General features: G+C 34.6%; 1 protein-coding gene across 1 annotated transcript; it reads left to right on the forward strand.

Moving 5' to 3' along the window:
• The first annotated feature begins 907 nt into the window (after positions 1-907).
• LOC139843369 (2-alkenal reductase (NADP(+)-dependent)-like) lies at positions 908-56745 on the forward strand. Its single transcript, XM_071833448.1, has 5 exons — positions 908-1298; positions 54973-55150; positions 55334-55500; positions 55714-55796; positions 56161-56745. The coding sequence occupies exons 1-5, from the start codon at positions 1065-1067 to the stop codon at positions 56537-56539; spliced, it is 1041 nt and encodes a 346-aa protein (XP_071689549.1). The 5' UTR covers positions 908-1064; the 3' UTR covers positions 56540-56745.
• The last annotated feature ends 87434 nt before the right edge of the window (positions 56746-144179 follow it).

A 144179-nucleotide genomic window follows, 5' to 3' on the forward strand; every position in this document is an offset into this window, starting at 1 on the left:
ATATATATATATATATATAATTAATATTTATATTATTAATTATTAATATTAATTATTAATAATTATTAATATTAATATTAATTAATTAATTAATAATTAATCCCTCCGTCTCAATTAGATAGTCCTGTTTTTCCATTTTGAGATGTCCCAAATTAATAGTCTACTTCAATAAATAGAAAGGAAATGAGATATTTGATTGGTGGATCTGGAGAGAAGATATTTTATTGGTGGAGAAATGAAGTTAGTGAAATTTTCTAAAACTGTGTGCCCTTTTGTCTGGGGACTATTAAATTGGGACGGAGGGAGTAGGATGTAATGTAACGTAATGTAATGTAATAATAGAATATTGTTTTAATCACACAATCAAACATATTTATTTATTATTTATCATTGTTAAATAACAAATCCGTCTTAATATATACTCCCTCCGTCCCGGATTAATTGTCCAGTATTCCTTTTTGAGACGTTCCAAATTAATTGTCCACTTTCAAATATAGAAAGTAAATTTGATGATGTTTACAATATTGTTCCTAATGAATTAATTAAATTAGAAAGGTGAGAGAGATTTCTAATTAATTAGTTGAGGGTAAAACAGTAAAATATGATAAAAGTACAGAAAAAGTATAGTGTGATAATGATATTTTTTAAACTGTGTGTTTTTTGTCTGAGGACAATTAATCTGGGACGGAGGGAGTGCTATTATTATATTATATATAAAATATAAATATATAAATTCCTTTATAAGAATATGAAAAATAAAAATACTTGAAATATTCAACTAATTAAATAGTAGGAGTAATCTATGGACTAACTTTTATGAAAAATATGATATGATGAACTTCGTATGTAAAGAGGAAACATGATATCCTAATTACAGTATTTTGTCATCGTTTCCAATTTCGTTTGTCACGTGTCAAATATCACCTACACTTTGATTCAGACTTGCACGTACACGTTTAATCCAACCCACATATTCCTTTTTTTACATATTCCTATCCACTTTCGTTCACACAATTGCATTTTCAGAAATAATCCACTCAAATTCATCCTTCAATTCAAACTCAATGGAACAACAAGAAGTGATCACCAACAAACAAATAATATTCAGAGATTATATTAATGGCTTCCCTAAAGAATCCGATATGATCTTCAACACTTCTGCCACCATCAATTTAAAGCTTCCAGAAGGTTCTAATGGTGTTCTTGTTAAGAACCTTTATCTGTCATGCGATCCTTACATGCGTAGTCGAATGAGCAAATTACAAGGCAGCTATGTTGAATCTTTCACTCCTGGATCGGTCAGTATTATAGTTAATATGTTGTTTTTCTATTATTCTTATTCTTATTCTTATTCTTATTACTTATTTAATTCTAAAAAAAATCAATAAACAAAAGTTTCACTCAAAGATTTCCATGTATAAAATAAAATGGATAGCGCAATGGTTTGATTGATTTCATTATTTTTAACAATTTAAAGTTTTAAAGTATGAATAAGTTGACATCTGACATTTATAAGATCATTTTCAACATGCTGACTGAACTCCACACATTAGAGTCACGTCAATATATTCTTAAAAAGATTGAAAAAAACTAAACGTTAACCATAAAATAAAAGGTAATAATATAAAATTGATTGAAGGGCCAAGCTTGTTAATGTACTCCGTATATTACTCTTGAAGTGATGCGTGGTCTCCATTCTAATGCGTCATCAAACTTCATAAAATAGACGATATCCAATATTTTCTTTTCGGGGACGTAAATGACGGAGCCCATCCTATAGTGTCTTTCTTAACTAAATATTGACGGGGAAAAGACGTAAGGGTTGGTACTAGTCTAAATGTGACACATAAAATCGTCAAAAAAAGAAAATCCAATGACACTTAAAAATGTCAAAATGTTAATAACACTAAATCTTTTTTACGCCTCATTTTTCACGCATCAACATTTTTGACACAATATTTTTTCACGGTTCTAACATATATTCACACTTTAAAGCGTGAAAAACTACGGGATCGCACGCATTCATCTCCCTGTAGTTGCATAACCCGCCCCCAGCGGAACATGAAGCACACAGACGTGGCCAATAGCTTCACGTTCTTAACGAGATGCAAATAAATCACTACATATTTCGTACAAAGATGTTGTACCGGGTTAGTAGACAGATAAACAACACTCACGTTATCAAAAAAAAAACAATTGTAGAACGTGATCACATAGAGTGAAATTCAAGAAGAATATTGCGAAGTAGGCAGTATCAGAAACTGCATTAGCAACACCCTTATACTCAGCCTTGGCGATAGAGCATGACACCACATGTTGGCATTAGAGGACCAAGAGACTAAATTGTCCCCAAGCAATAAACAATACCCAGAGTTTGAACGCAGAGTTTCTGGACAACCCACCTAGTCCGTATCCGCATCTGTATATGCAATGAGGCGATATGTAGTGGATGGCCGAAACAGTAGTCAATGAGTCAGAGTACCCTACCCTGAAAATAATGTAGAATACCTTTCAAAGTAAGGAAGGGTGGCTCACGAGGTTCTTGTATATAGAGACAAACTTGCTGAACTGCGTAGGTAATATCATGTCTAATGAAAGTATGAATGTAAGATATTGTAATGCACCAGCAAGAAGCATAGAGTGAGAAACGTGCATTCCAATTGATCAAAGTTTAGACTAAATGTCATTAGGAGTGTTGCACGAGTTACAAGTACTCATGAGCCCGTGTATGGATATCCCTAGCAAATGAAGCTTGCGTAGGGATGACACCCGCGGGTAACGGGCACGGACACTTAAAATCCGCGACCCGCCCGTCACGATTTTTCTTTACCCGCGGGTACCCATTTACCCTCCAACGGGTAAAATTTTGTGCCCGTACCCGCAACCTGCGGGTTTACAAAATGTGCAGTTTAACTAATATTTAATCACGGAACCCGCTACCCGCGGGTAAACTCGTGCATAATTATGAAAATACATAGAACAAATTAAATTATATAATATATAATTAAGTATATGCATGCTGGTAAACGGGTATACCCGTGGGTAGCTCAAACGGGGATCACGGATTGACGGGTCGGGTTTCACTAGCGACGGGTATGAGATACCCGCGACCCGCCAACAGGTACAAAAATTTACCCGACTCGTGCCCGCGGGTACACTTTTTTATAAAAACATGTCCGTCTCGAGCATGGGTACCCGCAGGTGACGGGTTTTTTTCCGCCCATTGCCATCCCTAAACTTGTGATAAAAAGAATGCAATAGAATGGCTAGCCATAATGCCAAGTTAAAATGAAAATAGACCAAACTCGCGACAATGAATGATGACATGATGAAAAAGTGTAGTGATGAAGCGGTAAAGATGATGTCATCGTAATACAATAGTAGATAAATTGTATCCATACCGCGACGGTAGATAAACAAAGAGGTGTCTGGCTTAATAATAGTGAACTCGAGAGTTGTAACATAAACAACAAAACTTTTATGAGAGGTTGTCCAACCGAAGGTAACGCGGAGAGTGGTGGCTGTAAGACCCTAATCAGTTTGTACAGCAGTGTAAATATGTTACATAGAGTGTGGGTGATGTTGTGCTGTTAAACAGAAGTCACTGAGTGAGCTGAGCCTAGTGCGCGCCGCGCACACTAAAGGGAGCGCGCCGCGCACCCCTTACTGTAGCCGGGTTCCAGCTTTTTAAATCAGATATTTTGATGGGCATTTTGGTAAATTCACTTATGGATGAATTAAAGGCCCTAGATCAGTTTGGTTGAGCCTCATTACTCCATTTCTAACCACCAAACTTCATCCACTTAAATCCTAGTGAGAGAGTGTGATTCAAGTGTGAGAAAGCTTAAATCCAAGAGGAAGGAGCTTGTTTTGGGTTAAAGTTCAAGCATTAAAGTCGTTCATCTTATCTCTAGCTTCGTTGTGGTAGTTGTGGTATGTTCTAATTTTATTTTCCTTACTTTGATTTAGTGTAAGGGTTAGGGTTTGAGTAAATGATGAACACAAAACCCATTATTGGTGATTTTGGGTGTTCTTGGGTAAAATTGAGTCTTGAATACTAATTGGTGACTAGTCTAGGGTTTCAAAATATTAAATGATGTTTATGAACCCTAATTGGTGAGTTAATTGCTAACACACCTAGTTATTTAGTAAATGGGTGTTGGTTAGTTAGTGGATGACCCGAAATGGGTGTGTCGTCTTAAAATAGTTATTTGGGTAATAAATTGACCTAGTTTGGAAAGATGGGTATGAATTACCCTAATTATGTATTAGTTGGTGTTGTTGGACCTTAATCACTAGCTTTAAAGTGATTAGTGGTGGTCTTGACTTTAATTGGGCGGTTTTGGTATAAATGAGCGATTTAATACATTAAGTCATTAAATGCTCATGTGTAAGTGTTAGTATTGAGTCCACTTAGCTTGTGTGTTGATCAAGTACTTATTATATTAGGTACTTTGCTTTGAAGCTTGTGGAGGTTGAAATCGTCATCTAATTGTTAAGGTGAGTGGAATAATTATATGCATAGGTATATAATGTATCTATTTGTTGTAGCGTGAAATGTGTAGTGTCGAGGTGTTAAGACACCACGTTTCACGTGAAGGGTGTAGCATCGAGGTGTTAAGATGCCACTCGGGTGTAGCATCGAGGTGTTAAGATGCCACCTAGGAGTGTAGTGTCGAGGTGTTAAGACACCACTCCGTAAAATAATGAGTGTTGCATCGAGGTGTTAAGATGCCACTCGGGGTGATGTGCCGAGGTGTTAAGGTGCCACCCTAGGGGTTAGTGGTGCGAGGTGTTAAGTGCCCTAATGGATGTTATGAACACCGATGGCGTTTTCGCGAGCGCCGTTCCCTTGTACTATTGGTCGACCATGGTTACTTGTGTTGTAAGCATATTATATCATTTCGAGTTATATTATTATGCGGTTGTTGCTAGCTTGTGGTATTGGAGATTATAGCTTGTTAATGTGACGATAAGCTAATTGTGTTGCTAGCATGTTTGCGGTTAGTGTAAGTGTATGCAAGTAGGTATAATTATATATGTATTCGTATAATTATTTCATTCACTAAGCTTTGCTTACCCTCTCGTTGTTTACCATTTTATAGGTTCGGTTTTGGACAAGGGTAAGGGCATCGTATTGGACTAGAGATCCCGCTTGATACTAGGGGACGCTTTTGGCTTTAGTAGCTCTTGGAGTTTGACCGGTAGTTGGGTAGTTTAATCCCAAACGCCATGCTCATTGTGTAGTTTGGAACTTAAACTTTTTGGTGGTCGAAACTCTAAACTTGTATTAAACTTGTATTTTGGGTCGTGTGGGCCCCGCTTGTAAAACGTCATTTTTATGTTTGATTCGTGTTAGTTTTACATATATAAGTTTGTTGTGAAAAGCGTATGGTCCAAAAGTGTCGGGAAGTCGAAGATCTTTTCGCGAAAAATGGACATTTTGATCAGAACTGTCTCAGGCCTTGTGCGCGCCGCGCATAGGCAGTTGTCATAACCCGTCCTTAACCATAAGAACGCGTTAGATAACGTATGATTTCATTGCGAGGTATTGACCTCTATATGAGACATTTTTGAAAGAAAACTGCATATATTATACATTACAAACCATAACCATTATTTTTGTTACAAACTTAAGACAATAAAAAGAAGATTAACGTTTAGCGATAATCTTCGACTTACAAACTTTACAAATGATGACAACAACACGGTTTCTAGCATATTTTACAGTACAACATCTTGGATATGCAGTTTTATTTTTGACACAAACATGCGTACGCAAGATCCTGGTTAGATCCAACATGATGCAGCGGAAGCTTTAGAAATCACCTGAGAATAGACATGTTTAAAAAGGTCAACATAAAGTTGGTGAGATATAGGTTTAATGCCGGCTGCAATATATATATAGACCACAAGATTTCGTATATAATCAGTTTAATAAAAGTATTCTAAGTGGTTGAGCACTCGGTAACCATACTTAACATTTTCACGTCGCATATTCCCTTTAATATGAAATCTTACTACACCGTACCAAGTGTAGTCACAAAACGAAGTACTGTGCAACCGTTGAATACTGGTCGTCCAGTCCGGTTGGGGTTGTCAGGCCCGATAGATCTATCAACAGGATTCGCGTTTACAATACCGCTGTAAATATTAGTTACCAAGCTACAGGGAAGTATGCCAGTGGTACAACTCAACGTAGAATATATTTTTCAGTTACTTGTGTCCATATCGTAAAACATAAAATACATGTATTCTCATCCCGAAATATTTAGAGTTTAAAAGTGGGACTATATACTCACTTTTGTCTTGATGATATAAATAATTTGACTCGGTCTTCCGGTTGATATCACAAACCTATCCATATATAATATATCAATATGTTTTCATTTTAAACAAACGTTATATATATATACTTGTTATACTTTTAATACTTTGAATATTTCCTTAGTCCGAAGTTAGCAGTCCGAGGTTAGCAATTCAATTTTTAATGGTTCATTTTTAGATGTTTAATATACCCGCAATGAATAAATACAACCCCCAACGAAATAAATAAAACTCCCGTAAAACCCCATCATAAATGTATTGGTCGAGATTAATCTTGACCCATGGTACCGGTGTTGTCAAATGACGTGTTGCGTACAATCATGGGATCTTATGATTAATCTTCTCGTGTTGCTTACGGGTGATCCTGAACCATATGAAATTGAATTATGAGTACATATATATAAAATATCATGTTATCTTAGAAGTATGTGATTTTATGTAAATTTTTCCAATGAATCCCGAAGTCATTTAAGCCTTGGATAACCAATTTTGTTTCGGTCATAGTTTCTTCGTTACAAGTCCGTTTTCGTTGATTCAACTTGCCATCTCCTTGGATCGAGTCCCTCTTTAAGACTATGAACTGTAAATACCTTAGTTTGTATTCAAAATCACACGGCATAGGTCAAACTTTAGTGAAACTTATGAAGTTAATCATTTTTGTTACAACAAAATCATTTAATGACCATTTTTCTAAAAATACTTATACTTTGAAAAACCAAGTTTTACCTTGTTAAATTAGCATATACATAAGTTATATTACAGGTCTTGAAGTATTTTAAAAGTTAAGTTAGAAGGATCTATTTAGTTTGCAAACAAGTTTGAAAACATTCAAACTATGTTCTTGTTGTTAAACTTGTATACCACAAAATATGATAGCTATATATATATGAATCGAATAAGGTTATGAACATATATTCTACCTCAAGTTCCTTGGATGAAGTTGCTGTAAAAGAGAAGTAAGAAGCTAGAATCAAAAGGGTGATAGAAGTGGATGAAAGATTGGAAGTAAGTTGGTGTTCTTGGAGGGTTTTCTTGAAGTGTTTTTGTATGGTTTTCTTATGGTGTTTAACTAAGGTTTTTATGGCTAGATCTTTAAGGTTTCTTGCTGGATTGTTATGGAGTTTAAAGAGTAAGAACAAGTGTGTGTTTTTGTTAAGAAAATGGAAGTAAAAATGAATCAAATGATGGATCCCTTGATGCTCTTAAAAACGTGATACAAGGGGGGTATGGACAAAGTTTCAAGTTATAATTTCATGTATCTAGCCTTATTTGTATCCAAGTTCAATTACCTAGCTCTAAGGGCAGTAACAAGAGTAGGTTTGGTGGTGATTTGATGTGTATTTACTATTAGTAAATACGTATAGGAGCTTGGTATGATACGAGTACAAATACTCTAGGTATACGTATAGAAATTTTGTGAAAAATGGAATGAGGATTCAAATATAACTATCTTTTGTGAATACACTTATATGGTTTTATGTATTTAAGTCTTTAAAAGTGATTAAATACATTTCTTATACAATATATGTATAAACATTATATGTCTTAAGTATTTATGTCAAATAACGTTACGTATAGTTATCGTTTTGAAAACTTAAGTTAGTAGTTTCAAAATACACATATAACTTGTTGTTATTAATATAAAATGAGGTATTAAAACATTCATTAATCATGTTAAATATGTATATATACATATATATACACAAACGTATAATTATTATATATTGTATAGTTCGTGATATCATCGGTTAAACTAGACGGTCGAACGTTGTGTAAAACTCTTTTTTCGGAAATATAAATCTCGACAATTTGGATTGCTTATCATGTTGGCAAGGTTTAATTTATGTAAACATTAATCTTATAAGTATATAATGATCGAAAAAGTGCGGGTCGTTACATTACCTCCCCGTTAAATAAATTTCGTCCCGAAATTTTAAAATTGTACCTATTTTGCGTCATCGAGAAACAAGTGTGGATACTTTTGCTTCATCTGATCCTCTCGTTCCCAAGTAAACTCGGGACCTCTTCTAGCATTCCAACGAACCTTAACAATCGGTATATTGCTCTGTTTGAGCTGTTTAACTTCACGGTCCATGATTTCGATTGGTTCTTCGACGAATTGTAGTTTCTCGTCGACATGGATTTCTTCAAGAGGAATGGTGAGGTCTTCCTTTGCAAGACACTTCTTAAGGTTTGAGACGTGAAAGGTATTATGTACTCCGGCGAGTTGTTGTGGTAACTCGAGTCGATAAGCTACCGGTCCAATGCGTTCGATGATCTTAAACGGGCCTACGTATCTTGGGTTCAGTTTACCCCTTTTGCCGAAACGTATTACACCTTTCCAAGGTGACACCTTTAGCATAACCATGTCCCCGACCTGAAACTCTAATGGTTTCCTTCGGACATCGGCGTAGCTCTTTTGGCGACTACGGGCTGTTTTCAATCTCTCCTTGATTTGTACTATCTTCTCGGTCGTTTCGTGTATGATCTCGGGACCAGTTAAATGTCGATCTCCTACTTCATTCCAACAGATAGGAGATCTACACTTCCTTCCGTACAATGCTTCAAATGGCGCAGCTCCAATGCTCGCATGATAACTATTATTATACGAGAATTCTGCTAACGGTAGATATTTATCCCATCCGTTTCCAAAATCGATCACACATGCCCTGAGCATGTCTTCAAGAGTCTGAATTGTTCTCTCACTTTGCCCGTCGGTCTGCGGATGATATGCGGTACTCATATCCAAACGAGTTCCTAATGCCTCCTGTAGTGATTGCCAAAACTTTGAGGTAAATCTACTATCACGATCGGATATAATGGAAATAGGTATCCCATGCCTTGAAACAACTTCCTTTATATACAATCGTAATAGTTTCTCCATTCTATCCGTTTCCTTTATAGGCAAGAAATGTGCAGACTTGGTGAGACGATCAACAATCACCCAAATGGTGTCGTATCCCCAGGCAGTCTTTGGTAACTTCGTGATGAAATCCATGGTAATACCATCCCATTTCCATTCTGGGATTTCTGGTTGTTGAAGTAACCCTGACGGCTTCTGGTGTTCTGCTTTGACCTTAGAACAAGTTAAACACTCCCCAACATATGTTGCAACGTCTATCTTCAAATTAGGCCACCAATAATGCGTCTTAAGATCTTGGTACATCTTTCCAACTCCAGGATGTATCGAATATCTTGTCTTATGTGCCTCGTTCAATATCAACTTCCTTAATCCACCCAACTTCGGTACCCAAATACGATTTGCAAAATATCGAATTCCATCTTCCCGCATAACGAGTTGCTTCTCATACTTCTTCATTATTTCATTTCCTATATTTTCTTTAGTAAGTGCTTCTCGTTGAACTTCTTTGATTTGTGAGTTGAGATTCATGCGAATTTTTATGTTCATCGCTCGTACTCGAATTGGTTCTCGTTCCTTTCTACTTAGAGCATCGGCCACCACGTTCGCCTTCCCGGGATGATAACGAATTTCACAATCATAGTCGTTTATCAGCTCGACCCACCTACGTTGCCTCATGTTCAGCTGTTTCTGATCAAAAATATGTTGAAGGCTTTTATGATCAGTAAACACAGTGAATTTAACCCCATACAAGTAGTGTCTCCACATCTTCAATGCAAACACGACTGCTCCCAATTCTAGATCATGCGTCGTATAATTCCGCTCGTGAATCTTCAATTGTCGAGATGCAAATGCAATTACTTTCTTTCGTTGCATAAGAACACAACCAAAACCTTGTCGCGAAGCGTCACAATATATTTCAAAATCATCGTTCCCTTCAGGTAACGATAAAATAGGCGCCGTAGTTAACTTCTTCTTCAGTAATTGAAATGCGTTCTCCTGCTCCGAGGTCCATTCGTATTTCTTCCCTTTTTGCGTTAATGTTGTCAGCGGCTTAGCTATTCGGGAAAAATCTTGAATAAACCTTCTATAATAACCGGCTAAACCCAAAAATTGACGTATCTGCGTTGGTGTCTTAGGAGTCTCCCATTTTTCAATAGCTTCAGTTTTTGCTGGATCAACCTGAATTCCTTCGCTATTAACAACGTGACCAAGAAATTGCACTTCTTTCAACCAGAAAGCACACTTAGAAAATTTAGCATAAAGTTGTTCTTTTCTCAACAACTCCAGTATCAACCTTAAATGCTCTTCATGCTCTTGCTCACTCTTGGAATAGATAAGAATATCATCAATGAAAACGATAACAAACTTATCTAAATACGGACTACAAACTCGATTCATGAGGTCCATGAATACAGCTGGCGCATTTGTCAACCCAAACGGCATGACCAAAAATTCGTAATGACCATAACGTGTTCGAAAAGCAGTTTTCGGAATGTCCTCTTCTTTGACACGTAGTTGATGATAGCCCGATCTTAGGTCGATTTTCGAATAAACACATGATCCCTGGAGTTGATCAAATAAGTCGTCAATTCTCGGTAGTGGATACCGATTTTTGATAGTTAACTTATTTAATTCACGATAATCTATGCACATCCTAAAAGATCCATCTTTCTTCTTAACAAACAAAATTGGAGCTCCCCACGGTGAAGTACTCGGTCGTATGAATCCACGGTCCAGTAATTCTTTTAACTGACTTTGAAGTTCTTTTAACTCGGACGGTGCAAGTCTATATGGAGCACGAGCCACTGGTGCAGCTCCTGGTACTAAATCTATTTGAAATTCTACCGATCTAAATGGAGGTAATCCCGGCAACTCTTCCGGAAAAACTTCAGGAAAATCTCTTGCCACAGGCACGTCGTTGATGCCCTTTTCTTTCTTTTCGACTTTATTAACATGTGCTAAAATAGCGTAACATCCCTTTTCTAAACACTTCTTGGCTTTCAAACAACTAATGAGTTTTAGCTTTGAATTACCCTTCTCTCCATAAATCATCACTGGCATTTTATCCTTACCAGGAATACGAATTGCCTTCTTAGCACAAACAACTTCCGCTCCTATTTTGGACATCCAGTCCATGCCGACTATTACATCAAAACCTCCTAATTCTACGGGTATTAAGTCGATTTTAAACGTTTCTCCGGCTAGATTTATTTCACAATCACGACAAATTTTATCGGCTTTAATTAGCTTACCATTAGCTAACTCAATCAAGTACTTAGCATCTAGAGGTAATGATGAACAATTCAATTTAGTGTAAAAATTTATACACACGTAACTTCTATCGGCGCCAGTATCAAATAAAATAGATGCTGATAAGTTATTAATGGTAAACGTACCCGTAACAAGTTCCGGGTCTTCTCGTGCCTCTCTAGCATTAATAACAAACGCTCTTCCACGTGCAGGTCCGCCATTCTGATTCGGGCACTGGCTCTTATAATGACCTTGTTTTCCACACCCAAAACAAGTAATGTTAGCCAAAGCAGTTCTATTTGCGTTGGTGGCAGGAGTCTTGTTACCATTTGCATTTGTAACGAGAGCCTTACAATCTTCAGCAAGATGTCCCTGTCTATTGCATTTGGTGCACAACACACTGCAGTAACCAAAATGATGTTTGTGACAACGGTTGCATAAAGGACTTTGTCCTTTGTAACCAAAGCCTGAACCGCTACCCGCACCTTTCGTGGTTTCTTGTTTCTTATAAGGTTGTTGTTGGTTACCTCGATCATAACCTCCATTCCACTTTTTCTTGTTCCCCAATACCTTCACCTCAGTATTGAATGCTTTCTTGTCCAAAATGACCTGATCCATTAGCTCGTTCGCCATGGTTATAGCTTCATGAATTGTCTTAGGTTTCGACGCCGTAACGTTTGCCTTGACCTTTTTGGGCAAACCACCTTTGTACATTTCAATCTTCCGTGCTTCGGTTGGAACCAATTCAGGACATAGTAAAACTAATTCCATGAATCGCTGGTTGTAGTTGGTAATTTCAGTACCAACCACCTTCAAACTTCGTAACTCATCTTCTAACTTAATAACCTCATTCCTTGGACAATACTCGGTGATTATCATTGCTTTGAATTCTTCCCATGGAGTATCATAAGCTACATCTCCTCCTACCGCCTTCACATAATTCTTCCACCATGTGAGTGCACTATCTTGTAAAGTGCACGATGCATACTTGGTCATGTCTTTTTCATCACAACCGCTGATTTTGAACACCGTCTCCATCTTTTCTATCCATCGGGTTAAACCGATAGGTCCTTCCGTTCCACTGAATGATGAAGGTTTGCAAGCTTGAAACGTCTTGTAGGAGCATCCTACACGAGGATTTGGATTAACTGCAGTAGCTCTTGCAGCTTCGACCCATAGCATTCTATCGTTGACTCGCTGGTTGATGAAGTTCTCGACTTCTTGTTCCGTCATTCGGTTCAATCGCGCCATTTCCTAATGAAAGAAAATAATTATTCACATGGATTATTATAGATGTAGTATGTATTTATAGTACATTTATAGCTTGTTAATAATATGAACCAGGTATTATTATAAAAGCCTTTTCTTCTTATTAGCGTTTTATAATTATATCTTGGGTAGTACCTACCCGTTAATGTTCATACTTAATAGCTTAGTACAGAATCAATTACTACAATCTAAATAATACTTAACCATGGAAAATTATTGCATTTCATACTTCGCTATTTTACATATGCTTATCTTACATCAAACTTTAAGCAAACCACACTAATAATATTATACAAAACATTATATGATTCCATGGCTTAATACGGCAGTGCATCGTTTGGTCTATTTTCTAGGGCGTTTAGTTCCAATGAATGGCCTAACGCTTATCCTAGCTGTCTGCCTACGTTTTGGCTGAGGAGCCGAAGAACTAGATGCGGGGATAGCACTAATAGGAATAGCGGGAATAGGGGTGGTAGTGTTGAGTGGAATTGGTGCTACGTCATTCTCACTAAGTTCGGGATTTGAATTTTCTAATTCATTCGCTTTTCGTTTCTTTCCTTGATCGAATTTTTCTTTCGTAATTTCTAGTATTTCTTCCTCGGGTTCACTTTCTTCTTCGGGTTCACTTTCCTCTTCGGGTTCACTTTCCTCCTCGGGTTCACTTTCCGATATTTCTATAGTTGGTTCATCTGGAAATTGTGAGTCTTCCCCAAAAATACCATTTTCGTCATCGGATATGTTAATGACTGAAACACAATCTGAAGATTCTGATTCGGAGTCGCTGAATGTGATAATAAGTTTCGAGCCCGACATCTATCACACAACAACTAACCCATTAGTACTTACATAATATTTACATATGAATTTTTAACCAACAGTGATAAGCAATGGTTTTTTTTTTTTTTAAAATCAAACCCGGTCAAAGTCCAGACTTACTAATGTATCCTAACGACTTATCGGTTTAGACACACTAATGCAAACCTGGTTCGCTAAGACCACCGCTCTGATACCACATGTCATAACCCGTCCTTAACCATAAGAACGCGTTAGATAACGTATGATTTCATTGCGAGGTATTGACCTCTATATGAGACATTTTTGAAAGAAAACTGCATATATTATACATTACAAACCATAACCATTATTTTTGTTACAAACTTAAGACAATAAAAAGAAGATTAACGTTTAGCGATAATCTTCGACTTACAAACTTTACAAATGATGACAACAACACGGTTTCTAGCATATTTTACAGTACAACATCTTGGATATGCAGTTTTATTTTTGACACAAACATGCGTACGCAAGATCCTGGTTAGATCCAACATGATGCAGCGGAAGCTTTAGAAATCACCTGAGAATAGACATGTTTAAAAAGGTCAACATAAAGTTGGTGAGATATAGGTTTAATGCCGGCTGCAATATATATATAGACCACAAGATTTCGTATATAATCAGTTTAATAAAAGTATTCTAAGTGGTTGAGCACTCGGTAACCATACTTAACATTTTCACGTCGCATATTCCCTTTAATATGAAATCTTACTACACCGTACCAAGTGTAGTCACAAAACGAAGTACTGTGCAACCGTTGAATACTGGTCGTCCAGTCCGGTTGGGGTTGTCAGGCCCGATAGATCTATCAACAGGATTCGCGTTTACAATACCGCTGTAAATATTAGTTACCAAGCTACAGGGAAGTATGCCAGTGGTACAACTCAACGTAGAATATATTTTTCAGTTACTTGTGTCCATATCGTAAAACATAAAATACATGTATTCTCATCCCGAAATATTTAGAGTTTAAAAGTGGGACTATATACTCACTTTTGTCTTGATGATATAAATAATTTGACTCGGTCTTCCGGTTGATATCACAAACCTATCCATATATAATATATCAATATGTTTTCATTTTAAACAAACGTTATATATATATACTTGTTATACTTTTAATACTTTGAATATTTCCTTAGTCCGAAGTTAGCAGTCCGAGGTTAGCAATTCAATTTTTAATGGTTCATTTTTAGATGTTTAATATACCCGCAATGAATAAATACAACCCCCAACGAAATAAATAAAACTCCCGTAAAACCCCATCATAAATGTATTGGTCGAGATTAATCTTGACCCATGGTACCGGTGTTGTCAAATGACGTGTTGCGTACAATCATGGGATCTTATGATTAATCTTCTCGTGTTGCTTACGGGTGATCCTGAACCATATGAAATTGAATTATGAGTACATATATATAAAATATCATGTTATCTTAGAAGTATGTGATTTTATGTAAATTTTTCCAATGAATCCCGAAGTCATTTAAGCCTTGGATAACCAATTTTGTTTCGGTCATAGTTTCTTCGTTACAAGTCCGTTTTCGTTGATTCAACTTGCCATCTCCTTGGATCGAGTCCCTCTTTAAGACTATGAACTGTAAATACCTTAGTTTGTATTCAAAATCACACGGCATAGGTCAAACTTTAGTGAAACTTATGAAGTTAATCATTTTTGTTACAACAAAATCATTTAATGACCATTTTTCTAAAAATACTTATACTTTGAAAAACCAAGTTTTACCTTGTTAAATTAGCATATACATAAGTTATATTACAGGTCTTGAAGTATTTTAAAAGTTAAGTTAGAAGGATCTATTTAGTTTGCAAACAAGTTTGAAAACATTCAAACTATGTTCTTGTTGTTAAACTTGTATACCACAAAATATGATAGCTATATATATATGAATCGAATAAGGTTATGAACATATATTCTACCTCAAGTTCCTTGGATGAAGTTGCTGTAAAAGAGAAGTAAGAAGCTAGAATCAAAAGGGTGATAGAAGTGGATGAAAGATTGGAAGTAAGTTGGTGTTCTTGGAGGGTTTTCTTGAAGTGTTTTTGTATGGTTTTCTTATGGTGTTTAACTAAGGTTTTTATGGCTAGATCTTTAAGGTTTCTTGCTGGATTGTTATGGAGTTTAAAGAGTAAGAACAAGTGTGTGTTTTTGTTAAGAAAATGGAAGTAAAAATGAATCAAATGATGGATCCCTTGATGCTCTTAAAAACGTGATACAAGGGGGGTATGGACAAAGTTTCAAGTTATAATTTCATGTATCTAGCCTTATTTGTATCCAAGTTCAATTACCTAGCTCTAAGGGCAGTAACAAGAGTAGGTTTGGTGGTGATTTGATGTGTATTTACTATTAGTAAATACGTATAGGAGCTTGGTATGATACGAGTACAAATACTCTAGGTATACGTATAGAAATTTTGTGAAAAATGGAATGAGGATTCAAATATAACTATCTTTTGTGAATACACTTATATGGTTTTATGTATTTAAGTCTTTAAAAGTGATTAAATACATTTCTTATACAATATATGTATAAACATTATATGTCTTAAGTATTTATGTCAAATAACGTTACGTATAGTTATCGTTTTGAAAACTTAAGTTAGTAGTTTCAAAATACACATATAACTTGTTGTTATTAATATAAAATGAGGTATTAAAACATTCATTAATCATGTTAAATATGTATATATACATATATATACACAAACGTATAATTATTATATATTGTATAGTTCGTGATATCATCGGTTAAACTAGACGGTCGAACGTTGTGTAAAACTCTTTTTTCGGAAATATAAATCTCGACAATTTGGATTGCTTATCATGTTGGCAAGGTTTAATTTATGTAAACATTAATCTTATAAGTATATAATGATCGAAAAAGTGCGGGTCGTTACAGCAGTGGTGCTCGCCGCGCACCCTCCAGATCAGTTTTAAATTTTTTTTCCGCGTTTTTGGTTGGTTAACGGGTTGGGTCGTTACAAGTGGTATCAGAGCATGGTCTAAGGGATTTAGGTGACTTGAGATAGGCGCCTAGACTTAGACTTTTTGTGTGTGCGTTATGCGGGACTTGTAGGACTTTGGGTCGGATCGGGATTGGTTTGTGCATAGGTTTATGTAAACTAATAATGCGCTATTTGTTATGTATGTTTAGCGGGCATCGAGCGAGATGGACGTTGTACTAGCAAGTTAATGCGACGTGCTCGCGTAACAATGATTAGCTACCATTGTTAAGGGCGCAAATCGTGTTAAACAAGCAATGTACGACGATTGTTGAGCGAGATGGAGTAGTGTGGCATATATGTATATACACATGTAATTGTCCTTTCGTTTTTGTGGTTTAACCTATTTCGTTTTATAGAATGAAGACGAGAAACGGTCCCGATCATGATAACGGAAGTACAAGCGAGGACGCCGAGTTTTCGGCCAAGGTTGAGGCCATCTTTAAAAAGTTAAAAGCGAATTTTCTTACGGACGTCCGAAAGGTCTTTCAAGATTCGGTCGATGGGCAGGTGACCGATTTGATAAATGAACGAATGAAGGCCACTATCGAAGAGGCCCTTGACGCTAGGAATATCTATCCTCGCGGTGAAGGAGGCGAAGGAAGGCGGGACTTCCACTACAAGAACTTCAAGGATGCTCAACCCCCGATGTTTAATGGGGTGCGAGATCCCTTGAAAAGTACATGTTGGATCTCCGATATTGAGGGAGCTTTCCGTACCGCGGAATGTCCTCCCGAAAAGAAGACGAGGTATGGTTCTAGCATGTTACGCGAAGAAGCTAAGTTGTGGTGGGACGATAAAATCAACTTGTATGGTGAAGAACAATGTATGGGTTTGACTTGGGAAGACTTCAAGAAAGAGTTTTTCAAAGAATACCGAACTTCTTCCGACCTCGATAGAATCCGGGACGAGTTGCACCATTTGCAACAAGGTTCCATGGATTTGGTTACCCTCAAGTCTACATTCTTGGCAAAGACTCGTTTTTGCCCGGAATATGTTGGTGATGATCATAAGCTCATGAAGGATTTCTACCGTACTTTGAATGATGAGTACAAGGGGAAGATTAGTCGGGGTATGGCTAAGACTTTTGATGAATTGTTTGAGTTGGCTCGGGGTTTTGAGTCGAAGGTTCCAAGAAAGAGTGATTTCATGTTTTCCAAAAGAAAGTTTGAAGGTTTTAGTTACTCTAACGCCTCAAGCAAGAAGAGCAAGAGCAAGAGGGGGGCCGAAAGTGTCAATAGTGCAAAGAAAGGCACTACCGGTGGGTTTTCTTATACGTGCTATAATTGTGGGCAACCGGGTCATATGGCTCGTGAGTGTCCGAAACCATCTTCCGGAAACAAAGTCACTTGTTTTAATTGCGGCAAAGAAGGGCATAAGAAGCCGGAGTGTCCCGACTTGCGAAACGACAATGTGAAGCGGTTAGAGAAGGCGGCGGGTACGGCTAGGGGTCACAACTATTTGATGACCAATGATGAAGCCAAACAATCGCACGAAGTTGTCTCAGGTACTTACATGGTTAATTCTAATCCGGCAAGGATTCTTTTCGATAGCGGTGCAAATTTGTCGTTTGTGTCTCCTAAATTTGTGCCTAAACTTAATAGACCGTTAGCTAAGTTAAGTCGTCCGATAGAAGTCGAAATAGCGGACGGCAAGACGGTGCTAGTGGTTGATGTGTGTGAAAATTGTGATGTTGTTTTTGGTGCCGAAACCTTTAAAATTGATCTTATTCCAATGACCTTGGGCGACTTTGATATTGTCGTTGGTATGGATTGGCTCGATCGTTATAGAGCCGATATTGCATGCCATGATAAGTTTATTCGTGTGAAGACCCTAAGTGGGAGAGAGTTAATTATTCATGGTGATAAGCGAAGGAGACCGGTGCCGATATGCACTTTTGCACGGGCACGTCGTTTTGTTGTTACCGGTGGCATGGCTTTCCTTGCTCATGTTGTTGATACTCTGTGACGACTCCGTCAAAACACTTAACGGCTCCGTCACTTGGTCCCACAGCTTGATCGAAACTCTATATGAATTTTATAAAACAACCTTGCATTCTTTATTTAAAAATGATTTCCCATAAAGAAAATCTACTAAATTGTATAAGTTTAGAAAAACTATACATAAATACTTTAACCAAATGTTGACCAAACAAAGTCAACAACATCCACTTTTTAATGTAACAAAATAGAATGCAAGTTAATGTTTAACAAAGGCTGCCATCATAAATATGCAGACCCTCTAAGCACAGCGGAAGCAGTCAATCATAAACCTGAGAATAAAACATGCGAGTAACTGTCAACAAAAATGTTGAGTGAATTATAGGTTTAATATTGCAAACAATATTTAATTTAAACAATAAAAATTTATGTTTGAAAACATAAAACTCCTTTTAAACCACCAAATTATATGCTAGAAAACATATAATAAAACATTATTCCATTTTCCGTGAGCCACCTGGTAACCACTTAACCCTTTATTTACCCTTGCCAAACACAATAAATAATATACACCGAACAAGTGTATCTTCAACTAAATACGAAGTACTAAACATTCCGATTATAAATTGCTAGCGCGACTAGCTCGAAATGGGGTTGTCAAACCCGATAGATCTATCCGTAGGATTCGCGTTCACCAGTAGAAACCAGTGATTACAGTTACCAGACTAGGGAATATTTTTGTTCAACTCACAATGAATAATTTAAACCAACTTCCACTTGTCCAAAATATAAAATAAATTGCATGTATTCTCATCCCAAAAGATTTAAATAGAAAAATGGGACTATAACTCACCTTAAATAGCAACTGAAGAAATCTCACAAACAAGCGAACAGCAAGTAAAGTAAAGTGATCAAGAAAGATCACAACGCCGACCTATAAATAAAGCAGGTCGAAATAAATAACTAACTTAGGTCAAGTCTTAGTATGATAGCTATTGTACATGTTGCAAGTAGACATAGAACATTACTCAGCAAGCATCGGTTTGATTGGAACAGCATAAGGACACACACTTTCTATTTTTAGAAAGTTTCTATTTTTAGCAGGTTTCCATTTTTGGAAAGTTTTCTATTTTAGGAAAGTTTCTATTTTTGGAAAGTTTCTATTTTTGGAAAGTTTCTATTTTTAGAAAGTTTTGAAGTTCGGAAAGTTTCCTTATTTAGAAAGTCAACAGAAGTCAACTGAAAGCCAAAGTCAACCGAAAGTCAACTCAAAAGTCAACCTTAGTCAAACATAGTCAACATTAATTTTAAAAGTGTAAGTTATAATAATAACATAGGTTATAATGTTTATTAAAGTCAAAAGTGTAAAGTTATGTCATAACATAAGTTTAATTAAATAAAATGAATTATTAAAGTTAATATAAGTTGAAATGTTATAATTAGTATAACATAAGTATTTAATTAATTAATTAAATATTAATCATTATATAAGTTTTATTAATTAATAATGAATTTTAATTCATATCATAAGTATTATAAATTAATAATGAATTATTAATTATATCATAAGTTTCTAATTAAAATTATTAAATCATAAGTATTTAATAATTAAATCATAATTAAATAATAATTAAGTCTTACAATAATTAAATAATTATTTAATCTTTATTATAAGTCTTATAATAATTTCTCAAAAATAAATTTAATACTTATCATAAGTATTTTTCTTTAATAATAAAAGTATTATTAATCATAAGTTTAATTAAAATGTTAATTAAATCATAATTAATAATTAAATGATATAATAAATATTTATATCATAAGTCTTAAATAATAATAATTACTTCTTTTATCATAAGTAATTTATTAATAATGAAAGCCATTCATTTTAACATAAGTTTAATCATTAACCATAAGTTTTAAGTTTAAAAGTTCATCGGGTCGTATCTTGAGCCCCGGGTGTCGGTTTCGGGCGAGCCACATATGCATCTCCGCCTACTCAAACCACCCGACACAATTATGTACTCAAGAACACTCCAAGAACAGTCCCTAGGTCGTGGATATCAGCCATGACAACACTTGGGAATTCAATTTACTCAAAAAAAGTGATTTAGGCACAACGGGTGAACCGTGGCTCGGATTTAGGTGACCCGAACATGAAAATTCGTCCCACCATCAGTCCTAACCAAATGACACACCCTAAAGACACCAAGTATGATCACAAAGTCGGACCATACCTTGTTCTTGCCCATAACACCTTTCAATCTTTACCAAATATCAAATTAAGCATATCTAGGGCTCCGGGAATCGAAACGACATGAATCCGGAGTCTAAAATTAATGTCTTGATGAGAGGAACTCATTTATATACTTTATTTTATGATCAACATCAGTTACAATATCAGAAACACACGAAAAAGCTGCTGTTCCAATTTTATCAAACCGAAAAATATGCAATCGAGTAATTCTACGAATACAATCAACATTACAACAACTAATAATCATCATACTAATAAAATATAATCAAAATACAGAAAAATAAAGAAAAAATTAAAAATCTAGGGTTAGGGTTTATACCCTAATCAATAATCAAGTGATATAGACGCGTAGAGAACGATGAGAGGAATCCGTTTATGTTGAAAGCCCTAATTCTTAACCTTGATTTGATGATGAAATGGTGATGATGATGATGAAAGGGGACGTTCATGGGAGGAGAGGGAGGAAGGAGGTGAAAAAAAAATAAGATGATTAGGTTAGAAATGAGAGTAAGTAGTGAAGTTTAGAGTAATGGTCACTAGTTTGCAAGTTTGACAAAATACTCCCCTCCTTAAGGGATTTTCGGCCAAAAACTGAATGGGGTGGGCCCCATAGTGGCCCAATTTGATAAATGACAAAATCCTAGTGGCCCGAACGCCCGAACGAAACCCGAAACGCGAAAACGCCGCTACGCGATTGATTTTTCGGAGAGATAATAAGTACGCGACGAATAAAATATATAAACACTATATATAATCATATGACATCAAAATATCATATTTAAAATAATTAGGACTTAAAAATTCCAAAAGTTCGACCGTTGGTTTGAAAACCGAAAAGATTCGCCGGATAGAAATCCGCGACTCGTAGGAACGTATAATTTAAAATATGAATACAAATATTCATATAACACATAATAATTAATATATTATTACAAAAATAATAATATAGGTCATAGAAATGACGTGGCACGAATAACAATTAACGGTCGTTAAATAGTTAACGGTAAAAGATAACGGAAAAAGTAGGGTCGTTACAGTACCTTCCCGTTACGGAAATTTCGTCCCGAAATTTAAGCAGGTGCAGGGGTTTCCTCGGCATCTGGGAACAAATGCGGTTACTTCTGCTTCATCTGACCTTCACGCTCCCAAGTGAACTCGGGACCGCGTCCGGTGTTCCATCTAACTCGAACAATAGGAATTTTACTCTGCTTAAGAGTCTTTACCTCTCGGTCCATAATTTCAACAGGTTCTTCAATAAAATAAAGTTGCTTATCAACATGAAGTTCATCAAAAAGAATAGTTTCATTGGCCTCGGCCAAACACTTCTTTAAATTCGATACATGAAAAACGTCACGAATAGCACTGAGTTCTTGTGGCAATTTCAAACGATAAGCCACTGGTCCAACTCTCTCAATAATCCCAAAAGGTCCAAAAAATCGAGGATTCAACTTTCCCCTTTTTCCAAAACGTACCACCCCCTTCCAAGGTGAAACTTTCAACATAACACGATCACCGACCTGAAAGTCGATATCGTTCCTTCTCTTATCAGCATAACTCTTTTGCCTACTCCTGGCAGTTCTCAATCTTTCCTTAATCTGTGCAATCTTCTCGGTAGTCTCGTGAATGATCTCTGGTCATGTGAGTTGAGCATCCCCAACCTCATTCCAACAGACAGGAGACCTACACTTTCTACCATACAGAGCTTCAAATGGTGCGGCTTTAATACTTGCATGATAACTGCTGTTATAAGAAAACTCATCCAGCGGCAAATATTTATCCCACCCATTTCCAAAATCAATAACACACGCTCTTAACATGTTTTCTACGTTTGAATGGTCCTTTCACTCTGACCATCCGTTTGTGGATGATAAGCGGTGCTCATATCCAATTTAGTTCCTAGAGCACCTTGTTAGGACTGCCTCAGTCCAACATAATCGATACGGGAACACCATGTCTCGAAATAATCTCCTTCAAATACAAACGAGTAAACTTCTTCATTGAATATGTTTCCTTAATTGGCAAGAAAAGAGTTGACTTAGCGAGTCGGTAACAATCACCCAAATAGTATCATAACCACCCACAACTCCTGGTAACTTCGTAATAAATTCCATCTTAATACCTTCCCACTTCCACTCGGGAATTTCAGGTTGCACCAAAAGTCCAGACGGTTTCTGATGTTCAGCTTTAACCTTAGCGCAGGTCAAACACTTAGCCACATACGTAGCCACATCAGCTTTCAAATTAGGCCACCAATACAGCTCCTTAAGATCATGATACATCTTTCCTGAACCAGGATGAATAGAGTACCTAGACTTATGAGCCTCATCTAAAACAAGTTTTCGTAGATCACCAAACTTCGGAACCCAAAGGCATCCTGCAAAATACCGAGTACCATCGGTTTGTACCTCTAAGTGTTTACTCAAGCCTCGGACCTTCCCGTTACAAAATTTTCCTCCTTCAAGGCTTCTTATTGTGCCTCAAGGATCTGCCTAGCGAGGTTTGTTTGAATTGTCATATTCAAGGCCCTAAACCTGCGAGGTTCAGCCCTTTCTTTACGACTTAATGCATCAGCCACATCATTGGCCTTTCCCGGATGATATAAAAGTTCGCAATCATAATCATTTAACGTCTCAACCCATCTTCGTTGCCTCATATTTAACTGTTTCTGATCAAGAATATGTTGAAGACTTTTGTGATCAGTGTACAATGTACCTTTGACCCCATATAGATAATGTCTGCAAATCTTAAGCGCAAACACAATAGCTCTCAACTCTAAATCATGGGTTACATAATTCTGCTCGTGAATCTTCAACTGACGTGACGCGTACGCAATATCTTTCTTTCGTTGCATCAAAACACAACCAAAGTCTTGACACGAAGCATCACAATAGATAACAAAATCATCATTACCCTCAGGTAGTGATAATATCGGTGCAAAAGTTAACTTCTTCTTCAGAGTTTGGAAAGCAGACTCTTGTTCACTCTTCCACTCGTACTTCTTCCCCTTATGCGTTAAAGCAGTCAGAGGTTTAGCTACTCGTGAAAAATCTTGAATGAACCTTCTATAATAGCCTGCTAATCCTAGAAACTGGTGAATCTGAGTAGGAGTTTTCGGAATTTCCCACTTTTCAATTGCCTCAATCTTGGCGGGATCAACTAGTATTCCTTGTTTACTAACAATATATCCAAGGAATTGAACTTCTCTTAATCAGAAATTACACTTAGAGAACTTAGCGTACAACTCTTCTTTTCTCAATAAATCAAGCACCAACTTCAAATATTCTTCGTGTTCTTCATCACTCTTAGAATAAATAAGGATGTCGTCGATAAAAACAATAACGAATATGTCCAGATAGGGTCTACACACACGGTTCATGAGGTCTATGAACACAGCAGGTGCATTTGTCAATCTGAATGGCATAACAAAGAATTCGAAGTGACCATAACAGGTACGAAAAACGGTTTTCGAAATATCAGTTTCTTTAACGCGCAATTGGTGATAACCGGAACGAAGATCAATCTTAGAGTAAACGGACGAACCTTGAAGTTGATCGAACAGATCATCAATTCTCGGAAGAGGGTAACGGTTTTTAACAGTAAGCTCGTTCAATTCACGATAATCAATACACAAACGAAACGAACCATCTTTCTTCTCAACAAACAAAATGGGAGCTCCCCAAGGGGACGAACTGGGACGGATGAAATAAAGTTGCAATAATGAAGGAAGAAATAAATATGGAGTAGTCACATCGGTAGCATAGATATTTAAGGCAATTCTCTCAAAGGAGTTAACCGAGGATCATGGACTCCAAAGTAAATTTTCATTATATTTCCGAAAGGAAGAGGTACGTTAGGTGTGATATTTCAACGAGAGTGAGCTTCCTGTTACAATGAGCGAGAAAATCTAGGATTCCTCCTTCTTCTTCAATTTATGTATAGATGAAAAGAACGCGAATCATGGGTTATAAAGAATGGTCGACTCCAAGTGAGATGAATCTCCAAAAATAATTTCGTGTACCTCAAAGTATTGAATCCTAGGATTGATGTTTATGAGGGTGTTGCGGTTGACAGCGAAAATTGAGAGTAGAAACTACTCAAACGGTCTAGAGTAATATATATCCATGATACCCATTATAACAACAGTTGGGGTAGAAACCCACCTAACGCCTTTTCTACAATAGGGTGACCATCGAGTGCACCCCAGAAACTTGATTTATCGGTCTGCGCTTCGGCCATGTCTAACCATAAGAGGGAAAATTTTATGGATGCAAAGACTTTCCAACAAATTCTATAAAACCGGCATCCAAACTGGTGTAAGAATTCCTATCAACGAACTTAATGGTAAATTTCATCCTTAACGGAGGATGAGAAGAACTGTGATCCAAACACTCTGTAGAGTAATGCGAAAATTCTAATGTAGTCAATCAAAGAAGTTTTGAAAAAAAAACTTTAAACGTCTGATGTAACCCCATAAATGGAACGAAGCTCTTAGTAAATTTAGAAGTATGTACAACGTGTACCATTTTACGTAAATCAATTTGAGTTAACTAGACAACTCAATAAGAGTGGTTTTAAAATAATTTTGAAGGTATAAATTAGTGTATACTAGCCAAAATATGTAAGGGTAAATTTGTCCATTTGAATTCATACGTACATATATGATTTTATAAATTGTATACATGACAAAATATTTCATTACTTCTATTCGCCCATAAACTCGTGAGAACCGCCTAATTACACAAATGTGTAAAAAAATTTTTATGAAAAGCAGGGTATCCGCATTACAGAGGTTACGAGTTGAAGTAAGATCGTTGTAGCTCGGGTGAAGGACTTGAATCGTCTTGCGACATCTAATCAATAAATGCTACGAGGTCATGAAAACAACGAGTTAAATATTGTTTTGACTTTTATCAGAACACAAGTCCTTGGGTCAAAACTATTCACGTGCGAAGCTGTCACTAACAAGCGAGTTATAAATGATAAAACATGGGGTAAGTAGTTCGGTAAAGACGAGTCTCTCGTATATCAATAAATAAGATAATGAGTATCTTCCTTACTCATGTAACAACGTTAGAATTTCTGAATGAGTGGTGTATAAATTTTCTTTGACTCGCTTTCTATTCCTCATGTCACAATATTGGGACTTTTTATGAATTAACGTAATATAATCACGTTGGCCTGACGCCATTATATTTCACTAACTCATAGTTCCATTCCAATATCACTACATAAGGTCAGGACACGTGGTCAACCTCGAATTTCAACACAATTTCCCTAAAACAATTTCTTAACAATGTGCTAAGGATAGCACAAGAGACAAAGACATCGAAAGTAATGAATAGGAGTAACGATGACATAAAAATGTCTTCGAAGTACCAAGAATCTCTAAAAGTAAGAATGACGTTTTCCGTTTCAACAACCAAAGCACATAGGCACAACGGCACAAATGCACGTAATATAACAAAAATGTTATATACCTAAACATAATAGCTGACATTGAAATGCCGAGCGTTTAGAAGTCAAGAATGACATCTCGCGTAATATAACTCAAACGTTATATACATAACCATAATAGATGACATAGAAATGCCGAGAATTCTAGAACACGTAATGTAACTTAAACGTTATATCAATAAACACTAATTATGACATAGAAATGTCGAGAATTCCAGAAGTCAAGAATGACACCCCCTCGGTTTCACTAACCGAGGTGTTCCTTTAAAAGATGAACTCGCATGAGTCGGAGAATACGTTTAAATCGGAATGGGAGTTCCTCCCGGATTCAGAACATAATAGAAATGTATGTATGATAACAATATACATACCAACACGACACAAATAATCACATATAATAATATATAATAGGCCGGGCTGTAGACTAGACTCACTAATGCACCCTATTGACCCGGGTAACGACATCAATGCAGCCTAATTCCCTACAACCAGAGCTCTGATACCAACTGTGACGACTCCGTCAAAACACTTAACGGCTCCGTCACTTGGTCCCACAGCTTGATCGAAACTCTATATGAATTTTATAAAACAACCTTGCATTCTTTATTTAAAAATGATTTCCCATAAAGAAAATCTACTAAATTGTATAAGTTTAGAAAAACTATACATAAATACTTTAACCAAATGTTGACCAAACAAAGTCAACAACATCCACTTTTTAATGTAACAAAATAGAATGCAAGTTAATGTTTAACAAAGGCTGCCATCATAAATATGCAGACCCTCTAAGCACAGCGGAAGCAGTCAATCATAAACCTGAGAATAAAACATGCGAGTAACTGTCAACAAAAATGTTGAGTGAATTATAGGTTTAATATTGCAAACAATATTTAATTTAAACAATAAAAATTTATGTTTGAAAACATAAAACTCCTTTTAAACCACCAAATTATATGCTAGAAAACATATAATAAAACATTATTCCATTTTCCGTGAGCCACCTGGTAACCACTTAACCCTTTATTTACCCTTGCCAAACACAATAAATAATATACACCGAACAAGTGTATCTTCAACTAAATACGAAGTACTAAACATTCCGATTATAAATTGCTAGCGCGACTAGCTCGAAATGGGGTTGTCAAACCCGATAGATCTATCCGTAGGATTCGCGTTCACCAGTAGAAACCAGTGATTACAGTTACCAGACTAGGGAATATTTTTGTTCAACTCACAATGAATAATTTAAACCAACTTCCACTTGTCCAAAATATAAAATAAATTGCATGTATTCTCATCCCAAAAGATTTAAATAGAAAAATGGGACTATAACTCACCTTAAATAGCAACTGAAGAAATCTCACAAACAAGCGAACAGCAAGTAAAGTAAAGTGATCAAGAAAGATCACAACGCCGACCTATAAATAAAGCAGGTCGAAATAAATAACTAACTTAGGTCAAGTCTTAGTATGATAGCTATTGTACATGTTGCAAGTAGACATAGAACATTACTCAGCAAGCATCGGTTTGATTGGAACAGCATAAGGACACACACTTTATATTTTTAGAAAGTTTCTATTTTTAGCAGGTTTCCATTTTTGGAAAGTTTTCTATTTTAGGAAAGTTTCTATTTTTGGAAAGTTTCTATTTTTGGAAAGTTTCTATTTTTAGAAAGTTTTGAAGTTCGGAAAGTTTCCTTATTTAGAAAGTCAACAGAAGTCAACTGAAAGCCAAAGTCAACCGAAAGTCAACTCAAAAGTCAACCTTAGTCAAACATAGTCAACATTAATTTTAAAAGTGTAAGTTATAATAATAACATAGGTTATAATGTTTATTAAAGTCAAAAGTGTAAAGTTATGTCATAACATAAGTTTAATTAAATAAAATGAATTATTAAAGTTAATATAAGTTGAAATGTTATAATTAGTATAACATAAGTATTTAATTAATTAATTAAATATTAATCATTATATAAGTTTTATTAATTAATAATGAATTTTAATTCATATCATAAGTATTATAAATTAATAATGAATTATTAATTATATCATAAGTTTCTAATTAAAATTATTAAATCATAAGTATTTAATAATTAAATCATAATTAAATAATAATTAAGTCTTACAATAATTAAATAATTATTTAATCTTTATTATAAGTCTTATAATAATTTCTCAAAAATAAATTTAATACTTATCATAAGTATTTTTCTTTAATAATAAAAGTATTATTAATCATAAGTTTAATTAAAATGTTAATTAAATCATAATTAATAATTAAATGATATAATAAATATTTATATCATAAGTCTTAAATAATAATAATTACTTCTTTTATCATAAGTAATTTATTAATAATGAAAGCCATTCATTTTAACATAAGTTTAATCATTAACCATAAGTTTTAAGTTTAAAAGTTCATCGGGTCGTATCTTGAGCCCCGGGTGTCGGTTTCGGGCGAGCCACATATGCATCTCCGCCTACTCAAACCACCCGACACAATTATGTACTCAAGAACACTCCAAGAACAGTCCCTAGGTCGTGGATATCAGCCATGACAACACTTGGGAATTCAATTTACTCAAAAAAAGTGATTTAGGCACAACGGGTGAACCGTGGCTCGGATTTAGGTGACCCGAACATGAAAATTCGTCCCACCATCAGTCCTAACCAAATGACACACCCTAAAGACACCAAGTATGATCACAAAGTCGGACCATACCTTGTTCTTGCCCATAACACCTTTCAATCTTTACCAAATATCAAATTAAGCATATCTAGGGCTCCGGGAATCGAAACGACATGAATCCGGAGTCTAAAATTAATGTCTTGATGAGAGGAACTCATTTATATACTTTATTTTATGATCAACATCAGTTACAATATCAGAAACACACGAAAAAGCTGCTGTTCCAATTTTATCAAACCGAAAAATATGCAATCGAGTAATTCTACGAATACAATCAACATTACAACAACTAATAATCATCATACTAATAAAATATAATCAAAATACAGAAAAATAAAGAAAAAATTAAAAATCTAGGGTTAGGGTTTATACCCTAATCAATAATCAAGTGATATAGACGCGTAGAGAACGATGAGAGGAATCCGTTTATGTTGAAAGCCCTAATTCTTAACCTTGATTTGATGATGAAATGGTGATGATGATGATGAAAGGGGACGTTCATGGGAGGAGAGGGAGGAAGGAGGTGAAAAAAAAATAAGATGATTAGGTTAGAAATGAGAGTAAGTAGTGAAGTTTAGAGTAATGGTCACTAGTTTGCAAGTTTGACAAAATACTCCCCTCCTTAAGGGATTTTCGGCCAAAAACTGAATGGGGTGGGCCCCATAGTGGCCCAATTTGATAAATGACAAAATCCTAGTGGCCCGAACGCCCGAACGAAACCCGAAACGCGAAAACGCCGCTACGCGATTGATTTTTCGGAGAGATAATAAGTACGCGACGAATAAAATATATAAACACTATATATAATCATATGACATCAAAATATCATATTTAAAATAATTAGGACTTAAAAATTCCAAAAGTTCGACCGTTGGTTTGAAAACCGAAAAGATTCGCCGGATAGAAATCCGCGACTCGTAGGAACGTATAATTTAAAATATGAATACAAATATTCATATAACACATAATAATTAATATATTATTACAAAAATAATAATATAGGTCATAGAAATGACGTGGCACGAATAACAATTAACGGTCGTTAAATAGTTAACGGTAAAAGATAACGGAAAAAGTAGGGTCGTTACATACTCGCAATGAGCCACCACCTATTCGTGAAATTCCGGTTGTTAGTGAATTCGAAGACGTTTTTCCGGACGAATTACCGGGTGTTCCGGCGGAAAGACAAGTTGAGTTTCGTATTGAGTTGGTTCCGGGAGCTACTCCCATTGCTAAAACTCCTTATCGTTTAGCACCAACGGAAATGCAAGAGTTGTTAAATCAAACCCAAGAGTTGCTCGAGAAGGGTTTTATTCGACCGAGTGCTTCGCCATGGGGCGCTCTGGTGTTATTTGTGAAGAAGAAAGATGGTAGTATGCGTATGTGCATTGATTACCGTGATTTGAATAAAGTGACGATCAAGAATCGTTATCCATTACCTAGGATTGACGATTTATTTGATCAACTTCAAGGTGCAACGTATTTCTCTAAGATCGACCTATGGTCCGGCTATCACCAAATGCGGGTCCGTGAGGAAGACATAGAGAAAACGGCTTTTCGAACGCGTTACGGGCATTATGAGTTTGTAGTTATGCCCTTTGGTCTTACGAATGCACCGGCGGCATTCATGGATCTTATGAACCGAGTGTGCCAACCTATGTTGGACAAGTCGGTAATAGTGTTCATTGACGACATACTAGTCTACTCGAAAAGTATGAACGAACATGAACATCATTTGCGTGAAGTATTGAAGACGCTACGAAAGGAGAAGTTGTATGCAAAGTTCTCCAAATGTGAATTTTGGCTAAGGGAAGTTCAATTCCTTGGTCATATTGTGAACGAAAACGGTATTCAAGTAGATCCGGGGAAGATCGAAACGGTGAAGAGTTGGGGACGACCGACTACGCCTACGGAAATCCGAAGTTTTCTCAGATTGGCCGGTTAGTATCGTCGGTTTATCCAAGATTTTTCTAAGATCGCTTCTTCGTTGACGAAATTGACAAGGAAGAATGCGAGGTTTGTTTGGGAGAACGAGCAAGAAATTGCTTTTCAATTGTTAAAAGAGAAGTTGTGTCAAGCTCCGGTGTTAGTGTTACCGGAAGGTGTTGAAGACATGGTGGTGTATTGTGATGCTTCCTTAAATGGTCTCGGGTGTGTTCTAATGCAAAGAGGTAAAGTCATCGTTTATGCCTCTCGACAATTAAAGGAACATGAAACGAGGTATCCAACTCATGATCTTGAGTTGGCGGCGGTTGTGCATGCGCTGAAAATTTGGCGCCATTACTTGTATGGTGTCAAGTGTACGATTTATTCGGATCATAAGAGTTTGAAACATCTCTTTAATCAACGAGATTTGAATTATCGCCAACGTAGGTGGATGGATGTGGTGAAAGACTACGATTGTGAAATACTTTATCATCCGGGTAAGGTGAATGTGGTCGCGGATGCGTTGAGTCGAAAGAGTCAACATCCGGCGATACGAGTTGGATCGTTACATTTGATTATTACCAACGATTTTCTTGAAAAGCTTGGTGAGATTCAAATAGAGGCTTATGTTCACAACAAGCATACGGAGCGAATCGTGGGCCAATCAGAGTTTATTACTGATAGTGCTCTAAATGAACATATATTTAGTATCAATATCCTTCCGAAATGACAAGATTTTAGTTGTAATTGTTCCATATTCAAGTAATATTCGTTTATATTAAATAAGTGCGAAGACAAAAGGCGAAAACGAGATTTGAAGACGGAAAGGTCCAAAATGCTCAAATGTACAAGATACAATTAAAATGGTTCAAATTATTGATGAGGAACGTCTAAAAATAACAAGAGTACAAGTTACGAAACGCAAAGTACACGATATAAAATAGTACGCAAGGACGTCCGAAAATCCGGAACCGGGACCCGAGCCAAGAAGAAACGCCCGACGCAATGGACCAAAAATATCTAGTCTACTATGCACATAAATATAATATAATATATAAATAATTATTAAAATTATTTATATTTTATATATATTTAATAAATATGTCGACGAACAAGAAGACAAAAGATATGTGAGCTGTCCAGCGTGGCCATGCGAGTCGCATGGCAAATAGGCATAAACCCATGCGAGTCGCATGAGGATCAGAATCAGCTCACATTCTATAAATTGCCAGTTTTTCGTTCATTTTTAACAAGACACACACAAATAAATAATAATACTCTGTAATAAATAATAATAAATATATATATTATATATATAGTATAGGGTAGTTTTATATTAGATTAGTTCGGGTTATGTAAAGGTTATTTTACGGGTTTTTGAAGTCGAAATTCTGTCCGTGTAACACTACGCGATAAATAATCAATGTAAGCTATGTTCTCCTTTTTAAATTAATGTCTCGTAGCTAAGTTATTATTATGCTTATTTAAAACGAAGTAATCATGATGTTGGGCTAATTACTAAAATTGGGTAATTGGGCTTTGTACCATAATTGGGGTTTGGACAAAAGAACGACACTTGTGGAAATTAGACTATGGGCTATTAATGGGCTTTATATTTGTTTAACTAAATGATAGTTTGTTAATGTTAATATAAAGATTTACAATTGGGCGTCCCTATAAATTACCATATACACTCGATCGGACACGATGGGCGGGGTATTTATATGTACGAATAATCGTTCATTTAACCAGACACGGGAATGGATTAATAGCCACTAGAATAATTAAAACAGGGGTGAAATTACATTCAAGGGTAATTGGTGTAATTGTTAACAAAGTAGTAAAACCTTGGTTTACACACAGTCGATAACCTGGTGTATTCATTAAACAAAGTATTAAAACCTTGTTACAATTCGAATCCCCAATTAGTTGGAATATTTAACTTCGGGTATAATAATAATTTGACGAGGACACTCGCACTTTATATTTATGACTGATGGACTGTTATGGACAAAAACCAGACGGACATATTAAATAATCCAGGACAAAGGACAATTAACCCATGGGCATAAAACTAAAATCAACACGTCAAACATCATGATTACGGAAGTTTAAATAAGCATAATTCTTTTATTTCATATTTAATTTCCTTTATTTTATATTTAATTGCACTTCTAATTATCGCACTTTTATTTATTGTTATTTAATCGCACTTTTAATTATCGTACTTTTTAATTATCGCAAGTTTATTTTATCGCATTTTTATTATTCGCAATTTCATTATCGTTATTTACTTTAAGTTTTAAATTAAGTCTTTTATTTATTTAATATTTTACATTAGGTTTTAACTGCGACTAAAGTTTTAAAATCGACAAACCGGTCATTAAACGGTAAAACCCCACTTTTATATATTATTATATATATATTTTTATATTGTTGTACAAAAATATTTATATAAAAATAAGTGTTTCATAAGCCCGTCTCCCTGTGGAACGAACCAGACTTACTAAAAACTATACTACTCCGCGACTAGGTACACTGCCTATAGTGTTGTAGCAAGGTTTTGGTATATCCCACTCGATAAATAAATAATTAAAACTTGTCATAATTTGTAGCATTCCGCATTAAAAATATATAACTATTTCGTACACCACGCTACACACATCAAGTTTTTGGCGCCGCTGCCGGGGAGTCGGCGAAATTTTTATATTTTGTTTTTAGAAAAACAATATAAAATCTTTAAAAAAAAAAAATTAAAAATTTTTAAAACCGAAAAAAAAAATTATATATATATATATATAAATCTATTTTTATGTTTTTATTATAAAGTATTTTTATTTTATTTTAGTTTGTAAAATTAAGTTTTTATTTAAATTATATATATATTTTATATTTTATATATTAAAACAGAAAAATTAAAAATTAGAAAAACAGAAAATAAAAATAAATATAAATTAAATACAAATTGAACCTTGGTTTGAACCCCCATTTGAACCGGCTCTGCAGGTCATGCGACTCGCATGACCGTAGCCTGAACCCCATGCGAGTCGCATGATGGGTGCTGACAGGCCAGGTTTTACCCTAGTTACGCATTAATTACGGTGTAATATTATATTATTATTATTAAAACCCTATTTAGGTTATTTGTTTAATATTATTTAGTTTTATTAATTTATAATATTTACTTATAATTAGTTTATTAAATATATAAAATTAATACTTTTATAATTTAAAATATAAAAATAATATTTTTATAAAAATATATAATTTTATAACTTTTTATTTCTTTTTCTATTTTGTATCTTTTTAATCGTTTAGCGTAATATTTGTATTTTTATCGTTCGTAGTTAGTTTTTAGTCTAGTTTTTTTTTGCCATAATTATTTTATATTTCTAGATTCTTAGGCTTTGCCGTAAAATCTCTTAAGTGCTTTTTCTTTAGATTAAGACTTAGGCGCTTTAGAATTTTGCGACGCCGTTTATAGATTTTAGTGCCTAATAAATTGCCGTTTTTCCTTTAGAATTGCATTTACCTTTAGACTTTTAGGCGCAACTTTTTAGATTTAGTTTTTAGACTTTTAAGTTTCGACGTTTTTCTTTCTTATTTTTATTTTTCGACGTTTTTCGACGCGCAATCTATTTCTTTCTTATTTCTTGACGCTCTAGTTTTTAGGACCTAGAATTTTCTCTATTTCTTATCTAATTCTCAAAACGAAAAGAAAAATTATTTAAGCGGTTAAGTTAATGGACGTTGACATTTTTCTGGTTCGTAGTAATAGTTGGATTTGTTAGTGGCTAGTTGTGGGCTTCCGATTTAAAGGGTCCTGGCTACCTGCTGCATCTTTTGGCTATTCGAAACGTGGGCAAAAATCAGAAAAGTCTATTAATTGGACAACTTATATAAGTTTTTCTATTTTTATAACTAATAGGATCATTTGTGAATGTAGCTAAAATTTGGCCGTCGCAATAAAATGGAAAATTTTGAAAACAAGGCCTTGGAAACTCTTTTTGAACTCCAAAATCAATTAAATCAATACTCTCAACCGAGTGTTGATGACAATTCGTTCAGTCAATCTTGGATCACAAATGACGAAACAATAACTGGTTGTGAAATCTGTGGAGATTATCACTCAACATGGGAATGTTATTATTACGTTCCTATGGAAAATTACGTACCCACAGAACCTGAATGGAACGATTATGAAGAACGCAATTCAAACTGGGATTATTCCCAAGAATATATCCAAACTCAACAACCAGAAGACGAGGAAAATTACGTGTCCGAAAATTCTTTAGACAATATGAAAATCAAACTCGAAGAACTTGATGCTCAAAAGGAACAAATGAGAGAGTTTGTAAACCGGCAAGCTGAAACTCTGTCAGATTACACACCTGTTGATCTGAGGAGTCGTGTGCAAGAAAATCTCAAATCATCGAATTTTGATGAATTCGGGAGCTCCGAAATCACCAACTATCCCGATGATACTTTTTATTCAGTCTTACCAAATTCACAACATATCGACACATTAGCCTCTACCGACGAAATAATCAATCCATCAATGGAGGATGAAGAAGAAGAAAGGGTGACAAATTGGTACTCTTGGGAAAACGATAACGTTGAAAATTTTACCCCCGAGGCCAAACCGAACTTTACCATCCCACAACTTTCCAACCCAATATTCTCAATAGACGAGTCATCTACTGAAGATGAACTACGAGCTGTAATAGATAATGACACCTCGGATTTCACCCAATTGGGTAATAGAGGTGAAAACTTTAATCCCGAGAATAAACGGAAGGACACTTTTGGAATTGACCACCCTATAGATATAAGTATGTCGGTGTATATCGATCCATTTGACCAAGAACCAGAAAAGAGACATATCCATTTACTAAAAGCTACACTTAAAAAAGAATTAAGTAGTGACGATCGGGTGAGTCTAAACTTTAAACCCATTGATATATTATACACCACCCGAGATGCAAATAACTGGCTCACTATTTTAATTCGTGGAACTTATTCCACCGATTTCACATGTCGTCAGCTAAGTGTGGGGAAGTCTAACCCCACTTAACGTTAAATTAGGGGTTCGGGTTAGTGCATAACTCGTTAATAAACATGCATAATAAATTAGGGTAAAAGATGCATTTTCAAAGATTAGCAAACAGTTCAGAAAAGCAACCATTTTTGAAGAAAAACATGTGTGATAATACAAGAAGGAATGAACGATGAGGCGCGCCATCTATCATTCGTCGAGCTTTGTAAGTACAAACTAGGTATTCTTAATCACTTTTCTACACTAATCACCCTCATGAATTTATAATTAGAGTCTGATTTCATGCAAATGAGGGCATTGCATGATCTCAAGTGTGGGGAAGGGTTATAAATTCTCTCGGGTTTACACTTGGTTTATTTGCCAAATTTTGTGAAAATTTGAAAAAAATTTCAACTAAATGAATTTAAAATCATGTTTATACATATTTATGAACGATGAAAACTAGGTGTTAATACCGAAATTATCGTTACCTTAAAAAGGACATAAATTGAGAAACAACCCAAAACGCTTGAATTCATTTAAGAATGGAATAGAAGAGAATAAAAAGGCAAAGAAATAAACTAAGTGTGGGGAGAATGTACCAAGTTATTCAATTAAAAATTATCTATCACATGTTTCTGTAAAGTTATTGCAGGTGCTTTTGTTTTGAACTAAATTAATAGTTTTACCCGGTTTATTGTGATACTTTTGAAAGAAAGATGGATCTACACGATGAATCAATTCCATCATTAGAAGGAAGTAAAATCTTCCGAAAAAGACACGCGCTTCTTGATTTAGGTCATGAAGTTGTCGTCCAGACCAGCTGTAGGTTGACGAAAAATCTAGAAAAGTCATCACTAAAATCGGCTGGAAATCCACGGACCTCAGCATCAAACAGGGTCGCCAAGTGGTCAGATTTATCCTAACCATGAGAAGGATTTATCTCGTACAATGGGGGGGCACCGTGCAAATTAGCTTGATAAGACTAAAGAATCAGATCCCCAGAAAGGATAATCTCCTTAAAGATTAAAAATCAGCTTTTAAGACTGATATTACTCAATCCTTGAGATTGACCTTAAAGATTGAGAATTCAAACTCATGGAATTCAATGATATCTAAACTCGAGCTTGAACGAGAAAATATTTTGATCAAAAATACAAACCGATTTGTTTTCTGAAAATCCATTTTCAATGCGTTCATTACCATTGAACGTTAAATCCTAGGAATTCACCTGGAATTCATTAGGTCACCTGAACCAAATCGGGTGTCAACCGTAAGAACGGTGGTTGCATAGCATGGTCGGAGACAGGACCTTGTGCCAGACCGAAAAATCATAGGATGATCTTTACTATTGCTCCTACCAAGGATAGTACTAGCATCCGACACGTAATTAGACCATGAACAAATGCATGTCACGGGACATTGCCTTAACAGTTTCTTGTTCATCGCTTTCCTTTACAACCGGACGGTAGTTTACCGAAAGGTAATATACGGAACAAGTAAACTGGATGTGTGCTTTCCGATACCGGGATAGCAGTGGATTACACGAACCTAAAAGTTTTTAGCCAAAATATTGATCCACAAATATATTTTGCAACACCGATGGTGGGTCAAATCAGAAAACTTGTCTAGGGTAAAAGCTAGAATGAATTTTCAAAAGATCAAATGTTTTCATAAAGATCCAATTTCCTTAAGGATCTAAATTTTTATAGTCATGTGGGACTGTAAACCGCCTTTCAAATGTGCACTTTGCTTTGGAAACCGAAAGTAAATCGGCTATTTGATTGCCAGTGTCGTTGACCTAAACCCGAGGCAACTATAAAAGACACACCCACCTTTAACCACATCGTTACTATCATTGTTTATACCGCTCTATCAAAATCACTGATGTACAAAGTGTGAAGAATAAAGAAGTGATTCGTATGTTTTTATTTCAAGACTGTATTGCTTGAGGACAAGCAACGTTCAAGTGTGGGGATATTTGATAGTGCTCTAAATGAACATATATTTAGTATCAATATCCTTCCGAAATGACAAGATTTTAGTTGTAATTGTTCCATATTCAAGTAATATTCGTTTATATTAAATAAGTGCGAAGACAAAAGGCGAAAACGAGATTTGAAGACGGAAAGGTCCAAAATGCTCAAATGTACAAGATACAATTAAAATGGTTCAAATTATTGATGAGGAACGTCTAAAAATAACAAGAGTACAAGTTACGAAACGCAAAGTACACGATATAAAATAGTACGCAAGGACGTCCGAAAATCCGGAACCGGGACCCGAGCCAAGAAGAAACGCCCGACGCAATGGACCAAAAATATCTAGTCTACTATGCACATAAATATAATATAATATATAAATAATTATTAAAATTATTTATATTTTATATATATTTAATAAATATGTCGACGAACAAGAAGACAAAAGATATGTGAGCTGTCCAGCGTGGCCATGCGAGTCGCATGGCAAATAGGCATAAACCCATGCGAGTCGCATGAGGATCAGAATCAGCTCACATTCTATAAATTGCCAGTTTTTCGTTCGTTTTTAACAAGACACACACAAATAAATAATAATACTCTGTAATAAATAATAATAAATATATATATTATATATATAGTATAGGGTAGTTTTATATTAGATTAGTTCGGGTTATGTAAAGGTTATTTTACGGGTTTTTGAAGTCGAAATTCTGTCCGTGTAACACTACGCGATAAATAATCAATGTAAGCTATGTTCTCCTTTTTAAATTAATGTCTCGTAGCTAAGTTATTATTATGCTTATTTAAAACGAAGTAATCATGATGTTGGGCTAATTACTAAAATTGGGTAATTGGGCTTTGTACCATAATTGGGGTTTGGACAAAAGAACGACACTTGTGGAAATTAGACTATGGGCTATTAATGGGCTTTATATTTGTTTAACTAAATGATAGTTTGTTAATGTTAATATAAAGATTTACAATTGGGCGTCCCTATAAATTACCATATACACTCGATCGGACACGATGGGCGGGGTATTTATATGTACGAATAATCGTTCATTTAACCGGACACGGGAATGGATTAATAGCCACTAGAATAATTAAAACAGGGGTGAAATTACATTCAAGAGTAATTGGTGTAATTGTTAACAAAGTAGTAAAACCTTGGTTTACACACAGTCGATAACCTGGTGTATTCATTAAACAAAGTATTAAAACCTTGTTACAATTCGAATCCCCAATTAGTTGGAATATTTAACTTCGGGTATAATAATAATTTGACGAGGACACTCGCACTTTATATTTATGACTGATGGACTGTTATGGACAAAAACCAGACGGACATATTAAATAATCCAGGACAAAGGACAATTAACCCATGGGCATAAAACTAAAATCAACACGTCAAACATCATGATTACGGAAGTTTAAATAAGCATAATTCTTTTATTTCATATTTAATTTCCTTTATTTTATATTTAATTGCACTTCTAATTATCGCACTTTTATTTATTGTTATTTAATCGCACTTTTAATTATCGTACTTTTTAATTATCGCAAGTTTATTTTATCGCATTTTTATTATTCGCAATTTCATTATCGTTATTTACTTTAAGTTTTAAATTAAGTCTTTTATTTATTTAATATTTTACATTAGGTTTTAACTGCGACTAAAGTTTTAAAATCGACAAACCGGTCATTAAACGGTAAAACCCCACTTTTATATATTATTATATATATATTTTTATATTGTTGTACAAAAATATTTATATAAAAATAAGTGTTTCATAAGCCCGTCTCCCTGTGGAACGAACCGGACTTACTAAAAACTATACTACTCCGCGACTAGGTACACTGCCTATAGTGTTGTAGCAAGGTTTTGGTATATCCCACTCGATAAATAAATAATTAAAACTTGTCATAATTTGTAGCATTCCGCATTAAAAATATATAACTATTTCGTACACCACGCTACACACATCAATTACTATGGGTCCGCGTGGTTTGTTGTCTTTCCAAGGAAGGGTGTGGGTGCCTAAGATGGGTGATTACCGACGAGTGCTACTTGATGAAGCACATAAGTCAAAATATTCCATTCATCCGGGCGCGACGAAAATGTATCTTGACTTGAAGAAAGATTATTGGTGGCCAGGCATGAAGCGTGATGTTGTGAAGTATGTTGAGTAATGCGTCACGTGTTTGCAAGTAAAAGCCGAACACCAAAATCCGTATGGTAAATTGCAACCGTTAGAAATTCCGAAATGGAAATGGGAGCACATTACCATGGATTTCATAACAAAGTTACCTAAGACGGCGAGAACCCAATTTGATACGATTTGGGTGATAGTTGACCGGTTGACGAAAAGTGCTTTGTTTCTTCCCATTAAAGAAGCGATATCGTCGGAGACCTTGGCTAAGTTGTTTATCAAGGAAGTGGTCGCTCGACATGGGGTTCCTATATCTATTATTTCGGATCGAGATACCCGTTTTACATCTCGATTTTGGGAAAAGTTTCATGAGGATATGGGTACACAATTGAAGTTGAGCACGGCGTATCATCCTCAAACGGACGGTCAAACCGAACGTACGAATCAAACTTTGGAAGATATGTTACAGGCGTGCATTATTGATTTCGGTGGTAGTTGGGACGAGCATTTGCCTTTGGTGGAATTCTCGTACAATAATAGTTATCACACTAGTATCGGGATGCCACCTTATGAGATGCTATATGGGCGGAGGTGTCGAACTCCCATTTTTTGGGGAGAAGTGGGTCAAAGAGAAATCGGGAGTACCGATTTGGTTTTAGAGACGAATAACAAGATTGATATTATTCGGGAACATTTGAGAAAGGCTCAAGATAGACAAAAGTCGTATGCCGACAAACGTAGATGAACGATCGAATTTCAAGAAGGCGATATGGTGATGCTTAAGGTTTCGCCATGGAAGGGTATTATTCGATTTCGAAAACGGGGAAAGTTAGCTCCTCGGTTTATTGGTCCCTTTAAAGTTTTAGCTCGTGTTGGTGAAGTCGCGTATCGTTTGGAATTACCCGAAGAGCTTGCGGGGATTCATAATACATTTCATGTTTCCCATCTCCGTAAGTGTCTTGCGGATGATTCATCATGGGTGCCGTTAGACGAAATTGAGCTAAACAATAAGTTAGAGTATATTGAGGAGCCGATTGCCATACTCAATGAGAAGGTCAAAAGGCTGAGGCATAAAGAGGTTAGGACTTTTAAAGTTCAATGGCGTCGTAGTAAGGGTTCCGAGTTTACCTGGGAGCCCGAAGAATTAGTGTTGGTTTATCTTCCCTCTTGTCATGCGGCTTGGATTGCGAGGACGCAATCCGAATAAGTGGGGGAGAGTTGTAAGACCCTAATCAGTTTGTACAGCAGTGTAAATATGTTACATAGAGTGTGGGTGATGTTGTGCTGTTAAACAGAAGTCACTGAGTGAGCTGAGCCTAGTGCGCGCCGCGCACACTAAAGGGAGCGCGCCGCGCACCCCTTACTGTAGCCGGGTTCCAGCTTTTTAAATCAGATATTTTGATGGGCATTGATGATGTAGCGTGAGGGTACGAAATAGTATTATTTTTAATACAAAATACTACAAAATATGACACAAGTTTTATTAATTTACGGATGGGATATACCTAAACCTTGCTACAACACTATAGGCAGTGTACCTAATCGTAGAGTAGTGTAGTTTTTAGTAAGTCCGGTTCGTTCCACAGGGAGCTGGTGATACTTACTATATTTTTAACTATATTTATACAAAATATATATAATTATATAAGTAGTAATATTATTATAAAAGGGGGGGTTTTACCGTTTAATGACCGGTTTGTCGATTCTATATTTTAAGCGTAAAGATAAATGACGATAATTAAAGTGCGTAAAATAATGACAATAAATAAAATGACAGTAAATAAAATTGCGAGTAATAAAATGACAGTAAATAAAGATACGATGAGAAATATAATAAAAGAATTATGCTTATTTAAACTTCCGTAATCATGATGTTTGACGTGTTGATTTTAATTTATTACCATGGGTTAATTGTCCTTTGTCCTGGTTTATTTGATACGTCTATCTGGTTTTTGTCCATAATAGTCCATCGGTCATAAAAATAAAGTGCGAGTATCCTCGTCAAATTACCCTTATACCCGAAGTCAAATATTCCAACTGATTAAGGATTTAAACTGTGACGCAGTTATCACTTCTGTCAACAATTACACCAGTTATCACTGTATGTAATCCACCCCTGTTTTAATTAGTTTATGAATATTAATTCATCCACTTGATCAGAATGAATAATCAATTACCCAACCCAATTGATTAATTAAATGATTATAACAGATTCCATATGAACATCACTAAATAGGACAACCATAATCATTATTAATTATTAGGTTAATTAATTTGAAGATAGGTTCGACAGACTCCAATGAGTTGTCACTCAATTAGACAATACCCCCCATCTATTAATAGTCAATAGTTCAATTTCCACAAGTGTCGGTCTTTTGCCCAAACCTTAATTATGGTCCAAAGTTCAATAACCCCTTCTTAATATTTTAGCCCAACATCACGATTACTTCGGCTCAAATAAGCATAATAATAACTTAGTTACGATACATTAATGTAAAAAGGTTGAACATAACTTACAATGATTAAAAATAGCGTAGCGTTACACGGACAGAATTTCGACTTACACACTCAAACGATCTCTATCATAAATCTTATTATTATCATAATTTAAAATTAAAATTAAGATTATTGTTATATCTTATTAAGTTAACATTATGATAGAGATATAGAATATAGATATTGATAATTGATATTGATAAATAAGAAAAAGATAGAAAAAGGTGTGTTTTTACATTACGATTACAAAGCCTTTTATAGGCGAATTTAGAAATTGAAATTTCACTTATGACCCCTGAACTATGCTCAATTAACAACTTTTTATTATTTAATATTATTCTTATTATGAATTATTTAAATATTATATTTTATTCTTGTGCATAGTTGACTCGTAATTTTTACACCGTTGCGTCGAGCGTTGAGAGTTGACTCTGGTCCCGGTTCCGGATTTTCGAACGTCCTTGCGTACAATTTTATATTTTGTACTTTGCGTTTTGTAACTTGTACTCTTGTCATTTTTAGACGTTCCTCATCAATAATTTGAACCTTTTTGATTGTATCTTGTACTTTTGAGCTTTTTGGACCTTTGTGTCTTCAATTCGTCGTTTTCGCCTTTTGTCTTCGCACTTATTTAAAATAAACGAATATTACTTGAAAATGGAACAATTGCAACTAAAATCTTGTCTTTCTTGGGGGATTTTGCTATGAAATATATGTTCCTTTTTAGCCTTATCAATATCCCCACACTTGAGCGTTGCTTGTCCTCAAGCAATACAGTCTTGAAATAATATAATACATCACACGAATCACTTCTTTATTCTTCACACTTTGTACATCAGTGATTTTGATAGAGCGGTATAAACAATGATAGTAACGATATGGTTAAAGGTGGGTGTGTCATCCACAGTTGCCTTGGGTTTAGGACAACGACACTTGCAATCAAATAGCCGATTTACTTTCGGTTTTCAAAGCAAAGTGCACATTTGAAAGGCGGTTTACAGTCCCACATGACTATAAAAATGTAGATCCTTAAGGAAATTGGATCTTTATGAAAACATTTGATCTTTTTGAAAATTTAATCTAGCTTTTACACTAGATAAGTTTTCCGGAATAACCCTTCACCGGTGTTTGCAAAATATTTTTGTGGGTTGTGTGGGTTTCAGATTTGAAAATTTTAGCTCAACACTTGTGGTTTTGTGTTACCCACTTGCTAACCTTGTATTAGGAAAGCAACACGTCCAGTTTACTTGTCCCGTATATTACCTTTCGGCAAACTACCGTCCGGTTGTAAAGGAAAGCGATGAACAAGAAACTGTTAAGGCAATGTCCCGTGACATGTAGATGATTATGGTCTTATTAACGTGTCGGATACTAGAACTATCCTTGGCAGGAGCGATAGTAAAGATCATCCTATAATTTTTCGGTCTGGCACAAGGTCCTGTCTCCGACCATGCTATGCAACCACCGTTCTTACGGTTGACACCCGATTTGGTTCAGGTGACCTAATGAATTCCAGGTGAATTTCTTAGGATTTTACGTTCAATGGTAATGAACGCATTGAAAATGGTTTTTCAGAAAACAAATCGGTTTGTATTTTTGATCAAAATATTTTCTCGTTCATGCTCGAGTTTAGATATCATCGAATTCCATGAGTTTGAATTCTCAATCTTTAAGGTCAATCTCTAGGATTGAGTATTATCAGTCTTAAAAGCTGATTTTTAATCTTTAAGGAGATTATCCTTTTCTGGGGATCTGATTCATTAGTCTTATCAAGCTAATTTGCACGGTGCCTCCCCATTGTACGAGATAAATCCTTCTCATGGTTAGGATAAATCTGACCACTTGGTGACCCTGTTTGATGCTGAGGTCCGTGGATTTCCTGCTGATTTTAGTGATGACTTTTCTAGATTTTTCGTCAACCTACAGCTGGTCTGGACGACAACTTCTTGACCTAAATCAAGAAGCGCGTGTCTTTTTCGGAAGACTTTACTTCCTTTTAATGATGGAATTGATTCATCGTGTAGATCCATCTTTCTTTCAAATATATTACAGTAAACCGGGTAAAACTGATTAGTATCGTCCAAAGCAAAAGTACCTGCAATAATCTTATACAAAAATATGTGATAGATAGTTTTTAATTGAATAACTTGGTACATTCTCCCCACACTTAGTTTCTTTCTTTGCCTTTTTATTCTCCTTTATTCCATTTTAAATGAATTCAAGCATTTTAGGTTGTTTCTCAATTTATGTCCTTTCCGAGGTAACGATAATTTCGGTATTATCACCTAGTTTTCATCGTTCATAAATATGTATAAACATGATTTTGAGTTCATTTAATTGAAAATTTTTCAAATTTTCACAAAATTTGGCAAATAAACTAAGTGTAAACCCGAGAGAATTTATAACCCTTCCCCACACTTGAGCTCATGCAATGCCCTCATTTGCATGAAATCAGACTATAATTATAAATTCATGAGGGTGATTGGTGTAGAAAAGTGATTAAAAATACCCAGTTTGTAAGCATATTATTTTACATCACATTTGATATTTTACGCCTTGTCATCAAAATTAGTAGCTTTTTGTTGAACTTAATGACAGTCTTTGAAAGTGCGCTGTTTTACCCTGTTGTGTACATAAAATACAAACATATATACATATTTTTGAAGTTTGGTATATAACCCCTACGTTCAAAAATTAATATAATATTTTTTTTTTTGCATACTTTAGATCAATAAAATTAAATGATAACAAAATTTGTCGCCCCGCCCTCGGGTAAAGCAATTTCGGCTCAACGACCTAGTCTTTAACTCACGACGAATTTTAGAAATCATTTTTTAAACTTAATGAATTAAAGTAAATTTTATTTTTAAATTCACACAAAACTTAAATTTAAAAAGCATATTAATTTCATATAAAACCTACAAAATAAAAAAAATCAGAATGGGGGGAGAAAACTAGTTCTTTAGTGTCTGCTAGCGGAAAAGACCAATCGGATTCCATTCTCGGAACTACACGAGAACAGAACAACTAACTCTAGATAACATTTTCTTAGAACATTTGAATCTCCCGACACTTAGGTAGATGTGGTGTCGAAATTGTGATTAACTTCATCGTCAATTTCTCTTGGACCATAATCAACTTGCATATCTGTGACTTTTGCTTTAAGCCAGTGACCAGCTTTTTCCGTAATATCCACAAATTCAACTAGCTTCGCCTTTTCTTTAGGCGACAGATTGGATACTAACTGGTTATATAACTTAAAGTTTCCCTTACTTTTAGCATCAATAACCCGTTTAAAAAGTTTCTTCATTGAACTGTTAATAACGGGGTTATTTAATTTCGTATCAACTATGGGGTTCTTTATTATCAAGTCATCATTAGGTGTTACTTCATTTTCCCCACACTTAGGCGTTCTATTATTGTTAAGCATTACCGTTGGAGTTGGTAAAACAACATGGTTCTTACCAATCGTTTTTGTCGGTTCAACGGTTTTGGTTTGTGGATATTTAGACTGTCGAATCATAAAGGTGATCGATTTCTCATCATTACTAAGTGTCATTCTACCCTTTCTTACATCAAATAACGCCCCGGTGGACGCTAAGAATGGTCGACCTAAAATTAGAGGAACGTTTGAGTCCTCTTCTATGTCAATGACAATGAATTCGACTAGAAAGGTTAAATTACCTACTTGAACGGGTAGGTTGTCAGCAATTCCAACTGGGTGATTAATGGTTTGATCAAGGAGTCGAACACTCATATCTGTTGGACTTAACTTACCTACACCTAATCTCTTATATAACGAAAGAGGCATAACACTCACACTCGCACCTAAATCTGCTAGTGCATCATACATGACACAATCACTAAGTAGACAAGGAACAATAAATTCACCCGGATCACCTACTCTAGGTGGAGGTTTTGGTGGAACTGTATTCACCGGGTTTATTTCTACGGTTTTTGTTTCTTGTACTTTCTTCTTCTTTTTCTTCTTCTTCTTTCCAGAGGTATCACAATCTTTATTACCTATTACTTGCTCATACTCAACTCCTTTTCTTGGAAACGGGATGGGTGGTTTGTATGGTGTCACCACTGGCTTTACATACTCGGGTGGTGGTGGTGGTGGTGTAACTTCTTCATTGTTACTCACATCTAAAACCTTCCCATCTTCTGGTGCTGGTTTTTCAGAATTCGTTGACACCATATTAACATTCTCATTCCGAGGGTTTACTTCAGTATTACTCGGTAGCTTTCCTTGTTCCCTTTCACTCATCATGCTAGCAAGAGTACCTACGTGTTTTTCTAGATTCAAAATGGAAGCTTGTTGAGTTCTTAATGACTGATCAAACCTCTCGTTCGTTTGGGTTTGAGTTTCAATAAATTGTGTTTGAGATTCAACTAGCTTGAATACCACGTCTTCCATATTTGACTTTTTCTCTTCGGTTTGTTGTTGTGGTTTATATAAGCCAGGTCTTTGTTGATTGAAAGTGTTGTTTTGAGTTGGTTGGTTATTCGGACCTTGTTGGTTATACCAGTTATTTTCGGGTCCTTTTGGATTGTAAAGAATGTTTTGATTTCGATTGAAGTTTAGCTTTGGCGGTTGATAATTATTTTGATAATTATTTCCAGGCCTTTGGTTCATATAGGAAACATTCTCTCGTTGTTCCAATGTTGGTTCAATGTGACAATCTTTCAATAAGTGTGGTCCACCGCATAGCTCACAACTGATTCGTATTGCGTGAATATCTTTATTCATCTTTTCCATTCGTCTTTCGAAAGCATCTATTTTTGCTGAAACGGAATCAAAGTCATGGCTAGAATCGGCTCTAGCCACTTTAGATGAACGAAAAATATCTTTTTCTTGGTGCCACTCATGCGAGTGGGAGGCTGTGTTATCAATAATTTTGTAAGCTTCAGTTGCGGTTTTCTTCATAATGGAACCACCAGCTGTTATGTCGATATCTTTTCGTGTAGCGATGTTTACGCCTTTATAGAAGATTTGCACTATTTGAAAAGTATCTAATCCGTGTTGAGGACATCCTCTCAACATCCTTCCGAATCTTGTCCACGCCTCATATAATGTTTCATTTGGTTTTTGCACGAACGTGGCAATTTCTCCTTGAAGTCTCACGGCTTTAGATGCCGGAAAGAATTGTTTAAGAAATTTTTCAACTAAAACATCCCATGTGTCAATCGCCCCTTCAGGTAACGATTCTAACCAATCTTTGGCTTCTCCCTTTAAAGTCCAGGGAAACAACATGAGATAGATCTGCTCATCTTCCACTTCTCGGATTTTGAATAGTGTACAAATTCTTTTAAACGTACGAAGGTGTTCGTTAGGATCTTCATTCGGTGCACCACTGAATTGGCATTGGTTAGTTACCATGTGTAGGATTTGTCCTTTAATTTCATAATCTGGAGCATTAACTTCTGGTTTAATAATGGCGTGACCTTGGCCCGTGCGTTTAGCCCTCATTCGATCTTCCATACTTAGAGGTTCTAGATTTTTCATGATTGAATTTGTTGAATACGAATCACTAGAGGATTCTGATTTAATGGTTTGTTCCTCAACAATCTCTGTTTGAATGATTGGTGGTTCTGGAGGAATAATTAGTGGATCAGGGTCTCGGAATTGTCCCTGAGTATTCTCCGGATTCTCAATTGTGAGGTTTGTTTCAAAAACTGGGTTATCGGAAATTTGAACTGAAGTACTTGGTCGACTGGATGACGATTCTAAAGAAAAATCAACGGCGACAATATTTGCTAGATGTCTTGATCGAGTTACAGGTGGTGAACGTATGAAAGGTGGTGAACGTTTTACTCGGTGCATTCACAGAATATCCTATTAGTTTTTAAAAGGAAAGAAAAATTATATAAGTTATCCAATTAATAGACTTTTCTGATTTTGCCCACGTTTCGAATAGCCAAAAGATGCAGCAGAGGGGCAGGATTCGTTTGGTCTCAATATAATTGAGTACTGTTTGGCTCCAATAACCCGGTCCACGTACAAATCCAACTATTACTACGAACCAGAAAATTTTGATGTCTATCAATTTAACCACTTAAAATAAATTTTCGTAATTTTAAGAAATTTAGAGAAGAAGTAGAAAAAAATCTAAGTCCTAAAAACTAGAATGGCGAGAAATAAGAAAGAAAAAGATTGCGCGTCGAAAAAGGTCGAAAAATAAAAAGGTCGAAAAATAGGCGTCGAAAAATAAAAATAAGAAAGTAGTGCGAAATACGGCGTCGTAAAATTCTAAAGCACCTAAAACTTAATCTAAGGAATAAGCACTTAAGGGATTTTACGGCAAAGCCTAAAAATTCTAGAAGTAAAAATAACTATGGCAAAACTAAGCTTAATACTAAAAGTTGCGACTATAGTCTAAAAATCTAAAGGTAATAAAACTAAAAAAAACAATTTTTTTTTATAGACAAAATCTTAAAAAATATATATTTTTTTTTTTAATAATTTTTTTTTTTTTACGTTTTTTTTTTTTTAAGTTTTTTTTTTTTTTTTTACGTTTTTTTTTTTAAAAACGAATTTTTTTTTCTAAAAAAAAAACGTTTTTTTTTTTTACAATTTTTTTTTTTTTTTAAAAATTGATTTTTTTTACAAATTAATACTTTTTTTTATAATTATTATTTTTTTTTCAAAACTTTTTTTTTTAATTCATTTACTATTCATGAATAGTAAATGAAAAGAAATTAATTAATTTACTATTCACATGAAAGCGACATGATAGAAATTATTAATTACAATTTACATAATATACCCCTGAAGTATTTAATAAATACGACTTTTTAAAACTTTTACGATTCAAAATATATTCTAAAATATTATTATATTATTATATTCTATTTCAATATTATTATATTATTATATTCTATTTCAATATTATTATATTATTATATTTTATTTCAATATTATTATAATTAAAAATATAGCGTTTTAGCGCTCCCCGGCAGCGGCGCCAAAAACTTGATGATGTAGCGTGAGGGTACGAAATAGTATTATTTTTAATACAAAATACTACAAAATATGACACAAGTTTTATTAATTTACGGATGGGATATACCTAAACCTTGCTACAACACTATAGGCAGTGTACCTAATCGTAGAGTAGTGTAGTTTTTAGTAAGTCCGGTTCGTTCCACAGGGAGCTGGTGATACTTACTATATTTTTAACTATATTTATACAAAATATATATAATTATATAAGTAGTAATATTATTATAAAAGGGGGGGTTTTACCGTTTAATGACCGGTTTGTCGATTCTATATTTTAAGCGTAAAGATAAATGACGATAATTAAAGTGCGTAAAATAATGACAATAAATAAAATGACAGTAAATAAAATTGCGAGTAATAAAATGACAGTAAATAAAGATACGATGAGAAATATAATAAAAGAATTATGCTTATTTAAACTTCCGTAATCATGATGTTTGACGTGTTGATTTTAATTTATTACCATGGGTTAATTGTCCTTTGTCCTGGTTTATTTGATACGTCTATCTGGTTTTTGTCCATAATAGTCCATCGGTCATAAAAATAAAGTGCGAGTATCCTCGTCAAATTACCCTTATACCCGAAGTCAAATATTCCAACTGATTAAGGATTTAAACTGTGACGCAGTTATCACTTCTGTCAACAATTACACCAGTTATCACTGTATGTAATCCACCCCTGTTTTAATTAGTTTATGAATATTAATTCATCCACTTGATCAGAATGAATAATCAATTACCCAACCCAATTGATTAATTAAATGATTATAACAGATTCCATATGAACATCACTAAATAGGACAACCATAATCATTATTAATTATTAGGTTAATTAATTTGAAGATAGGTTCGACAGACTCCAATGAGTTGTCACTCAATTAGACAATACCCCCCATCTATTAATAGTCAATAGTTCAATTTCCACAAGTGTCGGTCTTTTGCCCAAACCTTAATTATGGTCCAAAGTTCAATAACCCCTTCTTAATATTTTAGCCCAACATCACGATTACTTCGGCTCAAATAAGCATAATAATAACTTAGTTACGATACATTAATGTAAAAAGGTTGAACATAACTTACAATGATTAAAAATAGCGTAGCGTTACACGGACAGAATTTCGACTTACACACTCAAACGATCTCTATCATAAATCTTATTATTATCATAATTTAAAATTAAAATTAAGATTATTGTTATATCTTATTAAGTTAACATTATGATAGAGATATAGAATATAGATATTGATAATTGATATTGATAAATAAGAAAAAGATAGAAAAAGGTGTGTTTTTACATTACGATTACAAAGCCTTTTATAGGCGAATTTAGAAATTGAAATTTCACTTATGACCCCTGAACTATGCTCAATTAACAACTTTTTATTATTTAATATTATTCTTATTATGAATTATTTAAATATTATATTTTATTCTTGTGCATAGTTGACTCGTAATTTTTACACCGTTGCGTCGAGCGTTGAGAGTTGACTCTGGTCCCGGTTCCGGATTTTCGAACGTCCTTGCGTACAATTTTATATTTTGTACTTTGCGTTTTGTAACTTGTACTCTTGTCATTTTTAGACGTTCCTCATCAATAATTTGAACCTTTTTGATTGTATCTTGTACTTTTGAGCTTTTTGGACCTTTGTGTCTTCAATTCGTCGTTTTCGCCTTTTGTCTTCGCACTTATTTAAAATAAACGAATATTACTTGAAAATGGAACAATTGCAACTAAAATCTTGTCTTTCTTGGGGGATTTTGCTATGAAATATATGTTCCTTTTTAGCCTTATCAGGCATTTTGGTAAATTCACTTATGGACGAATTAAAGGCCCTAGATCAGTTTGGTTGAGCCTCATTACTCCATTTCTAACCACCAAACTTCATCCACTTAAATCCTAGTGAGAGAGTGTGATTCAAGTGTGAGAAAGCTTAAATCCAAGAGGAAGGAGCTTGTTTTGGGTTAAAGTTCAAGCATTAAAGTCGTTCATCTTATCTCTAGCTTCGTTGTGGTAGTTGTGGTATGTTCTAATTTTATTTTCCTTACTTTGATTTAGTGTAAGGGTTAGGGTTTGAGTAAATGATGAACACAAAACCCATTATTGGTGATTTTGGGTGTTCTTGGGTAAAATTGAGTCTTGAATACTAATTGGTGACTAGTCTAGGGTTTCAAAATATTAAATGATGTTTATGAACCCTAATTGGTGAGTTAATTGCTAACACACCTAGTTATTTAGTAAATGGGTGTTGGTTAGTTAGTGGATGACCCGAAATGGGTGTGTCGTCTTAAAATAGTTATTTGGGTAATAAATTGACCTAGTTTGGAAAGATGGGTATGAATTACCCTAATTATGTATTAGTTGGTGTTGTTGGACCTTAATCACTAGCTTTAAAGTGATTAGTGGTGGTCTTGACTTTAATTGGGCGGTTTTGGTATAAATGAGCGATTTAATACATTAAGTCATTAAATGCTCATGTGTAAGTGTTAGTATTGAGTCCACTTAGCTTGTGTGTTGATCAAGTACTTATTATATTAGGTACTTTGCTTTGAAGCTTGTGGAGGTTGAAATCGTCATCTAATTGTTAAGGTGAGTGGAATAATTATATGCGTAGGTATATAATGTATCTATTTGTTGTAGCGTGAAATGTGTAGTGTCGAGGTGTTAAGACACCACGTTTCACGTGAAGGGTGTAGCATCGAGGTGTTAAGATGCCACTCGGGTGTAGCATCGAGGTGTTAAGATGCCACCTAGGAGTGTAGTGTCGAGGTGTTAAGACACCACTCCGTAAAATAATGAGTGTTGCATCGAGGTGTTAAGATGCCACTCGGGGTGATGTGCCGAGGTGTTAAGGTGCCACCCTAGGGGTTAGTGGTGCGAGGTGTTAAGTGCCCTAATGGATGTTATGAACACCGATGGTGTTTTCGCGAGCGCCGTTCCCTTGTACTATTGGTCGACCATGGTTACTTGTGTTGTAAGCATATTATATCATTTCGAGTTATATTATTATGCGGTTGTTGCTAGCTTGTGGTATTGGAGATTATAGCTTGTTAATGTGACGATAAGCTAATTGTGTTGCTAGCATGTTTGCGGTTGGTGTAAGTGTATGCAAGTAGGTATAATTATATATGTATTCGCATAATTATTGCATTCACTAAGCTTTGCTTACCCTCTCGTTGTTTACCATTTTATAGGTTCGGTTTTGGACAAGGGTAAGGGCATCGTATTGGACTAGAGATCCCGCTTGATACTAGGGGACGCTTTTGGCTTTAGTAGCTCTTGGAGTTTGACCGGTAGTTTGGTAGTTTAATCCCAAACGCCATGCTCATTGTGTAGTTTGGAACTTAAACTTTTTGGTGGTCGAAACTCTAAACTTGTATTAAACTTGTATTTCGGGTCGTGTGGGCCCCGCTTGTAAAACGTCATTTTTTATGTTTGATTCGTGTTACTTTTACATATATAAGTTTGTTGTGAAAAGCGTATGGTCCAAAAGTGTCGGGAAGTCGAAGATTTTTTCGCGAAAAATGGACATTTTAATCAGAACTGTCTCAGGCCTTGTACGCGCCGCGCATAGGCAGTGGTGCGCACCGCGCACCCTCCAGATCAGTTTTAAATTTTTTTTTCCGCGTTTTTGGTTGGTTAACGGGTTGGGTCGTTACAGTGGCCGAAACTAAGAAGGTGATCCCGAGAGTATGCTTGTGAAGTCCTTTGACCATAAAAACCTGACGAATGTGAATGCTAATGGTTAAAACCCTGTCGAGGACCTGCAAAAGAAGATTCACTTCAAGTCAATTGTTCACTTCCATAAATAGATAAGTATGATAGAGTAAAGTTCTTTTACACACTTACTTTATGCATGTTGGACAAAAAGGTAGTTAAAAACTAAGTGGTTCGGCTTGCTTCTTTGTTGGCATTTCCTAGATCCAAGACTTACTAACATTGTAATACTGCATGATGGATAGCACATGCCGGAGGGAAAAAAGAAGGGGGGAGTACAATGGGAGGGGCCTAAGAAGATGTTCAACAACCATCTCCTTTCCGTCCAGAATGTAGTGTGGAAAAGAATCGTTCCTGCTTCAGAACTATTAGGGTAGGTATTCTAATTGAAATAAGGGGATACCCTAAGGTGGGATGGTCTGTCGATAAACACATAGTGGTTTAAGGAAAAGACATCTAGACAGGACGAAGCAGGCTAGCTACCGCTTTTAGCTAGTTTGCATAGGCTCGTGCACAGATTACTTTCAATAATCCGTTCCCTGTTCTCCATACTCTGAAGTAGAAGAGAAAGTACACATAACAGTCACTTTAAAAAAAAAAAAACTGTGTGTTTTTAATCTAGAGACAATTAAATTGGGATGCAGGGAGTATACTATTAGCAAGGTTTTTACTCACACCATTTTTTATGTAGACCCACCAACGGCGTGGGGTCCATCGTGGCACAAAAGGCACACCCCATTCTGGTTTTATCGACGTAGGTTTGGAGTGTGAGTTAGGGCGTGGGTGAGTTTTCAACGGTAAAGGTAACGGGGTTGTGAAACATTGTGATTGGTTTTTTTCTTTTATTATATTCCATATATTATTTGTATCCTTATTCTTGTTAAACCTACCAATCATATTCTATCACATCAGCACCACACCTTCCACCCAGACTCCAAACTACACCATCATAATTTCACATTTTTTACCCATGTCACATATCAAAAAGAAAAAAAGAAAAAGACTTAAGGCTACCAAATAGCTTTATACTTTTATTTTTGTTTCAATGTATGCAATATATACCCAGAAAAATACCAGTGTACGCCACATACTTTCAAAAATTGTTCTAATGTAGGCTATTGGTGACTGGTTACCTGCGTGTGCAGTCCTTGGGACTAACGAACGTTTACAAGAAGCATTCATAGATCGAATTGATTAGAGTTTCAGGTTCCTATTACTCCTTCAAGCTTCCTGTTGCATCAGATCGTATTAATATTCATCTGAACAGCAGATCGAAAAGTCAAAGTTTGTGAGAAATTGTTCAACAATTCAATTGGATCGTTTCTCGAATTTTCAGGTCTTGATTTTAGTTCACGAGTGTTAGGTGATGGAATTCGAACAACTTTCATTAAGAAATCGTATGCTAAAAACGCCTAAATCTCAACTTTGTTAGCGTTCGTTAGCTTCAGGGACTGCACACGCGGGTAACCGGTCACCAATGGCCTACATTAGAACACTTTTTAAAAGTATGTGACTTACACTGGTATTTTTCTGGGTATATAGCCTACATTAGAACTAGAATAAAAGTATAAAGCTATTTGATAGCCTTAACCCAAAAAAAACCCAACGCACACCACCCATCCCATAACAAATGGTCTTAGTAGTAGTCATTTATGGAGTATAATGTTGCTGTTTTATCGCTGACTCATTGTGACTTAGATTAAAGGACATCAATATACTATATCGGCTTATTCTAATCTACCAATTATTATCTTGTAGCCGATAGTTGGATATGGAGTAGCTAAAGTCCTTGATTCAGGCCATTCAAACTTCAAGAATGGCGACTTAGTTTGGGGAATTACAGGATGGGAGGAATACAGCGTTATCACTAATCCCGAGGCGTTATTCAAGATTCAACATACTGATGTGCCTCTTTCCTATTATACCGGAATACTTGGTATGTTCTCTGTTTAATATAATGTATCTCTTTATGTGTTTAATAGTCATCAGATCAAAGTTAATTACTTTTTATGCAAATATTATATGTAATGTTTAGTCCAACATGTTGATTTTCATGACAAGTTTATAGTAATCTGCTAGTTTTAGAAGAGATTGCTTGATTTTCTTTCTTTGTTTTTAGGTATGCCTGGAATGACCGTTTATGTTGGCTTCAATAACGTTTGTGCTCCAAAGAATGGAGAGTATGTCTTTGTTTCAGCGGCTTCGGGTGCAGTCGGTCAGCTCGTTGGACAGTTTGCCAAATTGGCTGGATGCTATGTTGTTGGGAGCGCTGGTACAAAAGAAAAGGTTGGTTTCTAAATCATTTTACCATAGTTTCTACTCATTTAAATAATGGTGATACATTAAATTAGTATATTCTAATAAATACCTGAAAATGATAAATGATGGCTAATTTTTTATGCCCGTTACCGAGGATCTTTTCATTATAATGTCACAACCCTGACGATTATTGTTTTTATACCTCTAAATCGTTGATGTGTGTTACTATCATCACCCAAGGTTGAGTTACTGAAGAACAAATTTGGATTTGACGAGGCTTTTAACTATAAGGAAGAGCAAGATCTGGATGCTGCTCTGAAGAGGTTAGCTTGAGTCTCTATAGATGGCACAATGGGTGGGTCAAGTAACTGGTCAAAATGGGTATGGTCAAAACAAGTATTTTGTTATACACTACAACTAATCTTGTAGTTTTTAACACTTTTTAAATGATTTTTTCTCGCCTAAAAATGTGAAGATAAGTTACAAGCGTGGAAAATATGACATCAAAAACTTTAAAGCGTGATAAAATAGTGTCAAAATTTTAAGTGTTATTAACTTTTCGACGCTTTTAAGTGTCGAAAAACATGTCAAGTTATTTACGCTTTAAAGCGTCAAAAATGAAATTTTTTTGGTAGTGATAGTAAGGCTACTTTTTTGAATTGTTCCTTAACTATGCTAGATTTTCAGGTGCTTTCCAGAAGGCATTGATATTTACTTTGAGAATGTTGGTGGGAAGATGTTGGAGGCGGTACTCTTGAATATGAGGTTAAATGGTCGTATTTCAGCCTGCGGGATGATCTCGCATTATAACAATGAGCAAGGGGAGGCAGTGCGTAACCTCTTTCATATAATAACCAAACGTTTGCTCGTGCAAGGGTTCATTGTGTTTGATCATTATCACCTGTATCCAAAGTACATGAAAATGAATATACCCCTTATAAAACAAGGGACTATACGTTACGTAGAAGACGTTGTTGAGGGCCTCGAGAATGCACCTGCGGCTTTGGTTGGGCTGTTTTCAGGTAGAAACGTTGGGAAGCAAGTGGTGGTAGTGGCTCGCGAATAAAAATGTTCATATCTTTATGCTTAAGCTTCGTGTATGATTAGTTTAAAAAATTAGTCAAAGCGTACTAAGTGGTCTAAGCATTATTGTATGTTTTGTGGTTTAGAGGTTGTGATTTGAAGTTTGAGTTTTTTGTAGTCAATTTGGTGTAACGATTACACTTTTCAGTATGATATAAGCATTTATTTATAAACTGCTGTTACAGAAAATGTATATGACAAAAAATGTATGTCAACCGTATTTATTAAATGTTTAGTAAACCCTTCACATTTAGTGCCCCTAATATCTTCCAAAATAAACATATCATTACGACGACAACAGCAGCAGTAGTACTCAATTCCGCATATGCGAAGTATGGGATATGCGAAGTATGGGGAGGTGAGATGTAGACGATCTTTCCTCTACCTTAAAATAGAAGAGAAGTTATTTCTCCAACTACGAGTCGAGAAAAAATTTTCCATACACAGGAAGAGAAAGTCATCCCCTCCTCTCTACTCCAAGGTAGAGAGCTTGCTTCCGAGAGGACCTCCGGCAAAGAAAAAAAGCTGATAAATAAATAAATAAAAATAAAAATAAGGATGAGACATCATGAAAATGGTAAAATCAAATTTTCATGGGCTTTAAGGCGTGCCTGAATTTCAATTTAGGCTTTGAGAGGCAGTCAAGTCGCCACTAAATCGATGCTTGATGTTGCCTCAATAAAAGAGCCGAAAGTCATTGAAAACAGAACTCGAAAGGCATGTCAGGTGGAAGTTGTTGCGCAAGCAAAGAGCCAACCACCCATAGCACCACCAAAATAAACATATTATTATACGTAAATAATATTAACTAGTAATTCAACTGGTACATGATTAGACAGCATATGATTCGGCCCCTAACTTACAAATGAAGAAGCTATGAATGCTATATTTGATATCGGTAATGATAAATTGTTAGGAGCGGATAATTTTACTTTTGCATTTTTTTAAGAATGCTTGGGACATTGTGGGTGATCATGTTTGTTCGGGAGTGAAGCAGTTCTTACGAATGGTCAACTTTTAACCGAGTTGAAACATACTAAAATTGCATTAATTCCAAAAACCCAAAGTCCATCAAATTATAGGTTGATTTCTTGCTGTAATGTTTTGTATAAATGTATAAGCAAGATAATAACGAATCGGATAACCTCTTGTTTGGAAGATATTGTGAATGAGAATCACTATGCTTTTATTTCGGGTAGGAGGATCGCAAATAACATTTTGTTAACTCTAGTTGATTTGTAACTGCTACCTGGATCGTGGGATTCCCATATGTTAATTTAAAGTTGACTCAAGAAGGCATATGATACGATTGGTTGGGGTTTTTGAAATCGGCCATGATTCATTTTAGTTTTCCCAAAGTTACGTTTATATGGATAATGAAGTGTGTTTCTTCCACAGTTTTTTCCATAGCTATAAAGGGCAATTTGTATGGTTACTTTAAAGGTAAACGGTGGCTGGGACAAGGATACTCAATGTCTCCTTATTTGTTTACCCTTGTTATGGAAGTCCTTTCGCTTATGCTCCAACGGAATATCCATCGTGTGTGAGGCTGTTTACCCTTGTTATAGAAGTCCTTTCGCTTATGCTCCAACTAGATATCCATCGTGTGTGAGGCAGACTTTTAGTTTTATCCTAGGTGTTAAAATGAGAAACTTATTCACCTCTATTTTGCCGATGACCTTTTTTTATTCTCCCATGCAGACATTAATTCGGTTAAACTGATATTTCATGCGCTCGATGAGTTCAAGAGATGTTCAGGGCTTACTCTTAGTATTCCAAAGAGGACGAGGTTTTTTCACAAATGTGTTGGTGAATGCAAAGAATCATATTTTGAACCTGATGTCATTTGACGCGGGTTTACTTAAGCCGTGATTCTACATCTCTGATTGATATGGCGAAAAATCGGATCCAGGATTGGAAAAATAAATTCTTACCTTTTTCTGAGAGGGATGATGTTGTGCGCGATATACATCTTTTACCCTCAAAATTTATATATGATTCAAACACTACAAATAAGCACACACAACTAACGAGCACTTAGAACCCGGTTATTATAGCACTTTAATGTAAGTATTCGTATCAAGTTCGTCCAAAGAGATCGGTGTAAGTCGAATATTTGAAACTATCAATTGTCCTAAGGTTTGTTTGATTGGGGGGTTTTGATTGATTTTAATTAACACTAAAACTTGCAAAATTAAACAAACTTAAACTTAACGAGTAAAACTAGTAGCAAATAACAAGTAACGAGATATTAATAACTTAAATCAATTAACTAAGTAGTGTTCACTTATCTAATCCTCTCTATGCTTGGATTGCCCCGTTTTACCCAAATTGCTATCGAATTAGTTGTTGAACTATTAAATGTTTAGCATTACTACCAAACCTTAATCAAATAACACTTTGCGAATTCACATAAGCATTGCATTCTAAGATCAAGTTAAGCATGATTGATTATTGAGATTATGCTTGGGTTGAAATCACTTAAAACCCTTCAACTATCAAAATCACTTAAGATAATCAAACACTACTATGTTGACTAAAGGCCAATTGAAAACCAACCTAGATCAAGAACACAATCACTTGAAATCCTTAAGCTAGTTGTCTAGATCACTCAAGGTGTTGAAGCACAAATTGATTCACTTCTCAAATCACTAAGAGATCTACTCAACCTATGTAATCAAAGTAAACCCTAAAACAAATGCACAGCAATGGATCTATAGCTAACACAATTACACTTGATCATATATTTCATTCAAACAACATCATTCAATTGATTTAGGGGCAAACACTTGCATTAGAGATTCATATAAGCAAACACAAGAGATTTAGCCAATCATGGCTAAGATTACACTAATCATAAACATAGAAACACAAATAAACATCGTCTTAAAGTTATTACAAGCAGTAGATTCAAAGTAGATAAAGAAAGGTGGAGATTACAACCCAAATACAAAGAGATGAAGATCTAGAGCTAAAACTATGATGAATCTTGAGCTAGATTCCAGTTGTGTCCGAATTTCCAGATGATTTACCAGGGTTACCTCCAGTACGTGAAGTAGAGTATAAAATCGATTTAGTTCCAGGTGCTACGCCAGTTTCAAAAGTTCCTTATAGATTAGCTCCATTAGAAATCCGAGAAATGATGTCTCAGATACAGGAATTGTTAGGTAAGGGGTTTATTCGACCAAGTTCTTCACCGCTCCTGTTTTGTTTGTGAAAAAGAAAGATGGGTCGCTTCGTATGTGTATAGATTATCGTGATTTAAACAAGAGAACAATAAAGAATTAGTATCCCATACCAAGAATAGATGATTTATTTAATCAGTTACAGGGTGCTTTTTGCTTTTCAAAGATTGATTTACGTTCAGGGTATCATCAGGTACGTATTGCAGAGAACGATATACCGAAAACAGCATTCAGAACTAGATATGGTGATTATGAATTTTTAGTTATGCCATTCGGGTTAACAAACGCGCCAGCAGTGTTTATGGATTTAATGAACAGAGTGTGTCATCAGTATCTTGACAAGTTTGTGATTGTCTTCATATATGATATCTTGATATATTTGAAAACCGAGAAGGATCATGCTACGCATCCGAGGTTAGTGTTAGAGCTTTTGAAACAGGAACAGTTGTACGCTAAGTTCTCAAAGTGTAAATTTTGGTTGCGGGAAGTACAGTTTTTGGGTCATGTGATTTGTGAACAGGGTATCAAAGTAGATCAGTCTAAGATAGAATCTGTAATGAATTGGAACACGCCGAAAACGCTGACAGAAATTAAGAGTATTCTGGGTTTAGCAGCTTATTACCGCAGATTTATTAAAGACTTTTCTAAAATAGCAGGTCCGTTGAATAAGTTAACCAGAAAAGATGTAGCCTTTCGATGGACTGATGAACAAGAAAAGGCTTTTCAGACTCTCAAACAGTTGTTATGTCAAGCGCCAGTTTTAGCTTTACCAGAGGGATCTGAAGATTTTGTGGTTTATTGTGATGCGTCACACGTAGGTCTGGGTTGTGTTTTGATGCAAAGAAATAAAGTCATAGCGTATGCTTCACGACAGTTGAAGAATCATGAACGAAATTACCCTAACTCATGATTTAGAGTTAACTGCAGTTGTGTTTACTTTGAAGCTTTGGAGACACTATTTGTATGGTACACATTATGAAATCTATACAGATCATAAGAGTCTTCAGTACATTTTTTCACAGAAAGAATTAAATATGCGTCAACGTCGATGTCAAGAATTGATTAAATACTATGATTGTGAGATTAAATACCATCCGGGTAAAGCAAATGTGGTCGCAGATGCTCTGAGTTGAAAGTAAACAGTCAAAAATGTTAGATTTATGAGAATTGAGATAGTTTCAGACTTGGTTGATCAATTGAAAACCGTTCAGTTAGTAGCATTGAATGATGAAAACCTAAAGACTGAGCAAATGATCAAAATAAAATTTGACTTATGCAATGATTCTAGAGGATTAAAGACCCATAAAGACCAAATTTGGGTGCCTATGCTTGGAGATTCGAGGGATTTAATCCTTACAGAAACACATAAATCTAGATTGACAGTGCATCCAGGTAGTACTAAGATGTATAGAGATTTGAAAACGTTGTATTGGTGGCCGACAATGAAGACAGATGCTGCAAATTTCGTCAAAAAATATTTCATTTGTGCGCAAGTTAAGGCAGAACATCAGAAGCCGTATGGGTCTCTACGACAGTTAGAAATTCCTCAGTGGAAATGGGATCATATAATGATGGATTTTGTAACCAAGTTTCCCCGAACCCATAAGGGACATGACATGATCTGGGTGATAGTGGATCACCTGACAAAGAGTGCTCACTTCTTAGCTACTCGAGAAATCGCTTCGTTGGGTGATTTAGCAGAGTTGTATTTGAAGGAAATAGTTAGTCGACATGGTATACCGTTATCAATAGTTTTCGACAGAGATACTAGGTTTGTATCGAACTTCTGGAACAGTTTACAACAGAATTTGGGCACACGTGTGAATCTAAGTACAGCTTATCACCCACAGACAGACGGTCAAAGTGAACGTACAATTCAGACATTAGAAGATATGTTGAGAGCGTGTGTCTTAGAATACGGTGGTTCTTGAGATTCGCATCTTCCATTGATAGAGTTTGCTTACAACAATTTGTATCATTCGAGTATCAGAATGCCACCGTATGAGATGTTGTATGGTCAAAAATGCAGAACTCCTATGTGTTGGTTAGAAGCAGGTGAGAAACAATTTGCGGGTCCTGAAATTGTTCAGTTAACCGCAGAAAAGGTTGAAATTGCACTTGAAAAGTTAAAAGCAGCTAGAGACTGACAAAAGATGTATGCTGATCCGTGCATACGTCCGGTAATTTTTAATGTAGGTGATCGTGTATACCTGAAGGTATCATCGTGGAAAGGGGTTATCAGATTTAGTAAACGTGGTAAACTAGCACAGAGATTTATTGAACCATTTCCGATCAAAGAAATTTTGAATGATCAAACTGTTGTTTTAGATCTTCCATCAGAGTTAGCAGGAATACACAACACGTTCAATGTTTGTTATTTAAGAAAGTGTAAAGTAGACGATGAAAGTCAGATTCTTCCATTGAAAGATTTGAAAGTTGACTTGACTAAGAAATTAGTAGAAGAGCCGATTAGAATAGTGGACAAGAAGGTCACAAAGCTAGGAAAGAAATATATTCCTATGGTGTTAGTGGAATGGCGGCACAGTTTAGGTTCTAACTTGACGTGGGAAAATGAGGAGTTAATGAGGGCGAGCTATCCCCAGTTGTTTGACCTTGACCAGATTCTGAGGACGGAATCTTCTTAAGGGGGTAGATTTGTAACATCCTCAACCGGGCCTAGCTGTAAGATTACTAGTTTGCCCTTAAGTTAGTATTGTGTTATTATATGCTTTTATTTTTATTGAATATTTACTATTAAATAATGATGTGGTTAGGATCAGTTTGTGACAAGGGTCACAGAACATGTTTGTTTATTTAATTTAGACTTCATTTGGGTTGCCAATTATGTACAAAAGATATCAGATAACTAATAAACACCCGTGTGTTGCACAGTATGGGAATTAACTCAATTAAGATGACTAGTGCTTCCATTTCTTCATTTGGTTTCCAGAATACACACACAAACACATCTCGTTCTTCATCTTTTTCACCTAACAAACCCTAAATTCTAATCCTTGTTCTTGATCTCAAATCGTTTGTATCTTTGTGTTCCTTGTGATTTACTGATTCTATCAAGGTAAGAATCACAAGTTTTCATGCTTTAATCGTTGAGAAAATTGGGTTTTTGTGTAAGTTTTTATAAAGTGTGTAATTTGGGTCAAAATGGTTGGATTTGATATTGTTTGAGTCCAAATATTGTGGGTTTATGTTTCTACATGTTTAGTGTCTTCGATTTGGTCAGTTTTGAGGTCATAATCGAGCTCTATAGCAAGAATTGGTCGATTTTGGGTGAAACCCGTCACCTTGTTCTTCAGCTTCTGCAGATAAACACAGTCGGCCTAGTGTCTCTTGACACTCGACCGACCGACTCGACCGACTCGACCATCGACCGAGTGCGTATGACCCACGGCCGAGTGTGTCAGTGAGACACCATTGACCGAGTGGCTAGACACTCGGCCGAGTGAGTGTAGACGGTCGGCCGACTGTCTCTGACAGTCGACCCAGTGTCTTTGGCAGTGAAATATTTTACTAAGTGTTAATTTTTAGCCGTTATGCTGCCCGTTTGTATTTTGATGATCATGATGTAAATTTTGAAAATGCACAAGTGTTAAGCACAAAATTTTAGAGGACGCTTTTTGATAAAAAAAATTTCTGCACTTTGTTATTTGGTGTTAACAGATAGTAACTAACTTGAATTGCCTTATGTTCAGGTGATATGGATAAAGAAGCCGCTTAGTAGTAGATTATCTGAGCTGGTTGCTGGTAATTGGTGAGTGGGACTAACTGGAGAACATAGTATAGAGTAACATGTTATATTATAATTGCCATGCTTGTTAGATATACTTACTGTTGTGGTTGGTTAGTACGTTGTGATGACTACATGTTAGTTGATGCTTGTCTGCTGGAGCCCAGTGCGTCCCTATTGTGTGGTAGCCTCGGTAGGAGAGATCAACCTGCGAGTTGGGTTCCTCATGTGGTAGCCTAGACAATCGAGGTGTATATATATGTGAATGACGCGTCCGTCACGTGTGGATTAGATATATACACACGGTGGTGGAGGAACTTCTGGTAAGCCCTAGTCCGATCAGCTGGTGGTTAATGGTTTGGATGAGCCGCCAGAGTCTATGTAGACGGCACTTGGGTGATGTTTGTGTGTTAGACTTTGTGACATGATTAGTATGACAGTTCCTGTATACTATTGCCTGTAGTTAGTCATACTCACTTAGCTTCGTGCTAATTCCCCTCCATCTCCTCCCTGCAGGTTGTTAGCTTTTGTATATAGTGCTTTTGGGAGAAGACGGGCATGGTAATGTTATGTTTGACAGGAGTCAACTCTGATGTGGTTATATTTTGTTTAAACGGTGTTCTTTTGTAAAACTAATGTAATGATATCTTTTCCAGTTAACATGTATTTTGTTGAAATGACTCGTGACACTGGTTGTACTGTATTAACAATGGATGAAGTTTATTTTGTAATTGATTAATAAATGCTTCCGCCACGTATAAAATTTTTTTTGGCAGTGTCACACCGCCGAAGCGTGTCTTTTTCTGTTCAACTTTATTTTCAACTTCTGTTGATTAGTACAATTGATGTAGACCACACAGAATACTATTATTCTTATAATAGAGCATAATTGTCTAAGTGTTGTATGCTGCAACCAGCCATGCTGGTTCGCTTCTACTGGTTCACTTGATCTTCTTAATTTGTTGGGCACACATCCTGTGCTAGTTGAAGAATAGTGTCTATCTTGTGCTGATAGGCCAGGCAACATACTGGGACACTTGAAACAGTAACAAATGCTATCATACATAAATAAACCTATGATGGTCGCACATAATATTTTTGTGTTTATAATGTTGTTTTATCATAATTAAATCCTTAATTACTTTGGGGACTCAACAATCTCCCCATATTTGATGATCACAAAACCTATGACTTGAAAAGAAAACACTATGGCCCAGCACTAAAGGATTGAATAAAAAATAAGCAGTGATTTTGTCCCCTTTTAGGTTTATTTTCTAGGATCTTTTGCTGAGTTATCTATAAGTTATAAATTGATATGATTTTGAAGATTAACTCATTTCACATTTACCATATATCATACAATAATTACATGTCGGTACAATGAATATGAAATATTACAAAAGATAACTTAAAGAGCAGGAGGCTATCTATCTTTATCTTTCTCCTTTTCCCTTTCTTCTTCAAATAACTCTTCTTGTTTCACTTTCCCAGCTTCAGGGAATAGCTCAAGCATGTCTTCAGGTTTGAATGTTTCAAAATGTTCAGGTGTAATGATTGGATCTCTTCTGAATGGGCCACCAGCAGCTTTCTTCTTGGATAGTTCATCATTTACATTCACTACTAGTGCGTTGCCATACTTAGCTGCTTTCATAAATAAATCTTTCAATTCAAGAATCAACATCTTCTTGATGTTACTTTCTCCTTTGCCAATGAAGTACTGCAACATTTCAATCCATTAAGTGAAAACAAAACAATCTCAGATCTCTCATATCTACCTCTACCTGCTCATGAACGCCATTATCTCTGCTGATACTGAAAGATCTCCTGGTTCCTCTATGAAACTTGATGATTTTACCGGTATTTCTTCTACGTGTCATTACATCAGCATATCTGCTTCTAAGATTTCTTTTAGTGAAGGCTTGAGTACGTGCATCCACTTTTAGATCCACCTTAGGTGCCTTTTTCAGCAGCTTCAATTTTGTCCAAAACCTTGTCCTGAGCTTTGGAAATAGCTTTTGCTAATTTAAGAGATTTCTCAGCTTGAAGCTTATCAGCAGCCAATCTTTCCTCCTGTTCCCTGAGCCTCAATCTTTCAGCAAACTCAGCATCGTTTCTTGCTTGTTGTTCCAGCTGAACACTGAAAATATATTTTTTCATGGTAATTTTTAAGGAACGTGCTGTGTGGATCAGCTGCCGAGCTTCATTAGTACTCATCAGGTTGCAGTACTATTCAAGATCTATATCCAGTTGTACAGCTTCATAAAACTTAGCTTTCTTCTCAACAGTATGGAATCTCAATTTACTGGCTTTCAAATACTGAACAACGTCTATGCTTAAATCCAGAGCATCAATATATAATTGCTGATCAAGAGGATGATACAACATTCTGATTTGTCATCTGTATTTAGCTTTTCTGGCTTCTTCTTTACCTAGCCATTCATCAACAGTAATTTGTAGCCTATGAGCTTCCCTTATATCGGGATTCATCTCTTGAAGAGAAGGCATTCTTTGTACAACTGGTTCATTTTCCCAAGTAGTATGTTTGCCATTTTTCTTTGGGGAAGATGGAGGATATGAGTAAGGTAACTCTGCTGTGCAGGAAGGACCCACTGAAATGTCCCGTTCATATTGATTATAAACGTTCCATATTAATTGATTTCGTTGCGAGGTTTTAACCTCTATATGAGACGTTTTTCAAAGACTGCATTCATTTTTAAAACAACCATAACCTTTATTTTATCAATAAAGGTTTCAAAAGCATTACGTAGATTATCAAATAATGATAATCTAAAATATATTGTTTACACATGACCATTACATAATGGTTTACAATAGAAATATATTACATCGACATATGTTTCTTGAATGCAGTTTTTACATAATATCATACAAACATGGACTCCAAATCTTGTCCTTATTTTAGTATGAAATAGCGGAAGCTCTTAGTATTCACCTGAGAATAAACATGCTTTAAACGTCAACAAAAATGTTGGTGAGTTATAGGTTTAACCTATATATATCAAATCGTAACAATAGACCACAAGATTTCATATTTCAATACACATCTCATACATAGAGATAAAAATTATTTATATGGTGAACACTTGGTAACCAACATTAACAAGATGCATATATAAGAATATCCCCATCATTCCGCGACACCCTTCGGATATGATATAAATTTCGAAGTACTAAAGCATCCGGTACTTTGGATGGGGTTTGTTAGGCCCAATAGATCTATCTTTAGGATTCGCGTCAATTAGGGTGTCTGTTCCCTAATTCTTAGATTACCAGACTTAATAAAAAGGGGCATATTCGATTTCGATAATTCAACCATAGAATGTAGTTTCACGTACTTGTGTCTATTTTGTAAATCATTTATAAAACCTGCATGTATTCTCATCCCAAAAATATTAGATTTTAAAAGTGGGACTATAACTCACTTTCACAGATTTTATTTCATCGGGAAGTAAGACTTGGCTACTGGTCGATTCACGAACCTATAACAAATATGTACATATATATTAAAGTATTTTCAAAATATATTTATAACACTTTTAATACATTTTGATGTTTTATGTTTATTAAGTCAGCTGTCCTCGTTAGTAACCTACAACTAGTTGTCCAACGTTAGATGTACAGAAAAAAATTGATATATATTATCTTGAATCAATCCACGACCCAATGTATACACGTCTCAGGCTAGATCACAAATCAAAGTATATATATTTTTGGAATCAACCTCAACCCTGTATAGCTAACTCCCACATTACTGCATATAGAGTGTCTATGGTTGTTCCAAATAATATATACACATGTGTCGATATGATATGTCAAAACATTTGCATACGTGTCTATGGTATCCCAAGATTACATAATATATTAGAATACATGTATAATACAATATAAGTTAGCTAGGATATGATTAATATAGATTTGTTACCAATTTTCACGTTGCTACACAAGAAAAATTATCCAATCTTGTTTTACCCATAACTTCTTCATTTTAAATCCGTTTTGAGTGAATCAAATTACTATGGTTTCATATTGAACTATATTTTATGAATCTAAATAGAAAAAGTATAGGTTTATAGTCGGAAATATAAGTTACAAGTTATTTTTGTAAAGGTAGTCATTTCAGTCGAAAGAACGACGTCTAGATGACCGTTTTAGAAAACATACTTCCACTTTGAGTTTAACCATGATTTTTGGATATAGTTTCATGTTCATAAGAAAAATCATTTTCCCAGAAGAACAAATTTTAAATCAAAGTTTATCATAGTTTTTAATTAATTAACCCAAAACAGCCCGCGGTGTTACTACGACGGCGTATGTCCGGTTTTACAGTGTTCTTCGTGTTTCCAGGTTTTAAATCATTAAGTTATCATATAATATAGATATAGAATATGTGTTTAGTTGATTTTAAAAGTCAAGTTAGAAGGATTAACTTTTTTTTGCGAACAAGTTTAGAATTAACTAAACTATGTTCTAGTGATTACAAGTTTAAACCTTCGAATAAGATAGCTTTATATGTATGAATCGAATGATGTTATGAACATCATTACTACCTCAAGTTTTCTGGATAAAGCTACTGGAAATGAGAAAAATGGATCTAGCTTCAAAGGATCCTTGGATGGCTTGAAAGTTCTTGAAGCAGAATCATGACACGAAAACAAGTTCAAGTAAGATTTCCACTCGAAATAAGATTGTTATAGTTATAGAAATTGAATCAAAGTTTGAATATGAGTATTACCTTGTATTAGAAAGATATCTTACTGTAAATAAGAAAGATTTCTTGAGGTTGGATGATCACTCTACAAGATTAGAAGTAAGCTAGCAAACTTGGAAGTATTCTTAATTTTATGAAACTAGAACTTGTAGAATTTATGAAGAACACTTAGAACTTGAAGATAGAAATTGAGAGAGATCAATTAGATGAAGAAAATTGAAGAATGAAAGTGTTTGTAGGTGTTTTTGGTCGTTGGTGTATGGATTAGATATAAAGGATATGTAATTTTGTTTTCATGTAAATAAGTCATGAATGATTACTCATATTTTTGTAATTTTATGAGATATTTCATGCTAGTTGACAAATGATGGTTCCCACATGTGTTAGGTGACTCACATGGGCTGCTAAGAGCTGATCATTAGAGTGTATATATCAATAGTATATACATCTAAAAGTTGTGTATTGTACGAGTACGAATACGGGTGCATACGAGTAGAATTGTTGATGAAACTGAACGAGGATGTAATTGTAAGCATTTTTGTTAAGTATAAGCATTTTGATAAGTGTCTTGAAGTCTTTCAAAAGTGTATGAATACATATTAAAACACTACATGTATATACATTTTAACTGAGTCGTTAAGTCGTCGTTAGTCGTTACATGTAAGTGTTGTTTTGAAACCTTTAGGTTAACGATCTTGTTAATTGTTGTTAACCCAATGTTTATAATATCAAATTAGATTTTAAATTATTATATTATCATGATATTATAATGTATGAATATCTCTTAATATGATATATATACGTTAAATGTCGTTACAACGATAATCGTTACATATATGTCTCGTTTCAAAATCATTAAGTTAGTAGTCTTGCTTTTATATATGTAGTTCATTGTTAATACACTTAATGACATGTTTACTTATCATAATATCATGTTAACTATATATATATATATATATATATATATATATATATATATATATATATATATATATATATATATATATATATATATATATCCATATATATGTCATCATATAGTTTTTTACAAGTTTTAACGTTCGTGAATCACCTGTCAACTTGGATGGTCAATTGTCTATATGAAAACTATTTCAATTAATCAAGTCTTAACAAGTTTAATTGCTTAACATGTTGGAAACACTTAATCATGTAAATAACAATTTCATTTAATATATATATAAACATGGAAAAGTTCGGGTCACTACAGTACCTACCCATTAAATAAATTTCGTCCCGAAATTTTAAACAGTTGGAGGTGTTGACGTATCTTCTGGAAATAAATGCGGGTATTTCTTCTTTATCTGATCTTCTCATTCCCAGGTGAACTCGGGTCCTCTACGATCATTCCATCGAACCTTAACAATTGGTATCTTATTTTTCTTAAGTCTTTTAACCTCACGGTCCATTATTTCGACGGGTTCTTCGATGAATTGAAGTTTTTCGTTGATTTGGATTTCATCTAACGGAATAGTGAGATCTTCTTTAGCAAAACATTTCTTCAAATTCGAGACGTGAAAAGTGTTATGTACAGCCGCGAGTTGTTGAGGTAACTCAAGTCGGTAAGCTACTGGTCCGACACGATCAATAATCTTGAATGGTCCAATATACCTTGGATTTAATTTCCCTCGTTTACCAAATCGAACAACGCCTTTCCAAGGTGTAACTTTAAGCATGACCATCTCTCCAATTTCAAATTCTATATCTTTTCTTTTAATGTCAGCGTAGCTCTTTTGTCGACTTTGGGCGGTTTTCAACAGTTGTTGGATTTAGATGATTTTCTCGGTAGTTTCTTGTATTATCTCCGGACCCGTAATCTGTCTATCCCCCACTTCACTCCAACAAATCGGAGACTTGCACTTTCTACCATAAAGTGCTTCAAACGGCGCCATCTCAATGCTTGAATGGTAGCTGTTGTTGTAGGAAAATTCTGCTAACGGTAGATGTCGATCCCAACTGTTTCCGAAATCAATAACACATGCTCGTAGCATTTCTTCAAGCGTTTGTATCGTCCTTTAGCTCTGCCCATCAGTTTGTGGATGAAATGCAGTAGTCATGTCTAGACGAGTCCCCAATGCTTGTTGCAACGTCTGCCAGAACCTTGAAACAAATCTACCATCACTGTCAGAGATAATAGAGACTGGCATTCCATGTCTGGAGACAACCTCCTTCAAATACAATCGCGCCAACTTCTCCATTTTTTCATCTTCTCTCATTGGCAGGAAGTGTGCTGACTTGGTGAGACGATCAACTATTACCCAAATAGTATCATAACCACTTGTAGTCCTTGGCAATTTAGTAATGAAATCCATTGTAATGTTTTCCCATTTCCATTCCGGGATTTCATGTTGTAGTAGTAGACCTGATGGTTTCTGATGTTCAGCTTTGACCTTAGAACACGTCAAACATTCTCCTACATATTTAGCAATATCGGCTTTCATACCCGACCACTAAAAGTGTTTCTTGAGATCTTTATACATCTTCCCCGCTCTGAGATGTATTGAATATCTGGTTTTATGTGCTTTCTTAAGTTCCATTTCTCTCACATCTCCAAACCTTGGTACCCAAATTCTATCAGCCCTATATCGGGTTCCGTCTTCCCGAATATTAAGATGTTTCTCTGATCCTTTGGGTATCTCATTCTTCAACTTTCCTTCTTTTACAACCCCCTGTTGCGTCTCCTTTATTTGAGTAGTAAGGTTAGTACGAATAATTATATTCATAGCTTTTACCCTTATAGGTTCTCTGTCCTTTCTACTCAAAGCGTCGGCTACCATATTCGCCTTCCCTAGGTGGTATCGAATCTCAAAATCATAATCATTCAACAGTTCAATCCATCTGCGTTGTCTCATATTTAGTTGCTTCTGATTAAATATATGTTGGAGACTTTTGTGGTCGGTATATATAATACTTTTGACCCCATATAAATAATGCCTCCAAGTCTTTAATGCAAAAACAACAGCACTCAATTCAAAATCGTGAGTCGTATAATTTTGCTCGTGAATCTTTAATTGTCTAGACGCATAAGCAATCATTTTCGTTCGTTGCATTAATACACAACCAAGACCTTGCTTTGATGCGTCACAATAAATCACAAAATCATCATTCCCTTCAGGCAATGACAATATAGGTGCCGTAGTTAGCTTTTTCTTCAATAACTAAAATGCCTTCTCTTGTTCATCATTCCATTCAAATTTCTTCCCTTTATGCGTTAATACAGTCAAGGGTTTTGCTATTTTGGAGAAATCTTGGATGAATCTTCTGTAGTAACCAGCCAATCCTAAAAATTGACGTATATGCTTCGGAGTTTTTGGGGTTTCCCACTTTTCAACGGTTTCGATCTTTGCCGGGTCTACCTGGATACCTTCTTTGTTCACTATGTGACCGATGAATTGAACTTCTTCCAACCAAAACGCACACTTTGAAAACTTAGCGTACAGTTTTTCTTTCCTCAATACTTCTAGCACTTTTCTCAAATGTTCTTCGTGCTCTTGATCATTCTTTGAGTAAATAAGTATGTCATCGATGAAAATATTGACAAACTTGTCAAGATATGGCCCACACACTCGGTTCATAAGGTCCATGAACACAGCTGGTGCGTTAATCAATCCAAACGGCATAACCATAAACTCATAATGACCATAACGCGTCGTAAAAGCAGTTTTTGGAATATCATCCTCCTTTACTCGCATTTGATGATATCCAGAATGTAAATCAATTTTCGAATAAACCGACGAGCCTTGTAGTTGATCAAATAAGTCGTCAATTCTCGGCAGTGGATAACGATTTTTGATGGTAAGTTTATTCAACTCTCTGTAGTCAGTACACAACCTAAATGTACAATCCTTCTTCTTGACAAACAAAACTGGAGCTCCCCATGGTGATGTGCTTGGTCGAATGAAACCACGTTCTAATAGTTCTTGCAGTTGGCTTTGCAGTTCTTTCATCTCGCTGGGTGCGAGTCTGTAAGGAGCACGAGCTATTGGTGCAGCTCCTGGTATAAGATCTATTTGAAATTCAACAGATCGATGTGGAGGTAGTCCCGGTAATTCTTTCGGAAATACATTGGGAAATTCTTTTGCGACGGGAACATCATTGATGCTCTTTTCTTCAGTTTATACTTTCTCAACGTGTGCTAGAACAGTATAGAAACCTTTTCTTATTAGTTTTTGTGCCTTCAAATTACTAATAAGATGTAGCTTCGTGTTGCCCTTTTCTCCATACATCATTAAGGGTTTTCCTTTTTCTCGTATAATGCGAATTGCATTTTTATAACAAACGATCTCTGCTTTCACTTCTTTCAACCAGTCCATACTGATCATCACATCAAAACTCCCTAACTTTACTGGTATCAAGTCAATCTTAAATGTTTCGCTAACCAGTTTAATTTCTCGATTCCGACATATATTATCTGCTGAAATTAATTTACCGTTTGCTAATTTGAGTAAAAATTTACTATCCAACGGCGTCAATGGACAACTTAATTTAGCACAAAAATCTCTACTCATATAGCTTCTATCCGCACCCGAATCAAATAAAACGTAAGCAGATTTATTGTCAATAAGAAACGTACCCGTAACAAGCTCCGGGTCTTCCTGTGCCTCTGCCGCATTAATATTGAAAACTCTTCCACGGCCTTGTCCATTCGTGTTCTCCTGGTTCGGGCAATTTCTAATAATGTGGCTTGGTTTTCCACATTTATAACAAACTACATTGGCATAACTTTCTCCGACACTACTTGCTCTGCCATTACTCATTCCGACACCATTTGTTCCTTTCGTTCTATTAACCCCTGGTCCGTAGACCTCACACTTCGCCGCGCTATGACCATTTCTTTTACACTTGTTGCAAAATTTGGTGCAGAACCCCGAGTGATACTTTTCACACCTTTGGCATAGATGCTTCTGATTGTTGTTGTTATTGCGGTTGTTATTGTTGTTGGGATGATTGTTGTTGTTGTTGTTGTTGTTTTTGTTGTTGTGGTTGCTGTTGTGGTTGTTGTTGTTGTGGTTGCTGTTGTGGTTGTTGTTGTGGTTGCTGCTGCGGCTGCTGCTGCGGCTGCTGCTGCGGCTGCTGCTGCGGCTGCTGCTGCCGCTGCTGCTGCTGCTGCTGTTGCTGCTGTTGCTGCTGTTGCTGCTGTTGCTGCTGCTGTTGCTGCTGCTGCTGCTGTTGTTGCTGCTGCTGCTGCTGTTGTTGCTGTTGTTGCTGTTGTTGGTGTTGTTGTTGTTGTTGTTGTTGTTGTTGTTGTTGTTGTTGTTGTTGTTGTTGTTGTTGTTGTTGTTGTTGTTGTTGTTGTTGTTGTTGTTGTTGTTGTTGTTGTTGTTGTTGTTGTTGTTGTTGTTGTTGTTGTTGTTGTTGTTGTTGTTGTTGTTGTTGTTGTTGTTGTTGTTGTTGTTGTTGTTGTTGTTGTTGTTGTTGTTGTTGTTGTTGTTGTTGTTGTTGTTGTTGTTGTTGTTGTTGTTGTTGTTGTTGTTGTTGTTGTTGTTGTTGTTGTTGTTGTTGTTGTTGTTGTTGTTGTTGTTGTTGTTGTTGTTGTTGTTGTTGTTGTTGTTGTTGTTGTTGTTGTTGTTGTTGTTGTTGTTGTTGTTGTTGTTGTTGTTGTTGTTGTTGTTGTTGTTGTTGTTGTTGTTGTTGTTGTTGTTGTTGTTGTTGTTGTTGTTGGGCCATTTGTTGTAGTTGCGATTGATGTTGCGATTGTTGGGATAGTTGTTGCGATTATTGTTGTAATTGCTGTTGTTGTTGTATTGGTGATTCTTATCACCGTTTTCCTCCCACTTTCTTTTGACTTGCTTCACATTGGCCTCTTCAGCCGCCTGTTCTTTAATTCTTTCCTCAATTTGGTTCACTAGTTTGTGAGCCATTCTACATGCCTGTTGTATGGAGGCGGTCTCGTGTGAACTTATATCTTCTTGGATTCTTTCCGGTAATCCTTTCACAAACGCGTCGATCTTCTCTTCCTCATCTTCGAACGCTCTCGGACACAATAGGCACAATTCTGTGAATCTTCTTTCGTACGTGGTAATATCCAATCCTTGGGTTCGTAACCCTCTAAGTTCTGTCTTGAGATTATTGACCTCGGTTTTGGGACGATACTTCTCGTTAATCAAGTGCTTGAATGCTGACCACGGTAGTGCGTAAGCATCATCTTGTCCCACTTGCTCTAGATAGGTATTCCACCATGTTAACGCAGTACCTATGAAGGTATACGTAGCGTACTTCACTTTGTCCTCTTCAGTACACTTACTTATGGCAAACACCGATTCGACCTTCTCGGTCCACCGTTTCAATCCGATCGGTCCTTCGGTTCCATCAAATTCTAAAGGTTTGCAGGCAGTGAATTCTTTGTAGGTGCATCCTACACGACTTCTTGCGCCGTTAGCTGCATTGCTAGATTCGGAGTTATTGTTGGTATGTAGCGCATCCTGTACTGCGGCTATGTTTGAAGCAAGAAAGGCACGAAATTCCTCTTCGCTCATATTCAAGGTGTGTCGAGTAGTCGGTGCCATTTCCTTCAAAATAGTCAAATAAAACGAGTTAATCATATAGAATATCAAGAGTAGTCAATAGTATTTCGTAGTGTAATATGAACTTATTTATAAAAGCTCTTTCTTCATATTAGCGTTTTATACTCTATAATTCGGGTAGTACCTACCCGTTAAGTTCATACTTAGTAGCTAACATACCATTTCAACTACTACAATTCTATATGAAAAACTAATAAATAAAAAAATTATCATATTCAAACCTTTATACAATAACTTGCAAACTTACAATACCGCTTTTTTTTTTTACATATAACATGAAATATAGCACATAAAACTTTGATACAAAGTAGTTGCGAAGATAATTCTAGTTAATAAATAAGGCGTTCAGTAAAGGCAATAAAGACACGTAATTCATACGTCCAGAAACAAGTCATGCATTCTGGTTTTACTAATACCACTTCCCATCCTTGGTTTTGTGGAACATAACCGTTGTGACCGATAGTAAGACAATGTGTTGTAACGTCGTCAAAAGGATGAAGGTTACGTAATGACCAACAGTCTCGTAATAACCTAAAAATCTCATTTCTTACTCTAATTACCGACTCCGTCACTTGTGAGAACGTTTTGTTTAATAGTTGCAGCCCGATGTTCTTGTTCTCACTTTGGTGAGAAGCGAACGTTACTAACCCGTAAGCATAACATGCTTCTTTATGTTGCATGTTAGCCGCTTTTTCTAAATCACGAAGTCCTATATTCAGATATATTGAGTCAAAATAATTTCTTAACTCGTTGCGTAAAATAGCATTTGGGTTCCCCGCAATATATGCGTCAAAGTAAACACATCGTAACTTATGGATTTCCCAATGTGATATCCCCCATCTTTCGAACGAAAGCCTTTTATAAATCAAGGCATTCTTGGAACGTTCTTCGAATGTCTTACAAACTGATCTCGCCTTAAATAGTTGTGCCGAGGAATTCTGACCGACTCTAGACAAGATTTCATCAATCATATCTCCGGGTAGGTCTCTTAAAATATTGGGTTGTCTATCCATTTTGTGTTTTTATATTGTAAAATAGACAAGAGTTAGATTCATAAAAAAATACTTATTAATACAAGCAATTTTTATATATATCATAAAGCATAAGCACACTATATTACATATATTACCCCACACAAATACAACTATCTTATTCCGACTCGCTCGTTTCTTCTTCTTCGGTTTTGGTTCGTTTTGCCAAGTTTCTAGGGATATATGATGTTCCCCTAATATGAGTCGTCATTTTCCACATTGGTTTAGAAAAACCTGGTGGTTTAGAGGTTCCCGGGTTATTGTCACAACTTAAGAAATACGGGTGTTGATGATACATATAAAGTTCATCGGGTTTGGAATCAAATTTCTCTATTTTTATGCCCTTTCCCTTATTGTTCTCTTTTGCCTTATTAAATTGTGTTGGGGTAATTTCTATAACATCATCGAAATCCTTGTCGGGATCCGATTCATCGGAGAATTGGTAATCCTCCCAATACTTTGCTTCCTTGGCGGAAACACCATTGACCATAATTAACTTTGGTCGGTTGGTTGAGGATTTTCTTCTACTTAACCGTTTTATTATTTCCCCCACTGGTTCTATTTCTTCTTCCGGTTCCGATTCTTCTTTCGGTTCCGACTCTTCTTCCGGTTCCTCTTCGGGAACTTGTGAATCAGTCCACGAATCATTCCAATTTACATTTGACTCTTCATTATTATTAGGTGAGTCAATGGGACTTGTTATAGAGGTAGAAATCTATCACATAATATCAAACACGTTAAGAGATTAATATATCATATAATATTCACATGTTAAAAATATATATAGTTTCCAACAAAAATGTTAAGCAATCATTTTTAAAGAAAACACGGTCGAAGTCCAGACTCACTAATGCATTCTAACAAACTCGATAAGACACAATAATGCAAATTTTCTGGTTCTCTAAGACCAACGCTCGGATACCAACTGAAATGTCCCGTTCATATTGATTATAAACGTTCCATATTAATTGATTTCGTTGCGAGGTTTTGACTTCTATATGAGACGTTTTTCAAAGATTGCATTCATTTTTAAAACAACCATAACCTTTATTTTATCAATAAAGGTTTCAAAAGCATTACGTAGATTATCAAATAACGATAATTTAAAATATACTGTTTACACACGACCATTACATAATGGTTTACAATAGAAATATATTACATCGACATATGTTTCTTGAATGCAGTTTTTACATAATATCATACAAACATGGACTCCAAATCTTGTCCTTATTTTAGTATGCAACAGCGGAAGCTCTTAGTATTCACCTGAGAATAAACATATTTTAAACGTCAACAAAAATGTTGGTGAGTTATAGGTTTAACCTATATATATATCAAATCGTAACAATAGACCACAAGATTTCATATTTCAATACGCATCCCATACATAGAGATAAAAATCATTTATATGGTGAACACCTAGTAACCGACATTAACAAGATGCATATATAAGAATATCCCCATCATTCCGGGACACCCTTCGGATATGATATAAATTTCGAAGTACTAAAGCATCCGGTACTTTGGATGGGGTTTGTTAGGACCAATAGATCTATCTTTAGGATTCGCGTCAATTAGGGTGTCTGTTCCCTAATTCTTAGATTACCAGACTTAATAAAAAGGGGCATATTCGATTTCGATAATTCAACCATAGAATGTAGTTTCACATACTTGTGTCTATTTTGTAAATCATTTATAAAACCTGCATGTATTCTCATCCCAAAAATATTAGATTTTAAAAGTGGAACTATAACTCACTTTCACAGATTTTTACTTCATCGGGAAGTAAGACTTGGCCACTGGTCGATTCAAGAACCTATAACAAATATGTATATATATATCAAAGTATGTTCAAAATATATTTACAACACTTTTAATACATTTTGATGTTTTATGTTTATTAAGTCAGCTGTCCTCGTTAGTAACCTACAACTAGTTGTCCAACGTTAGATGTACAGAAAAAAATTGTTATATATTATCTTGAATCAATCCACGACCCAGTGTATACACGTCTCAGGCTAGATCACAACTCAAAGTATATATATTTTTGGAATCAACCTCAACCCTGTATAGCTAACTCTCACATTACTGCATATAGAGTGTCTATGGTTGTTCCAAATAATATATACACATGGGTCGATATGATATGTCAAAACATTTGCATACGTATCTACGGTATCCCAAGATTACATAATATGTTAGAATACATGTATAATACAATATAAGTTAGCTAGGATATGATTAATATAGATTTGTTACCAATTTTCACGTTGCTACAGCAAGAAAAATTATCCAATCTTGTTTTACCCATAACTTCTTCATTTTAAATCCGTTTTGAGTGAATCAAATTGCTATGGTTTTATATTGAACTCTATTTTATGAATCTAAACAGAAAAAGTATAGGTTTATTGTCGAAAATATAAGTTACAAGTTGTTTTTGTAAAGGTAGTCATTTCAGTCGAAAGAACGACGTCTAGATGACCGTTTTAGAAAACATACTTCCACTTTGAGTTTAACCATGATTTTTGGATATAGTTTCATGTTCATAAGAAAAATCATTTTCCCAGAAGAACAACTGTTAAATCAAAGTTTATGATAGTTTTTAATTAACTAACCCAAAACAGCCCGCGGTGTTACTACGACGGTGTATGTCCGGTTTTACAGTGTTCTTCGTGTTTCCAGGTTTTAAATCATTAAGTTAGCATATCATATAGATATAGAACATGTGTTTAGTTGATTTTAAAAGTCAAGTTAGAAGAATTAACTTTTGTTTGCGAACAAGTTTAGAATTAACTAAAATATATTCTAGTGATTACAAGTTTAAACCTTCGAATAAGATAGCTTTATATGTATGAATCGAATGATGTTATGAACATCATTACTACCTCAAGTTTTCTGGATAAAGCTACTGGAAATGATAAAAATGGATCTAGCTTCAAAGGATCCTTGGATGGCTTGAAAGTTCTTGAAGCAGAATCATGACACGAAAACAAGTTCAAGTAAGATTTCCACTCGAAATAAGATTGTTATAGTTGTAGAAATTGAATCAAAGTTTGAATATGAGTATTACCTTGTATTATAAAGATATCTTACTGTAAATAAAAAGATTTCTTGAGGTTGGATGATCACTCTACAAGATTAGAAGTAAGCTAGCAAACTTGGAAGTATTCTTGATTTTATGAAACTAGAACTTGTAGAATTTATGAAGAACACTTAGAACTTGAAGATAGAAATTGAGAGAGATCAATTAGATGAAGAAAATTTAAGAATAAAATTGTTTGTAGGTGTTTTTGGTCGTTGGTGTATGGATTAGATATAAAGGATATGTAATTTTGTTTTCATGTAAATAAGTCATGAATGATTACTCATATTTTTGTAATTTTATGAGATATTTCATGCTAGTTGCCAAATGATGGTTCCTACATGTGTTAGGTGACTCACATGGTCTGCTAAGAGCTGATCATTGGAGTGTATATATCAATAGTACATACATCTAAAAGCTGTGTATTGTACGAGTACGAATACGGGTGCATACGAGTAGAATTGTTGATGAAACTGAACGAGGATGTAATTGTAAGCATTTTTGTTAAGTAGAAGTATTTTGATAAGGGTCTTGAAGTCTTTCAAAAGTGTATGAATACATATTAAAACACTACATGTATATACATTTTAACTGAGTCGTTAAGTCATCGTTAGTCGTTACATGTAAGTGTTGTTTTGAAACCTTTAGGTTAACGATCTTGTTAAATTTTGTTAACCCAATGTTTATAATATCAAATGAGATTTTAAATTATTATATTATCATGATATTATGATGTATGAATATCTCTTAATATGATATATATACGTTAAATGTCGTTACAACGATAATCGTTACATATATGTCTCGTTTCAAAATCATTAAGTTAGTAGTCTTGCTTTTACATATGTAGTTCATTGTTAATACACTTAATGACATGTTTACTTATCATAATATCATGTTAACTATATATATATATATATCCATATATATGTCATCATATAGTTTTTTACAAGTTTTAACGTTCGTGAATCACCGGTCAACTTGGGTGGTCAATTGTCTATATGAAACCTATTTCAATTAATCAAGTCTTAACAAGTTTGATTGCTTAACATGTTGGAAACACTTAATCATGTAAATAACAATTTTATTTAATATATATATAAACATGGAAAAGTTCGGGTCACTACACCCACGGGTTCATAAGGATGGAGATCACCAGTGTCTAATCAAAGGCAGCATGATAGACTGATGGTAGATGTAATAGAGTAAAAGTAGACTCACCATCAATCTAGACAATAGATTCATCAGCAGCAGTCACCTCTTCAATATTATCACCCACCTCATCTTCCTTTGATGGGTATTCACTTCTTTTTTCACCCAGCAGCACACTTTTGGCTGGGTCTTCTATCATATCACTCCTTGCTATCTCTTCAGCACCAACTGACTTAAGGATATTAGCTGGTATAACACTTGGCACAGTACTTTCATCATCTGCCTCAAATAAAGGTTCTTTTCTTAGGGGCTGGTTGTCCCTAGGAGCAGATTTTACCCTTTATTTATCAATTGGCATAGGTACAGATGATGGTTCTTGTGTTAGCACTAGTTCTTGTGTAGCCAAGAGGGGAGTTGAAACATGCTGCTCCTCCTCAATAGCAGACTAGTCTTTACCGGCTTCTCTTCATGACCAGCAGAAGGTTGAACAAGCTCTACTGGTTCTGCTGCAGTTGCTGGCTATTTTGGAATTGCTGGTTGAGCTGATTTGCTAGTTTTCATCCCAGAAGCCATCCGCTGCATAAATACAACTGATTTTTCCTTTCCGAATCTATCAGACTGCAAATACCCTTTAAGTTCTTCAGCAATTATGTTTCTTATTCTTTCAGCTCTTTCATCATACAATTTAGCCTTCATTTTATCGTATTTAACCATGAACTTAGCCTCGCTTTTTTGTTGATCTCTTTTGTGATGTCTACGGCTAAGAATCTTGTTGTGAATATCTAGTGCTTCATGAGTGAGATTTATGCGATAATGAATTTTCTTCTTCTTCTTCTTGGTAGCATAAACCTCAAACCTAGAGTTGAAGGCATCATTGATTTCATGATGTCTCTTCTGATGTCTCTCTAATTTTATTCTCAACTTTCTTTCAATAGATCGAGAAACAGCGAAAGTTTCAGCCAGCCTGGCCGCAATTACAGCATCACAGGGCTTACTACCAGAACCAATATTATCAGTAGATGAAAAGGCCTGCTAGGTTGAGATTCACTAGTACCCCTTACACCTACCTCAGTATGAGCGTTGTTGGGCTTAGGACCAGTATTGCCTTGACCATTACCATCACCATCTCTTTTTGACTGTTTTTGAGCTTTTTCTTGCTCATGCTCCCCCTCAGATTGTTTTCTTTTCTTTGATTTTTTCTCACCCTTTTTGTCATCAGCAAGGGTGGAAGTGGAGCCTAGAAGAACAACTACCTCACAGTCATCATCACTATCCGTTTACGACCAGGCATAATTATTCCAACCAACATCAGCTGGAGAGAGGTGAGCTCCCAGATCAGCACCATAGTTCTTGAGACAGAGATTAGTAGTACGAACCTCATTGCGAGCAACACCCATGGCAATTCTGTCAACATTAGTACGAGCATCAGATTGAAGTTCAGCCATCTGGTGTAGAGTCTCATCAAGATGAAGATACTCAGGCACAGGTACCATATTAGCCATCTGTTATTGATAATCCTCAATCATATCCTCTAGCACCTTATTCTTCTCATTAAGACAGTGAACCCTTACCCTTTCTAGATCTAGCTCCTCTTGTAACTTATTGAGATTTTCAAGGTATTCTTCGTGAGAGAGGATGCGTTGATTGATTGCATTTTGTTATTCATGAAGACTTTGGATATCAGCTACTGTAATGTTAGTGAAGGCAGTAGTCTGACATAGTTTTGCTTCAACAGCAGAAGTGGTGATGCGTGTGACGACCCGGAAATTTCCGACCAAATTTAAACTTAATTCTCATTTGGTTTCGACACGATAAGCAAAGTCTGTTAGGTGGAGTCTCAAAATTTTTGAACTGTTTCATGTATGCATTTACCCTTTGACTATTCTCGACGATTCACGAGCAGCTATATGCAAATAGATACATCTATATTTAAATATGTATATGTATATATATATATATATATATATATATATATATATATATATATATATATATATATATATATATATATATGTTATTATAATTAATATTAGTATTATCATTAGATATTATTATTATAATCATTAGAAAATAATACGATTTTATATTATTATCATTAACAATATTATTATTATCATGTTTATAGTTATCATTATCATAATTATTAAATATTATTAAATTTATCAATTTTATTAAAATATTCATAATATCATATTATTATTATCATCATTACAATTAATTAGTATTCTTATTATTATCATTAATTATTATTATCATTGTTACTTATTATTAATATAATTGTTATTAATATTATTATTATTAATATTAATTTAATTAAAATCATTATTATTAATATTAATTATTATTATCATTAATATAATTATTAATATTATTATTAGTATTATTATTATTATTATATTTATATTTATATTTATATTTATAAATTATTAATTATTAATATTAATTATATAATTAGATGAAATCCGTTAAACATCTTTATCAAATAGTCTATTCCTTTTTCCTTTCTCGTGAACCCATGTAGATAAACTAGTAAATGAGCTGTAAAGTAATAAGTCGCGATCACTGGGAGAATGGGTCCAGAGGAGTAGTTAAATGAGTGTTTTCTCTTTTGTTCGATCACCAAAATTACAACCTCTTTTTCTTTTGTGAATCAGCTGCTACTACACCTTTGTCTTCTATTTTTTTATTTTTTTATTATTATTATTTTTTTTTTGCAAATGAGGAACCACACAACCACCATGTGCAATCACTTATGAACAACCACCACCTTCATCAAATTCTTGAACCATCGGTTTCCTAACAACAAACCACCTGCTCATGACCACTACTCGTCTTTTCTGTCTATAATTCGATAGTGATCCCAACCCAAACACCATGGAATCGACCCAAACCTCATCACCTTTTTCTCTCCTATTTCTGGCTTGATGAAACCGTCTATAAAACTCGTTACATTTATATTTCTGTTCCAGCTCCCGAACCTACAGCTGTTACACTTTATTTCTATTCCTGTCGAGCACCAAACGTCAACTACAGCCTCCTATTTTTTTTTCCCTCTTCGGTTGAGCTGTCTAAAAATTGAAGCAAACAAGATTGAAAAAGGTAACATTCTGAATTTGCCAAACTTTGTTTAGTATGTACATATAAATAGCGATAATCAATAATCAAGTGGGGACTAGGAAATCCTTTACAACCGACCATTGTGACAACTTGATTCTAGGATTCCAATTAAAGGCATTTTTTTTTTAACAATCTAATGAGTCATTAGCACTACATGGTTGACGATGATGGGCCATCTTGATTCGTTTTTTTTTATTTTTTTTATTTTTATATTTATAAGGGACACACATAAATAGAGTTAGTGGTGTTAAGTCATAATGCTTTCTTTACAGCTTGATATCACAACCTTCTTGTTCAATCAACCACCGAATTTCTTTGGTTTTGTGCTATGGGTCTTTTTCAATTGTGAGACGAGAAGTATTATACTTCTGTGGGGCTTTGAAGTTTAATATGATTTTGATTGTTTAGGCTTGTAAAAATGTGGGGCCGATTATGTTTGAGCCATATATTTAAGAGGTAATAAAAATACTAAATATGATGAGCATGATCACAACGAGATGATGTATAGAGACGACGATAATTATGATGGTGATGGCACGGTTACGATGTAATTTAGATGATGATAATAAAGTTAGGGTGATAATACTAATGACTAAGTTATGATGATGGTAGTTTAAGATGAGGATGAAGAACGAAACATGAAAATGATAATGATGGCGATATGAATGATGAAAGTTTAGTAAAATGATGACATGGTGATAGGTTACACGAAAATGACTAATGGTGTATATGATGAAGGTGATCGTGATACATAAAATGTTATGATAATGATATGTTACTAATAAAGATGGTTAAGATGATGGATGGTGACAACATGATCATGGTGATGTTAGTAATAATGATAGATGGTAGTTTAAGTTGACAATAAAATGATAGATTAATGATGTATGTCAACAAGGAAGATAGAAGATGAAAGATGTCGTGACCTGATATATTTTTCCGGAACAGTTTGTTTAGAAAACATACAAGCCAAACCCACCAATTTAGTGAATCTGTTAACTGGACTATTTAACTTCTAAAAGGGATTGGGCCACATGTTTTGATTCCATAGTTGGGCTGAGATCTATTTCGTGTTGGGCCGAAATCATCTATTGGGCTGAAATCATGTATTTCTCTGTTGGGCCGACGTAAATGGGTTATATAGATTAGGCTGTGATTTAAAACAGAAAAGTGACAGCAGAGCATTGGTTAGAGTGTGGGTGTTTAAGCGAGAGGTCACAGGTTTAAGCCCGGGCTGAAGCATTCCTTTTAAGCCTTTTTCATTTTAAGGTAGAATTTTTACTTATTATTATTATTGTCATTATTATTATTATTATTATTATTATTATTATTATTATTATTATTATTATTATTATTATTATTATTATTATTATTATTATTATTATTATTATTATTATTATTATTATTATTAAAATGGATTATTACTATTATTATTATGAATATAAATATAAAGATTATAAATAAGGATATTAATATGAAAATGATAAAAGTTACATTTAGGTTACAATTTAAATGAATTATCAATATTATTATTATTATTATTATTATTATTATTATTATTATGGTTATTTATCAATTTTATTATTAATATCATTATTAGTATTATTTTTAACCTTATAATTATTATCATTAATATTATTTTATCAAATAACTATTAAGTTATATAAAAACCATATTTAATACATATAACATAAATATATTAATATATTTATAATAAATATTTATTATTTATTTAAAGTATATATATAAAATAAATGTACTTAATTAATTAATAAAACATATAAGTTATTAAATATAACAACTATATCACTAGTAATATGTAAATTTGTTCAATTACAAGTATATGCTTTAATAAATATATGAATAATATAGGTTCGTGAATCCAAGGCCAACCTTACATTTGTTCAACATTGTCATATGTATTTTTACTACAAAATACAGTATGGTGAGTTCATTTGATTCCCTTTTACTCTTTACATTTTTGGGACTGAGAATACATGCGCTGTTTTTACAACTGCTTTATTAAATGTTTTTGAAATATATTTTTGAACTGGGAATACATGAAATGCTTTTATAAATGTTTGACGAGATAGACACAAGCAAAACATTCCTCGAATGAATTATTATGCAGACAGAAGTTCTGCGGATTATTATTGAATTATGTGGACATGATAATTGCCACCGTTGAATTATGTGGACATGATAATTACCACCGTTGAATTATGTGGACATGATAATTGCCACCATTGAATTATGTAGACATGATAATTGCCACCAGTTGATGTGAATGTTATATATCGAGAGAATGATTTTATACACAGGTTATGTGTATGTTATTTTTGTGCACGAGATATGTGTACGATTACTATGATTTATGAAAATGGTTTCATACACGAGAAAGATGTACTGTATTTAAAAGTTATAGTATGTACATTACAGGTGGGTATAGGATTCGGGCTCATTTGTACCATGCAGCATTTAAATTTTGTGGTCTATCAAAATGATGAATTTTATTATTTTAAGATAAACCTATGAACTCAACAACCTTTTGGTTGACACTTGAAAGCATGTTTATTCTCAGGTATGAAAGAAATCTTCCGCTGTGCATTTGCTCATTTTAAGGACATTACTTGGAGTCGATCATCGCTCTGGGATCAAATGTTGATGACTTCGTCCAGATAGATTAGGACGGGGCATTTCAGTTGGTATCAGAGCGGTGGTCGTAGCGAACCAGGTCTTGCATTAGTGTGTCTTACTAGTAGTCGTTAGGATGCATTAGTGAGTCTGGACTTCGACCGTGTCTGCATGTCAAAAGTTTTTCTTATCATTTAGTGTGAAAAAAAAAAATTATTTGCTTATCATCCTTAAAGTATAGACACATCTTACTACCTCTATTGTATAGATAGTGTATGGATAAATTCATATCTTAGCGTATCTGTTACTGTAGACTTTGCCTGGCAGCTTCCGTAGATTCCTCCGTAACTTATGGGATTTTAGTATTATATATGCATATGTAAATTATGCATTGCAGGGTACTAATCTACATCCTATAACCTATTTCTTATCGAAAATCCTTCGTCTGATTGTACGAAATGAATCCCTCAACTAGCTCGAGTCCCTCAGATTTCGACAGCTATTCTGATAGTTATTCCGACAGCTATTCCGACATGGATGTTCACCTAAGCTTCAAAAGCAGCGTCACCAGAATGAATTAACCAATCAGCCATCCTCAATTCATCCGATGGGTTCGTAGTGACTTAATCCATGGAGACGCGAAGAAGGCTATCCGTTCCATCAACCAAATTCACCTCTTGGTGAAGAACCTGAAACACTTACCGGCGAATCAGTCCGAAACACCATTTTCACCCTCATTTCTAGGATATCTCGTAACTATTATATATTATCCACAATTCTAAACCTTATTCATCCGCTCGTTCCGACCGACAACCCTCCTGGAGTAATAGCAGAAGTCAACGATGCTTCGCGCCCGAGTTATAGCCTTGGAAAATATGGTGCAAAATGTACCAGCTTCAGCAACATCACCAGCACTAATAGTACCATCAGTAACAGCACCAGTACCATCAACAATCCATGCCTCAACATTTCATTCTGTACCTCGAGTATAATCATCGTTCTATGTATCGTTCCACATCAATTATCTTCGTTCTACATGACGATTATATAATCTCTAATGTTTTAGAGATTATGTACTCTAATCCTAACTGAAAAGCAAATGAGTTTAATGTTATATTAACTCATTAAGTCCATAATTACATCTGAAGAAAATATATATGTATATATGTTTTCATAAAGATTGTAATTAAAAATTCTTTTGTACAAACTGTTAATGGTGAAAATATTTTAACGGGTAGATAATACCCGAGGAATATTTAGATTTCACATTACTAAATTACACTGTACATTATTCGAAGCTGATTCAACAGTCATTCACTATCCTACTTACAACCACCGATATACGTATCCGTTCACCACAGAATAATCATTTTCATTCAATTTCATATTTGGATTTTGACCTATCAGAATCCAACAAGTGGCATAATGAAGAAAACATTTGACAAAATAAAATTTGTTAGAAACAAACAAATTAACTATGAGAAATTTTGTTAAGAATCCACGCTAACGAAATCCTAGCTAACTGTTCCTAGCTAACTGTTAATTCCGTATCACCTTTTATTTATCGCAATTTATTTATCACAATTTAATTATAGCAATTTAATTTATCGTCATTTAATTTCTATTATTTATTTTACGCACTTTAAATATCAGGACACGTATACAAGGTTTTGACATATCATATCGACGCATCTATATATATTATTTGGAGTCACCATAGACACTCTATATGCAGTAATGATCGAGTTCTCTATACAGGGTTGAGGTTGATTCTCAAATAATATATATACCTTGAGTTTTGATCGAGTCTGAGACATGTACACGGGTCACGATACGTATTAATTAATTCGAATATTATATATTAAGCTATATATGAAATATTGGACTGTCAACTGTGAACTATCAACTGTGGACTGCCGACATTGGACAATTAAAATGAATTAAAATATTGATTATAACATATGAAACTAAACAATTCTTCAAGTTTGCCACTTGATTTCATCTAAAACCTCATTTATATCTTGACGATTACAATCTGCGTTCAAACCTTTCATGATACTTGAAAACACCTCAATCGAGAGGATGAACCAACCGCATTTCATCTAAAGAAGGAAAGATTGATGCATATAGTTATGCACCTAAAAAACTCTCGGAAATTGAGTAAACGTTTAACACGTAGCTGTGCTAATTCCTTAATGTTATTATTACCCAAAATAACATTTCCACTCTTTTTCAAATTAGTCAATTTTGTCACAGCTCCAGCAAGACAACTTCGACTTTTCATTCAAAACAACCTTATTATAACCTTGATATATATGCGTGCTCATTTATTGATACCAGAGAACCTTTTATATTCCACCGTACTACCATCCACGTTTAATCATCTAAAAACACAATTCTCCTGAAACTACCTCGCATTGATAACCAACGATTCAGATATGGCTGCATTAAATGCAGACGAAACAGTAAAATTGTAGATGGTATGGATGGCTAAGAGTTGGATGATAAAGAATGGAGTGTTAGGGACGCTCGTTTAAAAATTTGGTACTGAAAAACGAATTGAGAAAACCATGAAGGAGACCAAGGACAAATACAAGGACCAAACCCTATATTCAAAGAATCCAGGTAATTCTGGATCCGATGAAATCTTTAGAGAATATCTTGCTTCGAAGTCATGTTAAAATCTTGCGGAAAATTTTGCTTCATCAACCTTCGAACTTAGAAGTTCCAAAATATCATCATAAATATCTTCGATATTTCTGAAGATATTTTCATAAATATTCTTGCCCGAAATTATCTACCTCTTCGTGTTTTCTGTATTCCATTATATTGGAAACTTCTGTAAAAGCTAAGTATAAATTATGAATGAATTATAGAGAAGTGTTGGGAAGAGAAGCATGGTTTAGTATAATATAATGGCGCCCGGCCAACGTGATTATATTACAGTAAGTCATGCTGAGTTTCTAATGAAATGTGATGATGGTTCACAGTAGATCATACCATCATCATGTGTCATGTTTCATAACTTTATCATTCTACTTAACTTCTGAACATATCAAGAAAATGTAATCCTGATGGTTCTATATTCCGTGATGTTGATAAATTTGAAAATCAAATCGTACTATCACGTTCCTTCCTGCTTAGAACATTATAATCATTCGAAACTCTATATCTACGAATTCTGGACCATTATTCGCTTGACTTAAGGTCGAGAAGAGAAAACAAAAGCATGGAGCTCCAAAATATAAGGGAGAATATAAAGCTCGATAACAACACATAAATTAAAAACCGTGTATATCAATGTTTATCGCAACATAAAGACACGAGAGAATTAAAAACACTATAATCCTAAAGGCGAAGTAGAAATAAACAGATTCCTTCGGTGGAAGTTAGAAAAGGAGAATGATTGTTGCAATAGTCAAGATAAGGACAAGAATCAGAACTGGATTAAGCATTTTCACAATCGTTTGAAAGTATGGATCGAGAAAGAAAGAATTGGAGTGGTGAAAATCAAGGAACGAAAGAAGTTCATTTATAGTGAAATACCAGATAAAGCAATCAAGACAGATGATCGCATTTAATTAAGGAGATCTTAATTTCCATAAATCTGAAGAATCAGATCTTTTAGATTTCCAAGATTTTCTTTTAAATCCCCTGAATTCCGGAAACCCACCGTGACTACGTCAAAAGTTAAATCTCTATCTCAATCTTTTGTGACAACTTCACTCGTACGCTGAACATAATCGAATCGTTATATCTATATTAATCAATAATGATAAAGCTCTAATTATCAACTCCTATTCGTCTTGAAAACATTCTTATTGTTAACCATGACGATCTCACTCAAATTTCGGGACGAAATTTCTTTAACGGGTAGGTACTATGACGACCCGGAAATTTTCGACCAAATTTAAACTTAATTCTCATTTGGTTTCGACACGATAAGCAAAGTCTGTTAGGTGGAGTCTCAAAATTTTTGAACTGTTTCATGTATGCATTTACCCTTTGACTATTCTCGACGATTCACGAACTGTTTCATGTATGCATTTACCCTTTGACTATTCTCGACGATTCACGAGCAGCTATATGTAAATAGATACATCTATATTTAAATATGTATATAGATATATATATATATATATATATATATATATATATATATATATATATATATATATATATATATATATATATATATATATATATATATATATATATATATATATATATATATATATATATATATATATATATATATATATATATGTTATTATAATTAATATTAGTATTATCATTAGATATTATTATTATAATCATTAGAAAATAATACAATTTTATATTATTATCATTAACAATATTATTATTATCATGTTTATAGTTATCATTATCATAATTATTAAATATTATTAAATTTATCAATTTTATTAAAATATTCATAATATCATATTATTATTATCATCATTACAATTAATTAGTATTCTTATTATTATCATTAATTATTATTATCATTGTTACTTATTATTAATATAATTGTTATTAATATTATTATTATTATTATTAATATTAATTTAATTAAAATCATTATTATTAATATTAATTATTATTATCATTAATATAATTATTAATATTATTATTAGTATTGTTATTATTATTATATTTATATTTATAAATTATTAATTATTAATATTAATTATATAATTAGATGAAATCCGTTAAACATCTTTATCAAACAGTCTATTCCTTTTTCCTTTCTAGTGAACCCATGTAGACAAACTAGTAAATGAGCTGTAAAGTAATAAGTCGCGATCACTGGAAGAATGGGTCCAGAGGAGTAGTTAAATGAGTGTTTTCTCTTATGTTCGATCACTAAAATTACAACCTCTTTTTCTTTTGTGAATCAGCTGCTACTACACCTTTGTCTTCTATTTTTTATTTTTTTTATTATTATTTTTTTTTTTGCAAATGAGGAACCACACAACCACCATGTGCAATCACTTATGAACAACCACCACCCTCATCAAATTCTTGAACCATCAGTTTCCTAACAACAAACCACCTGCTCGTGACCACTACTCGTCTTTTCTGTCTATAATTCGATAGTGATCCCAACCCAAACACCATGGAATCGACCCAAACCTCATCACCTTTTTCTCTCCTATTTCTGGCTTGATGAAACCGTCTATAAAACTCGTTACATTTATATTTCTGTTCCAGCTCCCGAACCTACAGCTGTTACACTTTATTTCTATTCCTGTCGAGCACCAAACGTCAACTACAGCCTCCTATTTTTTTTTCCCTCTTCGGTTGAGCTGTCTAAAAATCGAAGCAAACAAGATTGAAAAAGGTAACATTCTGAATTTGCCAAACTTTGTTAAGTATGTACATATAAATAGCGATAATCAATAATCAAGTGGGGACTAGGAAATCCTTTACAACCGACCATTGTGACAATTTGATTCTAGGATTCCAATTAAAGGCATTTTTTTTAACAATCTAATGAGTCATTAGCACTACATGGTTGACGATGATGGGCCATCTTGATTCGTTTTTTTTTATTTTTTTTATTTTTATATTTATAAGGGACACACATAAATAGAGTTAGTGGTGTTAAGTCATAATGCTTTCTTTACAACTTGATATCACAACCTTCTTGTTCAATCAACCACCGAATTTCTTTGGTTTTGTGCTATGGGTCATTTTCAATTGTGAGACGAGAAGTATTATACTTCTGTGGGGCTTTGAAGTTTAATATGATTTTGATTGTTTAGGCTTGTAAAAATGTGGGGCCGATTATGTTTGAGCCATATATTTAAGAGGTACTAAAAATACTAAATATGATGAGCATGATCGCAACGAGATGATGTATAGAGACGACAATAATTATGATGGTGATGGTACGGTTACGATGTAATTTAGATGATGATAATAGAGTTAGGGTGATAATACTAATGACTAAGTTATGATGATGGTAGTTTAAGATGAGGATGAAGAACGAAACATGAAAATGATAATGATGGATATGAATGATGAAAGTTTAGTAAAATGATGACATGGTGATAGGTTACACGAAAATGACTAATGGTGTATATGATGAAGGTGATCGTGATACATAAAATGTTATGATAATGATATGTTACTAATAAAGATGGTTAAGATGATGGATGGTGACAACATGATCATGGTGATGTTAGTAATAATGATAGATGGTAGTTTAAGTTGATAATAAAATGATAGATTAATGATGTATGTCAACAAGGAAGATAGAAGATGAAAGATGTCGTGACCTGATATATTTTTCCGGAACAGTTTGTTTAGAAAACATACAAGCCAAACCCACCAATTTAGTGAATCTGTTAACTGGACTATTTAACTTCTAAAAGGGATTGGGCTACATGTTTTGATTCCATAGTTGGGCTGAGATCTATTTCGTGTTGGGCCGAAATCATCTATTGGGCTGAAATCATGTATTTCTCTGTTGGGCCGACGTAAATGGGTTATATAGATTAGGCTGTGATTTAAAACAGAAAAGTGACAGCAGAGCATTGGTTAGAGTGTGGGTGTTTAAGCGAGAGGTCACAGGTTTAAGCCCGGGCTGAAGCATTCCTTTTAAGCCTTTTTCATTTTAAGGTAGAATTTTTACTTATTATTATTATTGTCATTATCATTATTAATATTATTATTATTATTATTAAAATGGATTATTACTATTATTATTATGAATATAAATATAAAGATTATAAATAAGGATATTACTATGAAAATGATAAAAGTTACATTTAGGTTACAATTTAAATGAATTATCAATATTATTATTATTATTATTATTATTATGGTTATTTTATCATTTTTATTATTAATATCATTATTAGTATTATTTTTAACCTTATAATTATTATGATTAATATTATTTTATCAAATAACTATTAAGTTATATAAAAACCATATTTAATACATATAACATAAATATAATAATATATTTATAATAAATATTTATTATTTATTTAAAGTATATATATAAAATAAATGTACTTAATTAATTAATAAAACATATAAGTTATTAAATATAACAACTATATCACTAGTAATATGTAAATTTGTTCAATTACAAGTATATGCTTTAATAAATATATGAATAATATAGGTTCGTGAATCCAAGGCCAACCTTACATTTGTTCAACATTGTCATATGTATTTTTACTACAAAATACAGTATGGTGAGTTCATTTGATTCCCTTTTACTCTTTACATTTTTGGAACTGAGAATACATGCGCTGTTTTTACAACTAATTTATTAAATGTTTTTGAAATATATTTTTGAACTGGGAATACATGAAATGCTTTTATAAATGTTTGACGAGATAGACACAAGCAAAACATTCCTCGAATGAATTATTATGCAGACAGAAGTTCTTCGGATTATTATTGAATTATGTAGACATGATAATTGCCACCGTTGAATTATGTGGACATGATAATTACCACCGTTGAATTATGTGGACATGATAATTGCCAACATTGAATTATGTAGACATGATAATTGCCACCAGTTGATGTGAATGTTATATATCGAGAGAATGATTTTATACACAGGTTATGTGTATGTTATTTTTGTGCACGAGATATGTGTACGATTACTATGATTTATGAAAATGGTTTCATACACGAGAAAGATGTACTGTATTTAAAAGTTATAGTATGTACATTACAGGTGGGTATAGGATTCGGGCCCATTTGTACCATGCAGCATTTAAATTTTGTGGTCTATCAAAATGATGAATTTTATTGTTTTAAGATAAACCTATGAACTCACCAACCTTTTGGTTGACACTTGAAAGCATGTTTATTCTCAGGTATGAAAGAAATCTTCCGCTGTGCATTTGCTCATTTTAAGGACATTACTTGGAGTCGATCATCGCTATGGGATCAAATGTTGATGACTTCGTCCAGATGGATTAGGACGGGGCATTTCAATGCGACCAGCGAGCTTAAGTTCTTTACCTAAAGAGTGGACAACAGTCTCCTGTATGGTTTCTTGCACTGATGGTGTGATTTTGGCAACAGTGCTATAGACAGCAACGGTAGATTTCCATCTCAGCAACATCCAATCTGCTGGTTGTTGGTAGAAGAGTAACATCTTGAACTAAAATAACATTATAGGGTGGTGGAGGTGGAAGGTCATCATCAGACTCATCACCATGATCACCATCATTTTTACCTTCACCCGAAGGCTTAGAACCACTATTATCCTTGTCAAGAGAATCAACATCATCAAGATCCACTGGACCTCTTTGTAACCAGTAGCATTATCAGGAACACTGCTTGTCCTTACTAGTACCTTGTTCAGCATCACCATCATAAGATGATGAAAAAGAAGCTAATGAACATAAGGTACTGGCTAATCAGGAATATCAAGAATAGTGACCTTACCAGTTGTTGGATCCAGCTGAAACTTGATAGGCTTCCAATGACCAGGCCATGGAGAGTCAGGAGGACGCATACCAAAATAGTGATAGTATGGCTGCTCATTTATATTTTTCAAGTGTGGCCAGCCTCTCAAACACTTCAACACGAGCTGGTTCATCTAGTTGTTGAAGCAGCTCTACCAACTTCTCCTCAGGCAGTTTGCTGGTTGCAACCAATGCACTCTGCGATCAATAGTTAGCTGATCAACCAGTATGGAAATTTATGGAGCAATGGTTACCCCTTGTAGACAAACTTGAGGAAAACCTCATCTAATTTAGCAACTGTGGGCCTGCTATCAGTATGAGCACCCTTAGAAAATCCAACTGAAATGTCCCGTTCTTATTGATTAAAAACGTTCCATATTAATTGATTTTGTTGCGAGGTTTTGACCTCTATATGAGACGTTTTTCAAAGACTGCATTCATTTTTAAAACAAACCATAACCTTTATTTCATAAATAAAGGTTTAAAAAGCTTTACGTAGATTATCAAATAATGATAATCTAAAATATCCTGTTTCCACACGACCATTACATAATGGTTTACAATACAAATATGTTACATCAAAATGAGTTTCTTGAATGCAGTTTTTACACAATATCATACAAACATGGACTCCAAATCTTGTCCTTATTTTAGTATGCAACAGCGGAAGCTCTTAATATTCACCTGAGAATAAACATGCTTTAAACGTCAACAAAAATGTTGGTGAGTTATAGGTTTAACCTATATATATCAAATCGTAACAATAGACCACAAGATTTCATATTTCAATACACATCCCATACATAGAGATAAAAATCATTCATATGGTGAACACCTGGTAACCGACATTAACAAGATGCATATATAAGAATATCCCCATCATTCTGGGACACCCTTCGGATATGATATAAATTTCGAAGTACTAAAGCATCCGGTACTTTGGATGGGGTTTGTTAGGCCCAATAGATCTATCTTTAGGATTCGCGTCAATTAGGGTGTCTGTTCCCTAATTCTTAGATTACCAGACTTAATAAAAAGGGGCATATTCGATTTCGATAATTCAACCATAGAATGTAGTTTCACGTACTTGTGTCTATTTTGTAAATCGTTTATAAAACCTGCATGTATTCTCATCCCAAAAATATTAGATTTTAAAAGTGGGACTATAACTCACATTCACAGATTTTTTACTTCGTCGAGAAGTAAGACTTGGCCACTGTTGATTCACGAACCTATAACAATATATACATATATATTAAAGTATGTTCAAAATATATTTACAACACTTTTAATATATTTTGATGTTTTAAGTTTATTAAGTCAGCTGTCCTCGTTAGTAACCTACAACTAGTTGTCCACAGTTAGATGTACAGAAATAAATCGATAAATATTATCTTGAATCAATCCACGACCCAGTGTATACATATCTCAATATTGATCACAACTCAAACTATATATATTTTGGAATCAACCTCAACCCTGTATAGCTAACTCCAACATTCACATATAGAGTGTCTATGGTTGTTCCGAAATATATATAGATATGTCGACATGATAGGTCGAAATATTGTATACGTGTCTATGGTATCTCAAGATTACATAATATACAATACAAGTTGATTAAGTTATGGTTGGAATAGATTTGTTACCAATTTTCACGTAGCTAAAATGAGAAAAATTATCCAATCTTGTTTTACCCATAACTTCTTTATTTTAAATCCGTTTTGAGTGAATCAAATTGCTATGGTTTCATATTGAACTCTATTTTATGAATCTAAACAGAAAAAGTATATGTTTATAGTCGGAAAAATAAGTTACAAGTCGTTTTTGTAAAGGTAGTCATTTCAGTCGAAAGAACGACGTCTAGATGACCATTTTAGAAAACATACTTCCACTTTGAGTTTAACCATAATTTTTGGATATAGTTTCATGTTCATAATAAAAATCATTTTCTCAGAATAACAACTTTTAAATCAAAGTTTATCATAGTTTTTAATTAACTAACCCAAAACAGCCCGCGGTGTTACTACGACGGCGTAAATCCGGTTTTACGGTGTTTTTCGTGTTTCCAGGTTTTAAATCATTAAGTTAGAATATCATATAGATATAGAACATGTGTTTAGTTAATTTTAAAAGTCAAGTTAGAAGGATTAACTTTTGTTTGCGAACTAGTTTAGAATTAACTAAACTATGTTCTAGTGATTACGAGTTTAAACCTTCGAATAAGATAGTTTTATATATATGAATCGAATGATGTTATGAATATCATTACTACCTCAAGTTTAGTAGGTAAACCTACTGGAAGTGACAAGAAATGATCTAGCTTCAAAGGATCTTGGATGGCTTGAAAGTTCTTGAAGTAGGATCATGACACAAAAACAAGTTCAAGTAAGATTTTTACTCGAATTAAGATAGTTTATAGTTATAGAAATTGAATCAAAGTTTGAATATGAATATTACCTTGAATAAGAAAGATAACCTACTATATATAACAAAGGTTTCTTGATCTTAGATGATTACTTGGAATGGATTAGAAAGCTTGGAAGTAAATTAGTAAACTTGAAGGGATTTTTGAAGTGTTCTTGAAGTGTTCTTCCTATGATGATTATAGCTTGATTCTTGAATTGATTTTTGATGAAGATGATTATTAACTACTAGAAAAATACATTCATAATAGTGTGTGTGTGTGTGTTGAGAGAGAATTAGAAAGAGAATTGGAAGTGAAATGGAGTGAATGATGAGTGGTAATTGGTGAGTAGTGAGTGGGGTTAAAAGGAGTTCTAGTTAGTTGACTAGCTCATGGTAGAAGTTAAAATTGATTAGTCATACATGACATAATCAAGAGTGGAATCTCATGCTAGTTCCTATTGGTATATACCCATAGTAAGTACGTTTTGAAGCTGTGTATAATACGGGTAAGAATACGACTAGAATTCTTGATGAAAGAAAAGAATGGGAAGGTAACTGTAACCATTTTCATTAAGTATGAGTGTTTTGATATATGTCTTGAAGTCTTCCAAAAGTATTTTAATACATCTAAATACACTACATGTATATACATTTTAACTGAGTCGTTAAGTCATCGTTAGTCGTTACATGTAGGTGTTGTTTTGAAACCTTTAAGTTAACGATCTCAATTAATGTTGTTAACCCATTGTTTATTATATCTAATGAGATGTTAAATTATTATATTATCATGATATTATGATATATTAATATATCTTAATATGATATATATACATTTAAATGTCGTTACAACGATAATCGTTACATATATGTCTCGTTTCGAAATCCTTAAGTTAGTAGTCTTGTTTATATGTATATAACTCATTGTTAATATACTTATGGAGATACTTACTTATCATAATCTCATGTTAACCATATGTATATCCATATATATATCGTCATGTCATTTTTACAAGTTTTTAACGTTCGTGAATCGCCGGTCAACTTGGGTGGTCAATTGTCTATATAAACATATTTCAATTAATCAAGTCTTAACAAGTTTGATTGCTTAACATGTTGGAAACATTTAATCATGTAAATATCAATCTCAATTAATATATATAAACATGGAAAAGTTCGGGTCACTACAGTACCTACACGTTAAATAAATTTCGTCCCAAAATTTTAAGCTGTTGAAGGTGTTGACGAATCTTCTGGAAATAGATGCGGGTATTTCTTCTTCATCTGATCTTCACGCTCCCAGGTGAACTCGGGTCCTCTACGAGCTTTCTATCGAACCTTAACAATTGGTATCTTGTTTTGCTTAAGTCTTTTAATCTCACGATCCATTATTTCGACGGGTTCTTCGATGAATTAGAGTTTTTCGTTGATTTGGATTTCATCTAACGGAATAGTGAGATCTTCTTTAGCAAAACATTTCTTCAAATTCGAGACGTGGAAAGTGTTATGTACAGCCGCGAGTTGTTGAGGTAACTCAAGTCGGTAAGCTACTGGTTCGACACGATCAATAATCTTGAATGGTCCAATATACCTTGGATTTAATTTCCCTCGTTTACCAAATCGAACAACGCCTTTCCAACAACTTTAAGCATGACCATCTCTCCAATTTCAAATTCTATGTCTTTTCTTTTAATGTCAGTGTAGCTCTTTTGTCGACTTTGGGCGGTTTTCAACCGTTGTTGAATTTGGATGATCTTCTCGGTAGTTTCTTGTATAATCTCCGGACCCGTAATCTGTCTATCCCCCACTTCACTCCAACAAATCGGAGACCTGCACTTTCTACCATAAAGTGCTTCAAACAGCGCCATCTCAATGCTTGAATGGTAGCTGTTGTTGTAGGAAAATTCTGCTAACGGTAGATGTCGATCCCAACTGTTTTCGAAATCAATAACACATGCTCGTAGCATGTCTTCAAGCGTTTGTATCGTCCTTTCGCTCTGCCCATCAGTTTGTGGATGATAGGCAGTACTCATGTCTAGACGAGTTCCTAATGCTTGCTGTAATGTCTGCCAGAATCTTGAAATAAATCTGCCATCCCTATCAGAGATAATAGAGATTGGTATTCCATGTCTGGAGACAACTTCCTTCAAATACAGTCGTGCTAACTTCTCGATCTTGTCATCTTCTCTTATTAGCAGGAAGTGTGCTGATTTGGTGAGACGATCAACTATTACCTAAATAGTATCAAAACCACTTGCAGTCCTTGGCAATTTAGTGATGAAATCTATGGTAATGTTTTCCCATTTCCATTCTGGGATTTCGGGTTGTTGAAGTAGACCTGATGGTTTCTGATGCTCAGCTTTGACCTTAGAACACGTCAAACATTCTCCTACGTATTTAGCAACATCGGCTTTCATACCCGGCCACCAAAAATGTTTCTTGAGATCCTTGTACATCTTCCCCGTTCCAGGATGTATTGAGTATCTGGTTTTATGAGCTTCTCTAAGTACCATTTCTCTCATATCTCCAAATTTTTGTACCCAAATCTTTTCAGCCCTATACCGGGTTCCGTCTTCCCGAATATTAAGATGCTGCTCCGATCCTTTGGGTATTTCATCCTTTAAATTTCCTTCTTTTAAAACTCCTTGTTGCGCCTCCTTTATTTGAGTAGTAAGGTTATTATGAATCATTATATTCATAGATTTTACTCGAATGGGTTCTCTGTCCTTCCTGCTCAAGGCATCGGCTACCACATTTGCCTTCCCCGGGTGGTAACGAATCTCAAAGTCGTAATCATTCAACAATTCAATCCACCTACGCTGCCTCATATTCAGTTGTTTCTGATTAAATATGTGTTGAAGACTTTTGTGGTCGGTATATATAATATTTTTGACCCCATATAAGTAGTGCCTCCAAGTCTTTAATGCAAAAACAACCGCGCCTAATTCCAAATCATGCGTCGTATAATTTTGCTCGTGAATCTTCAATTGTCTAGACGCATAAGCAATCACCTTCGTTCGTTGCATTAATACACAACCGAGACCTTGCTTTGATGCGTCACAATAAATCACAAAATCATCATTCCCTTCAGGCAATGACAATATAGGTGCCGTAGTTAGCTTTTTCTTCAATAACTGAAACGCTTTCTCTTGTTCATCCTTCCATTCAAATTTCTTCCCTTTATGCGTTAATGCAGTCAAGGGTTTTGCTATTCTGGAAAAGTCTTAGATGAACCTTCTGTAGTAACCAGCTAGTCCTAAAAACTGGCGTATGTGTTTCGGAGTTTTCGGGGTTTCTCACTTTTCAACAGTTTCTATCTTTGCCGGATCCACCTTAATACCTTCTTTTGTTCACTATGTGACCGAGGAATTGAACTTCTTTCAACCAAAATGCACACTTTGAAAATTTAGCGTACAATTCTTCCTTCCTCAATACTTCTAACACCTTTCTCAAATGTTCACCGTGTTCTTGGTCATTCTTTAAGTAAATAAGTATGTCATCAATGAAAACAATGACAAACTTGTCAAGGTATGGTCCACACACTCGGTTCATAAGGTCCATGAACACAGCTGGTGCATTAGTTAAACTAAATGGCATGACCATAAACTCGTAATGACCGTAACGTGTTCTGAAAGCAGTCTTTGGAATATCATCTTCTTTCACCCGCATTTGATGATACCCGGAACGTAAGTCAATCTTTGAATAAACAGACGAGCCTTGTAGTTGATCAAATAAGTCGTCGATTCTCGGTAGTGGGTAGCGGTTCTTGATGGTAAGTTTGTTCAACTCTCGATAGTCGATACACAACCTGAATGTACCATCTTTCTTCTTGACAAACAAAACAGGTGCTCCCCACGGTGATGTGCTTGGTCGAATGAAACCATGCTCTAAAAGTTCTTGTAATTGGCTTTGCAGTTCTTTCATCTCGCTGGGTGCGAGTCTGTAAGGAGCACGAGCTATTGGTGCAGCTCCTGGTACAAGATCTATTTGAAATTCAACGGATCGATGTGGGGGTAATCCCGGTAATTCTTTCGGAAATACATCGGGAAATTCTTTTGCGATGGGAACATCATTGATGCTCTTTTCTTCAGTTTGTACTTTCTCGATGTGTGCTAGAACAGCATAGCAACCTTTCTTATTAGTTTTTGTGCCTTCAAATTACTAATAAGATGTAGCTTCGTGTTGCCCTTTTCTCCGCACACCATTAAGGGTTTTCCTTTTTCTCGTATAATGCGAATTGCATTTTTGTAACAAACGATCTCTGCTTTCACTTCTTTCAACCAGTCTATACCGATTATCACATCAAAACTCCCTAACTCTACTGGTATCAAGTCAATCTTAAATGTTTCGCTAACCAGTTTAATTTCTCGATTCCGACATATATTATCTGCTGAAATTAATTTACCATTTGCTAATTTGAGTAAAAATTTACTATCCAAAGGCGTCAATGGACAACTTAATTTAGCACAAAAATCTCTACTCATATAGCTTCTATCCGCACCCGAATCAAATAAAACGTAAGCAGATTTATTGTCAATAAGAAACGTACCCGTAACAAGCTCCGGGTCTTCCTGTGCCTCTACCGCATTAATATTGAAAACTATTCCGCGGCCTTGTCCATTCGTGTTCTCCTGGTTCGGGCAATTTCTAATAATGTGGCCCGGTTTTCCACATTTATAACAAACTACATTGGCATAACTTGTTCCGACACTACTTGCTCTGCCATTACTCGTTCCGACACCATTTGTTCCTTTCGTTCTATTAACCCCTGGTCCGTAGACCTCACACTTCGCTGCGCTATGACCATTTCTTTTACACTTGTTGCAAAATTTGGTGCAGAACCCCGAGTGATACTTTTCACACCTTTGGCATAGCTGCTTCTGATTGTTGTTGTTATTGCGGTTATTATTGTTGTTGGGATGATTGTTGTAGTTGCTGTTGTTGTGTTGTTGGGCCGTTTGTTGTAGTTGCGATTGATGTTGCGATTGTTGGGATAATTGTTGCGATTATTGTTGTAATTGCTGTTGTTGTTGTATTGGTGATTCTTATCACCATTTTCCTCCCACTTTCTTTTGACTTGCTTCACATTGGCCTCTTCAGCAGTCTGTTCTTTAATTCTTTCTTCAATCTGGTTCACTAGTTTGTGAGCCATTCTACATGCCTGTTGTATGGAGGCGGGCTCGTGTGAACTTATATCTTCTTGGATTCTTTCCGGTAATCCTTTCACAAACGCGTCGATCTTCTCTTCCTCATCTTCGAATGCTCCCGGACACAATAGGCATAATTCTGTGAATCGTCTTTTGTACGTGGTAATATCAAATCCTTGGGTTCGTAACCTTCTAAGTTCTGTCTTGAGCTTATTGACCTCGGTTCTGGGACGGTACTTCTCATTCATCAAGTGCTTGAATGCTGACCACGGTAGTGCGTACGCATCGTCTTATCCCACTTGCTCTAGATAGGTATTCCACCATGTTAACGCAGAACCTGTGAAGGTATGTGTAGCGTACTTTACTTTGTCCTCTTCAGTACACTTACTTATGGCAAACACCGATTCGACCTTCTCGGTCCACCGTTTCAATCCGATCGGTCCTTCGGTTCCATCAAATTCCAAAGGTTTGCAGGCAGTGAATTCTTTGTAGGTGCATCCTACACGATTTCCTGTACTGCTAGATCCAAGGTTATTGTTGGTATGTAGCGCAGCCTGTACTGCGGCTATGTTTGAAGCTAGAAAAGTACGGAATTCCTCTTCATTCATATTCACGGTATGTCGAGTAGTCGGTGCCATTTCCTTCAAAATAGTCAAATGGAACAAGTTAATCATACAGAATATTAAGAGTAGTTAATAGTATTTCGTAGCATAATATGAACTCATTTATAAAAGCTTTTTCTTCATATTAGCGTTTTATAAGTTTAAATTCGGGTAGTACCTACCCGTTAAGTTCATACTTAGTAGCTAATATACAATTCAACAACTACAATTCTATATGAAAAACTAATTATAATAATATTTCGCGTTCAAACTTTTACACAATATTTTACAAACTTACAATACCGCTTATTTTACATATAGCATGAAATATAGCACACAATAAATTTGATACAAGATGGTTGTGAAGATAATTCTAGCTAGTACACAAGTCGTTCAGCAAAGGCAATAAAGACACGTAATTCATACGTCCAGAAACAAGTCATGCATTCTGGTTTTACTAGGGTTACTTCCCATCCTTGGTCTTGTGGAACATAACCGTTATGGCCGTTGATAAGACAACGTGTTGTAACGTCATCCAAGGGACGAGGGTTACGTAATGTCCAACAGTCCCGTAACAATCTAAAAACCTCATTTCTTACCCCAATTACCGACTCCGTCACTTGTGGGAACGTTTTGTTTAATAGTTGTAGGCCGATGTTCTTGTTCTCACTTTGGTGAGAAGCGAACATTACTAATCCGTAAGCATAACATGCTTCTTTATGTTGCATGTTAGCCGCTTTTTCTAAATCACGAAGTCCAATATTCGGATATATTGAGTCAAAATAATTTCTTAACCCATTGCGTAAAATAGCATTTGGGTTCCCCGCAATATATGCGTCAAAGTAAACACATCGTAACTTATCAATTTCCCAATGTGATATCCCCCATCTTTCGAACGAAAGCCTTTTATAAACCAAGGCATTCTTGGAACGTTCTTCGAATGTCTTACAAACTGATCTCGCCTTAAATAGTTGTGCCGAAGAATTCTGACCGACTCTAGACAAGATTTCATCAATCATGTCTCCGGGTAGGTCTCTTAAAATATTGGGTTGTCTATCCATTTTGTGTTTTTATACTGTAAAATAGACAAGAGTTAGATTCATAAAAAAAAATTACTTATTAATACAAGCAATTTTTACATATATCATAAAGCATAAGCACACTATATTACATATATTACACCACACGAATACAACTATCTTATTCCGACTCGCTTTTTTCTTCTTCTTCAGTTTTGGTTCGTTTTGCCAAGTTTCTAGGGATATATGATGTTCCCCTAATACAAGCCGTCGTTTTCCACATTGGTTTAGAAAAACCTGGTGGTTTAGAGGTTCCCGGGTCATTGTTACAACTTAAGGACTTCGGGGGTTGACGATACATATAAAGTTCATCGGGGTTGGAATTAGATTTCTCTATTTTTATGCCCTTTCCCTTATTATTTTCTTTTGCCTTTTTAAATTCAGTTGGGGTAATTTCTATAACATCATCGGAATTCTCGTCAGAATCCGATTCATCGGAGAATTGGTAATCCTCCCAATATTTTGCTTCCTTAGCGGAAAAACCATTGACCATAATTAACCTTGGTCGGTTGGTTGAGGATTTTCTTTTACTTAACCGTTTTATTATTTCCCCCACCGGTTCTATTTCTTCATCCGGTTCCGATTCTTCTTCCGGTTCCGATTCTTCTTCTGGTTCTGACTCTTCTTTCGGTTCCTCTTCGGGAACTTGTGAATCAGTCCACGAATCATTCCAATTTACATTTGACTCTTCATTATTATTAGGTGAGTCAATGGGACTTGTTCTAGAGGTAGACATCTATCACATAATATCAAACGCGTTAAGAGATTAATATATCACATAATATTCACATGTTAAAAATATATAGTTTCCAACAAAATTTGTTAAGCAATCATTTTTCAAGTAAACACGGTCGAAGTCTAGACTCACTAATGCATCCTAACAAACTCGATAAGACACACTAATGCAAAATTCTGGTTCTCTAAGACCAACGCTCGGATACCAACTGAAATGTCCCATTCTTATTGATTAAAAACGTTCCATATTAATTGATTTCGTTGCGAGGTTTTGACCTCTATATGAGACGTTTTTCAAAGACTGCATTCATTTTTAAAACAAACCATAACCTTTATTTCATAAATAAAGGTTTAAAAAGCTTTACGTAGATTATCAAATAATGATAATCTAAAATATCCTGTTTCCACACGACCATTACATAATGGTTTACAATACAAATATGTTACATCGAAATCAGTTTCTTGAATGCAGTTTTTACACAATATCATACAAACATGGACTCCAAATCTTGTCCTTATTTTAGTATGCAACAGCGGAAGCTCTTAATATTCACCTGAGAATAAACATGCTTTAAACGTCAACAAAAATGTTGGTGAGTTATAGGTTTAACCTATATATATCAAATCGTAACAATAGACCACAAGATTTCATATTTCAATACACATCCCATACATAGAGATAAAAATCATTCATATGGTGAACACCTGGTAACCGACATTAACAAGATGCATATATAAGAATATCCCCATCATTCCGGGACACCCTTCGGATATGATATAAATTTCGACGTACTAAAGCATCCGGTACTTTGGATGGGGTTTGTTAGGCCCAATAGATCTATCTTTAGGATTCGCGTCAATTAGGGTGTCTGTTCCCTAATTCTTAGATTACCAGACTTAATAAAAAGGGGCATATTCGATTTCGATAATTCAACCATAGAATGTAGTTTCACGTACTTGTGTCTATTTTGTAAATCGTTTATAAAACCTGCATGTATTCTCATCCCAAAAATATTAGATTTTAAAAGTGGGACTATAACTCACATTCACAGATTTTTTACTTCGTCGAGAAGTAAGACTTGGCCACTGTTGATTCACGAACCTATAACAATATATACATATATATTAAAGTATGTTCAAAATATATTTACAACACTTTTAATATATTTTGATGTTTTAAGTTTATTAAGTCAGCTGTCCTCGTTAGTAACCTACAACTAGTTGTCCACAGTTAGATGTACAGAAATAAATCGATAAATATTATCTTGAATCAATCCACGACCCAGTATATACGTATCTCAGTATTGATCACAACTCAAACTATATATATTTTGGAATCAACCTCAACCCTGTATAGCTAACTCCAACATTCACATATAGAGTGTCTATGGTTGTTCCGAAATATATATAGATGTGTCGACATGATAGGTCGAAACATTGTATACGTGTCTATGGTATCTCAAGATTACATAATATACAATACAAGTTGATTAAGTTATGGTTGGAATAGATTTGTTACCAATTTTCACGTAGCTAAAATGAGAAAAATTATCCAATCATGTTTTACCCATAACTTCTTCATTTTAAATCCGTTTTGAGTGAATCAAATTGCTTTGGTTTTATATTGAACTCTATTTTATGAATCTAAACAGAAAAAGTATATGTTTATAGTCGGAAAAATAAGTTACAAGTCATTTTTGTAAAGGTAGTCATTTCAGTCGAAAGAACGACGTCTAGATGACCATTTTAGAAAACATACTTCCACTTTGAGTTTAACCATAATTTTTGGATATAGTTTCATGTTCATAATAAAAATCTTTTTCTCAGAATAACAACTTTTAAATCAAAGTTTATCACAGTTTTTAATTAACTAACCCAAAACAGCCCGCGGTGTTACTACGACGGCGTAAATCCGGTTTTACGGTGTTTTTCGTGTTTCCAGGTTTTAAATCATTAAGTTAGCATATCATATAGATATAGAACATGTGTTTAGTTAATTTTAAAAGTCAAGTTAGAAGGATTAACTTTTGTTTGCGAACAAGTTTAGAATTAACTAAACTATGTTCTAGTGATTACGAGTTTAAACCTTCGAATAAGATAGTTTTATATATATGAATCGAATGATGTTATGAACATCATTACTACCTCAAGTTTAGTAGGTAAACCTACTGGAAGTGACAAGAAATGATCTAGTTTTAAAGGATCTTGGATGGCTTGAAAGTTCTTGAAGTAGGATCATGACACAAAAACAAGTTCAAGTAAGATTTTTACTCGAATTAAGATAGTTTATAGTTATAGAAATTGAATCAAAGTTTGAATATGAATATTACCTTGAATAAGAAAGATAACCTACTGTATATAACAAAGGTTTCTTGATCTTAGATGATTACTTGGAATGGATTAGAAAGCTTGGAAGTAAATTAGTAAACTTGAAGGGATTTTTGAAGTGTTTTTGAAGTGTTCTTCATATGATGATTATAGCTTGATTCTTGAAGTGATTTTTGATGAAGATGATGATTAACTACTAGAAAAATACGTTCATAATAGTGTGTGTGTGTTGAGAGAGAATTAGAAAGAGAATTGGAAGTGAAATGGAGTGAATGATAAGTGGTAATTGGTGAGTGGTGAGTGGGGTTAAAAGGAGTTCTAGTTAGTTGACTAGCTCATGGTAGAAGTTAAAATTGATTAGTCATACATGACATAATCAAGAGAGGAATCCCATGCTAGTTCCTATTGGTATATACCCATAGTAAGTACGTTTTGAAGCTGTGTATAATACGGGTAAGAATACGACTAGAATTCTTGATGAAAGAAAAGAATGGGAAGGTAACTGTAACCATTTTCGTTAAGTATGAGTGTTTTGATATATGTCTTGAAGTCTTCCAAAAGTATTTTAATACATCTAAATACACTACATGTATATACATTTTAACTGAGTCGTTAAGTCATCGTTAGTCGTTACATGTAGGTGTTGTTTTGAAACCTTTAAGTTAACGATCTCAATTAATGTTGTTAACCCATTGTTTATTATATCTAATGAGATGTTAAATTATTATATTATCATGATATTATGATATATTAATATATCTTAATATGATATATATACATTTAAATATCGTTACAACGATAATCGTTACATATATGTCTCGTTTCGAAATCCTTAAGTTAGTAGTCTTGTTTATATGTATATAACTCATTGTTAATATACTTATGGAGATACTTACTTATCATAATCTCATGTTAACCTTATGTATATCCATATATATATCGTCATGTCGTTTTTACAAGTTTTTAACGTTCGTGAATCGCCGGTCAACTTGGGTGGTCAATTGTCTATATAAACATATTTCAATTAATCAAGTCTTAACAAGTTTGATTGCTTAACATGTTGGAAACATTTAATCATGTAAATATCAATCTCAATTAATATATATAAACATGGAAAAGTTCGGGTCACTACACCAACTTTATCAGTTTTCTTGCTACCAACATCTATACTCGCACCCTAAGTACCAGCATGTGGGGCCACATTAGTTATAACCATCTTACAGCTGCAGTAGGAGAAATGGTTTCAAACACCATATCACTAGAACCAACAACATCAACAGTGATAGGTTGATCATCAACACCCATAGAGGCACCCTTGGAACCAGCATCTGTACCACATCACAAACAATAATATCACCAACAACATTCACAGAAATGAAATGCCTGGGAATAGCAGTATTAGCATCCAGATTACCATCATCAACAATTGGATCAATGACCATATCATCAACTACATCACTTGCAGTAGTTTGGTTATCAGCACTAATAATAACATCAGGAATGACTACATCACCAGCAATAGCCACCTCCTCATCAACAGTAACAGTTGCACCAATACCAACATCAGCAGAGGCAGTATTTGCAATTGCATCAGCTTCTCTGCCCTCTGCAAGCTTATCATCTATAAAAAGGTAACATTTTATGTTAGCAAAAGCAGAATCAAATAAATTTGACTCAATAATTTCATCTGTTGTTGGTCTCTGGAGATAAAATCGTCTTTTAGTCAGCCCTTCAATTGAGATAGAGTTTAGTGTCTGTAAGTGCAGCCGTGAGTCTAATGACTCATTGGCAATACATGTTGACTCATATTGTGTAAGAGTTTTAATAGGTTTAGATATATTAGTGTGAATCTTTTCATTATCCAAGTTGCAATTAGGCTGTGTAGTAGCCTAAGCTAGTTTAACATGATGAAAATCCAGCTCAAGTCTGCTTTGGGGGTCCAGTATGTTCTCTGCTGGTTGTGCTGTTAGCAGAGGATATTTCTTGAAGAATATTTTTGAAAAATGTGGAAGTGCCTGGTTAGAGGAATATGAGTTGCTATTCTTCTTAACACTAGTTTTAAAACCAATCAGTTTGGGAGCAAAGATAATACCTTTAACTCCACTTTCAATATTTGTATCAGCAGATAAAAGATTTTGAATTATGTTAGAGATTTACGTTGATTGGTCTACATACGCACCAGGTTCCATAGCTGACTTCTTCACAGGAAAGACTGGTGCTTTCTCCCCTTTGACATACTTGGAGCCAGCTTTTGCACGTTTAGATTTGCCTGTTATCAAGAAATAAATAAGAAACGGATTCCAAAACTAGAGGTGGCTAGTCAGTATATAAGACTAGGGATGTTCTTTTTTATCAAAGAGCACTAGATTCTAATACAACTACTGCTTTACCAGTTTTTACGATGGTGGTTGTTCCAGTTTTGGTAGCTAGCTACTTCTTTAGTGCTGCCGACTTTTGCTGAGAACCCTCCCCCTCAGCTGGCGCATGACCAGAGGCAGTCGAAAGGATAGCTCCTCCCTTAGCAGCTAGGTACTGGAGCATTACTAGTGAAAGACCAGTATGAGGTGCAACATGTACATCTTTTGGAACACCACCTTCTTTTGGTTTTAGGTCAGCAGTTGGATCAGTGATACTCCTATAGACATCAACAAGATTGTTTTCAAACATAAGACTTAAAAATCTTGGAAAGGGGATCAATTCACTTCGTTTTGGTGCAAACACCATTTCTCATATTTTGATGAAAATTTCAGCAGCATAATCGATGTTTCAATTAAAGATCAATCCATGACCAAATTCCAATTCAAAGTCAGAACATTGGTTAAAACTACCAGCCTTTTGACTCACACACTGAGTTAGTATGCTAAAGAAATAAATCCAGATTGTTGGCATTTTCTTCCTCAAAGGACTGTGACTCGTAAGGTTTCCCTTGTAATCAATGAATTGCAGAACCTCCTTTGTGAATTCATCACTCGTGAAAGAATCACCGAATAGCCCTGGTGGCAATTGAAGAGCTTGGCGAATGTTTTCAGAAGTAATTGAGCGGTCAATCAATTCAGTCACCAAGCCTCGGATGCATGGACTCCCCTCAGAATTTTTAGTCATCCTCACTGTGTACCAGAAACGGCCAAGACATGCAGGATAATATCGAGATGGAACACCAAGAACAGATCTGGCAATGGGGGAGTTCTTTAGGTATTCCACCATGGTTTTAAATCCTAAACCCTTCTTTGAATTTGGGATAGACAAGGTGTGAGCAGCGTTGCCTCTAGATAGGCGAATACGTTCATGTGACGGTGCAGGTTCAACTCTGAAGAGATTTGGGTGAAGAACAAATAATGCTTGCTGTTGGGACTCCTCCTGATACTGTTGTTGTTGGGGTTCCTCTTAGTGCTGTGGTTGTGGTTGTTGTTGTTCGTCAGGTTGGTTCTGGATGGATTGTTGTTGTTCTGCCATTGTTGAGTATGAGAAGATGAAAATGAAGATTTTGAGGATTTGAAGATTTGGGTTTTTTTATAGAGAAAATAGGGATTTTGAATGTTTATTAACCAAAGGTTAAAAAGAAAAAATGAATCACCCTATTTAAACTATACGGATTAGCTGGAAAGTGCAGGAGAGAGAAAATGAAAACTGTCATCTGCAGGCGCGTGGGCAGATGTGACAGTCTGGCACATTTTCAAGGTGTAGAAGACTGTTGAAATGACGATTAACCGGCTTGAACACTCATGAATTCCATTAGGCATTAAAGGCAGTAGGTTTTAATTCAAATTTAAGATTTAAAAACCTCAAGATGTTTTCTGTAGTAAATACAAAAATTCTTTTGTTACATTTAATTTATCGTGAAGTTAATTTAATTCAATGGAATTAAATGAGGTCCATTAAAAAAGGGTATCTTTTTGATTATGTGGGCTATTCGTTACTTCATTTTTCAAACATTGACCAATTAAAAGACCTTGTCATGCTGGGTGGTATACACACATGCAGTAGACAGAAAAGTATGTCATACTGGTTTGCCCTGTATGCTGTGGAACCAGCACAACAACAAAGTTGTCTTTTTATTTTTAAAGTTCCAGCATACCCAGCTCAGAGATAAGATAGGTAAAACGTTTTTCATCTAAAGGCTTTGTAAATAAGTGAACTAACTATTGATCAGTAGAAATAAAGTGTAGCTCGACATTTCCTTTTTGAACATGATCCTTTATGAAGTGATATCGGACGTCAATATGCTTTATCCTAGAGTGCATCACAGGATTATTTGTGATGGCAATGGCACTAGTGTTGTCATAGTAGATTGGAGTCTTTGTAAAGTTTACACCTTAGTCCTTCAGTTGGCTTTGCATCCATAGCACTTGAGCAGTACAGCTACCAATGGAAACATATTCTGCTTCTGCAGTAGATGTGGACACAATATTTTGCTTTTTGATGGTCCAGCTGACTAGCCTGCCATCTAGTAACTGGAAACCACCAGTAGTACTTTTCATGTCTATTTTACAACCTACAAAGTCTGCATCTGAGTACCCAATTAGTTCAAAATCTTGGTCTTTGGGATACCGTAGACCACGTTTGGGAGTACCCTTTAGATACCTAAATATCCTTTTTACTGCTAGCAGGTGTGACTCTTTAGGATCAGCTTGATCACTGGCATAAAGGCATGAGGAAAACATAATATCTGGTCTGCTAGCTGTAAGATAAAGTAGAGACCCAATTATAACTCTATATTCAGTGATATAGACTGGTTCACCCGTGAGATCAACATCTATTTTAATGCATGCTGCCATTGGAGTCCTTATGTCTTTTAAATAGGTCACAACAAATTTCTTTAACATATCAGTGATATATTTATCTTGACTTAAAAAAATTCCATCATCAAGTTGTTTTTTTTTTTTTTTTTGTAATCCAAAAAAGTATTGCAAATCTCTTTGTAAGCTCATTTCATATGTCTTTGACATAAGTTTTGAAAATTCTTGACAATATTTTTCATTTGTAGAACCATAAATATTATCATTCACATATATTTGTACCAGCAAGAGATCACCATCTATCTCTTTTGAGAATAGAGTGGTATCAATTGTTCCAACTTTAAATTCTAAACCAGTGAGATACACATGAAGTGTCTCATACCATGCTCTAGGTTCCTGTTTCAGGCCATTAAGAGATTTGTCTAACTTGTATACATGGTTTGGATATTTACTGCTTACAAAGCTAGGGGACTGCTTGACATAGACTTCTTCTTGCAGCTTTCCATTGAGAGAGACAGATTTGACATAGACTTCTTCTTCCAGCTTTCCATTGAGAAAGGCAGATTTGACATTCATCTGGAAAACCTTAAAGTTCATATGAGCAGTAAATGCTAAGAATATCCTGATTGCTTCCATCCTTGCTATCGTTGCATATGTTTCTCCATAATCCAAGCCTTCTTCTTGCCTAAACCTTTGGGCTACTAATCTAGCCTGGTTTATGATCACAATACCATCTTCATCCATCTTATTTTTGAACACCCACTTGGTACCAATGATTTTCTTTTCATCATCATCAGGTTTAGTTACTAAAGTCCATATCTTTATCATATCAAACTGACAGAGCTCATCTTGCATAGCTCCTATCCAGCTAGGATATTTCAAAGCTTCTTATGGATTGGTGGTTTCAGTGGTAGATACAAAATTTACATGCTTAAAAAAGTTTTTGGTTACATGCCTTCTTGTTTTAACTCCGCTAGACATATTTCCAATGATATGCTCATTTGGATGCTCTTGTGTCCATCTAGTGTTATGAACAGGTGAGCTTGGTGTGAAACACACAACATCATGATCATCAGTTGGCACAGTAGTATGTACATCAGTATGAGACTTCTGTACCTCATCATTGGAACCAGCACTAAACTGTGGTCCTTCAGAACCAGTGGACCTCTGCTCAATTTATTGAACTTTAGTAGAGCCAGTAGGTCCAGATGGTTTAGACATACATGGAATAGAGTAATCCATATCATCTTCATAGAACCTAGCAGCATGGATTGGTGAGGGTACTGCTACCGGTTCTTCTTCATTATTGAGAGCTTGCTGAGTAGGCTCTTCAAACAGTAACTCGTCATCTTCTTGACCAGAAGATAAGGTAGGGACAGTTTCATAAAATCTAACATTGACTGACTCTTCAAAGCATCCCCTTCTTTTGTTATAAACCCTATATGCCTTTGACACGATGGAATATCCAAGAAATATTTCTTCATCAGCCTTAGCATCAAATTTGCCAACCTGGTCCCTATTATTCAGTATGAAACAGGGAGTGCCAAATACATGAAGAAATGAAATTGAGGGTCTTATTCCTCTGGAACTTCATAAGTAGATTTTCTGATGTCTTTTCTATATTAAAGATCTATTATGCGTAAAACAAGCAGTATTCACAACTTCTGCCCACTATGAGTTCTTCAGCCCAGACTCAGCTAACATAGATCTTGCTGCTTTAATGAGAGTTCTGTTTCTTCTTTTTGCAACACCATTTTGTTGAGGTGTTCTCAAAGCAGAAAAGTTTTGTAAAATTCCTTTGTCAGCACAAAATTCTTCAAGTGTTGCATTTCTGAATTCTGTACCATGATCACTTCTAAACTTCTTCACCAGTTGCCCATTTAATAACTCCATTCTTTTGATAAAATTAATAATTTCATTAGCAGCTTCATTCTTTTGCTTCAGAAAGAATACACAAGTATATCTGGAATATTCATCAACAATAACAGTCTATACCTCTTCCCACTACATCCGGCAACATTAACAGGACCAAATAGATCCATATGAAGTAAGTGAAATGGCTTTTCAACAGATGAAATCTGTTTTGACTTGAATGAATCATGGTGATGCTTTCCTTTTTCACAACCAGGATACAATCTGTCCTTCCATTAAGACATGGTGAGTAGCCCAGGCACTAAACTTTTGCTTGAGAGTTTGTGAATATCTTTAAAGTTGAGATGTGAGAGTCTCTTCTACCATAACCATTTGAGGTTATCTGCTGACTTTGAATAAAAATAAGTATCAGTTGTTGTGACTGCTGTGTTCATGTCAATTTGATACATGTTCTCATGTCTTCTTGCAGTCAGCAGTGGCTTTCCTGTCTTGTCAAAAATAGTACCAATTTTCCTTCTGAATTGAACTATCTTCCTTTTGTTTCTCAATTGGCATATGCTGAGTAAATTGTGTTAAAGCCCAACGACATATGCTACATGAGCAGATGTAACATTCTCATTTGTTAAAGTACCAAAATCCTTTGTGTAACCCAGTGAATTATCTCCATATGAAACAATTGGACCATCTTTTTCCTAATAGTCCATCAGTATGGACTTACATCTGATCATATGTCTCGAACAACCACTATCGAGATACTAGATTTGCTTGTTTCGAATGCCCTGCACAGTAACCTAGAGATTAGTTCTTTTTGGGAACCCATCCAATGATGGGTTCTGGAAGAGTCATCTTTGATGCTCCCTTCCTTTCTGCTGGTTTGCTTGAAGAAGCAGTAGCAGTGGGGGTCAAGGTTTGAGTACACTGGTTGGATAGGTGAGCTTTGCTGCCACACTTGTAGCATTTTCGCACTTTTGGTCTCGGTAGCTGGTTGACAGTAGATGTTCAGGGAGTCTGATTCTGCTGCTGGCCGTGGGTAACAGCCAGTAATAGCTGTTCTAGCTTCACAGTGGATATCTCAATGATAGATGACCCATCACAAGACTCCACAATTTTGTCCACTTTAGTTTTTCCCTTATAGGCAGCTTTCTGTTTGGAACCAGTACCATAATCGTGGTTGACTGCTTTACCTTTGTTTCTCGACTTACCAGTATGGGAAGCTACTGGTTTGTCTGCTGCTACAGGTTGACCAGTATGAATCTTAGCAGCTACCTTAGACTTACTAGTATTGGAGTTTGCTGGTTTGTCTGCTGCTGCTGGTTGACCAGTATGAATTTCAGCAGCTGGCTCAACATGCGGACAGCTTGAAGAATTAACTGATTTTGAATTTATTTGATTATTTTCAGTTATCTCCTTCTTTATCTGTCTTTCTTTTGGAGACATGTAGTAGATGATTGAGGGGTCAGTAATCTCATTATTTGAAATATTGGCTTCCTTAACTTTAACTTCATTCTCCAAGATTTCTTTCATAGACGGTGGTAGGGACACTGTAAGTCTGAAAACTTATTTTTAAGACCTTTTTACCCTTAACTATCTTAGCAAAGGTGTTTGGCAAGACAGTTTCAGGATCAGTTTCAAGAATAAGGTCCATAAATGCAACTTCTGCATGAGCAGCAGCAGCATAATCACCAGCAAAGAAAGCTTCTACTAGGGCATGCACATGTTCATTAACACATTTGGCTGTGCGTTGAGCAGATGTATACCAAGAAGCTACAACCTTTCTAAGGTCATTGAACTGGTTCCTGACTTCTGCTGCCTCTTTGTGAAGTGATTTTAAAATAAAATTTTGTTTTTAAAGTTTAGAAATTTCATCATTTAAGATCTTAATTTCATTAGTTTTGCCTTTAAGTTTTTTATTTAAAGATTTAGTTTCAGATTTAAAAACTTCTTCACGTTTGCTACTTCTGCATAAGTCAATTATCAGGTAATCAAACATTTCAGCTTTTTCATCATCAGTATAAGTTCAAAAATTATCAACCTTATACATCATTTTAAATTTCTATTGAGGTGAATCCTTTTTCAAGCCAACTTCCCTCATATCAGCTAAAAATGTACTACCATTTTCTTCCTCATCAAACTCCTCAACCTCTCTGGCCATCAAACACAACTTTTTACCAGATGCATAACCAGCACACTCCTCATCACTTTCACTGTCTGAAGATGATGATGAACTGGTTTCATCACAATCATGATGTTCAGCAACTAAAACTTTTTTGGTTTCTTCTCATTCTTCTCAACCTTTGAGCTCTCCTTCATCTGGGCCTTCATTGCTTTGTACTTGTTCTTGTACTTTTCAGATTTTGAAAAAGAGTTAGCATGTGTAGAAGGTTTTCTGGACATGCACTCAGATGCAAAGTGTCCTACCTTCCTACAATTATAACACTCAGATTTAGGGCCCTTTACTGACTTGCTTCCATACCTAGAACTTGGTTTCTTGCTGACTTTGTATAGCTTATTGGTCCTACTACGGTTGAACTTCTTGAACTACCTAGCCAGTAAAGCCATCTCTTCAGCAAACCCTTCAACATCATCATCATCACCACTGCTTTTCTCAGACACAGTCACACTACCTTCATCATCCTTAGCTACCTCTTCTTCTGCTAACAACTTTTAAAAGAGTAAAGCTTTTTAAGCTTTCTTTTTAGCAGCAACAATAAGAGTAGTATCATCTGACTTTGCAGATTTTGAGGTGGTGGGGGCAGACTTAAAGTTTTCTTTCAAGTTTTTCTTCTACCTTCTCATGGTTCTAAAGTGTACTATATAGAGATGACATGTCAAAATTCTTTAAAGTCTGAGTTGTCCTTAAAGGGTCAGTGACAGGTTTCCACTTAGCAGGTAATGAGTTAATGAATTTGTTGACCTACTTAAAGTCAGTATACTTGACTTTCAAACTATCCATGTCAGCAACTGAAGAGTTAAACCTAATAAATGTTTGTTTCAGGGTCTCACTTTTGTAAGCAAAGAAAAGATCATATTCCCTTTTTAAGGCAATGATCTTGTTTTGCCCGACCTTATCTTTTCCATCATAAATGACGTCAAGATAGTCTAAAATAGCTTTAGCAGTTGGTTTCCTCTTAATCAATTTGAACACATGATTAGGTAATGTTATTGATAGTATTTCGTATGCCCGAGAGACGTATTAAATTAATGTGGCTAATATATTATGATCCAAGTCGGGTCATACCCAATAACAAGCTTACCAACACTTTATATGTATTTATTTTAATGATTGGATTGTTAAGTCAATACGCGACACTTGGATTTTAGAAAATCGGTTTTCTAAAGTATTATCACTTGAGGTAAATTATTTGGATAATTTAAATATAATTGTTTATAGGTTTAAATGATTATATTATGTTATATTTTATAAAAGGTTTATAAAATATAAGTAACATAAATAATGCATGGTTTTATTTAACAAGTTTTGTAATTATATTAACAAGTTTTATATAAATTACACTTGTTATTTAAATAAAAAAAAAGGGATGCAGTTTTTGGGACTCCTAGGTGGGATTCCCATGCTTGCTTAGTAACTTGGAACAACATATTCCTTAAGCATGCAAGTCTCCCTTTTAACCAAGCCATTCCTTGACTCAAGACAAGACTTTAACAAGCAAAACACTAAAACAAACTGCATCAATTTTCTGCTGAAACAGGCCTGCTGGCCGTGGGTTTTTGTGGAGGAAGAAGAAGGTTTTGCTTGCTAAATCTAAGTAATTAAGTGTCTTAAATCCTAACTCAATCAAAGGGGGTGTTGGTGCAAAAGGGCTTGTGGGTATTACACACTTGAGGCTTCAAGTTAGAAGCTATAATCCTTCATCTTCATCATCATTTATTGTTACTGCTTGCTGTCCAGTTTCTGGGGTTCAAAGAAAGTGGGTTTCAAGCTTGGGTTTAAGGTCATTAGGTGTCTTAAATCTTACCTATCTTAAGGGTGGTAATGGTGAATTAAAGGCTTAGGGTTTTGGTTGCTTAAAGCTTCATATTGGAGGTCATTTACACACATCTTCATCAACTTTCTGCACATTTTGAGCAGCCCTCAAACTTGGTTTTGAGGAGGTATATTACTCTCCCTTCTTGTTAATTTGTAAGCTTATGTTCACAACTTGATCCTATTGGGATTTAACTTTAAATTGGTTTAAAGATTAACAAGTTTAATTGGTATATACACGCTTCCGTTTTGATTATAATCTTAAAAGGTTTTAAGACTTATCAAACTTGTTAAATCCCTACAATGGTATCTAGAGCCGAAGTTGTTGAAATATGCTTCGAATTGTTGTTTTAAAACCCATCAACTTTGCATTCTAAGTACATGCATGAAAGAAGAATGCAAAAATTGTTGGATTTGGGTGGGTATTAGGAAATGGCCGAATTCAAGAGGGCTTCAAAAGTGGGTTTTGGACTCTCTAATTTGGTCATACTTGGTTGCATGTTGAAGTTCACAATCTATGCCTTAACCTTGTGTTTGGTTGAATGTTTGAATGAATTGTATGATTCATATGGTTTGTAATATTATTCATTCATATGGCTTGTAATAATTGTTCAATTGGTTTGTAATAATTCATTCATTTGGTTATGTAATTCATTTTATATTTGGTATGTAAAATAGAATAGGTTGTAATTTCATTTTCTAGATAAAATGTATTAGGATACATATTTTGTAAAAATGAAGATACAAGATGATGAAGACTTGAAGAACACAAGGTGCATATGGATGCAAGATTAAGTGGGAGATTTGAAATCTCCTACTTTGTATGATTAACCCCTTAACCGGTGACATTTGTTTTCGGCTAAACAAATGTCCACCAAAATGGCTAGATTGTGAACACACTTATTTTGCATGTGTGGTTGTTTGTATGATTATTGTTTTGTATGTTTGGTTGATGCAATTAATTACAAGATAACAACAAGTATAACGACAATTTAATTGGTTAAATTAGACATATTAATGACATGCAAAATGACAATTTAATTGGTTAAATTAAAGGCAACTAAAGACCTTAATAAATGGTTATTAAGAACAAGAAAAGGATCACATATATAAAATGGTTTATATCAAGTAATTGGCAAATTACAAGACTTGAAAATGGATTTCAAATGAACCATACACTAAATGCATGTTGGTGTATGGCATAAATGTTTTCTCAAACTAGAATTAACGAAAACTTAAAATCCCTTTTACAAACAAGGTAAATAAGTTTAACGCCATCCTATTGTGTGACACTTAAAAGCATTAGGGAACTCATGATGGGATAAAGGTCACCTAACCGTTATAAGCAAACTAATATGATTAAGGTAAATTTTGCATGCTTGTGGGATAAAGGTCACCTAACCACATGTATGCTGAATTTACAAGTCTATACAAGTAGGACGACTTGATTTGAGAATCATGAACTTAGGGTCACCGAAGCATGAGGAACAAATAGGCGTTGATGGGATAAATATGCCATGCAAAAGGATTGCATGATCCCATACTCTAGAAGTTGCAAATGGATTGCAATTGTCATTTATTGACTACCTAGCTAAATCAAATTGCGGGATAAAGATCACCTAACCGAAATTTGGTTTACCGTTGGATTCTAGAATTTAATAGTTCAATTTGATTTAAAGGGTATTGAATGTTAAATTAAAATCGATACTTAAACGAACTTTGTTAATTTTGTAGATGGCTGCCAATAACAACAACAACATACCAAACGCACCACTTAACCTAAACAACCTATCATTAAGGTCTCTCTTAGAGAAAGACAAACTCAACCATACCAACTTTATGGATTGGTTCCGCAATCTTCGGATTGTCCTCAAACAAGAGGATAAAGCGTATGTACTTGAGGACCCCATTCCCGATCAACCGGATGAGGATGATGAGGAGGCAATGGCCTTTTACGATAAGTATTGCCGCGACTCCCTTCAAGTCTCATGCCTAATGCTTGGGACTATGATTCCCGAACTCCAAAAGGATTTCGAGCATCATAGTGCATACGACATGATAACGCAATTGAAGGAGATGTTCCTTCAACAAGCGCGTGTCGAGCGTTTCGAGACCGTTCGAGCGCTACATGCTTGTCGTATGGACGATACCCAATCGGTTTCATCTTATGTGCTTAAGATGAAAAGCCTTATTGATCGTGCTAACCGTCTTAACCTAAACATATCAAATGAGTTAGCCACCGATCTTATCCTTAACTCCCTATCAAAAAGGTTTGATCAATTTGTAATTAATTACAATATGAATGGGATGGATAAAAGCATAGGTGAACTTCACGGTATGCTTAGAACGGCGGAAACTAGCATGGGTAAAAGGGCTTTACCCGTGTTAGCAATCGATCAAGGTGGATCCAAAGGTAAGACCTCTAAGCCAAAGGTGGCTAAGAGAAAAGGACCCGCCCATCAAGGCAAGGGAAAGGGGAGGATGGTTACCCCAACCAAAAACAAGAACAAGAAGCAAAAGGTTGCCGGACAAGCAAACCCCAAGGAAGACCCGTGCTTCGGTTGCGGTGAAATGGGTCACTGGAAACGCAATTTCCCGGTCTACCTTAAGGAGTTGAAGGAAAAGAGGGATGCAGGGCAATCCTCAGGTAACATATATATGGTATATATAGAGCTTAGTATTACTTCTTCTAATACATGGGTATTAGACACTGGATGTGGAACTCACATTTGCAATTCTTTGCAGGGGTTCAAAAGAAGTAGCAAGCAAACGGGAACATCAAGTCTCTTTATGGGTAATGGAGCCAAAGTGCAAGTGAAGGCTCAAGGAGACTTTGTATTAAAACTTCCAAGTGGTTTGGAACTTATTTTGAACAATGTTTTGTATGCACCAGATTTATGTCGAAACATTATTTCAGTTTCCCGTTTAAAACAATGTGGTTTTTATCTTAATTTTGTTAATGATGATATCCACGTTTATTTAGATAATGTATTTTATTTTAAGGCTTCGCCTTCAAATGGAATTTATGAATTGGTTCACGATGACACATCATCTAGTAGCTCGATATACCATACTAGCACCAAGAAACTCAAAATGGATTTGAGTGATTCCTACTTATGGCATTGTCGCCTTGGTCACATAAACAAGAATCGAATGCATACACTTCAAAAGAATGGCCTTTTGAAATCAAATGAACTGGACTCGTTTGATGTGTGTGAATCTTGTTTACAAGGCAAAATGACTAAAGCACCTTTCAAAGGGACCTATGAAAGGGCTAAAGACTTATTAGGATTAATACATTCGGATGTATGTGGACCCTTTAAGCCCATAGCTAGGAATGGTGAAAGATACTTCGTTACTTTCATTGATGACTTCAGTCGTTTCGGATATGTCTACTTGTTAAGACATAAGGACTAAACTTTTGAAGCATTCAAAGAGTATCAAAACGAAGTACAAAATCAACTCAATAAGACAATTAAGGTACTTCGAACCGATAGAGGAGGTGAATACCTAAGCGATGCCTTCCAAGATCATCTTAGAAGTTGTGGGATTATCTCGCAACTTACTCCACCCGGGACACCACAACTTAATGGTGTGTCCGAAAGGAGGAACCGAACCCTAATGGATATGGTTCGATCTATGATGGCTAGAAGCTCGTTACCTCTATCATTCTGGGGTTATTGTCTATGCTCAGCGGCTCGTATTTTAAATATGGCCCCAACCAAGAAAGTGGAACGAACACCTCATGAGATGTGGTTTGGAAAACCTCCATCTCTATCATACTTAAAGGTATGGGGATGTGAAGCTTACCCTAAGCGTTACGTCCCTAATAAGCTGAATGCTCGATCCACGAAGTGTATCTTCATAGGATATCCCAAGGATGATATGGGATACTATTTCTATGATTCTTCCGAGCAGAATGTATTTGTTGCTCGGAAGGCTGAATTCCTTGAAACTAAGTTCCTAATGGAAGGCAAAAGTGAAAGGAAGATAGATCTTGAAGAGGTTCAAGATCAAGTAGATGATACACAATTGGCTGACACTAGCACTCAACATGAAAATGTTGAGAGTGATCAGATGGATGATCAAAATACACAAGACGTTCGCATATCTGGTAGGATTAGTAATCCTCCTGAGAGATATGGGTTTCTCATGGATGGTTGCTATATGGTTGATTTGGATGAACCAATAAACTACCAAGATGCTTTATCAAGGATTGATAAAGATAAATGGCAGGAAGCCATGAACGCTGAGATGCAATCCATGTATGACAACCAAGTTTGGGAACTGGTTGTACAACCTACTGGCTCAAGGCTAGTTGATTGTAAATGGCTTTTCAAAATGAAAACCGACATACATGGAAACTTGGATACATATAAAGCTAGACTTGTAGCAAAAGGTTTCACTCAAACTCAAGGGGTTGACTATGATGAAACTTTTTCGCCTGTGGCAATGCTAAAGTCTATTAGGATATTACTTGCCATTGCTGCTCATTATGATTATGAAATATGGCAAATGGATGTGAAGACCGCTTTCCTAAATGGACATCTTGAGGAAGATGTCTATATGGTTCAGCCTGAAGGTTTTGTTGATCCGAAATATCCTAAAAAGGTATGCAAGTTAAAGAAGTCAATCTACGGATTGAAACAAGCATCTAGAATGTGGAATCATCGATTTAATGAGGAGGCCAAGAAATTTGGCTTCATTAAAAATGGTGATGAAGCTTGTGTATACAAGAAAGCTAGTGGGAGCACTATCATGTTCCTTGTACTATATGTGGATGATATATTGTTATTTGGAAATGATATTCCGGCAATGCAAGGTGTTAAAACTTGGCTAAGTAAATGCTTCTCCATTAAGGATCTTGGAGAAGCACAATACGTTTTGGGGATTGGGATCTACAGGGATAGATCTAAGAAACTGATAGGTTTAAATCAAAATGCATACATTGAAAAGGTCTTGAAAAGGTTCAAGATGGAGAACTCTAAGAAAGGTTTGGTACCTATTCAAAGAGGAACGCTCCTTAGTTCATCTCAGTGCCCCACCACGAAAGATGAACAGGAGAGAATGAAGAAGGTCCCTTATGCATCTGCTATAGGGTCAATCATGTATGCAATGATATGCACTAGACCGGATGTGTCATGCGCTCTTAGCCTGACAAGTAGATACCAGAATAACCCAGGAAACAGTCATTGGATTGCTGTTAAAAGTATATTGAAATACCTTAGGAGGACTAAGGATATGTTTCTTATATACGGGTCTGGTGAGGAGGAACTCGCTGTAAAAGGTTACGTGGACGCGAGTTTCCAAACTGATCGAGATGATTCTCGATCACAATCCGGTTATGTCTTCACATTAAATGGAGGTGCGGTCTCTTGGAAGAGTTCAAAACAGGATGTTGTTGCTCTATCCACTACAGAGTTAGAGTACATCGCCGCATCATTGGCAGCTCAGGAAGCTGCATGGATGAAGAAATTCATCGACGACTTAGGAGTAGTCCGTTTCATTCAGGACCCTCTTGAGATCTTTTGTGACAACGAGGGTGCGATTGCTCAAATCAAGGAACCTCGTGCTCATCAAAAGACCCGTCACATTGAGCGGAGATTCAACTACATAAGGGATGAAGTTGAAAAGGGAAAGATATGTATTCGCAAAGTTCACACAGATCTTAATATAGCGGATCCTCTCACGAAGCTCTTACATGGATCAAAACATGCAGGACATGTTTGTGCATTAGGGCTTCGATATTCTAGTGATTGGTAATGATCTGTTTTAAGTATTGTAACGGAACGAAATTGTTCAAACTCACTAATGTAATTATGGTATTAATTTATTTTGAGTTATGTTCCTATTTTGCATATTTTATCCATGAATAAGTAATTATTCTAAATTCCGTAGTCAATCACGTTTGTGGGAGCAAATGTGAGGTTTAAACTATTATGAACTCGGATTGGCATACATTCACGAGATGAATGTGGTGCAAGGTTGCAACCAAGGTTCATAGATATTTGTGGGATACAAATATTGGAAGACCCGCTCTCAAGATTTACTGAATAGAGCCTTTGTGGTTGATCACATGTAATCTTGAGTAAAGGCGAATATCATTGTATCCTCTGACCTGAGATACATATTGGGTTCGGATATTTATCAAGTATCGTGCCTTGATTCTTTCCTTCGCTATTCTGAAATATGGTAGCTCATAAGGAAGAGCTCAGGTATAATGCAAGGTATATATTTAGGACGTATGTAGTCAAGATGGAATTTGTCCCTCTTATTCGTTGAGAGTCAGATGTCTAAGGCCTGATAAAGTTAGATCTAAAAGAGAGTGATCATTCTGTGTCTCTTGGATTTAACATGACATCTAGGGCGAAAGGAAACAATGAAAGATTCACCTATTCATGTTCGAGACGGGAACTCGAAAAGGATGATGTTATTGAATGGCACAAAGTCATAACATATTGGGGGTGATGGATGGTCGTTAGGTGGTATCCGTCACTTGCATTAATTTCTTACGTTTCTCGTGCAAGTGGGAGATTGATAGTATTTCGTATGCCCGAGAGACGTATTAAATTAATGTGGCTAATATATTATGATCCAAGTCGGGTCATACCCAATAACAAGCTTACCAACACTTTATATGTATTTATTTTAATGATTGGATTGTTAAGTCAATACGCGACACTTGGATTTTAGAAAATCGGTTTTCTAAAGTATTATCACTTGAGGTAAATTATTTGGATAATTTAAATATAATTGTTTATAGGTTTAAATGATTATATTATGTTATATTTTATAAAAGGTTTATAAAATATAAGTAACATAAATAATGCATGGTTTTATTTAACAAGTTTTGTAATTATATTAACAAGTTTTATATAAATTACACTTGTTATTTAAATAAAAAAAAAGGGATGCAGTTTTTGGGACTCCTAGGTGGGATTCCCATGCTTGCTTAGTAACTTGGAACAACATATTCCTTAAGCATGCAAGTCTCCCTTTTAACCAAGCCATTCCTTGACTCAAGACAAGACTTTAACAAGCAAAACACTAAAACAAACTGCATCAATTTTCTGCTGAAACAGGCCTGCTGGCCGTGGGTTTTTGTGGAGGAAGAAGAAGGTTTTGCTTGCTAAATCTAAGTAATTAAGTGTCTTAAATCCTAACTCAATCAAAGGGGGTGTTGGTGCAAAAGGGCTTGTGGGTATTACACACTTGAGGCTTCAAGTTAGAAGCTATAATCCTTCATCTTCATCATCATTTATTGTTACTGCTTGCTGTCCAGTTTCTGGGGTTCAAAGAAAGTGGGTTTCAAGCTTGGGTTTAAGGTCATTAGGTGTCTTAAATCTTACCTATCTTAAGGGTGGTAATGGTGAATTAAAGGCTTAGGGTTTTGGTTGCTTAAAGCTTCATATTGGAGGTCATTTACACACATCTTCATCAACTTTCTGCACATTTTGAGCAGCCCTCAAACTTGGTTTTGAGGAGGTATATTACTCTCCCTTCTTGTTAATTTGTAAGCTTATGTTCACAACTTGATCCTATTGGGATTTAACTTTAAATTGGTTTAAAGATTAACAAGTTTAATTGGTATATACACGCTTCCGTTTTGATTATAATCTTAAAAGGTTTTAAGACTTATCAAACTTGTTAAATCCCTACAGTTATATCCATCATAGTTTTAATCTTTGGGTCAAGTCCAACACGACTTTTTTCCTCATCTTCCCATTTGTGTAGGGGAAGAACAACCTCTCTTCTTTCGATAGCAGAAGTATCTGCAGTAGCAGGTACACTATCAGTGGTTGTAGGGATAAATGAGCCATTGTTTGCAATGCCATAAATGAGTGGGTCATAGACACAAGGTAAAACATAAACCTATCTCTGTAAGTTTCATATTTATCTTCATCAAACTTGGGTGGTCTATTTGAAGAACCATTTTGAGATAAGATATGAAACTGTATGCAGCCATGAGAGAATTCAGATCCAAGATATGAGATTATCAAGACTGAAGCTCTGATACAAATTGTTGGTCCCTGAGATAACAACATGCGTATTGTAGAGGGGGGTGAATACAATTCTTTTCGTTTAAATAGATGATCAAATAGTTAAGTGTATTTAAATAGATAATTAAACAAGTGTCATGGGTAATTTTCAACGTTATTCTTTTATTGATATAAATCTCAAAGAATCACAACTATTCAATGGCAAAATAAATAGTTGGTTGATACAGATTACACCTAAGTTAGCTATAGAGGGTATCTTAAGCTTTTACAAGTTTGAACTCTATTTAATTAAAAAAAGCCCACACTACTAAATATAACAATAGTGGAGATAACTATTTATATGTCTCCTATTAACTAGGTAATAGATCTATTATCCATTGGTACATAGGATGTGTGTACTTTTGTAGACAACATCATCAGAGAGTGTCCTCTCTTTCCTTCCTCTTTGGTAGCTATTTGCAGGAACGCCCCAATTCGGTTTGTGATATGGCCGAAATGGACGGTTTTATTTCGCGTGATGTCGTTAGGTCGCGACGTGTCAGAGCCAGCCACCAACACTGAAGTACTTGTTTTAAATTTATATTTAGCAGGGCCTAAATCATACTACTCCTTATTATGAGTAAGGGAAGTATGACCTAGAGTCGTATTTTTGAGATATCAGTAGAATCGAACCTATATCTAAACTTAAGATAATTATAAATGCAGGAGTAGTTGGTGATTACCTAATTTGTAGATTAATGTAAAGTGAAATAAATACGATAAAATTTGTAATTCAGATAAGGCTAAAACAAGTGCATGCTACGATTTCATCAGTTACTTTGCCAGTATTATGGAATGCTGGCTCATGGATAGGCAGTGTCCTTATATTTACTACACTAGTCCTAAACGCCCCTGTCATAAGACATGTCACTGGGTAATGCGATAGGTTTGAAGATTTTGAATAGACAGCAACTTCCCTTACCCCCGACGCCCGTGCAGTCTGACTACAGGCATACACGTTCAGACAGCTCATCCAATTGAGCGACTCGGTTGGGTGACGTATTAACATTCCAAAATGGTCTAAACTTTCTTAAGTATGATAGAATACTAGGTTTTCCATATCCGAGAGACGTGATGGGTCGCAATGCTTTCATTATTGATTGGTTTAAAAGATAGTTAGGCCCTTAAAAGAGTTCAACCATAAAGAACACCAAGGCCAAGTCAAGCCGACTTCCAGGAAAACGTTCGGTTATCCTAAAGATCCAATACTTTATGTGTTCGAACAAACAGTTCCTTAATTAACCAAGAATCCCTCAAGCGAGGTGCAATGCTTGAGACCGCGTTATGGTGAAGTGTACTAGTCAACACTAACCGTGTTCCATGGCCTTACTTAGCAGAGATACAACTTACAACAACCATTGTGCTTCAGCGTGCATGTACAAAGTTTATATGCTTGGTGACTACACTAGCATGGTCTAGTAGCGACAATGTACTAGGGGTCTAGTTAGATGTTTCACTACAAAAGAGTCCTCAGTCGGAATTCAAGGCTCGGTGGACTTACTACAACCGGTGTGCCTCAGTCAAACTCACGTTGTATCCGATAGACTTCTCTTACCAAGGGGTGACACAGATAGTGTACTCTTAATTGGGGTTCACGACTTCCCAATAACAGAGCCAATAACTACGTTCTATTAGTTGGAAAAGCGATTGAGTTCAAAGCATAATCGGAAAGAATTTTGACAACATACACAAGCCATAATATAATTTCGGCATTATAACTGATTACGTCATAACATACACTAAAGATAACTACTCGCTAATCATGGCAACAATATCGGAAAGCATAATAATGGAAGACATTATATAAAGACAAGGAATAGAAGTACCAGTAGATTAAATAAGTTCTGAATACAAAAGTGACAACTTCAAGACTCCAGACCGCTCCTAATACAATCTTTGGTGTTCTTCTTCGGGTACTAGGTTTCTCGCACGGAGTCGAAGACCTTGAAAGTATGACTGATATTGTACAAGAGAGAGAAAGAAGTGAATTGAAGTGTGTGTTGGAATGAATGACAAATGCCCTTTAAATAAGCTTGATTTTTGCCTGCAAATGGCTAGCAGGCCGTTTGATCTGGTTGTTTGGCAGGCCGTTTGGCCAGCCCGTTTGCTGAGGCATCCCGTTTGCTGAGGCCGTTTGATCTGGTCGTTTGGCAGGCCATTTTCCATACTGGCAAGCCGTTTGGCAATCTGTTTGGCAGGTCGTTTGGCTTGCTGATTTGCTAGATCGTAACTTGATTTCTTGTCTTTCACCGTTTTTGTGACGACCAGAAAATTTCTGACCAAATTTAAACTTAATCTTTATATGGTTTCAACACGATAAGCAAAGTCTGTAAAGTTGAGTCTCGAAAATTTTGGAACTATGTTAATATATTCAGTTAACCACTGACTACCTCGACGATTCGAGAATTATTGTCTGTAAATAAATATGTAAATAAATTTATATAAATATAAATAAAAGAATATATAATATTTTGAATAAATAAGATACACTTTAATTAATTAGAATTAAAATTGTAAAATAATAAACAGAATAATTTAGTACAATTAAAATGAATATATATACAAATATATATATATATATAAATCTATATGTATACATACGATTTCAATAAATAATATATATAATATATAAATATAAATATTCAATATCAAATAAATGTTATCAGATAATATAATATTTTCTAATTAGTAAAGTGTAATATTAATATATTAAATGTAATTACAAGTTTAATTATAATTGTTATATTATTATTAGTATTATTAGTATCATTAATATTATTATACGATTTTTGTTATATGTATTTTGTTATATCATTATTAGTATAATTGATAATATTATTATCATTTTTATTAACGTTATTATTAAACTTATTAAAATTATCTTTTTTGTTATTATTACTATCATCATATATTTATTATTATCATTATTTTTAAATATATTATTATTATGATATAAATAATGTGATGATTAATATTATTAATATAATTATTATTAATTAGTATTATTATTGTTATTAATTAATAATATATTTACTTTATTTATAATAAAAAAATAAAATAAAAATAAAATAAAATAATATATATTACAAATCAGATAGAGATCGAATCTAAACTTTATCTGATTTTGTTTCTAAACTTTATCTAATTTTGTTTCTATCCCTAATCTGTTACCCATCTTAATCACTTCGTACCAATTTGTTGAATTTAATCAAATTGATCGTATTTTGTCCAATTTCTAAGAGAATATTGTTTGTCGACACAATCTTAACTACAAAACAAATACAATCGAATATTATGCTGTAGAAATTGTTACATATCACGTTATATATCTACATTACTGCAATGGAGAATGAAAAAAAAATTAGAAGTTATAGCTCGACACCATGTTCTTGCACATTTTTATCAACACCTCGAATTCGAATCCTATTTCAAAATGTAACAATACATTTTAATTAGTAATCAATCACTCAAATTATCTGCAAATTTTGAATGTCCACACTTCTCTACCGAAATTAAATTTTGGAGTCAAAGCTTCATCTCAAAAAGTCAACGGAATTGTTTATGGTCAAATTCAAATTCGTTATTATGTTTTAAGTTTAATTGAGGATGCAGAAACCTTATAACATTAATTTAAAACCTTTTTCATGTTATAAATTTAATCTAAAACGACCAGGAATTTAAAATTTGATTTGATGTTCATAGCTTTAATGACTGTGAAATTCAATAGCATGAATTCGAATAAATTGTAAAAATTTAGAAATTCAGTTATGTTAAAAATCACCTAATCAAACTATCTGGAAAATTTCAAACTCCAATTCATTGTATCGATTTCTAATTTAAGAGTCAAAGGTAATTTTTGAAAAGTCAAATACTCTGTTCTTCATAAAATTCGACTTACTGTTAATGTTTTAAATTAAACTAATGATTGAGAAAGTTTATATGGATGAATTTAAACCTTTTTCATGTTATGATTATAGGCTAAAACGTTCAAAAATTTAGAAATTGAATTGGAGTATAAAACGTGTTCTTCTGTACATGTTTCAACTTTTATTTTTCTGTTTTGATTAATCTAACTAGTTTCTAATTGTTTTTGTAATTCTAAAACTAATAACCTAAACTGTTATTACATGGAATTGATCCCTGGTTGTTCTTGAATTAAGAAGAGAGAAAAATGGAATAATAATAATAACGGGTTAATTATATTTCAATTCTAATAAATTTAGGAAAAGTGGAAACGGTTCAATGGTTAAGGTGTTGTTTGGTTTAACGAGAGGTCTCGGATTCGAGCCCGGCTCGGAAATTTTTTTAAAAAAGCCTATTTAGAGGTATTTTTTATTTTTAAAACTTATTATTATCATTATTATTATTATTATTATTATTATTATTATTATTATTATTATTATTATTATTATTATTATTATTATTATTATTATTATTATTATTATTATTATTATTATTATTATTATTATTATTATTATTAATTATTGTTATTATTACAAGTATTATAATGATTAACCTTAGTTAACAATTATGATTATTATTATTATTATTATTATTATTATTATTATTAAAAGTTTCATTTTTATTATTATAACTATTAGAAAAATTATCATTTTTATCAAAATTATTATTATTATTATCATTATTATTGTTTTGACAACAATATTATTATTTTTATATTATTATTGTTATTATTAATACTAGTACCAATATTATTATCATAATAACTACTACTATTATTATTATAAAATAAAACAACTTTTTATTTATTATTATTATCAAGATTATTTTATCAAATAACTATTAGTTATATAAAATCATAGTTACTACATATAACATAACTATAGTAATACTTTTATAATAAATATTAATAATTAGTTTATTAATGAAACATATAATTAAAATAACAATTAAATCACTAATAATATATAAATTTGTTCGATTACCATTATATGTGTTAATATATACATCAATGATATAGGTTCGTGAATCCGAGGCCAACCCTGCATTGTTCAGTTTCCGTCGTATGCATATTTTTACTATAAAATATCGTATCGTGAGTTCATTTGATTCCCTTTTGCTCTTTACATTTTTGGGACTAAGAATACATGCGCTGTTTTTACAACTGCTTTATTAAATGCATTTGAAATCTATATTTTTGGACTGAGATGCTTTTATAAATGTTTGACGAGATAGACACAAGCAAAACATTCCTCGAATGAATTATTATGCAGACAAAAGTTCTGTGGATTATTATTGAATTAGTTGGACGTTATAATTGCCACTAATTGTTATGAATATTTTCCTTTGATTATTATTGCTTGGTAACCTAAGAATTAGAAACGGGTATGGCCCTAATTTACGCGAATCCTAAAGGTAGCTACCGGGTTTAACACCCTCACCCAGAATTTTCTTTCTATTTGAAATTAGATCTTTCAAGAATTTAGCATATCTAGCCATTCCTGAAATCACATCAATGAAAGGAAGATTTACATTTATCTGTTTAAACATATCCAAGAATTTGGATTGCTCGGCTTCAAGTTTCTCTTTCTTCATTTTACTCGGGTAAGGAAGTGGTGGTTGGTATGGTTTAACATAAGGTTTATCCTTAACTGTGTTATCTTCATTAACCTTTTCAACTACCGGTTCTTTTTCCTTATCTTGATCAGGTTGTGGTTCTTGTGGAGTAGGAATGGCTTCATCAGAAGTTACAGGTATTTCAGGTGGTTTAAGTGTTGTGCCACTTCTTGTGGTAATGGCTTTAGCTGTTTCACTCCGGGGGTTAGCATTTGTATCACTAGGTAGACTTCCCGGTTTTCTTTCACCTATTAACCTTGCTAGGTTACTCACTTCTTGTTCCAGATTTTGAATAGAAGCTTGTTGATTTCTAAATGCTTGAGCATTTTGTTCATTGGTTTGTTTCTGAGATGTGAAAAACTGCGTTTGAGTTTCAACTAGCTTCGTCATCATATCTTCTAAATTCGGCTTTTTATCATCGGTTTGTTGTGGTGGTTTGTTTTGAAAATTAGGTCTTTGTGATTATAAGTATTATTGGATACTTGTTGATTGCTAGGACCTTGTTGGTTGTTGTATGGAATATTTCGGTTATAATTTTGGTTTTGATTGTAAATCGGTCTTGGCGGTTGATAATTATTCTGATAATTATTTCCAGGCCTTTGGTTTATGTATGAAATATTCTCTCTTTGTTCCATTGTTAATTCAATACTTAGACAATCTTTTGTCAAATGTGGTCCTCCACACTGCTCACAACTAATTCGTATTGAGTGAATATCTTTAGTCATCTTTTCCATTCGTCTCTCCACAGCATCTATCTTTGCGGAAATGGAATCTAAGTCATGGCTAGAATCGGCTCTAGCTGCTTTAGATGATCTAACGATGTCTTTTTCTTGGTGCCACTCATGTGAGTGGGAAGCAGTGTTATCAATAATTTTGTAAGCATCAGTTTCAGTTTTCTTCATAATAGAACCACCAGCTGCTATATCTATGTCTTTTCTTGTAGTGATGTCGCATCCTTGGTAGAATATTTGTACTATTTGACAGGTGTCTAAACCATGTTGCGGACATCCTCTTAACAACTTTCCATATCTTGTCCACGCCTCATATAGAGTTTCATTTGGTTTCTGTGTGAACGTAACAATTTCTGCTTGAAGTCTTACGGCTTTAGATGCAGGAAAGAATTGTTTAAGAAATTTGTCAACTAAAACATCCCATGTATCGATCGCCCCTTCAGGTAACGATTCCAACCAATCTTTGGCTTCTCCCTTTAAAGTCCAGGGAAATAACATGAGATATATCTGTTCATCCTCCACTTCTCGGAATTTAAATAGTGTGCAGATCCTATTAAAGGTACGTAAATGTTCATTTGGATCTTCCTTCGGCGCACCACTAAATTGGCATTGATTAGTCACCATGTGTAGAATTTGTCCTTTGATTTCATAATCTGGCGCATTAATGTCTGGATGAGTAATTGCGTGACCTTGGCCAGTGCGTTTAGCTCTCATTCGGTCTTCCATACTTAAAGGTTCCAGATTCTCCATAATTGAATTTGTTGAATCGGTATCACTAGATGATTCTGATTTAATGGTTCGTTCCTCAACAATCTCTGTTTGAATGATTGGTGGCTCCGGAGGAAAGTTTAATGGTTCAGGATCTACGAACCGTTCCTGAATATTTTTCGGATTCTCAATTGTGAGGTCGGGTTCAAAAAATGGATTATCGGAAATTTGAACTGAAGTACTTGGTCTACTGGATGACAATTCTAAAGAAAAATCAACGGTGGTTATATTTGCTAAATGTCTTGATCTAGTTACAGGTGGTGAACGTACAAAAGGTGGTGAACGACTTGCTCGGTGCATTCACTGAATATCCTATTAGTTTTAAAAAGGAAAGAAAAATTATAATAAGTTATCCAATCAATAGACTTTTCTGATTTTGCCCACGTTTCGAATAGCCAAAAGATGCAGCAGAGGGGCAGGATTCGTTTGGTCTCAATATAATTGAGGACTGTTTGGCTCCAATAACCCGGTCCACGTACAAATCCAACTATTACTACAAACCAGAAAATTTTGATGTCTATCAATTTAACCACTCAAAATAAATTTTCATAATTTTAAGAAATTTAGATAAGAAGTAGAATAAAAATCTATGTCCTAAAACTAGAATAGCGAGAAATAAGAAAGAAAAAGAGTTCGTCGAAAAAGAAAAATGGTTGAAAAATAAAAGGTGACGAAAAAATAAAAGAAACTTATAAAACTTAAAAATACTTGACTAACCTAACCTTATTACTACAACTAACTTAAAATTATAATTGCAAATTGAAATTACTAATTGGAATGATAATTGATACATAGGTAAAAGTCGTCTAAAAATATTAAAGCTTACAGGAAAAACTAAATCCCAAATGGAAATAACTTAAAAAGAAACTAAAACTTAAAAAGGCGTCGCAAAATTCTAAAGCACCTAAATCTTAGTCTAAAGAAAAAGCACTTAAGGAATTTTACGGCAAAGACTAAAAATCTAGGAGTAAAAATAACTATGGCAAAAACTAAGTTTAAAACTAAATATGAGCGAAAAATACAAATATTATGCTAAAACAATTAAAAAGGGACAAAATATAAAAATATACAAAAAGTTGTAAAAAGTACAATTTTTATAAAAATATTATTTTTATATTATTTATTTTATTAAACTATTAATTTTACAATTTAATTAAACTTAATAAACTAAAATATAAATTAAATAAAACTTAAATTAAAATAAAACTAATTATAATAATAATAATAATTAGGGTTTATAATAATAATTAATTAATAATTACTCCGTGATTAATTGCAGTAGGGTTTCTGTCGGTGTCAGAATTACTCCGCGAGTCGCGGTATTTCAAACATCAAACCCCGCGAGTCGCGGGGTTCCAAAATTCAACCCTGGAACAGGAAATTTACGCGTTTTTTTTTTTTTTTTTATGTTTTCTAATTTTCTGTTTTAATATAAATAAAAGATATTTAAATAAAACTTATATTTTTATAAACTAAAATAAAAATAAAGAAACTTATAAAACTTTTAACAAACTCTTAAAAATATATAAATTTTTGTTTTTCTTTTTATATTTTCGAATATTCAAAACGTATTTTTACAAAAGCGAATTTTAATAAAAGTAAACAAAAAATCTTTTTTTTTTATATAGCGTTGCGCTTCCGGCTTTTAAGATAGTTCCCCGGCAGCGGCGCCAAAAATACTTGATGCGGTAGCGGAGTGGTATAAAATACTATTAAAGTTTTGAAGGAAATACTATTAAATACGATACAATTTTACACAAGATATTTATTTATTTATAGAATGGATATACTTAAACCTTGCTATAACACTTATAGGCAGTGTACCTAATCGTACAGTAGTGTAGTTTTTAGTAAGTCCGGTTCGTTCCACAGGGAAAATCTTTAAACAAAGCTTAACGCTATATTAGTTTACTTTTATAAAAATACAAATATATATATATATATATATATATATATATATATATATATATATATATATATATATATATATATATATATATATATATATATATATATATATAAGTAATATTATTATTATAAAGGGGGGTTTTTACCGTTTAATGACCGGTTTGTCGATTTTAAAACTTTAGTCGCAGTTAAAACCAAATGTAAAATATTAAAAATGAATACAAGACTTAAATTAAAGCATAAAGTAAATAACGATAATGAAATTGCGAATAATAAAAGTGCGATAAAATAAACTTGCGATAATTAAAAAGTACGATAATTAAAAGTGCAATTAAATACAATAATAATAAAAATGCGATATTTAGAAGTGCAATTAAATATAAAATAAAGGAAATTAAATATGAAATAAAAGAATTATGCTTATTTAAACTTCCGTAATCATGATGTTTGACGTGTTGATTTTTGTTTTATGCCCATGGGTTAATTGTCCTTTGTCCTGGATTATTTAATATGTCCGTCTGGTTTTTGTCCATAACAGTCCATCAGTCATAAATATAAAATGCGAGTGTCCTCGTCAAATTATCCTTATACCCGAAGTTAAATATTCCAACTAATTGGGGACTTAAACTGTAACAAGATTTTAATACTTTGTTTAATAATTACACCAGGATGTCGACTGAGTGTAACCCAAGGTTTTAATATTTTGTTATCAATTATACCAAGTGTCCTTGTACATAATTTCACCCCTGTTTTAATTATTCTAGTGGCTATTAATCCATTCCCGTGTCCGGTTAAATGAACGATTATTCGTTGGTATAAATACCCCGCCCATCGTGTCCGATCGAGTGTATATGGTAATTTATAGGGACGCTCAATTGTAAATCTTTATATTAACATTAACAAACTATCATTTAGTTAAACAAATATAAAGCCCATTAATAGCCCATAGTCTAATTTCCACAAGTGTCGTTCTTTTGTCCAAACCCCAATTATGGTACAAAGCCCAATTACCCAATTTTAGTAATTAGCCCAATATCATGATTACTTCGTTTTAAATAAGCATAATAATAACTTAGCTACGAGACATTAATGTAAAAAGGTTGAACATAACTTACAATGATTAAAAATAGCGTAGCGTTACACGGACAGAATTTCGACTTACACCCTTACAATATTCGCTAACATACCCTTATTATTAGAATTATAATTAAAATTAAAATTAAAATATAAATTATAAATATAAATATATCGTATGAATGAGGAGAAAAAAGATGATGATTTGCGATCAGAATTCGGTTGCTTTTATAGGGATTTTCGACTTTAGGGGCTCCGCGACTCGCGGCATTTTTGCCTTCAAACTCCGCGAGTCGCGGAGATTGAAATCACAGCTCACAACTTTGGAGTCTTTCTCTGCCGACGGTTTTTATTTATAAATATAATATATATATAATTAATATAATTAATTATATATTATATTATATTTATATACATAGTTAACTTGTAATTTTTAGTCCGTTGCGTCGAGCGTTGAGAGTTGACTCTGGTCCCGGTTCCGGATTTTCGAACGTCATTGCGTACAATTTAATATCTTGTACTTTGCGTTTTTAATCTTGTACTCTTGTAATTTCGAGACGTTTCTTATCAATAATTGGAACCTCTTTGATTGTCTTTTGTAATTTTGAGCTTTTTGGTCGTTTGCGTCTTCAATTCGTCGAATCTGTCTTTTGTCTTCACCTTTTATTATTTAAACGAATATCACTTGTAAATAGAACAATTGCAACTAAAAGCTTGTCTTTCTTGAGGAATAATGCTATGAAATATATGTTCGTTTTTAGCATTATCAAATATTCCCACACTTGAGCGTTGCTTGTCCTCAAGCAATATCGTCTTGAAATACTAGAATCACTTCTTTATTCTTCACACTTTGTACATCAGTGATTTCTATACGGTGGTATGAACAATGGTAGTAACGATATGGTTTACAGTCCCACATGACTATAAAAATTTAGATCCATTAAGGAAATTGGATCTTTATGAAAACATTTGATCTTTTGAAAATTAAATCTAGTTTTTACCCTAGATAAGTTTTCCGGGATAACCCTTTACCGGTGTTTGCAAAATATTTTTGTGGGTTTGGTGGGTTTCAGATTTGAAAATTTTAGCTCAAAACTTATGGTTTTGTGTCACCCACTTGCTGACCTTGTATTTGGAAAGCAACACGTCCAGTTTACTTGTCCCGTATATTACCTTTCGGTAAACTACCGTCCAGTTGTAAAGGAAAGCGTTGAACAAGCAACTGTTAAGGCAATGTCCCATGACATGCTTTTAATTATGGTCTATAACGTGTCGGACGCAATTACTATCCTTGGTAGGAGCAATAGTAAAGCTCACCCTTATAATTTTTCGGTATGGCACAAGGTCCTGTCTTTGACCATGCTATGCAACCACCGTTCTTACGGTTGACACCCGATTTGGTTCAGGTGACCTAATGAATTCCAGGTGAATTCCTAGGATTTTACGTTCAATGGTAATGAACGCATTGAAAATAGGGTTTTCAGAAAATAAATCGGTTTGTAATTTTGATCAAAATATTTTCTCGTTCAAGCTCGAGTTTAGATATCATTGAATTCCATGAGTTTGTAATTCTCAATCTTTAAGGTCAATCTCTAGGATTGAGTAATATCAGTCTTAAAAGCTGATTTTTAATCTTTAAGGAGATTATCCTTTCTGGGGATCTGATTAATTAGTCTTGTCCAGCTAATTTGCATGGTGCCCCCCCATTGTACGAGATAAATCCTTCTCATGGTTAGGATAAATCTGACCACTTGGCGACCCTGTTTAATGCTGAGGTCCGTGGATTTCCTGCTGATTTTAGTGATGACTTTTCTAGATTTTTCGTCAACCTACAGCTGGTCTGGACGACAACTTCATGACCTAAATCAAGAAGCGCGTGTCTTTTTCGGAAGACTTTACTTTCTTTTAATGATGGAATTGATTCATCGTGTAGATCCATCTCTTCTTTTCTTTCATCGGGTAAAACAGTTTAGTTTAGTCCAAAGCAAAAGTATTTTCAGTTATTTGTTACAGATATATGTGACATTTGTTTAAGATAACTTGGTAAATTTTCCCACACTTGGCTTTTATTTTCCTTTTTATCGTCCTCTATTCCATTTTAAATGAATTTTAACATTTTAGTTTGTTTCTCAATTTATGTCTTTTCTGAGGTAACAATAATTTCGGTGTTAAAACCTAGTTTTATCGTTCATAAATATGTATAAACATGATTTTGAGTTCATTTAATTGAAAATTTTGAAAATTTTTACTAGAATTGGGTAGTTAGTATATAAGACTAGGGCTGTTCTTTTTTATCAGAGAGCACTAGATTCTAATACAACTACTGCTTTACTAGTATTTTTAATGGTAACCAAGTGTATAAAGTAAAAATTTTTAAAATCCGAAAGAATTTAACCCCTTCCCACACTTAAGATCTTGCAATGCCCTCATTTGCAAGAAATCAGTAACAATTTAAATTATTGAGGGTGATTTGTGTGAAAATGATTAAATTTTACCAAAGTTTCCAAATATATTGGCGTTTGTTTGCTGAATGATAAATGGTGCACATCATTTGTTCATTCCGTCTTGTTGTTATTTCACATATATTTTGCATCTTGTCATCAAAATTAGTTGCTTTTGCTGAACTTAATGACAGTCTTTGAAAATGCGTTGTTTTACCCTGTTGTGTACATAAGATAAACTGCAACCATATATACATAATTTTGAAGTTTGGTATATTACCCCACATTCAAAAATTATTAAAATCTAAGAATAAAAGTTAGACAATTATAAAAACTATTACAATATTAACAAAAGTATTAAACGTATCAATCATTACAAATTAAAAAAAAAAATAAGTATACTAGGGATGATACTGGTACCAATAGGGGTTCCAGGCATAACCATAGGTGCTATAGAATGCTTCGGCAGGGTTATACGTAGGATATGGTGGCTGCATCTCTATAGACCAGGGAGGGAAGATGGGTTTCGGTGTAGGAATATAGTTTCTACCTATATGTTGGCAATGAGCTATGATTTGGTTCTGATGAACTTGCCAATCTTCAAATGCTCTCTGTCTAGCATTTTCGTATTCCTGAGAAGCTATAAACCTTTGCATTTCTTGCATCTCATTCCCCCCTCCTACATTACCTTGCTGTTGGTTTCTCTCCACCTGTGGATGTCTACCATGGTATCGTACTGCGGCGTTATTTCGCCTCTTCAAAACTTTCGCACCATGGTATACATTTAAACCTATAGTATCGCGGGGTTCTGGTTCTTCTACTAATAATCCCCCCCGACTTATATCCACACCGAGATATTCACCAATCAAAGTAATAAAAATACCACCTCCTATTATGCTATGCGGTCGCATCCCCCGAACCATAGCTGATAAATAATAACCCACAAAATACGGTATACTTACAGCGCTTTGTGGGTCTCGAATACACATATGGTAAAACAAATCCTGTTTATTTACTTTTTCCTTGTTCTTACCCCTTTGTGTAATCGAATTAGCTAAAAACCTATGTATCACTCTTAATTCGGCTCTATCTATATCCAAATAAGAGTAATTTCCCCCTTTGAAACGGTGATGGCTTGTCATTTGACTCCACACACCGTGTGTATCAAAATTTTCATCTATCTTTCTACCGTTTAGTATCAACTCCTCAGGCGTATATATACGTAAAGCCTGAGCCATGTCTAGTAAAGACATGTGGCGCATCGAACCGCCTAACAAAAATCTAATAAAAGAACGATCGGTTAAACTAGCTACCCGATCATTCAACTCTATACTACACAACAATTCTTCACACCATACTTTATATACAGGTCTACGCATGGTGAATAAACGTACCCAGTCATTAAAAGTAGAATTACCATACCTCTGTACAAGTAATTCCCTAATTGGCCCGGCCAATTCTACAGCTTCTAAGGGTCCCCATTCTATGACCCTTGGTACCTCAACAACCTTAGAATGAAGAGTATGCAAACCCCTTTGATATTTTGGATAATCTATCCAAGGTCTGTCAAATCTCAGGTTCGGGTGCAACTCTTCCAAGTGCATATCAGAAAAGGTCATGACTGGATGAGGTATATCCTGCTTGTAGTAGTTATCCACCTCCTGTTGTTCCGCATTCTCAGCAGGAGCATTACGGGCTTGGGATGAAGATTCACCCCTTTCAGTCTGCAAAACACATCAAACACAATTTTTGTGCATCCAAATATGCATTAGTGTCAGCAAAATCATTAATCAAAATAATCACAATGACATGATCAATTTATATCAAACTTAAGCTCATTTTCACATTTTTATCAAATTTACACTTTTTCAAATAAGCATATACGAAAATGTTCGCCAAGTTCATAAGCATTCAACTCAAATAACATGTCAAAATAATCATTACTAGCAATTAAACAAGTCTCAAATGGCATTATCTTTCAAAAAAATTTTAGACTTGAAAAAGTCCACTTTAATTCTCAAAATCATGTTTAGGCTCAAAGTTTGGATCATTTAACTACCTAGACATGTTACACTACTTAATTTAGCAACAATTCATGACAAAAATCGGCCATAACCTGTTTATATCAAAAAGCCCCAAATTGCTCAAGAACACAAACCCTAGATTACTCAAAATTTGAAGTTTAAGGCTTCTAATCATGTTAAACAGCATCAATCTAGGTTATACAAGCATAATACATAAACAATTTAAGCCTAATTACACTAAAAAGCATCAAAATCAAATTGGGAAAAAAATTGCTCAAGAACACCAAATTTCGGATTAAATGGTGTTTAGGTGTAGAAATTTACCGTTTTTCTTGAGTAATTCCTAGATAGCATCCTTTTCAACATGATTTTAGTAAAAAATTTGGTGATTAACGGTTAAAAATTGTGATTTTGGGGTGTATTTTTCGGGTTTTTGCGTGCAGTTTTTCGCAGTATGTTTTTGTTTTGGGGTTGGGACTGATCTGTTCCAGCTCTTTATTTTTTTCTGATTTTTCGTAACTCCGCGACTCGCGGTGAATAACCCTTCAAACTCCGCGAGTCGCGGAGTTTGATATTTTTTTTTTTTTTATATAATCAATAACTTATAAAACAATTAAGTACTTAATTTTAAAATTTTGTTTCCTTTGTTATTTAGGACGAGGTCGTTTTGGATCGATGTCCTAGTCCGTCCCTCGACAAAATTTTAAAATTTGTCTTTTTGTAGCGATTGTTTTAAAAGCTAAGATTTTTGGTTTTTTAATGTTTTTGGCATACTTTAATTCAATAAGATTAAAAATAATGATAATAAAAGTTCTCGTCCCTCCCTTGGGTAAAGCAATTTCGGTCCAAAGACCTAGTCTTCAACTTACGAAGAATTTTAAAAATCATATTTTTAACTTAATGAGATAAAGTAAATTTTTATTTTTAAATTCACACAACTTAAATATAAAATTCAAAATTTATATTAAAAATTCACACCAAACTTAAAATTCGAAATGCATAAAATTAAAAATTTATATTTTTTAAAAATTAAAAATTCACACCAAACTTAATTTAAAAATTTATATTATAAATTCATACCAAACTTATATTAATTTTTCAAATATTTACAATTTTAAAAATATTTTTTTATTATTTTTTTTTTACAAAGTTTACAATATTAATTTAAGATTTAAATATTAATTTTAAAAACACGGTAAAAATAAAATTAAAAATCTTTTTGGCTTTTTATCCCACTTTAATCAATCAAATATTATCAAAAATATGCGCCCCTCTTTTCGGTAAAGTAATTTCGGTTCCAAAACCTAATTTAACTCATGACGAATTTTTGAAATATTTTGGGTTGATTGTTTAAAGATATTTATACCTTAAGAATAAACGTTAAATTTCACAGTGATGTAATAAATTTTTTGAATGATATCAATAATTTCGGTCGCCAAACCTAATTTTATTCAATACCAATTTAATACTTTTTAGCGAACAAATTAGCGTTTATTATCAAAAGGTTAAAAATAAAAATAAAAATAAAAACTGTACATACATACCTGTGGAATAGATTTCTTAGTTATATGATCTATCCCATTCATAAGATAGTCGGTTTAATTGGTTTTCCATGGCTACATAGGCGTAACCTCGAGCATTCAGTGTCTTTTCTTCTAAACATATGAACGGTCCGTCTCTGCATAAAGTAACAAATTTGGTATTTGAATAGGTTTGATTATTTGAACATTTACCTCCATGTGACCATTTTCCGCATTTGTGACATCTTTCTAGGTGTCGTGCTCTTCTTTTCGCTGCGGATTTTGATTTTCCTTTACCAAATTGTAATTTATTATCTTCGCATCTGGATTCTTTTCTAACTCCGTCCATTCTTTCTCTGATTACTGATACTAATTCACTTGGTAGTATGTCATTATTTCGTTTAGTGATCAAAGCGTGTAGCATTAGACCATGGTTTAGTTCACAGGCAGTCTTCATTTTGTAAAAACCTATAAAAAAAAAATTCAGAATGGGGGGAGAAGACTAGTTCTTTAGGGTCTGCTAGGGAAAGACCATTCGGGTTCCATTTTCGAGAACTACACGAAAACAGACAATCTAACTCTAACAGAAATACATATTATCCTTTAAAGACTTGATTCTCCCCACACTTATTTAGCTGTGGTGTCGAAATTGTGATTAACTTCGTTGTCGACTTCCATTGGACCATGTATGTAATGTTTAACTCTGTGACCATTAACTTTAAATTCCATCCCATTTGAATTTATTAATTCTATCGTTCCGTATGGGAAAACTCTTTTGACCATGAATGGTCCAGACCATCTTGATTTCAATTTTCCTGGAAATAGCTTGAATCGTGAATTGAAAAGAAGAACTCTGTCTCCTTCTTTAAATTCTTTTGAACTTCTGATTCTTTTATCATGCCATTTCTTCGTTCTTTCTTTATAGATTAACGAATTTTCGTATGCTTCATGTCTTAATTCTTCTAATTCGTTTAGTTGACTTAATCGTAGACGTCCAGCTTCATGTAAATCAAGATTACATGTCTTCAAAGCCCAAAATGCTTTGTGTTCAATTTCTACTGGAAGATGACATGCTTTTCCATAAACAAATCTAAAAGGTGTGGTTCCAACTGGAGTTTTGTAGGCTGTTCTAAAAGCCCAGAGTGCATCCTCCAATTTAATGGACCATTCCTTCGGATTTGATCCTACGGTTTTCTCTAGAATACGTTTTAAAGCTCGGTTGGTATTTTCAACTTGTCCACTTGTTTGTGGATGATATGCGGTGGAGATTTTATGAGTTACTCCATATCTTTTAAGAACTTTCTCAAGTTGATTATTACAGAAATGAGTACCCCGATCACTTATTAAAGCTTTCGGTGTTCCAAACCTTGCAAAAAGACGTTTTAAAAAGTTGACTACAACTCGTGCATCGTTAGTTGGGAGAGCTTGTGCTTCCGCCCATTTAGATACATAATCAATGGCTACGAGTATATATAGATTATTATGAGATTTTGGAAATGGACCCATAAAGTCAATACCCCAAATGTCAAATACTTCACATACTTGGATGACATTTTGTGGCATTTCATCACGTTGATTTATTTTTCCGGCCCTTTGACATGCATCACAGGATTTGCAAAGAAGGTGTGCGTCTTTGTAAATTGTAGGCCAATAGAATCCAGCATCATAAACTTTTCTTGCTGTTAGTTGAGGCCCATAATGCCCTCCTGTTGGTCCTGTGTGACAATGGTTTAATATTTTACTAGCTTCATCTCCAAATACAAATCGGCGTATTATTCCATCGGGACAACTTTTAAACAGATGTGGATCTTCCCAAAAATAGTGTTTTATATCACTGAAGAATTTCTTTCGTCTTTGGTACGATAATCCTTTTTCAAGGAATCCACAAACTAAGTAGTTTGCATAGTCTGCAAACCATGGGATTTCTTTATAATCTATTTTCAATAGATATTCATCAGGAAAGTTGTCTTTTATGGCTGATTCATTTAGAACTTCTAAATCGGGATTTTCAAGACGAGAAAGATGATCAGCGGCGAGATTTTCTGCTCCTCTTTTATCTCGGATTTCAATATCAAACTCTTGTAAGAGTAAGATCCAACGGATTAATCTTGGTTTAGCATCTTGTTTTGAAAATACGTATCTAAGAGCAGAATGGTCGGTATAGACCACCGTTTTTGCTAGAACGAGATATGATCGAAATTTGTCAAAAGCAAAGACAATAGCAAGGAGTTCTTTTTCAGTAGTTGTATAGTTCGTTTGTGCTCCTTGTAATGTCTTACTAGCGTAATATATAGGTTGAAATCGTTTTTCAATCCTTTGTCCTAAAACGGCTCCCATTGCAAAATCACTTGCATCGCACATTAGTTCAAATGGTAGATTCCAATTTGGTGTTATCATGATCGGCGCATTAGTGAGTTTCTCTTTAAGAATATTAAAAGATTTGATACACTCATCTGAAAAGATGAATGGAGCATCCTTTTCTAGGAGTTTATTCATAGGAGTGGCAATTTTTGAAAAATCTTTTATGAAACGTCAGTAAAAACCGGCATGCCCTAGAAAACTCCTAACTCCTCTAACATTGGTGGGATGTGGAAGTTTAGCAATTACATCTACTTTAGCTCTATCCACTTCAATTCCTTCTTTTGAAATTTTATGTCCAAGAACGATGCCTTCTTTAACCATGAAATGGCATTTCTCCCAATTAAGAACTAGATTTGATTGTTCACATCTAATTAGCATTCGTTCCAGATTAACTAGACATGATTTAAATGTATCACCGAAGACTGAAAAGTCATCCATGAATACTTCCATGCATTCTTCTATCATGTCGTGAAAAATCGCCATCATACACCTTTGAAAGGTTGCAGGGGCGTTGCAAAGTCCAAATGGCATGCGTTTGTAAGCAAAAGTACCATAAGGGCACGTGAATGTGGTTTTCTCTTGGTCCTCGGGTGCTATTGGAATTTGAAAATATCCGGAAAATC

The sequence above is a fragment of the Rutidosis leptorrhynchoides genome, chromosome 4, assembly GCF_046630445.1.
Source record: "Rutidosis leptorrhynchoides isolate AG116_Rl617_1_P2 chromosome 4, CSIRO_AGI_Rlap_v1, whole genome shotgun sequence".
NCBI lineage: Eukaryota > Viridiplantae > Streptophyta > Magnoliopsida > Asterales > Asteraceae > Rutidosis > Rutidosis leptorrhynchoides.

What these genes read in the sequence shown, in the direction of transcription:
- LOC139843369 (XM_071833448.1), top strand. Translation starts at nt 1,065, where the DNA reads ATGGAACAACAAGAAGTGATCACCAACAAACAAATAATATTCAGAGAT. An exon ending in CTATTATACCGGAATACTTG is followed by an intron (nt 55,151 to 55,333) that starts GTATGTTCTCTG and finishes CTTTGTTTTTAG; the next exon opens with GTATGCCTGGAATGACCGTT. An exon ending in GCGCTGGTACAAAAGAAAAG is followed by an intron (nt 55,501 to 55,713) that starts GTTGGTTTCTAA and finishes TCATCACCCAAG; the next exon opens with GTTGAGTTACTGAAGAACAA.